A 144,179-nucleotide genomic window follows, 5' to 3' on the forward strand; every position below is an offset into this window, starting at 1 on the left:
GAAGAAGCTTTTAGCTCCACCAGCACCAATGCCACAACTGCAGTAAAACAACGCCTCACCTGCGCAACCTTGAGATGCAGAAATCGCACCACTGCTAAATGTCAAGATTGTATGAAACCGTTGTGTGGACGATGTGCTTCGTAAAAATGCAAAATGTGTGCATCACAAAAATTTTGTTTAAGTAAGGGCGTTTTGTTTCTGAAAAAGTGTCACATGTATTTTAATGTTTGTATTCGTTTCATTTAAAGGAAATACACAAAATATTAGTTCAAAGCAGTTTTTAGAAGAAATAAGGCAGTGATATGAATTTAATGCTATAAATTTGAGCTGTTCAACATTTTGCGTCAATTGACACATCCGGTCCTTCTAGGTATGTGTAAATCTCGGTCCTTCTAGTGTTGGATCATAAAACACTGCAAGCTATACGACTGCTATCGCAATTACGATTGCTAAGGTAATCGTATTTTTACGAATTGTATTTTATTTTACTATATACTGGGTTAACCCTGTTCAGCCATCATCGTAATTTTACGAAATAATTAAACGTAACAATATCAGGAAAATATGATCTGCAGTCGCTTTTTTACGAAACATTCATATTCAAAACAATAATTAGTACAAAAAATAAATATTTAAAACTAAATCGATAGGAGCACAACAGAAAAGATCAGGAAGTCCACTAAATAATCGTAAAAAAAGAAATTGTTCTTAAAGGGAAATTTTCCTTGTGGGGCCCTTCACAGAAAAGTTGCATAAGACCTCGGCCGCAATATAGCAATATAATACACATATACCCAGGGTTGCCATCGGTCTGGACTTAAAAATAAGGACGAACAAGAAACAAAGGAAGAATACTACCTTAAACAGTGCACAACAGGAGAAGGCAATCAATGTTCCAAAAATGAAAAACGAGATATTATTTGCATGTTCTCAATTTTTGTATCTCTTCGGTACAAAATGGTATACTAAAGGTGTCAAAATGGCCAAAATACCAACCTCTGCCCTAAAAATAAAGACGCAAGTGAAAATAAGGACATTTCTTAGAAAAAAAGGACAAAAATATTTTCTAAGACACAGACCTTCAAAATAAGGACAAATCTTAGAAATAAATACGGTATGGCAACCCTGCATATACCACTGGCTACAAGTCCACGCTGTCACAAGAATACTCTGTTTGTCAGTTAGTTTGCGGGTTGAACCATGCATGGGTTGAATTGTCCGTGGGTTGAAAGGTCTGTGAGTTAAATAGTCCTGGGTTGAATCGTACGACCACCGTCTTACACAACCATCAAATTGTCTTATTTTACCATGTGGACATTTGTGCTCTTATGTAGATTGGGTCGCCAAAGTGAACACCTGACCCATGTGTAGAACTGTCATTCAACAAACTATTAAAGTATTCAGAGCTTAAAACATATTGGTTTATAGGTTCGCTTTTCCAATGAAGACATTATTCACCCGATTATAAAGTGGGCATTTGCTTACCGTCAAGCCCGAAAAGGGAGTCTTACGCACGAGACAGAAATCGTATTAAAAGTCAAATCAATTTGGTTGAACAAAAACTAGCAGCTTAATTGTCTAACACCCGACAAAGAAACATCGACAAAGAATTTTATGTATGTTGAAATAGTGTATGCTTTTTTCATGTTAACGTTTATAATGTCGCACATTTTTCATGTCAACAAACAATATCAACCATTTCGCTTGTTTCATGTGAACACTGTTTGAAATACTTCTGCAAGTCAAAAGCGACTGACGCATGACACCCGACGGGCCCCGACGCACCACATTTTTGGTCACCGCAACGGATTTACATTTTTGGATGACAGCGCAACGGATCTTGATCGGACTGTCCAGCCGTTATGACGTCTTATACTACTGACATCAAAAATACAAAGCCGGGAAACAAATCAAGCAAGATTGAACATGTATTACCGAAATACGTTCCAAATTATTAGTTCAATCAATTTCATTCAAATATCAATGGATTTGATTCTATTTCTGCTACACTTTGTCTCATTCCTACATTGACTTTGTTGTTGCTTTACCTTTACCTTGCTTTTCCAATGTTTATAGAGACCTGTTTTTGTGCGCTCGTTTTGTATTATAAAGCCGAAAGTATACCAACCGAAATCGGTTGGCAAAGTGGTTATATAAAAGTTGGTTGCAAATCACTGAGTATGTTATGTTTTTTTTTAAAAAACGGTACAATTTGACAAATAGTTTTCTCCAAACGAATAAGCTTAACGTACATAATACAAAGTGGAGTGAACAGGCAGTTGTCTGTTTCCAGTAAGAAATATTTGTTTTTTTATGACGTCTTTCTTCGTGTAAGTAACTTTTCAAGTGCTGTTTTTACATTCCTTGTAATTATTCTTCATTTACAATCGAGTTATATTTAATTGTGTTTATACAAGACATATATTTAGATTACATTTACGTCAAACAAACAAATCACCAATATACAAGTCTACGTTGAAACGTCACAGCATAAAACGAAACAGCAAACAGCTTGAGCATAAATTAATTATTTAAGTTATGGCAACATGCAGCATACTTCAGAAAATTATAATTTTGTTACAGAATTTCAGCTTATAAACTAACCATTTCCAAGACACCTAACACCAGCATCTAACCCCACCTCTCTTATACTGGAACTTTTGAGTAAACTTCGTCAATAACAAATATTCTATACAACGAGCAGTGTTATAAACAAGTTTTCAAATTCGAGTCGCAAGTCAAGTCCGTATAAATCGATATAAATGACTCAATTGAGTCAATTCAAGTAAAGCCATTTGATAAGTAAGACTCCAGTCAACTGATATTTGAAAGCAAGCTAGACAGAAAGCTAAAATACCATTTCTGCCAAACAAAAACGTTTAGTTCTATTACAAAATTTGTTCCACTTGATTAATTACACCGTATACGCGTTCGTAGACAAATAAATTCATTTTATATTATAATGTATTGCGTTTGGACCAATGAATAAAGATACGTTTTACCTTAATGTCTAAACGAAATAAAAAGAAACCACTCGAGTCATTTTAAATATTGACTCGAGTCAATTCAAGTCATTTATGTAGCCTACTTTCTTGTAAAGGCCATCGAGAAAAGTCATGTCTTTGGAAAAAGTGTCTCGAGTCATTATGACTCTGACCAGGAGTAGGACCCTTGTTACAAAAGCGGTTTTGTCGAAATGGAAAAGTTTAAATTACGTCCTTTGCTCTCATTATTGGACTGCTTGATAAAGCCTTCAGCCAGGTTATGACAATGGTCCGACTTCGGCGATTTTTTTCCAAGAGAAGTACGAGGTGGACTTTCACTTGTGAATGATGCAGACATCCGGCTACTAGGGCTTTGAGTCGACAAGGAAGTTTTAAAAGCTGCTGCAGTGAACTTTATGTTTTTCTTTGTCCAAAGTTTTTTCACCTCGGTTTGTACTTCACTGTTTCGAAAGCAGTAAAGTATCGCCGTAAACGCACCCTGCGGAGAAGTGACAATATCGTTAAACATTCAATCCAAATATTAGCAACAAAGACAAAACCTCGACATATAAGCAATGTTTATAAAGTGCGGTATTTATTGAGAAAGTATACGGGTATACTCGTAAAAATACAACTATATATACTAGCCTGAATAGAAATGCAAACAAGCTCGATGCTTCCAACAACTTCAATATCAACATCAAGACTTGCTAATGTAACCGATAGAAAGAAAAACACTGTGTGCTGAGTTCCAAGCAGAGTAACCAGTGCCAGTGTAGATAAGGCAAGTCTAACAATCTTATCTTTCTTTTGCATAGTTTTAGCCCGCAACTTCAAGCAAATGATTCGCATAATGTTGATGAAGAGAACAAAGTTTATCTGCAATTAAGAATTAAGCAATGTAACCGGAATTTTACTCTAAGTTGTAGGCTAGCGTAGATTTGAAAACTGCTTTACATACCATGATAGATAGAATTATTGGGACTTGAACAACCAACGAAAACTGTTCCGGCTGTGAGTAAATTGTCCAACAGGGATCTTCAACTGCAATTACTAAAACGAGCCACAAACCAACCGACAAAATAGGTCCACCTAACAACAAAAATTATATGAAGGCCTAAACACACCTTTACAAACGATCACAAACACTGTTGCTGGTATTTACAATAAATAAGTGTCATTAATTTTTATTATAGACCAATTGTTACTAAGTTCGAACTGTCAAAACATTTACCCCAACCGAAAAGAACAAAGGCTGGGAAGTATTTGCTTGTTAGGTTCCCAAGAGTTAGAAGCGATTGCAAGTAAACGCCTTCAATCAATAACCAAAAATAGTTTGTTGTCATGGCATAATACAAAATACCCATGGTGGTAATGTAATTGACTGGAAGAGAGCAAGTAGCCTAAAATATAAACAAGGCAGCATGAAACATAATGTTGTTACGGAAGATGAAGTTCGTGCAGTTTAGTCAGGCAAATCGGTATATTGTTTATAAAAGGTTTGTTCCTACCGCACGACTTAGAACGTTGCCAGATGGGTCGCAATATTGATCGAAGTTTTCTTTGAGATGCTTCATGTTTTCCGGGAAGGTTTCTTTGTCGTTGTCGTTGCCGTAGTCGTCATAAACATCTTTTACCCGCGTCACCAAGTTCACCACATAGCGAAGTATAAACGAAAGCATTAGACAGATGTGGATATAGTTGCGCGTGCAGCGAAGTTTCCTGTCAAAAACATGTCACAGTGTTACACAAAACCTGGAGTTTGTTATTAAAATACAGCAAAATAAATCGCATATATTTTAGTCTACCCGGCGCCCTGTTTTAGAATAAAATTCATTTTTATTTTTATATAGAAATGACTTACTTAAAGAATATGAAGATGTATAACGCAATCACCAGGCATACCAGTGAAACCGTAAATCCAACATTTTGTAGCACAGAACACACATTCTGGAATCCAAGCTACAGTAAATATACGTTTCGGTAAATTTTTTAAACGTAACTTCAGTTGACTAACTTGGTACTAGCCCCTTATAATGGGTTATCATTTAAACGTACCATGAGTTGAAAACCTGAGAAATGCTTAAACTAAGCTAACGCACAAGCAAACGTAAATTCTTTGCCACGAGTTAAATGTGTCAGTAACGCTTTAGGTGACTGTTATACTTGTTTGAGCTTTTTGTATACTCATCATCCCACATTACACGTGGGTTATCTTTACATATACCAATAGCATTTCGAAAGTTGATATTTTCCTCATGAATTGATCCGATATACTCACTATATTTTATGGCAAGTTTTGCTGTATCATATACTTTATTTGCGTGTGTGTTTTGGATTATATCGTCTCGATGGCGCAGCGGTTAGAGCTTCTTGCTCTTAGAAATACGAACGGGGTTCCCAGTTAGACTATCATTCTAATACCTTTGAGCAAGGTACAAACTACACTTGTTTTTGTTAAGGGGTTAAGATAATCATTTCTAAATTTGAACAATAATCAAACAAAAAACAAATATCTACCGGAACTTGCACAAAGACTTTAAGCTCGACATCTGGGACCGAAGCGGTGAGGAACCTTCGTCGAGTTTAAGTCGTGCAAAGACGTTTTAGCCAAATTTTATTTCATACATCATTTCAACATCAACATTAACTGGAGATGTATCGAGGGGGCGGCTATACGAGATTATACTCTGAGTGTACTCATAGTCTACAGCAGGGCTTCCCAAATTGGGGTCCGTGATGACTGCACAGGGGGTCCATTGCTCTCACAAAAAGCAACTAAAATTTTATTAGCTTTTGCCTCTGCCTATACTTGTGTGAAACAGCATGTTCAGCTCATACCAACATGAAGACAAAATACAGGTCCTGATTTGCCGTAGAGTCTGACTTACGAGTTTGCTTGTCACACATTTCTCCGAGAATTGATAAGTTGTGCAGTAAACAGCAACCTCATCCATCGCATTGATGTTGCCAGTGTTGTTAACAAACGTGGTTTAGTGTTATTTATTTTTGGGTTTGTATTATCCTTCCTCGTTGGTTAAGCAGAAAAATTGATGCAACATAAGATTGGAGACCAAGAAAAAAGATTTACAAATAAGAGGTCCGTCGCCCAAAAAGTTTGAAAAATCCTGGTCTACAGTTTCACGGCAAAGGTATGTTACTCAGATCGAAACTTCGTTGTATCATTACGACGTCAGTATGATGGTTGGGGTCAACTGGCGTAGCCAAAAACGTTCACGTGAAAAGGTCGGTTTTTCATGTACTCGAGCTTTTTTATAATTTCACACGCTTGTACTTACCTCCTGATCTCCAACGATAGTACTGATTGGAACAAAAGATTCGGCTGTATAAAGATTACAATCTTCCCAATAGGACCATGTTTCGTCACCTTTTTTATACCACTCACCATTGGATTCACAGAACTGATAACCGCTTAAGTTATCTGCAATGACAAAATTTCACATGCTTTTGTTTAATTTTATGCCAACAACTATAAGCATAACAAGACAGAAAATATATTTCGCTACGAGAATCCACTTCTTTAAAGATTGGCTGATTAAATGGACCATTGACCATTGGATTCGCAGGAACTGATAACCACTTAAGTTATCTGAAAAAATTTCGCATCCTTTGTTTGTGTATTGTGCAAACATTAAGGAGGCAGAAACTATATGTGACATGCAAAACGATTAACATAAAGATTAAGGCTTGGTTTGCTGAACGTTTATCTGGATACGCAGAATGAGAATTTTATACTTTTTTTAGGTTTAAAATATGGAAAATGTTCATTAAAAGGTTTGAAAATTACAAAATTATGTTATAACACCTAAGCAAAGGCATTAAGTAATTAAACTACAAAAGCAGATTAAAGAAAACCAAAAAACACTGCTTTCAATTTAGATGGAAAGACTTTTCGCAGTGTAGCGTATAGGCTATGTTTTCGTCTCTATAATCATTTAGCAATTGCAACCTACATACTTCGAATGTAAACTTTTTTATCGTTATTTTTCTTTTCACTTGTAATCGAGGTCGACATAAATTTAAACATATAAAAATAACGTTAAAATCTTATATAAACGTATGTTTTAATATAAAATTACCCATGTTTCAGCAAACCAACTTTTCTGAACGTCATCGAAAGCAAATGCTTGACAAAATTTCGGTAAATTAGGGATTTTATCCAGACCTTTGAGATTATGATTTTTGTTGCGATTTGTATATTCAAAAGGGTGACTTATGATTAAGGACGGATTATATTATGTTATAGGAATATAAGCGTAGAAATATTTATACACTTCGCATATTGTCATACAAACATTGAATCTTAAAACTATTCGTCGATTAAGTTAAGAGCACCTTCTCCATATGGAATCCCAGGCGGACAAGGAGCTTCCACTAAACTGTGTGCACGTCCATGAGGCCAACACATGAATCCATCAAATCTTCCCGGACAAAATGTACCTTGTATAAGAAGATATATAAGTTGCATAAAATTTGTGAAAACACACACTCTCAACATAAGTTTAAAAACATATATTTCAGTTAAACTTCTTTAAATTCCAGTTTGTAGCCTACAAAGGAAATGCAAAGTCTAACCGTTTTCTTGAAATCGGGATTTGGTTTTGTTCAACATATCTTCGCATCTTTGTTCGAATAGAGCAGAAAGGCACATGAGCCCTTGGGTTGTAATCTTACTGATAGGACTGTCTTCAATATACTGTATAGTAAACAAGATAAGCCTATATAGTTTCAAGTACCTTAGCTTGATCATAAATACGTATGTAAAAACATTTTATAGAACGTGCTTATCGGTGTTTGACGCCAGTCGGACGGCTAAAAACAGAAGTAACAATATTGTGAACGGTCGATGGGAGCCCTTCCAAATGTCCAATGCACTAACGTAAAGTTTGAAAAATAATCTAAACACGATGGCTTTTACGTCCATGGCAAAGATTAGATGCTGAAGACAAGCAGACTACTTTACCGAATATTTGATCCAATCATCGGTAATATCTTTGCTTGGGCCAACGTCTCCATATACTTTATAACCCGAAGCTAATAAATCAATACCTTAGTTTGCAGTAAATGTTTTTATATAAAATCTTATAATCACTTGTAGCGCAATAAACTTTCTAAAGATATCTAAAATTTATAAATTAAACTACAAATAAGTTAAATTTTCGGTAAACATGTAGCAAAAATATTTACACAGCGTACTGATTCGGAAAACGCTCAGAAATACTAACAAATGCTCGTGATTGGGCAAATCTTCTATGTTACGAATTAGATTGTTTTTTATATCTCACAGCCATGTCTGGCTTTATCAAGCGCGGGGCCTCTTGGGTGATTTTAAACAACTTAATGTAATAATAATAATAACGTCAAAGCATTGCTTCGTATCATTTTTTTTTACCAAAACATTCTCTTTCGAGAACAAAATGAAAAATAGCACTGTGATTTGCGAAAAATAAACGTTAAATGATTATTTCTGTCTTCGTTCTAAGTAGCACAACGCCTAACGCAGTCGCATCGCTTTTCTTGGCCTAACGCCGGCCCGTCCATAGCAGTTATAAATTTAAGGCTTAAAAATAAGAACTCAGAATGTTCAAAATGTTTTTCTGAATCGATTTTTCAAAGTGCACTCCGCTATATATACTTGGCAAAGCTGCATTATTACATTACGATAACTAATAATAATCACAACTTACCTTCTTTACTGAGCAAATTGTCAATGAGTCGTAATTGTAGTCTGTATTATTTTCATCATAGAGATCCTCCGTGTAGTCTGTGTAGTTATATTCCTGTTCGTAGGAATTATTTTTGTCTTGACTTTCGAAAGCATAATTGTCTGTAAAGGGCCAAGGCAGAGCACCTTTGCAGTGATCTATTTTTTTTAGTAAATTCAAAAACTTCTCGGGATATGCACTGGCGCTTATGTTACTCATTGCAAACCTTATCCTTAAAAATGCGTTTGCTTCTATTTGTGTTGTTCTGTGTTTCTGCCCACGTTTAACGTTCAGTGGCTTACCTCGGTCCAAACAATGCCTCGATTGTTTTCAATAATTCTAGATTCTAGAAGCAATTAAATTCCGTATGAAGCCAAATCTTGCCTGTTGAATACCTTTTGAAGTACGTTAGGAGGTTTAGGTGCTTTTTTCTACATGTTTGCCTTTCTCTCTTATAGGCTATATCACACTCCACTATGTACGACAACTTAAAACAATGTTCACTTGCCAACGTGTTCAACTGCGGCAGTTAATATAGTTGAGATAACCTACAATCACCACAAAACCGGCAATTACATACCAAAAAAAGTAAGTGTGGAAAGAACGTCTCTGATAAAAACAAGTGTACATAAGAGGGTAGCAGACTGTCAGTTTTAACCAAATCGGTTAAAAATGCCCAAATTTCGTTTTCAACCTAAAAATCAATACTAAGATACTACAAAAAACTTGCCTGAAAATTTCTTCATTGCAAGAAAACTAGTGGATATGAGTTTTGTTGCACGTAACAGGTAATCTAACTACGGCATTTACGTATACCTTACCTGCGCAGGGTACAACTAAGTAAGATTTAATTCAACTATTGCATTTCTTTAATTATATAAGCCGCAATATTTTGGCACTGTTTCGTTCACTTTTGCGATACAAAAAATAGGTGTAAGCTGAAAGGCCATCTAACGACGGAAAACTCGTTTTACAGGTGCGATAGTATTTCCTTTCTGACGGAAACATTTTTCGCATAACTACAAGGTTCCGAACGTAATCTCAAGGAAATGCACTCAAATGACATCAAATCTTGTAAAAATGGCAAGAAAATTACAATCGTTAATTATTATAATTTGGTAGCGTACAACATATGCGTTATCGCATTTGACATGTATATAAACAGTTATGTCAGGAACGTGCACAAGTCACTTATAGTTCTTATGAAGTCTTCGTTTTTGCAACAAAATTGCGTCAAGTATAGATTTATTTTCAATCAAATTCGCCTTTCCTGTAAGCATACACTTTTTCTTCTTTGTAATTACTCGGATGCGCTCTGTTTGAAAAATTAATCGCGTAATAACAGAATATTATATTAAAAGGAATATGGTTGAAGAAAGGAATATGATTTAAGAAAAAGTTGTCTGTGTTTGATGCGGTACATTATACACGTGGCTGCATATAACGCACACTTTTGCGTTCGCAAGATTGAAAAGTCAAATGCACGTGGAAATAATTGAGTTGAAAATTGAAACCTATTATCGGAAAGCTTTTCCCGAAAAAATGAAAAGTTTTGCACAGACTATGTATGCTTTATACGTATGTAACAAACAAAATCAGACTAAAAGCTGACTGACCCACAACTTATCAATACTCCAGAATCAAGTCTGTATACAAAAGTTGTGAATGTTATTAAATATGCACTGTATGTGTAACCAAGATTTTCCAACTACACCGCAAACTAGTGTCTTAAAAATTGGATTATATAACATTAAAATGCAGTGCTTCTAAAACAAGTGCGTAAAGATATTCTCGTGGCATCTCTCCCCTTCCCGCTGTCATTCCCGCCATCCCGCGAAGATTCCTTTATATGCAATGGCTTGTCGGCTGGCAGTGAAGAAATCCCTGCCTGTTCCCATATTTGCGGATAAAGCTTCTGACGTTTTGTGGCTCTTCAGGCCACGTAGCAATGCCAAGTAAAGTATTTCGTTCTTTATGGTGACTTGGTTTTCACCCCTGTAGGCCATATTGCCCAGCTTCTTTAAGGCTTCGACAAATGACCGTGTTGACTCGTTCGGTCCTTGTACCCTGTCTAACAAGTTGTTCTTCAGCTTGTTGATTACGTTGGATTGTCGAACTTCCAAAGCTCTTTTATCAGTTCACCGTATGGCAAATCAAACAGCAAAGCATCTCTCCCTCGTACGTCCCAGCTTAAATCTTCATCGAAGCTGTTAATTAGTAGATGCTTCTTCAAAGCAGAATTCGCTTCAATAGCCATACAATAATAGTCGAAACGTTTGAGAAAACTTTGGAAATTCTCCTTGGACTTATACTTTGGTGGAGGAAAAACGAAATAGATAGCCACCGTGAAAATCCCACAAGTTAGACGAATAATTTCATTGACTGCGGGATCCTGGCGCGCTCGTCAATTGTAACCAAGATTTTCCTTGGCCAGGAAACCTCTCGCTTTTACAGCTAGTCGATTAGCCGGTTTCTGCTCTCCCATCTTTTATGAGCGTTCCTTTAATAAAAACAAACGTCTTTCTTATATTAAAACCAAATGTAGACTGAATCAACTCTTGGTCACCAAACCATCGTACCATCCACCCATTAATCAACGAGAAAAAGGATTCGCGGGTAGCGTGACATGCTTCGGGGAAGAGTTGTAGGGTACAATGAAAATGTGTTCGTGTATCTACAACTAGAATTTGCTAAAAACGATAAAAAGGGTCACAAGTACCACAACGGTAAAATATCACTACACAATAACAAACTACACCGCAAACTAGTGCCTTAAAAATTGGATTATATAACTTTAAAATGAAGTGTTCCTTAAAACAAGTGCCTATAAAGATATTCTCGTGACATATGCTACAAACAAAGCTACTGCAGATTCTGCAGATTTGTAACTTTTCTAATCTCCTTCTTTGTATATAGGACTAAGATCCAATATAGGTTATGTGAAATATGTGTAGTATTATACAATGTAATCACAATTAAGTCATTTTCATTAGAAGATATTTATTTCATCTAAAAGTATATATGTACATTATTTTGAACGAAATGCTTATCTGCTTAAAGAGGTTTGGTTATTTATTGATTGATTTAGGAGAACTTTGAAAACTTTAACAACCTGTTTGTTCTTTATGCTATAGAAAAAAGTTACTGAGATATTTGGAAGATTATTATTTGTCTGTCAATGATGTTTATGGTAGCATTTTCCAAGCCATTTACTTCAGTACCTTAAACTTCTCCATGAATTTTCCACGCTTTGAGCACTTGCAATCTAATGCTTCTTAAGTTGTCTATAATTGCTATAATCACAGCTGAAAATTTACAAAAATTTGCCCGCAAAATGACGAAAGCGGATTTTCGAAGAATTCTTTTTCTTTTTCACCACTGTAAAATAAATGCTTTGCTTGCATAATATAAACTTGTTAAGAATGCTGTTTGTACTTGAATATGAAAAGTGCACATTTGTACGTACGTTGAAGTATTGCTGTTGTTTTTCAAATTATTATCGTGGGTGGTAGAATCAAAGTCTGAACAAAGATTAAGTTATAAAATTAAATCATTTCATCTGAAAATATTGTACTGTATAGTAATTTTACGTTTTTTCATGCGTTATTTCAAATTGAAGAAGATAAAAAATTGCATTCAAAGATTATACCGCCGTTGACCTGTTCTTCAATCAATCTATCAGAATGTCACGTCATTCGCGAAAAATACAATATCGCACAAAGAATGCGCGTTATCAATTATGTAAACAATTAATAGATTCCGAAATTTCGGCACGAACGTTAACACTTTATGTGCTTTTAAGAACTCAAGCGTCGCTCTCGGGTTGGGCGGGACATTGTCTTTTGCCGAAATAAACAAAAGGTATATTAGAATATTACGTTATTGCAAGAAAACTCTTTTCAAAGGCAATGTGAAATCGTTTATTGTCTTGTCAAATATACTGTTAATCACCTCTGCAGGTAAGATCTTTCCGAGCTTGTAATTTGATATGAACTTTACCTTGCCTACGCTGCGAAAGGCGAAGAAACGGTAAGAATGTAGACCAACAATAATAAAGTGCTTTAGCAAATAACGTCACTATAATTGAGAAAGGGTGATTTTATTAAAATGTGTATATGCACAATGCTTAGCCAATTTGATACAAAAGTGCAATGCTTCTCAAACCTAGTTAAACACAACGATCTTTTTCAGTCCAAACTTTATTTTCCATTTTTTTCAATTGGCAGTAACTTTTTTTACGTGCAATATACAGTACATGTTGTAGAATCCGTGCACAGAATGCTAGGCCTGTATACCGCACAATATTTGGGTTCGTTTACGGTATTAAAAAAGAGCCAGTTATAAGTAAGTATATGGTACACCAATTACGTTCCTGAATTAATGATCATTCTCACGGTTTGTCCGATGGTTACATTTCATCGAATCACATACATCCACTTTTAAATGTATGTAACATATTTTAGTGAGGACCTATACATAGCCTACGGTATAACAACAAAAGCATTTTATGCTCAAGTTTAAACATTTTAGATTGTTTTGTTACGACGTCATACACTTATTCTCGGCTCTGGTACTCGACTATATAATGAAGCCAAAAGCTCGCGATTGCAGACGGCATTTTTACAGCTACAGCGTTAAATGACTTCAAACAATCGTTTTAAGAATATTTAATCTTAACCCAAAAATAAATAGTCAACTCCATAGAGACTGCTTGATGGAAGTTACAGTATATTTCTTAACTTAAACGTATATTTATTTACACAGGCCACATGAACAACTCTGGGTAAAGCACGATTTGAGTTTTTCGTTTCATCTAAAAGTTGCGTTTTAATCCTAAATTACCGGTATACGTTTACTTTCGGAAAATTTCATCGACAGACAATACAAAATGCTTCCAAACTGAACCAATTAATCAGGATTTACGTTACAGTTGGTTATAACGTTATATGCAACGTCTGTAACGCGGCGTTTTTAATGCTTGCATATTTTGCGCCTCTGAAAGCTTGCCAAAGTGCCACTTTTCTGGCTTCTCAGAAGTGAGCACTTGTATTTTTTTCAAATGTCTGTAATATAATCACAAGTTAATTACATCAAATAGTTTTATTCGCGCATCGGTCAAGTGAGTTCTTTCACCGAAAGTTAACTTCAAAAGAATCCGATTTGGCCCGACATAGAAAGGTTGATAGACGTTGTAAAAATATAGCACAATAATCTCACTCAAGATTATGCAAAGCTTGTCGGAAGAATTTCTTTTTTGTCCGGTATTGTATCGCAATTGATCTCCTTAAAAATTAAACCGTTCTAAGTAATTTTGGGAAACTTCCAAAGAATATTGGTACAGGACACATATTTTAATAGACCCAGAATTTAAACAAATAAATAAAATATACATGTATAAAGAAGGTTAGAACATTACAGAATAAAGAAGTTCTTCGTGCTGTATTGTACACAAAGTTGCCACACAATACACAAGTTCTGCTTTTAAACCTTAACACGACACTCGCATAATCGATACACCTCAGCGAAAAAAACTACGGGCAAGCTTTCGGCTATTGGTAAAATGTCATACGCTATTAACAGCGATTTGCGGTACACTCAGACTGTTTCCACCGTTTTCAATCAAAGGCTGCAATGGGTTAAAGTTTCCCGAGATACTTTGATCGTAGGCGGTAGACCGTCGACTACTGAACTCAGATTCTCTTCTAAAGGATTCGAAATTGCTTGTATTTTCAGTAGTATGAGTGCTCGTAATTGACGTTAACTGGGTACCGTTACTGTAAAAGGATGAACACTTTCGTGAATTTGCAGCGGGGATTCCATTTTTCCACCTCCACATGTTCCAGAGCTTAACGATTTCTGTTTGTACTTCGCCGTTCAGAAAGCAGTAAAGGATTGCAATCAGACACCCCTGCGCAAAAATTAGCAAAATGATGGATAAATACTTTTACACTGTAGGCAATGCAGCATTTATTTCACAGTAGCTTGTATAGAAAATTAATGAAGCAATTAGGTCACTTTGTGATCGACGTAACAGGGAAACGAAATCGTGTTCAGAAAATCAGTTTAAAACTGCAAATACAAATCTTTATGAGGATTAGCACTTTCTCATATATACCTGAAATGAGGTGAAAATCATTTCGAATGCCACTTTAACATGAAGGGTGATGCTATCACTGCCCACTGTTTCATTTGTGACCACGAGAAAAACAATGTAATGTATTCCTAAAAGTGGTATCAACGCAAGCGTAGATTTTGCTAGCCTGTATTTGTAGTCAGTGCGGGTCATATTTTTTGCCCGTAACTTGGAAACGAGAATCCGGACAATATTTACAAAAATGACAAAATTTACCTGCAAAAACAACAAGTTAGATATGTATTTAACATAATAAAGATGACCAGCATTAACGTAAAATCACTTTTAGTTGTTCTTTCATCGCGCTTTGCTTACCACGATCGATATTATAACAGGGATGTCTAGTGCCCAATAGGCACGATATTCATCGTATCTTTCCCAACAACCATCATTAGCAAGTGCAATCCTTAATGTGACCCAAACACCGACTGGAATCCAAGGTCCTCCTAATCGCAAAAGTCCAAAGTTAGGTTTACGATTATTCAATTAGAAAATCTGTCACCAAATGCACTACAACAAATGCTTAGTGCTATCTACCGCTCCTGATAAGCTTACCCCAGCCAAAAGCCATGAACATAGGGAAGTATTTGTACTCTGACATGGAGAATACCAACAAAAGCTGCAAGTAAACGCCTTCAGCTAGTAGCCAAAAGTAGTTGGCTATAATCGCATAGTGCATCAGTGTCAAAGACACTCTGCAGCTAATCTGAAAATAAAAACATTATTGATATCAATATCATATGCTCATAACTCGAAAAAAATAACGACCTTACAAGGACACGACCTTTTTATTTCTTATTCACCACTGACTGTCCGATATGAATACAGTACTGCGAAGGAAATGCCTATAGAATTTCTATTGTACCACAATATGTATATTAATCATGGAATCATTCAATGAATTAAATCATAAAATATAAAGCTATCAATTCAACTTGGACTTGGTTGTAAGCATCACGTTTATTTATCTACATGTAACTTGGTCTTGGTAATTTGAAAACTTCCATGTTCTAAAAGTTCTTTATGGGTTTAGGTTTATTTGTAGTTTCATTTTAAATTATAGTATAAACCTTTGTACGTGACATTAATTATGGTTTATTCAGATTGCTTCAGCTGAGAGCTCTCAGTTAACTTTCAATCGGTCGACAAAACCTAATCTGTAAATCTGAGAAATCATGTAATTATGCAACCATTCTTTAAGGATTTCATTAGGTGAGTCAAACTGCACTAAAATAAAACATATAAAAAATCAAATTCGAGGTGACCTTTCGAAACATTCCTACTAATCAAGTTAAGGACAGATTACAGAGCATCTGTGCTATATTTGGCCACTTCATATCAGTCATACAAAATGTTAATTATTATAGGCGACAGAAATCCTTAAAAACCATCTTAATGAGATCGCCTTTAGCTCTCCATATTTAAACAAGCACACAATAAAAAGAGTTTTCTTTCTTACCATTTTCGCGCTCACCCCGCCAAATTCATCACAATATGCTTGCAAGCTTTCGTGCAAGTTAGTTGTGTCCAACAAGTCCCGGTTAAACGAATATTGAGAATCCAGAACTTTGTCCTTGACGATCATTGTGATATAGCGAATGATAAATGAAATCATCAAGTTCATGTGAATATAGTTGCGAGTGCAATGAAGTTTCCTGCGGAATATCAACATCAAAGCACCAAGCAAAAATATCATTAATCTTATATTGCACGTTATAATATTTGTTCCTCTCTTCCCAATGAAGTTGTATTTCAATATATGATGATATTCTACATGCGGAGAAAAAATTGTTTAGTTCTTTGTACTTCTTTCGCGCTGCCGAATATAAGTTACTTCATAAAATCATATATGTACTGTTCAAAGCTACATAACTCACTTGAAAAATGTCAGCAGGAAAAGTGCGACAAATAAGCAACACAAAGATATCGCATATCCAATCGTAAAGGTTGTAGACAAGATTTTAAGCATATTCTCCTAAAAAGGGCATTTCATTAAGTTGCATTTCGCAAGTTTATGAAAAGTTTTAATTCATGTAAATTATTTTATTTGAATTAACTCTTTATCCAGATTTCTAAAAGCCATTTTAATGCCAAATAATATGAGAGCAACGAGACTTCCAAGAACATTTCTCCGCAAATGTCAAACTTAAAAAAATGCAAATTTCACCAGCGGTTTCCCAAAATTTGGACTTTAAGAAAATATGGCTATTTTTTGGTATTTAAATGAAACACTTGCGGTCTCTTAAAACTACTAAGCGGTCACCCAAACCAAACCTTAAAAAAAAACCTGCATACACACACCGTGTACAGCAACACAGAAAGTTACAGCTAAACTGAATACTGCACTCAAATGAACTCGCATTGAATATGAACACGTATACAGTACAATATTACCTCGCGCTCAGCCTCGTCGTTACTGTAATCAAGGGTCAGAGAGGTATTTTTTACATAAGGATTGCATTCGTCTATGCTTGACCAAACCGATAAAACTCCGCTTTCGTTCTTTTGATGCCACGTCCCGTTATCTTTGCAATAACGGTATGCAAGCAGAGAATCTTCAAATAAAAGTACTTTCACCAAACTATAAATGGTATTTAGCTGGAACAACACGTATAGCAATAGACATAAATTTGGAACGTTTAATTTTCAATACAAACTTGAAAAATGCACCATGCATAAGATCTTGCTGTATATAGCTTATGTAAATATTTTTACCATCGTTTAAGTTCAAATATTCGGGACATATTTCGGACACAAAGGTGCCCGGCTTTGTATGCTTCCAACACACAGTTCCATCGAATTCTCCCGGGCAATACACACCTATAAAACATTTTAAAGCTCGTAATGTCATTTTCTGCAATTGCTCACACTTCTGTTGCAACAATGCTATACCGTTTTCCGGATTCGGTGTTGTGTTATTTAGCATCTTCACGCACGACTTTTCATACTGCAATATTTTGCAAGTCATTTCCTGGAACACCTTGGGCTCGACCTGTCAATCAAATGAAAGGTAGGTGAAATATAGAAAGCATTTCTTTACTATAGGGGCTATCAGTTGCTAAAATAACACCCGCACAGTTAACATAAATGTAAGCCACACAAAGGTTTTATAGCATGGAGATGTGGAAAACTACAACTGCCAGGTGAAAAATAAAAAAATCATCATGTTTTGGAATGTTTCTTTAACACGTCTCTCGGTATTTGTTATACAATTATTATTAGATACCATGCAGTCTAACAAGATGTTTTTTCTTCTTGGAAATTTATATATAAGTTTAGAAACGAAATTGTTCCTAAAAAGTATCATTTAACTTTTGTACATTGTAAAGTACGGAATCCTATTTCGATATCTATGCACTCAGTTCTATAAAAAACTTTAACGAAACTTGAAATCTTTTACATCTGTATAGCTGCAAATGTGCAGTGCAATTTTGAAATTTACTAACAGAATGATATAGGGTCGGTGAATTTAAGTAGAACGTACAGAACTACTTTATGTGTAAGCAAAAGTTACACTTCCGATAAACCTACCTTTGGCGTGCATAATGTAATTGTTGTATTGCTGGTGAAATTGTAATAGTCAAAATATTTTGCGTCATAGTCATAGCTTCCATACGGTTCATCATAAACGTATCGGTCAAGTCATGAGAAAGTTTAGCCCATTTATATAATCAAGATTTCCACGCAACGCGCCAGCACACGGATCTTTCGTTTTTGCAAGCAAGTCCTTGACTTTCTGGGAATAATGCGATTGGTTCATGTTAAGAAACGAATTTCGAGAAAACGTTTGGTTGTCTGAGCTCTTGAGATTTGACATTTTCACTCAACGCTTTCTTGGCCCTAAATCATCGAAAATTCTTCCTATACGTTTTGCTCACACAATATTCGCTAGTAAAGGTTAAATTTTGAATTATACATTCATAGCTGAAAAGACTTTTTTCTTACGTTGTAACTCACTACTTCTTAGCCTTGTTTAAATCATAGAATTATGCGCGATAAATGCGTGGCTCTGTGATTTTTTTGCAGGTGTTAGTGAAACGTGTCTTGATTATGTTTTGACCCTAGTGAAGTGACCTGCGGTATCTCATACCCCACTATTAATGCTTTTGAATTCTGTAAGTTTAAGTGAACTCAAGGTAAATGAATTTCAAGTGAATTCAACTTCACATGAAATCAAGCCCTAATGAACTCTTAACCTTTAGATACCTGATTTGTCAAGTGCCACATAAAGATGGAGCTTTCGTCAAGGTAATATAGAACCAAAATGAGGTTTGTCATACCTCCGGTTATCTGTTAAAACCTACACCATTGAAACATAGCAAAACATTTTATTTATTTCCAACGCTACTCCCTTTTGTCTACAGAGCATTGGCCAACAGCCATTGACTAAAATATTGCCATCTTAATTGCCGGAAGCTTGCAGATGACAATCAACATTTATCTATTCTCGATCAGCAAAGCATTCATTGAAACCTTTCTTAAAAGTAGTTTGTTCAGTCAAAGGTTGCCGTTTTTTTTTACCTAGAATGAATTATAATAGCTTGTATTTAGTGTAACTTGGGCCAATTGCCGATATAACAAACGTGAGTGCAAGTTTTGCTGCTAATTTGTTGAGATATGACATAGCCTATGGTACCCTAGGGCCTAGGTTACCTATTGCAGTAAACAATATAGACTTTGTACACGACAGGATGTACTTTTCCTGTATTAGAACTTTGTAGAAATTCTATTTTTTATCCAACCTGGCTAGTTTTCAGTAGCAAATAGATAAATGTATATACTATATAGAGTCCGAAGTTATAATCAGTAGGTCCATTTATACGAGGTGAAAACGAAACCTTAACATTGTTGCGTATACATACAATTACATGTAAAAGCTTTTCTTAAACACTCCCTTGAAACAACTCCAACATTATTGAGCGACATGTCATATTTTCAAACAAACACACTCCATAATTGAAGCAGTATATACTGTATATACTTACATGGACGAGTTTAATTTTAAGCCGGTATATGGAAGTTTTATATCTGTATATTTGAGCCTGGTGTACATAACAGAGTAATTTGTACGAGCATGATTATCAAAGCATTGTAATATTTCGCACGTGAAGTTATGCGCTTAAATGGGCTATCACGATAGCGAACTTTCCTGGGAAACACATTTCCATGTAAAAATATCGCGATATACATTTCGCAGAAAAACCTTCGAACCAGCATTTTATCTTTGCAATCACATAACGACACGATGGCGAGGAAAATAAACGCCCACTATACGGAGAAATATAATTCTCCCAAGGTCATTTGGCCTTGCATAACGTTTCATTGTCGTTTATTTTGGGTAGTCGACGCAAATGCCAAAACATTGAACTGAGATCATTCTGTCCGTTTAATTGAATCTAAACAACTTTGAAATTGATGGAAGCGGGTAAACAGATAAACCAAAGCAACTGTAACAACAAGACATACCTGTTGTAATTGCATGACGAACAGTAGCAAAAGGACGACGTATCTTGATGAATATCTGAAATTCCCTATTCCACAAACTGATGGCCTGGTTGCACAAATAGTTACAACTGATAATGTTTTGCCCCGGTCGGTCACAGTTTGTTCTTTCCATGGGTCGGTGTTGGATGCCATTGTGGAATGCCTTCCTGTAAAAAGGAGTCAAAAGAGAAGATTACATTACATAGAAACGAATATCACAAATAGATTGCGATTGATTAGTCAGTAGTGGTGTTGATAGCGCTACTTTACGAAAAAAGCGTTGATCACATTCAAAATCCTTTGTAATACCTGTCAATGTCTGAAACAGTACTTGTCAAGTGGATGTACCATATACTTCAGGGCATACTTGAATCGTAGGACATACAATTGTTTTAAATAAATAATTTCTCGCAACACACCAATTTTCAACTCACTTGACACAATCTCAGAACCCGTCCTACATGTTTCTTACGCTTTTGCATGCACAGGATTTGTTTAAAAACCTAACAACACATAGTCGCCAACTTAGCTATGTGTCCAACAGGCATTTTAGGCAAGGACTTGATGTACTGTAATATGACTTCAAAGAAATACAAAGAGTGTACCAGAACAAACAAAAATTGACAAGCACTGTCATAAGAAACTCGAGAATTCTCGAGAAACAATCTTCTCGTTATATGCTCATACATACAAATCAGCATATGGCGACGGTAGAAAATGGTTTCCGGGCCTAGCAATCAGTTATGTGCTGTCAGACGAATACAAAAGTTGATATGCGTAACAAAATCATTACGGCCAACGCTGCATAAGAATAACTGTGAAATCATTTACTAATACTTCCCAGTTGATTTTAATTGTTAAGTAACAAAGCTTGAAATATGATGCTCTTAAGTAGTTGTTCTATAGATGATTCAGAATTTTATCTATATATCCTGCTTCCATAAAGCTTGGCCCAAACGTTTCCGAGGGAGTATATTACCATTTTATTCTTGCTGTTACTTTGGTATGACTAATTATACTAAGCTGACGAACAGTATGTATACTGCACTAATATTGGCAAGTTTACCCAGCAACAAGGAATTCTCCCAACATTTACCTCCGTTTAATTGAAAATCATGTTTTACCGGATTTGCAAGATATTTAAGACAAGCATTCTTTGAAATGAAGGAAAACTTTGTAATAACCTTCAGCAAGGTATAAACAACTTCTTCTATTCAATGGTCCAGATGAACAGGCTAAATTTTGGCTAAATAAAAAAATTAAAAAGTTTAATAAAAACTGTGTATCCATCGGAATATGCACAAAGACAAGCTGGGTAATCGTCGCTCAAGCGATGAGGAATCATCACAGGATTTAATTTGCACTAAGAATTTCCTCAACCGATGATTAAATTGTGATACCATGCCAAAGAATGTGCGAAATTGATCGTTAAAGACAAAAATGAGCCAAAAGTATTTTTCGTAGAAAATTTGTGTTTAAAATTAATAAGCAGTTTTAATAATTATTACTAAAAACTTATTGCCAAAAACATAAATGGAAAATTGAGTTTTTCATGCAGTTATATGTTTCAAAAACGTTATCACACAGCTGCTGTCGCAGAAACATTCAAACAAAGATAGGCCGCATGAGACCTTTAGTAAGGAGAATTGAATTAAACTAAAGGAAATTGATCAAAATCGAAATAACGAAAAGGAAATTTAAGGACCAAATCAAATTTCCCAATGTTTTAGATTGTGAGATTTACCTTTTCTATTTTCCTTTTTGGTGATTCGTTTTTTTCGTTTGTTTTCAATTTTTGTCTCCTGTTTAGTTAACTCCATTTTGTTATTTTCTGAACTGGAGTTTATGAACCTACAACGTTACGAAAATTACATTTACCAAGTTTCTATCTAGCCTTTTTAATTTAAAACAACTCAAGCCGTGGATCCTGGGAGATGTTAAGACGCGACTACATCGTTATTAATTGCTTCTTTGGGAAATAACTAAATTTTTTGTGCAGTATGTCTTTAAAAAGTTGTCATTTGCTACCCCTGGGAGAAATAATGAAAAAAGGCAAATGTGATTAGTGTATACTTTAAATGCGCAAAAGTTTAAGCTTTAGGCTTTGAGTCATCTCTCTTCTACAAAATTAAAGTTAAAAGAACAGATCCACTACTTAAAAAATTCAAGAGTTTAAGCAAGTAGTCGTTTTGGATAATTCGACCGCTTACAAAAATGTGTAATTTGGTTTGCAGTGCTATTAATGTTTTTGACTTTGGTAAAAATAATGAAACGCGTATAAGGTTATTGCAGTGTCTGAAGTTTTTGTAACGGCGACTAAAATTTTAAGGATAAAAAGCCTCGTGTACCTCACCATACGAAAAAATAAACAACTGTGTTTTACGCATTGTTTAGAATTTGTATAAGGTGATCTATTCATAACTGTGATCTCAAAAGCGTTTCCATTTGAAAAAAACTAGATAGCGTAATTTATCACTTACGGTCTGTTGAACTATTAGTCCGAAGCCTAGTTTGCTGCCGCGTACAATGTAAGTCATTTACAGCAGCAAGTTGCCTACATGCGACTGCCCAATTTTGTTAATCGAACAACTTTGTAATTTAATTTACTGGGGGAAAAGAAGCAATGGATTTCATCACAAAATTTAATTGAACGGGTAAAATCTAAACATGTATGGTAGTCCTTTCAGTTTCAATCGAAACTCTGATGAAGTTCAAGCGTAATTAACCGTAACTGCATACATAGGCCCCTTTGAAATAAACAAAGAATCATACAAATATATTCATGTAATTTGGAGTATGTAACCTTAATTTTGCCGGATATGTGTCAAGCCTACGTTGTACCAAACATACGTTGTTTAACAGATTTTAATACAAAAAATCCTAATCATCATCATCATCATAAAACAATTTAAATTATGTTTAATGTTTCAAGAAAAGTTTTGCATAAAGTCGTTTTTATGTCTGTTTTTTTCCTAAATTGCTTTATAAAGCAATTTGTAAAAATTAGTTAAAAGTTCAGCTTTCACTACATAATATGTGCTGTTTTGTAATTGCAACCACGTTTAAGAAATTCAATCTAACAAACCGTGCACAAAATGGTAGATTAAATTGAATATATGAGAAAATATTCATATATAACATATATGAGAAATTATATATCATTAACAATTTAATGACTCGTAGCATATAAAACATACAAAGTAAATAAAGCTTTTATTCTTACCCGTTATATCATTTATAATACTTTACATTGGCATATCTGTTAATTAAGGTAATTAACATGACTGTAAGTTTGGTTGAATATAACTTTAGATGTCAGGGAAAAATTAAGCAATTTTTTTATAATAAATATTAATGCTTAGATTACAATTTGTCTTGTTTTGCAACATTCCTCAAAAATTCTCTAGACTAAAAAATCTAAAAAGGTAAATTAAAAAACGCTCATTACAACAAAACAAAACGACTGTTAAAGAAGGCCTCATAAGGCTGTCACACTTACTTTAGTTCTTTGTTCGTTAAGTTTTCAATTTGATTTTCGAAGGGCTATGCTACAACTTTTTTCTAACTTGAAATTTTAATCAAGGGTAAAATTATCGCTAAAAAACTATTATTAACCAATATCAGAGTAAAGTTAGCAAAGTTATGATAAAATACTCTTCAAGTAAATAACCACACCCATAATAAGCTTCCTCTAGTAGTGTTGTAATAATTTGTTTCTAATCTTGTTTCAACAAACAATGTGATTCGTTTTTTATATAACTATATCATATATATTATATGTATAAGCATCTATCTGGAGTTTTTTGCGTGGGTAGAATATATTGTTGTCAATATTACGTTTAATTATCCAGTATGGTATTTAGGTTGCAATTAAGAAATTATGAATCTTATAAGATAGTAATATTTTGCTACAGAATTATCCTCATGCAACACCAACAATGACAAAATAATAACAACACTTACAACTACCTGTAAATTAGCATAAGCTGTGTTGAATAAGTAAGTATTAAAATCATACCGGGCCGCCATTTTAAAACAGTAATGAATTAATTAATAAAATTGCCGCTACAATATAATCAGGATTCTTTGCAAAAGTTTACTTTTTATGCAAATTGAAAATTGTCATTTATATCATAATATTTATTGTGCAAAATAACTTGTATACGTTAAGGATATCTTCCGTGGTTTTGTCTATGAAATAAATCCTAAAATGGATACAAACATTCATGGAGAGATAGGCCTACAATTATTTTCATCCTTGTTCCAATACTGTGTTTTAAACTCTAACTGTGCACAGTTGGATTGGCAAATAAATTTGAAAAGATATTTGCAAAAAACCAAAAGGTGATATTTTTTAAATATGGACAAGCATTAATAAAAGGAAGAAATAACTTTGCAAAAGCATAAAAGCTTTTAAAATGGAGTTTAAACGTATTTTACTCGTTCAATAATACTAACCATTCGAAAATCTGTCAATTATGCGAAAGTCTCAAGCCATTTTCTTTCACGTAAGCAAGATAATATTTCATTGCAAACGTATATTTTGTTGTTATTAATATACGTTGTTTCATTGTTTAGCAAATTCGATAATTTAAATACGCGTGTTTTCAAAGGCAAAATCAAATTCTTAAAAATTTATTATTAAAACTTTACATCTGTATCCAAGGGATTAATAAATGCTGAAGATGATAAATGGCTTAAAATCGAAAATACAGTGAGACGGGAGCAAATACTTGGGATCGGGATCGAAGTAATGAACTTTAAAACCAGTTATTTAAAATATTTTTGAAACAATTAACGTATATTTGTGACGGGATTATTTTTAGGCATCCGTTTTAGAACCAACACATTTTAACTTTGCGTCACCAAATTTGTAGCATATTTGTTTCTATAAGGATGAAATCCACTGCAAACAAGGAGATAAAAAATTTATTCAGATAAGGAAGAACGTTAAAAAGGTGTAAAGTGGAATTCTTTGACTGGTATGAGCAAACCAGTCACCAACGAAAACCAAACACAAAGCGTTTCCACTAAAATCCTATCAGGATACCACAAGAACATATCACGGACAGCTCAAAATAACCACCTTTGTTTAAGATGAAGTGTATAATTCTTTTCCACGACGACTAATCTGGACGAGATAAGCGCCCAAGGCTAAAACAATATTTCAAAGGCAGCACTTCAGTAAGAACATTTGCAAAATCAAGATCAGTTACACAACGTTATATCTGGGACTGAAGAGATGGCGCTCAACAGCGCCATTATTTGGCCATTCCAAAATTTACAGCTAACACTAGGCTGTGTACATCTATGCAGCCTATTACAATGATACACCTGGAAGTGTAGATGGTGGTCCAAAGTACATTCAGCGTATTCACGCATTGCTTTCCAAACAATATTCGTAACAATTGTAGTCAATAAAATGAAAAATATGTAATTCTTACCTGTTTTGAAGACAGTTGGCAAATTGCAGCTTATCCACTAACAGGACTGAAGAATAAATTGCCTATATTAAATATAATATATTTTATATACAAAACTTTATTGTATACTTTTAAAAACAAAAAAATAAAACACTACAAAAGAAAACATTCTGTATTTAGGTAACAATCTAATTAACTCAATATATATTTATAAGTATGTAAAGACAAGTAAATATTTTCGTTAGCATTTTAGCTCCTTTGGAAGACCACAAGATTTCAAAAAAAAAACTTTTTGGCGGAAAATCACGATCACTATTCTGGGTGTGTTGATTACATAGGTTTATACATGAAATATCACGACAATTTGTTGACAAGAAGATGTTTAGTCAAATAACTTATATGTCAAATATATTTCTACAGACTATATATGATTAATAACGAATTTAATAAAAAAGATAAAATGTAGCTGAAATTTCAAGTAAAGTAAACCAAGCAACTGCAACACTGAAGGTGTGTGCCTTAACTACATGTCTATAAAACGTTAACTGTCCAATAGGGACCCAGAAATTGACTGTCCGTTATACCATTCGTAAAATCCACTACATGTCGCAAGTGCTCTTCTTCGGACTTTCTTATCCATTACATCATTATCTGCGTCCGCCATACGACAATATGCAGTAGCGCTACATAGTATCAGTATACGCTGACAAAATCGTGGCAAACGTACTGACCTTATGTTATGTCATACTACCACGAAAAATTTGAAAATTCTCAAGTCAGCTCTATTCCACGTACCATTACTTGAAAGCTCGTCTCAACTGATAGCTTTATGAGAAATCTTTCTCAATCCAAGACAAGAGGCTTATTTCTTTCCTGTACATTGATACGTAATGTTGAGAAGATAATTATATTCTGTAGGCCTTATCTAAATTGGAACAGTATTGGTTTCTTTCATTAAATATTGAAACTACAATGTTGCCTACATGCCGCTTCCTTTTCGTCCGACCAACAAGATATATTATCCCACGGTAGAAAGATGTTATATCCCACGGTAAACGAAATAATCCAGCTCACTGTACATCACCTACCCTGCTTTAAAAACAAGCCTTCTTGTGATTTCAATAACCAATCATTTCTTTCTGAGGTTCGCTAAAACTTGATGACATTTCTTCTTGTACAAAATCAGTCTTGTCTGTACTTATTTATGACCGGTAGGCCTATTCAGTTTTCTCGGGTGAGAGTTTTTTAATATCAATGAAATTATTGTCTGCTGAACCGCTAAATTCTCTAACAATTTAATTCCGTTCATAGACTTCAAAAAGATTCTACCTAAAGGTATAATACCTTAGGCAAAATGTTGTTACTATAGATAGCGATGTTATTTAATCCTTTCTGGCGACTTATTAGCGCTATGTCACGCTGAGCCCATGCTCTTTCTTTGCTGACCTCTGAAAAAAAAATACAAAGCACAAATTTTCTCTCTATAAATAAAGCTTCCAGCATTAAAATTTAACGAGACATACTCTATTCAAATAGAAGCGTTCTTTAATTTAGTTTGGAGCGCGTATTGTGATCTACCTTGGCTGCAGCCTAAGACCAAAAAATTAACTAAGATTGTAAACAATTATTAACTGCTAAGCCTATATACATGGCCTGAAACAACTGTGATTCTGTCAACCATATGCTTCGTTGTAGATTTAAATTTTAAGACGTCGAAATTGAGACCATAAATTATTCTACTTGGCTTCTTCCATACCAGTTGTCTACCGTAGCTTGGCTTAAGCCATAAACTGAGACGAAAAGCCTGGATCAACAACCATAAACGAGACTCTGCACACAGAGAAACTGTCCAATCTTTTCTCAGCAAGCACTACTGTAAGCAGTGCAGGCAGCAAATATTACATTATCTGTAGCGAAGAAATGGAACGGAATAACACGAAAATGCCTTGGGATCACCTTTCTGTTTATCTTAAAGCTTTTTTATAACTTGAATATTCACCTTCTAATTGAAGCCGTTTTGAACGACCTTAGATAGAGAAAGCACGAGTTAAACCAAGCATTTTTCTTTAAGGTCCACAATGGATATGTGATTCTAAGCTATTCAACAACAGTAACTGTGTGTAAGCGAAACCTCACAACACACCTGGCTGTGTAAAGACGGTCCAATAATCCTAGAAACAGTTCAACGCGATGTGAAAACCCAACAAAAATAATTTGTGAAATATATGCCAGCCAGCTTAAAAGAGCTGTACGACCAACCAACGTTAATGTCTATAACGTCCGAGATTAGTGAGTACAAGTACACTTGGCATTTATAGCAAGAAAGTGTTTAGACACAAACTAAAGCTTGCGTTGCCGGGCATTTATGATGTTTTAGGCCAACTTTCAAATTCATCAAACAACACGGTCGCTACAGCTATCAAAAGAAATAGAATAAATTGCCTACGTCATCTGATTTAGACAAACACGACATTTGAGGATTGACTGAAAGTTACATTCTCCTTTTCTTTAAACTGTATTATCTATTACACCTAATGTTATGTTTACCTCCACAAAGTATAGTAGAATTATAACAAGTATTGCATATGAGTAGACCACAATTCGCTTTGATAGGTTATACGAAACAGAAATGTCAACAGCAATTAGTACAAGACGGCTATTACAAAGTAAACGATAACCACCAACTCTCAAATACAGCAAAAGCTGCCTTTTAGAGCAAATTTGAAAAAAATGCCGATAACGCAGAATGAATTCTAAAATATTCGGCCCCCAACAGCATGTTTACTGGTATGACCAAAACTACAAAAAGCGCGGACTCGCGACTACAAGGCATAGCCTATGTAATACGCTCAAGTACACCAAAGTGCCACTTCCATCAAGCTTACTTGATTGGTTAAATAAACATTTGAACTTTCATTGTTGTTATCTTGTGTGTCATCAAACCTGCAAGCGCCCTATTTCGGTCGACCTACATCGTGTGCGTGTTGACGTAAAGCGTACTCCCACTACTGTCGTTTGGCTCCGCTACGTTGCTGTGAAAAGGCTATATTGCACCACAAGTGAAAAACATTTTTCATTTGCGGTCTCGTTCGAGCAGTGTGAAACAACACTCTTGGTGGTGGTGGTAGGTCATTAATTATTAAAGGCAATTCTGGCCAAATGCAGGATAAATAAAGCAACATGTTGTAACGTAGACAAAAAAACAACGGCTGCTACTATATTCCACCGGAAAAAATCTTACGTTGGAAGCTATTCTTCACGTTTTCCTGTTAACATTACGTAAACCTTATAACATAGTAACTTTAACTTAACCAAAATCTACTAATCAAAGTCTGACTTCAACTAAACTCTTAATAGCAAAAATCAAGTTTTAGCATGTCCATTCTTCTCAGCTAACTGCCTATCTCTAACAACGAGCTACGTGACCCGCTTTTGGCAAAACAACGCGATTCATTCGGATCTCAGTCATGGCGAATATTTTATATGTTTAATACAACACAATGATTAAAACATATTGGCGCGATACTCTCGACAATGCAACAGTGCTAAAAATAGACATATAATATGTATAATTATAATTTGGGTTGTTAATTTTTAACACAACACAGATCGGAGGCAACAGAAACAAAAGATTAAAAGAATGTTAGTTGGATTTAGATACAAAATTTAATTGTGGAAAATAAGCTTCAACTTTCATAAGTATTTTCTGGAAAAGTACGTTCTGTGCTTTCAAATATTCAAAAAAGCAGGACATCAAAACAACAGTCGGTGTTAAACATTGTCCACTGTATAGCAGTCCCTTCATTATTAATGCTTTAGGGACGGTTGGACGCCTTTGCGACCGATTACTGTTTATCAATAATGCTCTAAGAAATCGCACCCTACAAGTACACAATTCCAACAAACGTTTTGGCATACCTAAACGTGAATCTTCAACTTACTCTATATTACTATATAGTGTATACTGTACTAGAAATAAAAAATTCCTTTCGCGGGTATAAGTGCGAATCGCAAAAAATCTGCTGTATTTCTGCCGGCAAAGTTATAATGAAACTACTACTAAAAACGTAACTTCACTTTGTAAAAAGATTACCACGATTCCATTCGAATTAAAAAAAAAGATTAATAGCTTTAAGATATCTAATAAATATGATGACGAGGTCGCGGTTAAAAATACGTCCAACGTTCGCTTATCTTATCTAGCAACTTTCAGAACAGGGTTAAATGCCACCGTGAGCTCAATGTGCAGCAAAAGGTGATTATAAATCTAACGTAGATCCAAATGCGTGAAATATGTTAAATCTCATGTTTCGCATGCGCGTATTTCGTACCGTATTTAGAAATCTCAAATTTTTATAAATAATTTGTAAACGACGCTCAAGCGATTTGCACGGACGTCTGTCAGTAAAAATGTTTCACGATATTTAATAAGCTACAGCATATCAGTTTAAACGGATTACCAAATGTATAAGTATTCATAAATAAATTCCGACAAAGATAAAAATTACGCTGGAAAAGTTTGACAAAGCAATCAAATTTATAGCCACGCCAAAGTTTAAGAATAAATGACAGAGTTTCACCTATTTGCACACAACAAACGTACAGGATGACATAACCCAAAACGCAGCGGAAAATATTTTCACTAGGTAGAGAACAAGTTAATTAAAAAGATTTGCTTATATATAAGTATTCAAAATTTTATGAAAAACCGACAGCCAAAGAGTAAAAAGCTTCAATCTGTTTATAGCTTTGTGTAATCCAAAAAGTATATACTATAGCGGGGTTGTTCAAATGGCGGATCGCGATCCGGATCCGGATCTTTTCAACTTTTTGTGTGGATCTTCAAATGTAGCCTTGAAAAAAAAACTTTTGAAACTTCCTTTTTTTTCAAAAAAAAAAAGTTTTTTTTTTAAGAGAAACTTTTTTTTTCCAAAAAAACTTTCACTTTTCATGTGGATACTAATTGCCAGTGTTGAAATTAATTTTTTGAATTTATAATAGCATAATTGTGCTCCCTCTCAGCATTGAAGCGTATCGTTTTCGTTTACTCATTTACACACCACTAACTCGACTAACTATTCTCTTGTCTTCTCTTCTCGCGGTCAGCTGGTTTTCTGCACGGGGGGGGGGGCCCGCGGCGAAACAAAAAAACTTCTAGAAATGTATCACTTGTAGAAATACTTAATTTACACTAAATGTACTTTCTTTAGTTTTACAATTATGGTATATACAGGAAGCCAGATGTTTTTGCTACTAACCTGGGGCTTTTCAGGTGGTACGCGAGCAGCTCTCCGTTGCATGCGATATATAGTAGTATAACAATTTAATTTTGAGTTGCTAAAATATGCGAACAACACTTTTATTTCTTTCCGTACTAAACTCTCTGCACTCAGTAAGCTACTTTTGTCGATCTTGCTCCCTGCTGTCATTGTTATTAATACAGTGCTGGTGTGCGAACTTAATGGTGTCTGTGACGAAACTATTATGTGTGCAATGTGAATGGTGTCTGTGACGAAACTATTACGTGTGCAATGTGGTCTGTGCAAATGCAGAATTGCGTTTATTCTGGTTCTATTCTGATTCTGGTCGGCTGCCATTCTGTTCTCTTTCTCGCATCATCAGAGCTATTATCAACATGGCCAGTAAGAAGCGCAAAATTGATTCAGAAAACAGACAATTCAATAGTGAATGGACTGAAGATTACTTGTTTGTGCTCAACCCAAGCAATAAACCCAAATGTTTATTGTGTGACTGCACTCTAAGCATGATAAAGAGTCAAAACATCAAACGACATTTCTTTACTCATCATAAACATTTTAATGAGAAGTACAAGCCTGGCTCATGGGCCAGGCCAGGCCAGGCCAGGTACCAATCTATGTAACTTGGCTTTTCTTGCTGACTGTTTTACCCATCTAAATACTCTGAACTTGAAGCTCCAGGGCAAGGGGCACACTATCATTCAGCTGTGGTCAGCAGTGAAATATTTCAAGCAACAGCTGTTGCTATTTGTTTCAGATATCACCAAAGACATGCTCCACTTTCCATGCTTGAAAGTGACTCTACAAGAAGTTAGCTGTGATAATGATTGGTCATGCTTTGTCGAATTTCTGGAAAATTTGGACACTGAGTTCTGTAACAGGTTCAAGGAATTTTATGAAATCAGTTCAGTTATAGAGCTAATTTCTCATCCACTGTCTGCTGATGTTGATGGCACTTGGAAAACACAACTTTCCACTGAATATGCATTGCTGGTGTCTAAAATGCAGGTAGAACTTTGTAATCTTAAAGGAGATGAGATTTGTATCGCAGATCCAAATGTGTTTTGGTTATCACTTGTAACCTTGGAAAGGTACCCAGTTATAACCAGGCTGGCTAGAAGGATCCTTACTTGCTTCGCTTCTACGTACCTTTGTGAGTCGTTGTTTTCATCAATGAATTTTGTAAAAAAACAAGCATAGAACGAGACTCACAAATGCTCATCTTCATGAGCTTATGAGGATATCAATAAGTGACAGAAAGCCCCGATTCGATGCTATTGTGGGATCTAAACCAACTCATCATTTTTCTCACTGAAATAATCTTGCAGCTGTAGCACACTTCACTTTTGACTTTTACAAAGTTATTGATATGTTGTAGGGTACATTTTCATGAATAAAGCACCATAAAAATTAAAGCATGTCCAATATATTTACTATTCATATTTAGTGGATCATCATGTTGTCAGGTTTGGTTATGGTGGATCATGGCAGAAATCATTTGAACACTCCTGAACTATAGTATATAATTTATTATATTTTCCGATTAAAGTTTAACGAACGTGTTGTTTATGCTATATCATTTCTTAATTTATATGTATTTATTCTTATTAGATGTCATTTTTAGATAACTTGCTGTGATCTATCTCAGTTTTAATTTTTTAAATGATAAAATTTCACTATCAGATAGCGTAGTTCAATATAAACAGTTAGATAAAGAAAACACTACTAAAACGAATTGCTTGAGGTTTCTCTTAAGTGGTAGATTAGGGTCAAGTTGAGATTATCACTGCATTTTACAAGATACTAGTCAGGTTGAGCTTAATAAGTGGGGAAAGCGCACTTTAAATGTACATTTTTTACCGGAAAATTTGGAGTAGATGCGGCCTTAAATCTTTCGCAAAACTAATGGCTTCTACAATACTGTAGTAGGAAGTTGCAATAAAAAATCTGACAAATAAAAAGTTTTAACAAGCTGCAAATCAGATCTCAAAATGAGGTCAGGGCTAGTGACGTGAGCGCTATTTCCATGTCGTTGCGAGCAAGCTGACGAATATATGAGCAAAATCAATTTAAACGTTTAAGCGATGCTTGAAAGCAAAACCGTTTTTGAACATTTTCTTGAAATGTTGCCTGCAAGGCGGTTGAAAATTCTTTTGATGGCTCCAATTTCACATTGCAGTAAAATAACCCTTCGACATTCGATCTTTGTCGAATTGAGAAAGCTATACAATACCGTACGTCCGTACATGTATCGCAAGACTTAATACTATAAATAATAATGGGCATGAACTTTTTCCGGATTTATGGCTGATCGTTGTACATAACTGACTCAAAAGTTGGTTCTTTTGACATATTTATGTTAACCTGTAACGACTGGGTTGAGTCAATCTAACAAGAAAAAACGAAATTGTAAAATATACTATACTCCACACTAAGCAAATTAAACTCATTTAACAAATAAAACGAATAAAGGCAGAATATTAGTCTTTCAATTCTTCACATAGCCTCCAAAAACTCTATTTCTACGTAATTAAACCATTTCGTAAATATAAAATTATTTTGAAATTCAGCTAAACGTTAGTATTCATGGTCTCGTCATGTGCACATGGTAAGCTTTTTTCGAACCATTATATTTAACATGAAATCTACATATAACAATTAAAAAATTGCTAATATAAACAAGGCAAGTCTTTCTTTTCAGCGGCATCCTTTTTTTACCGAGTCGCAACGCCAACAAAGCGTGACCAACTGCACATTATCAATGATCCACAATGTGGTCACCTACCAAACCGCTGAAATGCCGAAACGCGCATGCTGCATTTCATACGTTGTTAACGTCGCACAAACACCTTAAAAATTTATCAAACAAACTACTGACTTCATATACAAGACCCCTGTCTTCTCAACCCCGTAATTGGTTTTAATAATTTCACGGGGTATAACCCATTGCAACGTAACAATCAACTTTTGCTTTACATCGCAACACAAGCTTGAAAAGAAACTTTCTGTCCCAAGAAACAAAATATCTGTGATCAAATGCGTAAAGCGGAAAATCGATTTCTTTCTGGAAGACTTGCTTGCAGAAATCAGCGCTAAATCTCAGCTTCTAAAAATAGTAACCTTGTTCGATATTAACAGACTTTGTTAAGTAAATTTGTAAGCTGATTTTGTCTTAGTTCAAGCCCATTAACTTCTAACCTGCTGGAAAAACGTCAACTGCTGTTGAAAATGAGCATACATACAGAGCATACAAAATTGTCAAAGGTTGAATAAGTTGTTACGCCTAAACGTGACCAATTATTACGGTTATTAAACAAGGCTCGGTTCATTACATTTATCTTAAATTTACAAATCAAAAGCTTTGCATGAGTTTTGTTTGCTTTTTTAAAAGGTTTTCCAAACTTTCCGTTTGCTTGTAATTGCCTAGCTGAGTCAAAAACGCATGTTACACGCATGAACGCCTACGTTATATCACGCTTCACTTGTACAGAATGGCGAATTGTTCTTTCCATCAAACACCGTGAAACTATCAATTTAAGTAAGTGTCTATCTCATTAATCTTTCATCATACTATATAATTGCTACATGACTTACGCTCATGAAGATTATTTCTTAAAGAATTAAATATCACATGCGATGCCAAACGCCCGAGACTTTATTTGCTTGGACAATAAACTTATTTATTGGTAATGTTGACACAAAACTCATTAATTTCACTGATGGTCAGTCAAGTTGCGTAAAATCATCATCAACAGTAAAATCACACTCTTACCTTGCCTGCGGGAAAGCTATGCGAAATGCCATTGAAACAAATAAATTAATTGTTTATTTGAAATTTAACTTGAGAAAAGAAGTCAGTCGAAAGATCTTTTGCATAACATATATTGACAAAGACATTGAAATCATTATCGATTAAATGCAGAAAGGTCAAAGTTCAGTAGGGTCGTTCAATCATGGCAAAAGCTATATTGACACATATGCCATCCAAGAATGTCTTACATAGTCTCTCAATCATGCTAGGTTACACCTAAAGTCAATTAAACCTCGCTGGCGTTAAGCAAGCTCTAAGTTTTTTTAAATCAATTTGTGAGAACTATTATGGCAAGTTTGACAAGAAATGCGGTAAAATTAAGCCTTGCATCCTTTCCGAAAAGCTAAGTACAATACTCGCAATATGGTTGCGTGAAAATTAAGGTTCGATACATCACAAGCTCATCTAATAACAATGTTGCTCCGTTACTTAGAGATATTCTTCTTCAATGACTTTTAGCGCAAGATAACAAAGGTTAGACACATCGCACAGTGTAGAAAGTTTCAACCAAGTGTTAATAGCGGTTGTAGGCTAATGATTTGTACTGTTTTTCATTAATTATTATGATTGGAGAAAATGAGTGTGATTAAAAGCCAGCTCACGTCACAATCTAAAGAAACTTCTTACTCAGTTACAAATGAATTTATACAATGTCATACCATCATTATCTTGTTTTCAGAGGGTAGGCACAAAATCTTAAAGAGAAACCAGATATCTCTGTTTACTGGGTCAATTACGGCTGACCCACTGATAAGAAGAGGTTAGGTATAGTGAGAACACCAAGAAATCCTATACATTGGTTTTACAGAAGCGAAGAAACGCGGTTGTGATAGTTATTTGTGTACTTTCACTCGATTTAAAAATAGATGCGAGGACAATAAAACCCTTCGTTCTCGTATCAAATTTTCATTGTTTTAAAATAAATAATTGTGACCTGCCGCTTGTAGCAAAAGAACTATATAAGTCTCTTTGTAATCAACGTTTGAACTGATTACACAAAGGCAGACGAACAGAATACCACGTAAAAACTGGATATCGCGATATTTATCGGAGACAAAAGCGCCGACAGTTCCGAATAAGCATTTGATGACCACAAACAAAAGGCTTGTTTCAGTTTCGTTATTTATGGTCGATCTAAGCATTGCTATTCAGCATAAAGCCTCCATGCACTTGAAATCAAACAAAACTACAACGTCAATATAGTGGAATTATTTGCACTGCAACGATGCTACATTACCAATACAATTACTCATACAGTATGACACAACGTTATCAGTTAATAAGTCGCAGTCGCCGAAAGTATGGCTTGAAAGTTTGTACTTAACACAACGCACGGTTGTAATAAAATAAAACCATTTTCACTTCAGTCTGTTATATTAAATCGCTATTCCAACCACAAAAGGCCGATTTGTTTCAGTTTAAATAATTACCCACACTGAACCCCCAATTGTTCACATAAGACCTGTTGAAAGTTATTTCCTAAAAATGTTTGCTTACGCGATACGTCATAACGCAACAACGCTTCGCAAAAATAAACACGCTTTTGTTTTCATTTATGCTATGTTCTTTCACTTTACAGTAAAAGGTAATATTATATAAACTGGTTCAAATCAATATCCTAATCTGTCGCAAGAAAAACTTCATAAGTCGTAACACAAACAACCAACCAACCTTACCATGATAACATTACCACCGGTCTGTATTAGCCGGACAACCAAAATTAAGTATAGCGTATATATTCTATGCCATCTTCTAAAAAAATTAAAAAATTTTGCTGGCATAAGTACAAGCTGGTGTTTTAATGCATTGCTGCCGAGCTCACATGAAAGATTATAAATCAAAATGCTAATCAGATAATATTTTACGCAATGAGCATGTATTCATTTCCCAGTCAAAATTTTTATCAGAAATAAATACACAATAATTTTATAAGAAACATGGAGATGAACTGGGGAAAATGGAGAAACATGAAGATAGTAACTAGGTTCCACTTGTTTTTATAAATTTCGATGCAATTATTATGAGAAACGCTTTTCACTTTCCAAACCAATACCTTCTTTCAAACCAATACTTACCGAGAAAGGGTCAGACCGCACCGTTGTTAGTTCACAATGACAAGAATGAATTTAAACGTTTTTAAACAATGCCAGATAATTTTCAAACCTAGAACAACAGAATGTGCCAGCTACAAACGAGAAAGTTTCTCGTAAAAGTTGAGAAACGAGAACCGATGCTAAAGTTTCTTAATTTTCTGAAAATATGCCGTTACGGTTTCATATACAAGAAATGAATGTAAACTTGTTGGGCAACCAAGTGTCGGCAGACCGGAGATGAGCATACGCAAACAGCCAATTACAAACCATTTATCAAAAATAGCTACTTGCTTGTGTTAACTTTTGTCACTTAGCCTACTTTGCAAACAACACTATGCATGCCAAACTGGTCGTAAGTTTACCATTTGGTGCCGGAACGAAGCATAGGTACGATGCTATAGCTATCACCAGCGAATGTTAACAACGCTTATAAGTAAACAAATTTCAATAGACGAAAAAATTGTTTTGTGATGAGAAAACAAAAGCTGAATAAATAAATAATAGATGAAAAAATAACATTCCGGTCCGATTCACGTAAAAATGTATGCATTCATGGATTTTGCTCGTGACGTTGCTCGAATAACGTGATCTTTGAGCTTGAAACGTACGTGAGCCTTTTCTGTTAAAAACGCCTTGCCTACGTCAATGTTGCAAAAGTTAGAGTTAAATCGACGTCACACTATCGTCACATATCGATCGTCAGGTTTGTCAACAAAATTATGTTCAGACTAATAGACGCACTGGTAGAAAAATACTTGAAAGAAATCAACAATCAACTTGGTAAGAAGAAGCCTTGCTGCTGCTGTTCACAACTGTAAACTAGTTGAACTACACATAGTTACTAACACAAGGTGAAAACTGCTTTTGGCTTAACAATTGATTGAGCCCTGTTAATTAAACTATAACTGCTTAGCTTTGGCTGAAACCGCGAGGCTTGCTTGTATGCCAATGCGAAAAATGTAAGTTGATAAAAGCAGGGAGAAGAAATTCTTCAAACTTGTTATGTACTTAAAACGTCTTTGCAACGTTTAGATAAAAATTGGAAAGATATTGTTGATTTAGATAACAGTTGCTTGAAATCGATTTTACTGTGTGTCAAAGTATAATATTTTGGTACACTACCATAGTCGCACATTAGCATCTAAGCATAAAAGGGACCTTAAAATTCAGGCTAGAAATGGCAAACGGGAAGGAAGAAGGAAAGCTATGGGAAACTTTTTAAAACCAAGCTAATTGTCATGAAAGTGGCCACGGATAAACTACGTATAGTCTATACTGCATAAGTGCATTTGTCAAAGTTAAATTCACCAAAAAAGCTTCGATTTTCTATTAATTTAAAGTCGTTTCAAAAAGATTTGTCTACCTTTGGGCTTGGCTTATATTTGACTTCTGAAGAAACGTCCAAGCAATACTGTTCTAGCAAAATCACTCTACCAACAATGAAAACAATAATACTAAAAGGGAAACGGATCCACAAGTTATAGCAAACGCATTCTTGCTAACTATGACAATATACTTGATTATCAAGGGTCCTTGTGCTGATTGTTTTCTGCCTAAAATAGTATCGAGGTCTCCAGAGTGCACGCGGTATACAAACATCCTTTGAAATTGATACACCCCAATCAGAAGCCTCAGGCAGCACAAAACAAGTGTCCACATTGGGAAAGTTAAACCGCTTGCCTATTGTAATAAGAACAAAAAATACTAGCTAGCTAAAGCGAGTCGTTCAATTATTTCGCCCTTTCTAATCCGCAAACTAAGTCGAAAGAATATTTCGCTTAAAATCTAGAATCACGTCTGCTGCTATTACCCCACAAGATTAGCAGCATACATCGAGTAAGATAATTTTCTAAAACCGCGTGATTACGGACAGTGTTTTAAAGGGTTTTTTCGGAACCGAAACGGTCTCTTGAATCTCTCCAACGCCAACGGTCTCTTCAAATTTTAACTTTTGCAACTACAGCAGAAAACTAGCAGTTATGTAGTCTTTAAAGTTCGCGGTGTCTTTGCATTTCTTAACGGTCACCAAGGGCAAACCTTAAAACAACCTGATCACGGATAACTTAAAATGAGGGGCAAGCACAAAAACAAGTTAACCTTAAATGAGAGAGTTGTTGTCAGTTAGTATACTAGAGAAAGAATTTTTACTAAAATGTAATGCTTCGGCTGTTACTGACATATATACGTGGCAAAAAAACGCAAATTCATGCTTAAATATTACAAAGTTGCCGGCTCTTGTTTCGTCAAATTATATAAACAATGTGAATGACTTAGGTATTTGGATTAAGTAGGTACAGTACATGGATAGAATATTTCTTGTGTCCGACAAATAATTAATAGATATAAACACGTATATAATTAAAGCGTCCTTGAGTATATGTGGTTTTCTGCGTTAAATGAGCCTCAGCTAGCTTATTTAGTGTGTTTGTAAACTTTGTACTGGTGAATGTTGTATATGGTAAGTGGTACAGTTGACCAAGCTGACGGTTGGCTATTGGAGCTAGCCTAGTCCAGTAAATGCAATAAAAACAAAAATGCTTGCCCAGTTAATACGCTGTTTTTTGCGAGATTCTTATGTTGAAAATAACCATTACATATTACTAATTACCTACCTATGGAAACGTATTCCATCCAATACGCGTTAGCTAGCCTACCACAACCAACATACTTAATTCAAACCTCAGTCATCAAGCATGTTGTTTTACATAGTGACGTCATAATAGTGCGATCTCGATCATAGAAGAGGGAAAATATTTGATGCATTTTTGGAAAAAACTGCTTAATTACCATGTATTATTAAAAATCCTTCGTCCTGTATACTTCCTGGCAACTAATCTTTGATTCAAGGCCAACTTGTTTTTAACTTGCCTCTCAGCACGACAACAAACTATGCCAACGCCAACTTTTACAGCAAATTACCTATCCGTTCACAACGCTCTTAAATGCAATAATACCTTTCAATAGCTCTTGCTTTTCTCTGGGAAAGTTGAACTTGCAAACCTTATTTTTCCAGGAAAATCGTATAGGGTTATAAGCAATAATAGGGGATCAATTAAACAATTGTACGCCCATATAAAATTCTCAATGAGAAAGATTTACGATGTATAATTATCACTCGATCTTACTATGTGCGAACAATTCGGCCTGAGCCAAGTCATATTGTTCGTTTTAAAGAAAGTTTCCAATTTTTATCCAAAGTCTAACCATAAATCTACTTTTTACAAACCAATTATAGCTTAACTTCTTTACACTATTTCGTACGTTTTCCACAAACTATCTCTGAAACGGGCTTGTGAGATAAACTAGTCTCTTCAGACGTTTGTTTGTAAAGCGCTTCTGGTAAACACCGTTCGGAATGTGCCTCTATTTGGTGTGGTTTGATGCCCGCAGTCACCGCTTTGGAAAAAAACATTTTGTTTGATACGTTGCTGGGAGAATTTGTGTTGAACTTAGGCGTGATTCACTTTGCTTTTCAAAAAAAATGAAACAATTGTCGATAAAAAAGTACCTGTTTGGGGACTGTGCGTCTGGCAACGTAGTTTATTTTTGAAACATGCGTTTTAATTTCACCAAAATCATGTTTTCGGTCAAAAAACAAAATTTAAATGAATTCAATGATTGAAATTAATTATTAACACAGTGAAAGCTGAAGACGCCACAATAAACAACGTTAAAACTCAAACTATTAAAACGGTCATTAATAACGTATGGAAAAAGTTCCCTTTGCCTCAAACCACAACAAAATATTTACAGAATTCAATCGTTAACGTTCTCGCAAAATTTGTAACATGAACGCTTGCGAGTTTTAAACAAAAACTATATCATTTTAAGACCAAATTTTGTATTTTATCATTAGAAAAAATAAGGGAAACAAGGCAGAAATTATTTAAAACGCTCGAACGACATATAAACAATGACTTCGAAAAAGTAAAAAGCCTATTAGGAAATAACATAAAGGTTTTGAAATTAAATAAGCCGAATTGAGTTCACCGAGAGCAGTAAATAGTTAAAGTTTTACCTGAAGTAGCTGACTAACACACTTCAAGTTAACGGTTATTATGGAAAATTCTTGTCAATAATTGAAATATTTGTTGACTCGCCAAAGTCTTGAAAATCTATTATTAACGGAATTACTAACACGCGTCGACAAATCTGTTTATAGGCTACATTTTAAAGCTAATATTTCAGCACATACCTGTAGGCCTACAACAAGCGTAAAACAATTGGTAAGTAGAGAGCCAATCTTGGGAAAGATATATTTGGGCTTAAGCGTTAGCGTGTAGTGCTTTTACATGTGATCGTATTTGATAGAAAAAGCTATCATAGGCCATGTGTGCAATTCGTATATGCAATGGTAGAGCCTTTCACACATCATTAACAAGGCAAAATAGAAAGTGATTACTGTACTGAAGTCATTTTGAACCAAGGCCAGGAAGCTCAATAATTTTGGCAAAGCTTTTTTCTCACCATTTTCAATGAAGCTCTATCCTTTCCGCTTTCTTAATGGTGCGTAAAAAGCACTATCATATATGTACTGGGTAGGAATAGGACAACACGAACCCAAACCCGAATAGATTCTTCGAATATTGCCTCTGTGGGAGATTCGGGCGAACTCGAATACTGACAATGGTGAACCCGAATACTATACTACAGTACTTACAAATTTATCGACTTCAGTATGAAATAATGATCTATTTTCCTGGTTTAAGCTAAACTAGAGTTAACATTTCTTACCGGAAATTTTACTTAAGGATTTTACTTTTCAAATCGCCATTTAATTATTAATTTTTAGTAATTACGTCACGATACAAGCAAGATTCGGCAAATTTTTGACAAAATTTTATCATTTGGTGCTGACACGAATAGATTCGGGATTCGTTCGGGTTGATCTATAACATGTTCGGATTCGCACGAACCCGAATAATTGTCTTCGCGGCATATCCCTAGTACTGGGCATTATGTCGGCATACTGAACAGAAAACAAATGATCAGAAAAGTTGGTAAGTAAGTAGAGGTTACAATGTTGTGGTACCTGTAAAAAACATGAAAAGTCCATGAAGATTTTGATTAAATCGCCAAGAATCGAACCTAAAGCATCACAGCAACAAAGTTTTTCTTCCAACAAAGATTACGAATATTTTCCTTCGTTGTTGTTTATGGCGCCGATAAAAACCAAAGTGTATTAAGATCATAAACTGTTGATTCACGCAATCATCAAAGTGTATTCTAACAGTTTAATCTTACCCGAAAAGTTATATTCTATGTTGACTAATTACTTGATACATATCACATATAGGTGGTCAAAGCATATAAGCATAGTACGTACGTGCATGCCATTTTTCAGCTGTGTTTTCAGAACCTAGGTTACGCTTATAAAAGTTTTTCATGTTAAGATGTCACCATGTTGATTTCAGAGTCATATTTATCGCCACTGATTGGATATGACATTTGTAATTAGCACGTTTGCGTCACATGTAGGCCTACTTCACCTTGTTTCATTTGATTGATTTTTTCTGAATTTAAATGTTATAATTATAACACAATAACCTAAACCTACCCTAAATCTAACTTCTATTGTAAATCGTACTCCAATAAAACCTTAAATGGGTAAAATCAACTTTTTGCATTTTCTCTCTCCTAACTTAACCGCCTATCTTTAACAACAGGCTGCGTGCCCTGCATATGGTTAATTAGTCACTTCGTTAAGGATAAATGCTTGTGGCAAATTTTGCTACCTTATCCCAAATCATGCAGTCTTAACTACGCTTTCTAAAACCGTCTAAAAACTACAATTAAACATACACCATTTCGCAAGTTTATGAGGTAAGCCATGCATACAGAGCACGTTCGTCAGTCCAAAAGCAAGGATTGAAACAGCACCATTATGTCGTCACAATTCCTTGTAGCATATGAATCCTAATGCGGCGGGACCATGCTACCATGGCGATGTTTGCCAGCGGTTCCATTGGAATTGCACAATTGCAAAATTGCATTCTTGGAAAATAAAAATTTACACACATGCTCGTTTGATAAACTTTCACAACAAATTACGCTGATGTGTGCAAATACGCGTGGCTGCAATACCATGGTTTTATGGTTATCCTTGCCAACTTCTGCACATTTGGTGAATAGGGCATAGGCTTAGAAATGTTTGTCGGTACAATTAGCATAAAAATAATGTTATAAGTAAATATTCTTAAGAGAAGAATGTTTCACCTATTACGATTGACCATATTCACCTTGGTTAATAGCAAAACGTTCAGCAACATTCAGGCTGTACTTTCGCACGACAGCACGGGCTTTTCTCCAACTTTTTCGCCGTTAGCCAATACCCATTGCTTCTTCTTTATTGTAATAGCACTGGTGATATATTTCAAACGGTACATTATAATGCTCTTTCTATAACTGGTCTTGTGTGCCCATAGCTCATTTCTCGTTAGCGTTACAACTTACAAACCATAATGAAGGCTTTCATTAGTTCACTGGAAAAAATCATATGTTTGAAGTAATTTTTCACAGTTCACTGTTAATCTACCCGAAATGTTATAACAAGGTAAACCTAACCTAAATCTACCCTCTAATCTAAACGTACATCGAATTACTTGTAAACCGACTAGCTGTATTCGCATGCCCATTGTCCTAACGATCTAACATCCTACCCAGCTTAACTGCCTATTTTCGACAGCTATTACATGCTTTTACTGCAAACACGCCGTCTCTCAATTCGCATTTCGTATGGTGACATCATAATATAGTTATGCCATTTGATTCCTTAGTAACAATTAAACTCGATAATGGTTTCAAATCTTCAAAAGGATTAGGTTTAAACCAGCGGTTCTATAACTTTTTTCATCTGTTTTCCCATATACAGTATACACCAACTACCAAACCCAAATTTTCCCCCTTTGGTTTCTAACAGTTTTTTTTGGCTAGAGCTTAAGTAACCTCACTTCTAAATATAATCAAATGTAAACAACTAAACACTTCAATTTAACCAATTTGTTGTGATCAAATCATTACATTTCTGATATCTACCACAAATGCAAAGTATACACAAAGCTTAATAATATATAATACTGTATTTGAATTTTCTTAACGTCAATTCAAATGTAAGGTGGCTACATCTCTTTGGGTGTATGAGACGATTGGGCAGTGGCTGCACTGCAAAATGCGTATTAAAAGGTAATAATCTGTAGCGTATAATATATGTCCACTTAGAACAAAAATTCTTTTGTGACTACGATTTTTATGTACAAAAAATGTATAGGTTAATATTAAGTATTTCCCACCTGACCTTGCAAAATTTCCCACCGGTTAAGAACCGCTGGTTTAAACCATGGCTTATGATAATTAATTATAGTACGGATGTCTCGTTACAACTTAACTCCATTAGAACTTTGTTTAATCGCACTTCTGTTGGCTTTAACTTTTTGTTTTCACTTGTTTTCAATCCGTCATGTTCAATCTGATATAAAAAATTGATGTCGTATCGTCAATACTGGCTGGCGTATAAAACAAAAAAATCAATTTTATAAGATGTGCGATATGAGATGTCATCGCTATGTATCATAATAAAAAACAAAGTTTCATTTTATTAAATTCCAATTTCATGTTAATAATTTATCAATCTCGTACTTCTATTCTGGTATACTCGCATTTTCTATTTTTCAATTTGATATTTTTCAGTTTTGGCGTTTTTCCTGGTTTTGTCAGCATCAGCATGCCTCCTATACATTGTCGCCACACGGCAAGCGACATTACATGTGGAAAATGCATGAATATTTAAATTGTATTCGTTTTCAACGATAAGATTTAGAAGTTACTGTTAAAATTTTAACAAAAAACACAACATGCTAAATTAAACGAAAAAAACATCAATGAAAAATAATAGATGAATATGTGCTAAAAGTTTATTTATTATAATCTCACAACAAGCTGGCATAAAACGCATAAGTATAAGCTTCGCTGACGTATAAGCTTATTAGTATTCAAATGCTACTACTGGAGGCTTAGCAGTTGTTATATGGATGCAAAATAACAGTAAATATTATAGACAGCTGCTAGATTTGTTAAAACTACAGGTCAAAAATACCAAATTGGAATTAACCAAACGGGAATTAAGAAACATTTTGAAATTACCAAGTTTGTAACAAAACGGTTTGAAATAACCAATACAAAAGATGATAAATCTTAGGGTGACACTCAACGGCAGTTATAGATTTTCAAATTTTAAAAAATTGCTGTCAGTGAGTGTCTGGTTTTGGTAAATTCGCGTTGACGTTTAATTTTTGGTTTATTTATTCTATGACTTGTCCATGAGTGCAAAGTAACAAGCTATACAACTGTATTAGGAACATACGACTTTTATCATTTTTGTTAAAATAATTTAAGCAATTTTGCACTTATTGTTGTGTTTTGTAGTATTGTGTTATTGATCAAAATACGCCAATCATCGTGAAAATCACACAATGCATGATTTCAACACTTTTCGGTGTAAAACTGCTTATACGCATAATATGAATTTCAAAAATACCTCTTTCGGCTGATGCTATGTAGGCTAAATATTGGAAATACTTGGTTATTATCAGAAGTCTTTCACACTGCATATATTCAGTGAAGTAAAAAATGTGAAGTTTAACGAAAATTGGAAGAAACAATATACTGTACTTTAGCATATCGTTATCTTTTACATCTTTATGTGCCTATGCACTTACTTGGACGTCACATCACTGGATGATGAAAAATATAAAAAGTTGAAGAGCTTTCTATAAGAATTATAACACGTAATACAAATGTACGACTTTTTGTAAAGTGGCAAAAGTTACATTCCACGAATGTACAAGACTAGCACTTTCTTTTATCTTTGGGTTTGGTGACACTTAATCACGCGACACTTAATCACGCGACACTTAATCACGCGACGCTTAATCACCGACACATAATCACTAGGACATTTAATCACGCGACACTTAATCACGCGACACATAATCACTAGGACATTTAATCACGCGACATTTAATCACACATTTTCAATGTTTATTTACATTTACAATTTACAGCAATGTTATGCATGGGAAATGTAAGCAACTGCACGAAGATAGACTAAAATCTCACTTGACAGATAACGGTCAAGTGTGTTTTGCACACGCAGTTTCAGTGCCTTGTACCGCATTGGAATAGAAGGTTGAGTACCAGCAATTCCTTGCAGAAACGTTGCACGTTGTGACAATAGAATAATGTTAGATATTAATATTACATAGGTTATACGTAGCAATGCAAAAGGACATGTTATTTCCTGATTGGCTAATGTGTTTGTATAAAAACTAAGGTTTGGTTAAAATCTCCCCTTCTTGTCTCTACACATAATATCAGTTTTACCTTCTGGACTGTTCATTACTGAATTGGAGTTATAGTTTTGTTTAAATGTGAAAAGATGATGAAAATGTTTCTATTGTGATACAACTTACTTCGGACAATATAACAATTAGACTTTATGAAGCTGGTGTTGATTTAAAGAAACATTATAGAGAAAGCCGGCGCAACGGAGTCAAAGACAATTGTAGGGGAGTTCTAAAAGAAAGACTAATAGCCTTTGGCTTTAGGCCAACCTTAAAAGCAATCCACATCGCCATTCCCACAGAGAGATGCACACGAGCTTGAATTACTGAATTTACCTCACGCTTTTCCGACATCCAAGTGATTATGTGTCGCGTGATTAAATGTCGCGTGATTAAGTATCCAAGTCGCGTGATTAAATGTCGCAGTGATTATGTGTCGCGTGATTAAGTGTCCTAGTGATTATGTGTCGGTGATTAAGCGTCGCGTGATTAAGTGTCGCGTGATTAAGTGTCGGTACACCTATCTTTGACAGTTTAGTATCTCGCACAGCGTGAAGAAAATGGGGTAGTAGTATTTCAGGTATTTAAATTACTGGAATAGCGATGTCTACTTTACAGAACCCCATTTCCAGTTCAACTTGCCATGCAGCAGAGCTGAATACTAATTGCCGATATATACTTTCAAATTTTTATTTTTATTGAACTTCCGTAATAAACATTTAGCTCTAACGCAGACTTAAGCTAAGACGGTTTGTCAGAGCAGGAAGTCCGAAGTTTTCTTCAAGGAAAATCTGGAGAACAATTTGAAAAGCAAATGGATAAAAAAAACTTGGCAGAGACCCGACTTACTTTCCAAGATAACAACAATAAAAAACTCTTGTTTCTTCCGCATGTTTAATAACTTACTTGTGCAGAAATGTCCTGCGTAGAAGTTGTGTGATAAACAAAACCTAAGCCAAAACGTCCTTAGCAGTTTGCCCTCACTTGTTGTGGTGTGAATGCCGTAACAACAATGCAGTAACAACGTAAGAAATGGATCATTTCCTTTGGTAATTTGCTAGTAAGCTTGCGTCAAGCCAACCAAAACTCTTATTATCTGCCAAAAAGGCCAACTTCAAGTGAATTTAATTGGTTTAATTATTAACACAGTGGAAGATTTAATCATAAGAATCATGCATTGACTAGGCAATACTATACGGTCAAAGAACGCAAAAGTACAGTACATTTTAAACAAAACACAGGTTTTCGTCACCAACAAACGTTATCAGAAAATGGAAAAAGAAATATGTACAGAATGTTTTTTATACTCTAGCAAAATTGTGGCAAAATTCTTGAAAGTATCAACAAAGAACACTCAATTCAGAACTAATTCACAGCAAATGCAATACACCAGACACGAGACAACTACACGCTATTAGTAGAAAACATGAAAAGATGCAATGCAAGTCTGGTATCGTTAAACATTTAAGTAAACTTGAAAAATTGCAAAACAACGATAGGAAATAACCAAAAGGTTTTGAAATTAAATATGTGAATTGAGTTCACTGAGAGAAGTAAATAACTTAGCTAACGTCTTACCTGAAGTAGCTGACTAACGCACTTCAAGTTAACGATTATTATGGAAAATTCTTGTCAACAAATGAAGTATTTGTTGACTCGCCAAAGTCTTGAAAATCTATTATTACCCGGATTACTAACACGCGTCAATAAATGTGTTTAGGCCCCACTTGAAAGCTTATATTTCAGCACATCCTGTACTTCTAAAGCAAGCGAATGAACAATTACATGAACAACAAGGCAATTTTAGGGAAACAATTCAACTTTGCCCTAATGCTTTGAAATTTTGTTTTAATACTGTATATGGGAGCATCTTAATATCAAGATCAACGTGGGTTTGTGTATGATCGGATCCCTCGGTACTTCGTAAGATGCCTATTTTACAAATATACAACCTTAACATGCAGTATAAGATGTAGGCAGGGGTTATACGTGTTGCAGTGTCCGTACCGGAAAGAGTACATTTGGTGTTGCAACATGTGTATAGTAAGTATATTAAACTAAAAAACAATCATGCGATCATCAAGATATATTCTGATTGTTCTGTTTTACTCCAAATGTGCATCAGTCCACAAAAAATTCGGTTACAAAAACCATTCTTAGTTACTGGCACGTTTCGCTTTCGGCACATCTTGTTGCTTAAATAATTTAATCAAAAGTAAAATCAGGTTATAAACTACCAAATTTGCATGCTGTTAGACTAATCGTTTAAAACTTATTTAATGAAAGTTAGTTTATCAAACAAAATATGAATCGTCTGAAGTAGAGCTGAAAATGAAAAGATACGCGGTTAGAAAGACCCACTTATGAAACTTTCACAAAGAGAGTTTTGTATTTCAATTGTATAGAAGAAAACACCATGCAATACAGTGAAACTTCGTTATAGCGCGATCGTTGGGGTCACCAACTAGAATTTCGATAGAAGCGTGGTCGTGTTGTAACATGGTGACTAAAAATGTAATCACTTGAGAGCAAGCTGTTGAAATTTATGAATCATACACAGAAAGAACAGAAGAAAAACAATAGAAAACATTTGTTATATAGACGTTTCCGTGGATATGTTTCCACAAACTACAGTACAACCATTAACTCCAACTTTATATTGCTTGATTTGTGCTTCAATGCTTTATCGCGTTGCAACAAAGTTTCGCTGTACCAGTAAAACGTAGAAGAAAACACCAGCCGCATCAAATGAAGTCACACACAAAGCAAAGACTTATATGGACGAAGATAACAACCTTGAATCGTCTTCCTCTTCATCCGAGCTATAAAGCATGTCGCAAACCGCGTCACTACGAGTGAAGGCAGTACCACGTTGTGCGAAAGGGTTTCGACCGATGTCGTCCGAGCTACGACGTGTCATGATATCGTAATCGGAACCATCGGCTTCACCGGTATCTGTCAGGGATCCCATCTGAACAACGAGTTAAACTTTAATAAGTTTCATTCTTCGAATACAGTTAGCTTTTTATGTTGATCAGCTATAGTACTTTGTGCATATCGTGGGGTTCGCTTTTCATTCGTCTGATGATGTTCCGGTCTCCGTAGAATTCCGGGGTGGAATCGTATTCCAATTCGTACTCGGAATCTAAGAACATTATTTCGCAAATCACTGAAATTCACTTATATGGCTCTATTCATCATTCATCACTTACTTACAAATTGATTTAATAAGGAGTTTTCTATATTCCCATTTTAAACAAACAGCTGACCTGACAGAAGCTTGAAATCAAGATTTCCATCAAACTGTGTCACAAACTCCGACAAATCGCAAAAAGAAATGTCACCGCGTGCCTAATAAAATATATTGTTTGATGTATACTAAACCAGCTCACGAATTACCACTTTAAACGCAGCCCGGGATGTGTAAAAAAGCAGTCAACATATGCCTAGTTAAAGCAAATTGACAATCGCTAGATTCAGTGGTTCTCAACCGGGGTGCCATTTACGTTTCGCAAGGGTGCCGCAAGTTATTGCGCACTAATCACTAGTCCAGGAAAACGGTTGCGAAAATTATTTTTATTTAATGCAGAAACTTTTTGGTGTGACTGTGGGTGCCGTAAGCCAAAAAAGGTTGAGAACCACTGCGCTAGAACATAGGACATGGTGGAGTCCATCGCTTACCTTTCCGCCTGACACTTGTGATGTGCGATGACCACGCTCCGGCATTAAATCTTTCCAGAAGTTGGCTGTCCACTCATCAGTGAACGTCTTCTGGCCGTGATTGTATCCGAGTTCGTAAAGTTCAGCAAATCTAAAAGCACAGTTTCCATAACATGTCAGAAGGAGAAATTGTTTTCATACTTTCTTCATACTCCATGGAAAAGTAAGCATACTTGTGAAACTCCAGGGTTTTGTATTTGGCGATAGGTGGACGAACATAGTGGCAATAGTCAGCTTTCATTACTCTCTCAAGTAAATAATGACATGAAATGTAGGAGAGCCTTGACTGGATATCATTGATATCAGGGACCTGAAAACACATACAGCTGTGAACACGCTTATTACGGTAGCTTATACAATGATAAAGCAAATACTTTAATACATTTTAAAATGAACGGGTCATTGAGAAGAACGGTCATCCGTACAGTGCTACGAGACGCACACAGAATATAAATAAGTGGTAACAATCCATTAGCCGTGAGAAGATGAAGGAACTAGGGAATATATTCAACTGAGGAAAAGCTTTCACTGCTCAATGTTCATGTTGTCAAATCACGACTTACCTTGACCCTGCCTGTCCATCGCCCAGTCAGTCGCTTCCAAAGTAGCCACCATCCGGACAGATAATCGCCATAATTCGTGAAATCCATCTCAGATTGGGAACCGACGTCAACCGCAATCACTTTACACGCGCCTCTAGATCTTGCTACATCGCCTGAATTACTAGATAGCTTAAGTTATTGCTTTATGGGGTGTCATGTATACAAATACAATCAAAGCAAAAAAGTAACCACAATTTGACAAAATATCATTGGCTTCAAGTGTTCAGATTGAATGCCATGTAAAGAATGTATAGGGGCTAGAATACGAAGAGAACTGCCGTTCAAATTTAAACATCGGGCCCCTACCTGGGAGATTATTAATGTACCCTCCGTCCATCAGCAAATGGCCGTCCTTTGGATCGCACAATGGGGGAAGATAGCCAGACAATGACATGCTTGCTCTCGTATACCTCCACAACCAACCTAAACATGCGGCAAGCAACATTACTTGGGAAATATTGTTATCGGATAACATGAGGTTTGTCTGACGCACATATCATGTTTCGCTGTCAAATTCCCGTATCGACAAACCGATTTAGAATGACTGCGAGAAAGTAATACACTAAGCAGTACGTACTGAAGTTTCAAGGACATCTGCGAATTTGGAAAGCAAGTAACTAAAAGCAACAACAAAAAGAAGCCACAAGACAAATAAAAATTCGAGCATTTAGATATGCCATGCCAGTTCAATTATAAATTACGGACAAATGAATATTTGATAACGTCTGCAATTTTCAAGGTCATATGGTGTTAAAAATGTCTTTTACCAAAGAGCCAACGTGCTTAGTCGAAACAGATGACATGAACAGGCTATCAATAAAAACTATGAGATTACTATGCGTTGTAGGATCGGTTAGTTGTGACACAAGCTCGAAAATCGGATTTTCTCATTGAACACAATCGATTGAAATGAAATACAAACGGCAACAACGTCATACATTTCGTTATGGGACAACATTTGTTAGAGACGTCATATATTTTTGAAAAGACAACCTCACATCACCTTTCGACAAAACCAAGTCAACACGTTAATGTTTAAACGCTTAAATCATTTATAATCGACGCTAAAATAACATTCAATGCCAGACAGTTATTCCGTTAGCGCGCAGTAATGACAAGAGATTGCAGTGTCTTCCCAGAAAACGAGTGCTTCAAAATTTCACAGGTTCACTTGGGTTATCGCTATGACCGTCAAGTTTACTTCTGGACCGCACACGTGGATCATTAATTTTGTGGATTGTTTTTCTATCCACGACCAAAGCGGTTCAAGTGATACGAGCTAAGTTAAAAAGCGCAACGAACTCGTATATTTCGGAAGCGCCAATCACAATGATGCGCTTTGTAAACAAGCTGCATTCATATTGTGAAAAGACAAACATGTTCTGATGTCCATACGCTAAATAACGATAGACCAAAAATTCAAATCGTCTACACTAATTACATGACAATCAGTATAAGGCTCTCTTTAAATATACATATGAAAACTTGGACAAGTATCGGTGAGTCAAGATATGGGTACTTCCAAGAGCATAACCATACTTTGGAAACAACCGACCGCTCTGTAGTAACTACCAACCACCCACTCTGTAACAACTACGGACTAGTTTATGTAAATCTACTATCATTTCAACGTGTTTGTGGCAGCGCATCAACCATTCGAAGGAGGAAGAACTCTAATTATGAAGTATTCAAGGTTGTGGTTTTAACGAGAAATGTTGTGAAAGTATTTTTGTAAAACCTCAAAGTAAACCTAAATCAACTTTTGCGGTTTGCACTCGGCACGAAGTAACGTGGCGTCTTCTCAAGAAAGATAGCACGTATTCATCCCAAAACGCAACATGGGATTCTGAATTCCAAATCTCATACACATAAAATATACAATGAATTTAAGCTAAACCTAGGATTAACCTTTGCGGTTTACACTTGGCTGGTGCAGAATTTAACCGCGTTGAAATTTCTATGAATATTTGCTAACACCAGTCATAGCCGGAATTGGCAGAATTGGCAGAAATCACATTACCAACACTTTCAGCAATCTCCACGACATAAATGAATGGGAACATTTATCACTTCGATTGAAACAGTCAATTAAAAAGCAATGTGTGATTTACCACACAGTCTAAGTACCATGCATCGAAAATGCAAACTCCATTAATTAAAACACACAACAACACCCACACAATCCTCAGACATCCATTTGCTGTGGACTTTCACAGGTTTGCCCGTTCTTGCATTCGTCCGAAAGCAAATGTAAAATAAGATGAATAGACGCTGAAGGCGTTCCTCTAAGGCCACCGAGCGGAAGCCAGCTACTGCAAATACTAGTATGCGAAAAACAAAACGAAAAGTGACACACATCAAGCGCAAGGTTTTAGCACATAACTCTGCTTTCAATAACATAATTCGTGCTGGCTATTTACATTTTGGAAAAGATCATTTTCATCTTTTCCTTAATTTTAAGAGGACCCTTGTAGGAATGAGTGGCTGCGAATCAGCAGCTATCTTCGTACTTTGACCTTATTACGAGCTACATCACAGCCTCACATGCCTGGAAGGTTATTGACAAAGCAGCCGTCAAGAAGAAGATGGCCGTCGCCGGGATCGCACAGTGGTGGAAGGTAAGGATGATATGACATACTGGCACGGACATACTTCCAAAGCAGTCCTGACCAGATTATTTATGTAGAAGAAATTAACATCAAAAGAATTTCGAACAGAGACCAATGCACAAAATGATTTTTTCTAAAATCGAAACCACAACCTGAAAACGATATCACTAGCTGTGTATGTCAATATCTGCACAAACAGCGCAATTAGCATTTGCAATATTTTCATTTTTTTAAATTACCAGTAAAGTTAGCCTAATTCATAAAAAGCTGATATGCACACTGTAAAAGCAACAAAAGAGCATGCCAGAGACAATTTACCGTCAGTGTGCACTCTCATTTCAGATGAAGTGATATCGGTGGTCACAGTGAAATAAGGAATCCATAGATCCTAAAACAATACCAAACATGAAAAATGATGGAAATGATAATTAGCTTCGGTTATCACTAGTATGCGAGTTTCCTCAGTTAACTGTAAAGGAGTCGTATATGATGAGATTTTGCGATTTTCATTATTTTTTTTGACGTTCTACGAAATAATTAAATAAAAGGGTGTTAGACCATTCAGAGGCCAGCAAGGCTGGTGTTGTTTTTCAGTGCGAAGATTACCTTAACAAATGGAGCGTTAAAAACTTCCAGGTCGCATGTTTAAGTTAGCCTAAATTGTGGGTGAAAATTGACGAAATTTGACTGATTTTGGTCCAAAGTTACAGTTTTGACTTTAACCTTCTATTGCAATAGTTAGAGATATGTCATTTTTTTAGGATTTCAGGAAATAATAGTCTAAGTCTAAGGCATAGTAAAGTGGCTAACATAGCATAGTTCAGGGGGCCCCATGTGGGATTATTCGATTGATTGCATTTTTTTGGTGATTTCACTTTATAATAAAATAAACAAAGAAATTAGGCCTTTTTACAAGCTTATACGGAGCCTGATTGTTCACGCAATATACAGCAGAATGCTACCACTGCATATATGGTACCTCAATTTGAATATCCTCGAAAATCATTTCCATAGCTTTATTGAAGGAAGCACCAGAAAACATGGAGGTGAAAGGATAGGTGAGATCGAAGATTTTCGACATAATCGAACTCATGTCATCACATAAAATTTGTGTTTTCTCCTTCATGATATCAATATTTCGATGTGCGGCATATAGGCCTCCCATAAACGCACCAATAGAGGTTCCGCCAATCATATCGATCGGGATACCTGTAATGTGGACGAAACCGTCACTCACTGGGAATGATTTAGGCTCAAGTGTGTGTTTGATTTAAACATAGAAAGCATGCTAGCGTGCGGTTATAACAGCTATATTTAGGCTATGTGTGCGGGTTTTCGATTGTAACCATGTTTCAATGTCAGGACTATAGGCGTCAGACTGTCTCTATGTTAATGTTCAAAACGTATATTTCCAAGAAATATGCTGGTTAATTTAGGTGCTGACTTAACGACTGACATTTGTTTACCGAGGAAGAAAGATAGTATGCAGAGCATAGCCCAAACAGGGCATCGATATATTGAGAAACAGTAAATGAAGCAAAGTCGTAAATAATACCGGCAGATATTATGGAATACAGAATTCCAATCTGGGAAAGACCGCGAGCTCCGCCGCCGCCCAACACCAGGGCAACCGAAGTACCAGTAAGAAACCTTGCAAGTCGCGAAAAGTCGCTGAAACGATCAACCGGTTTTGCAATCAACTTCTCCCAATATTCATTCTGAAACAACAAAGAAAATACAAGCATGATAGAAAATATGGATAAGTCATAATAGTGTCACAATAAGATAATTTGTGTCAGAAGAATTATAAATAGTAAAGATCGTAAAACATGAAGTACGATTTAAATTTTACGTAGCAAAAACAAGTGAGACACTACCATAGATAATACAAATGTAAACAAAAACCAGTATTACTATTAGTTAACCATTTTCGATTTTCTTGTTCTGGCAAAAAGTCGCTTTGGTCCTTTGACATGCGTGTGGTCGGTCAACCAGCCTCGCATGTTGAGCCACTCGACTGTTCGTGTAGGCCGCACGATACCGGGACGGTGCAGAAGTACAAGCATTTTAAGAGCACGAACGGCAACCGCCTCAAGCTCGGATTCCAACTAAATATTTGAAATAATCTGTTGTTTTGACGAACACTTAGGCATATGAAATAACAGGTTCATAAGAAAGGAGACTTTTATTGGATTTTTCCGAAAACAAAAACTTGATTCAGATTTGGCTTGTAATTTAGTGGCGGTAATGCTTGGTTGTAATCTTAACTCTTCACTGAGACATGTACAACTGATCACATAATTGCACATATCCATCTATAATTATCGTCACAAGCAAATGCCGTTTCTTGATTGATAGTTGATAAGTCCGATTGATATAATTGGATGATTGCACATTACAAAATGCCAACACGCAGCGATTAATCGCAAACACTTCTATTTGATGCAAAAAAACAAAGCGCTTGAATTCTCTAGAACTTATCCATTTACCTCACCAACTGCGGGTTCTCCATCGCCAAGAGCAACTATGACAACAGCATCTGCCTGCCGAATGCAACGTTGTGTCCATGTTGTCATCTCACTGTCCGTCTGATATAAAACCATCTGGTTCATATCTTCCTGGTGGGCAAGCCAGTTAGATAGGCGGTACTCGTGGACACTTCAAACAACAAAGAAAATATTTTCATATATGTCGGTTAATTAAATTTCTGATTGGTTTAATTCCATTGCCACGTGTTGGTATTTGTTTCTCATACCATTTTATTTCAAAAATTAATTTAGTATGTTTTTATCTGTAAATACGTAAAGGTCTAATTTTAGTGCGCCGAAAATGAAAACCCATCAATTAAACTGTACAAACACAAAAAACTCCTATTGTCAGTCTATTTAAGAAATAACAATTTAAACCTTTCACCGTTACTCAAAAGCAAAGGCATTGTGTCACCAACCTGTCCAAAGCATTATTTCCAAGTCGTTTTTTGACGAACTGACTACTCAGCCTGAGAACCGACTGTCCGCAAATGTGGGTCAACGAGTGATGAAGTTCCATCGAAAACTTGGTTAGGGGAACATCTTCGGATGCAGGAAGAATTGCCACCGTGGACAGATTGGCAAGATGATTTGAAACATCACCATACGCGAATGTAGCTACGACAGTGAATAGGTTACAAACTCTTTCATATCTGGGTCATAAAAACAGCGGAAAATGTGCTAAGAGTCATTTTACTTTCTTCCGCCATCGTTGCTTTATGAGAGAGTAAGTCTGCAGGTCTGTTTTGCAAAGTTCTTCTTTGCGAAAGCATATTACCGAGAAGTTTTTCGGACATTAATGTCACCAGCCTCGTCACAACGCCAGGATGTTGACGCTGTAATATAGTATAGTATTTAAGTACTTTATCACATAACGTAGTATGTGTGATACATAAATGCCATATCTATAACGCATTTAAAACTTACACGAATGTGTTTGACCAGGCCTTCGGGTATCTTCGCCAGTTCAGTATCTCGTACAGCATGTAGCGACGTAGGCCGTGGCATTCCACGCAATGCTTCGTTCTGTAAAGTAATGCTTCGTATAGGACTCCGGGTGTAAGTTGAAGGAATTTTCTAGCAAATGCGAAATTAAGTTTTCTATCACTTTACATCAGACTTACCATTCCTACGATCTCTCCTTTGCCATACTCGGCGACGAGTTCTTTTTTGTTGTCTTTCTTTGTACACACTGACCTCAAGCGGCCGTGTAGAACAATGTACATGCAGTCGCTGATTGTGCCTTGCCTTCAGTTAAAACGCAATAAGTGTGGATAATAACCCATATCGTTATTCGTTTACATGTAATGACAAGTTTTCCAAAAAAGTTATATCAACCTGTATAACGGTTTTCCGGCTTCTATTAACATCCAGTCGAGCGCAAAGTCAATCTGACGGACAAACGGACTGATACGAATCATAACGGTGTGGGCGGTGTTTAGTATCATATGAGGATATTTGCGCATCATTGTATAAAAGTTGTGTCTTGTGATTCGGCCAACCACAGAGTCAGACTTTGCACAAACTTTGAAGAAGGACGGCTCACCAGTGAGTACCGCAAGCTGACCGGTGAGCATGCCAGACTTGGCCACAAATAACATAGCCTGCGTCAAGAGTAACTTTGGTTAGTTAGCATGACGTCTGACGCTATTTACATTTCATTTGCATTTAATAACGAAACGCGGCACAGGCTAAACTTTCATACAATTAGTTGAACCTTGAGTGAATGCATTAAATCATTATATACTTAAAGAATTTTTCTTCTTCAAGTTGTTAGTTTAGTTATATTATGTGAATACGAAATACACTTAAAATGGGTCAAGTGGCAAAAGCCTGACCAGTTGGAGCTCCATAGTTTATTTACAAGCAAGTAAAAATAAATATTGGTATTCTACCTCAGTTGGTTCATCGTACCCAACTTTGTGAATGGTTTGTGATAATTTCAAATCACCAATGACCACAAAGTACAATGACACGTCCTGGTCACCTTCGTTGATCAGCTGATAATTCTTACAAACCTATGAACGGATACAAAACTTCAAAACATATAGTTTAAATTATTTGTGGTAATATGTGTTTACAACAACGTGTCTAACCTTTAAAAGAGTAACGTTTTCTTTTAATAGTTCATGATCATCTATTCCAAAAACTTGGCACAAATCATCGGTAACAAGATCAAGTACTTCAGGTTCATTGAGCTCATACATCTGAAAATACACAAACACATACATAAAACGACAAGCGCTTCAAACTAAATTACATATTATACATGTGTTTTATCTGAATATAGAATAGGTTACAAAAAAGCACGGTGATATCATAATCATTATATGCATTGCAATGCTGAAAATGTAATACTATTTGTAAATATATGAAAATGCATTCGCTGCATGTACGACATCGATACCCATTAACTATATCAACTATCTCAAGTTATTAATGAGCATTTTTACTAAGATCAAGGTCAAGAACTCAAGGTGTTACTGGAAATAGTGTGATGGTATATTTGCAATCTAAAAGTAAATTCAAATGCAACTTCCATAATGCGTCAATGCATACAAACCTGCACATTTTGGCAGCTGTCATCACTATGGCATGACATCTCAGAAGGAGACCGGTCCTAAATTGACGTTGTTAAATTAAGTTGCTATTGAACTGATGAGATTACGAGGTCTAGTAAAATGACACATGTGAAATGGACATATAAATTTACTACAAAATTCTGTAATTTCTATGAGATGTTAGTTTGGATTTAGATAAGCAGAATGAATACTGAATCATCAAGAATAACTGTACACAATTTAAAGGTTAACTCACAGTCTCAGTTCTCGCCATTCTGATGGACTCTAACATAGCTGTTCTTCTTTCCAGTGGCAAACTTGACTGTCTAAAAAGTCACAGAACAAGTTGCAAAATCTGCACAACTCAACAAATACCGGGTACAAAACAAACAGCATCAAAAAGTGCCTATGTCTAAGAGATGTATACATTTTACAAAAGGTTTAATCACTCGTTTAGTAGATACCTGTGAAAAACATTATCATTGTCATCAACTACAGTATCGAATTGATTAAACCTCAGTTGCTTCACTTTCTTCGATTCCTGAGAAGGTATGAATGTCAAGCAAAGTTTAGTTGTCAAAATAGAATGTACAGCATGTGATAACACACAACACAAGCAACAAGGCTATTTCTTCAGCACAAAAAAAAGTAGAATTAAATAAGAGATGCTTATATAATAAAAGTATTCATTTTAACTTACATTAATCGAAACAGGTTGCGATGCAGTTCGCGAAACAGTTTTGTGAATGGATTCAATGTCTTTGCTGTCAGACTTCAATGGACTTGGAGAAGTTTCAGATTTTTCTAACCCCAGCTGCTCTGCCATTTTACTTGCACTTAAACTGCAATAAAGCATTTTTTCTTTTAAAAAGGTTGATGCAATCCTTGCCGAGAGTTACTTTATGGCAAAAACTTCGACACAAAAGTGAATTGCAGAATAGTTTGGAACGAAGGACTGTTCATAAGTAACAAGGCACCAAAAAATTTAGAAATACAATGTTGCACCACTATTGAGGTAAATAAACATATTATGAACAAAGACAGGTACGTAAGTAACATATTATCTCTTGAGAATATTTCAAAACATGATGAAAATATAATATCATACTTATTCTTTTCAGCCATCTCAGACAACACAGACATTGAAGACAGTTTGCGTATTGAAAGTCTGTAATCCGCATCTCTATTTGTCTAAAAAGTAAGAAATTGAAACAATTTTGGTGAAAAATACTGCCTCAAAACTAATGCTGTTGAAAAATAAGAACTTTAATTGATAAAATAAAGCACTGGTAGTTACTAAATAAAAGATGTAAACAAACCACTGGTTACTTACTGGCTTCAATAATTCTTGTGACAAACCCAGGTAATTATGGAGGGCAAGAAAGGTAACACGTTGCATTCGGGTCATTATAACTTGAACTATTTGTACCAAAGATTCATTACGACTTTTAAATGCTTCACAAAATGCTTCAGCAGGCAAGCTAAATTGACCGTTTTATAGTGTAAGTGATATACTGATGCAATACAATTAATAAGTTTTTTATTGTAGTTAATAAAAAACCAGATTTAAACCTTTTTCGACATTCTAAACATAATATTGAATGCAAAACATGATACTTTGCACAGACCCGACAGTTCATACCATGCGATTAAAAACATTGTTGCTCCACCACAAGTTTTGGAGCAACAACTTCACAAGGCTACCGAAGTAAATCAGTATAATTCAATCTTACCGAATGACAATGGACTTCTTAACAGCTCGAGCAAAGACAGTTTTATAAGGAGCTGGGTGGCCAGTCAAAACATCTAGAATACTAAGCAAACTTTGCAAGCTTTCCCCAGCTGTAATTTCACTGAGTTTTACCTATTTTGAAAACAAAAAATGAATCATAAGAAAAACTATGCATGTTTTTAAAAACCGTTACGATACAATGCCAAACAATGAAAGTACTGTTCATAAGAAGTACTTACCAATATTAAAAAATATTTTAAAATATAAAAACAATTAATACCTCACTAGAATCTCCTGTGATGTACAGATTAACCTGACCTTCCTGAACCACATAGAGCCATTTATCCTCATCACCGACTTCAAACAAAGGATCTCCTTGATTTAGATTGATTGTTTCCATGTGCCTACACAACTGTAGGAAGACTCCTTTCTCAAAATGTCCGAATACCCTTAATTTAATGATAAAATTAGCATCATGTAAGTTATGCTAAATATCAGTAAGTTTGCATTTAAATGACATAAAGAGTTGTTCTGAATCACCACTCAGTGCAGTATTTTCAGAAAGTAGTTGAACCTAACACAGAGCCAATACCAATACAATTGAAATGGAGGTATGAATTTTTCCATCTTACTTTACACTTTGTAGCAAGTATAAGACTTCTTCTGGAAGATTAGGGACACCTTCATCATATCTATCGGCTTCCAGAAGCATTGATGGCAATTCCTTTTTCTTCAGGAGAGAAGGACCTTTTTTCGCACTAAATACCTTCTTTGCGAAAATCATCATCCTTTCTCTGTTTTTTAGTCTCCTGCCAGATCTACTGTACTCAGGAACAGAAACGCCATTCTTGATGAGTGAAACTTGCCGTTGCAGTTTTGAAGCTGTATCTTTTCCCTGGCAATGGTTGCACGTGAAGATTTTAATCATGTTAAATAAATCATTGTTATAAAATGATGTGTAATTCCGAGCAGCACTAAACAACACCAATACACTTTGACCACTAATCCACAATCAATCAATTATAATGGTGACGTTGCTGCCTTGGCAGTACGTAAGAACTAGCTAAAAGGGTTTAATACGAACAATGGTATCCAAACAAAACAATCAAAAAAGCATTTCATATCATCACGTTATTGTTTCGAGTACTGTAATTAATTGTAATAGATTTTTAAATATTATCGAAAAATATTCAAAGTATTTTACTGTAGAAAGCTAAAACATATTAAACAGTCAACAATGCACAAGAATTGACATGAAATATTTAACTGTTACAAACAAAACTACCTTTCGTAAAACTTTTCTTGCATAAAATTGAACTTTGTCACGTTTTCGAAACCTGTATTTTCTATTTTGCTCGACTTCAGGAACAGCAATCACTAACAACAACAACGCATGTTACTGTTTAATCACTATAGGGATAATAGACTATTATTGGCAAACTAGCATGTGGAGATTTCAACTTTTCAATGAATGAGTCAATAACTTTAAAACTCAATATGTTACAACTTATTCCTTTACAGCTATGATAATTAAGGAAGGCATACTGGTAATAATTTTCAACCTGGTGTTCGTAATCTAGATTTCATGAAGTAACTTGTTGTTAGAAATGTAGCAAGAAGTGCTGCAATAAAGCTCAATCCCCAATAAGCCTGCAAAGTGTAATAGATCTTGAGAAACATGTACCATGATACATAGATGCCAACAGAGATTATTACATTCCACATCCATATTATTCCAGAAAAAGCCTTCATCAGGACTTTTTGGAAATATTAAAAATGCTGAGATGGATTTAGAAATAATAGGCCTACTGCAAAATATGAACACAGTTAAAATAGTGATATAACAGATACTTTGAGTCAAGAAATGTTGGCTGCAGCTATCTACTCTCTATATACACATATCTTGAGCCTAGACACTGATTGTGCATAGATAGTTTTCATTATAGGAGGTGCTTAATAGCTGTCTGCAGCCTACAACAATTGAAGCATTCTCCCATGACAATATATCTACTGCATTACGCAAATAATTATCTTTACTGATATGAAAGAGTGTTGCTTTTGTTTACATTTGGATAATGAGTAACGAAAGCAAAACAGTGAGCATCGCAATGTAGCATTGCATTATTTACAAGCAAAGATGCGTGACAGCACGCATGTTCTTTACATCCTGTATGCTAGCGCAATCCAACCAACTTTTATGTCCAATAAGCAGTTTCAGACTATGAAGTTAGAAGAATAGATATATATTTTTAGAATAGTTTTCAGTTATCGTTCTCAAATGAGAAATAGAACAGAAAAGCATATATTCATAAATCATAATAGGTACAAGGGGAATATGGTACACTACACTAATTCAATTACGACATTTTGAACACCAATGGACAAGACACCAGTTTTGCTAGGTATATAATTCATTAAAAAAAAACTTGGTCAAATCTAATTACAAATGCAGAGCAGTAATGCAATAAATTTGTCAAAATTAAATTGTGCAAGAGAATGCCTCACTTTTTGGAATCTTGGTTCATTTATTGTTTTTAGAATTTTGGGCAAAAAAAACTTTAAACCATTTGATGAATCGTTGTAATTTTTAACAGTGTTCACAATACACAGGTAACAAAAAATATCAACAAATAAGCTCAGTAAAGTATATTATACATATAAAATGATGATATGAACCTGACCAATACTAACAAAAACTGTCTGACTATCAATAAGCAGTGGTGGTGAAATTACGTAACCCAACAAGCTACTTTTGAAAGTAGTAGTATTAATTATTACCCACGAAAAATCAGCTCCACTAAAAGTATTGCTGCTTAAGATTACTCAAGTAAGAAGTAGTTTGAGAAGTAGCTTTCAATCTAAACTATGAGGTTGTGAAAGCACAAGTTACCAAGAGCTTGTAAGCAACACAACTGCAGGGAAATATATAATTTTGTGCAGATAAATAGTTTCAGACATACTTTTGTCCTTCGTCATAGCATTGATAGGTGAAAATCAAGTTGTAGACTGTATATAAATGCTTTGTGCAGATGTGATTGTAAAGTAATATAACTGCAAATTATATTATCTTCGAACTGAAACACTGACTACTTTCTACATCAGTAATTGGTAAACCTACTCAAGTTTGTTACTTTGACCAAAAACTACTTAAGTAAAAGTAGAAGTAACGATGAACAAAACTGCTTAAGTGCCAGTAAGTAGTCAGAATGGAAGGAATCTACTTAAGTAGACTACTTAATTAAAACTACTTCTTTACTGACCACCACTGTCAGTAAGCAGAATTCAATTAATACATCCACTGGGTCAATACAGTACCACCAATAATTTATTACATTCAAATTGCTTGGGATGGAATTTTCCTATTCATTCCCCATTATAAAAACCCAGGTTAATACATCCAACCACCAGTTAATACAAACACTTTCACTTCCCCATGAAGGCAAATTGTTCATTATTGTCTTTAAATAATAATGGAATATTTAAAATTAACAAAAAAATGTAATTGAACAAGTTGTATAGGAAAATGGCTATTTACTGAGAAAAACAACTAGCTAGTTATGAACAAACATCTAATCAAACAGACCATTTTAGAACGTAAGTCATTGCAGTTAAAGTGGACATGCTTAATGATATTAAAGGCTAAGTCGTATATGACCATCTCAAAAACACACTCCCAACTAAATACGTCTTGCTGCACAGATTTTTCTGTGGTGATTAAATATATGCAGTGCAATACATTGATTGCATTTTACCTCCTAGTAGGGGATCTGTTTAGTTGCAGTTTTAGGAAAATCCAGCATTACAACCACTGCTTATTACAACCAAAATCGGCTGGTCTCAATGTAGATGTTTTAAATAAAATCTACTGTATTATAAAATATATATTATATATATTTGGCACAATAGGCAATCAAATTTCTTGCAAATTACTGTACATACTGTAAACTGCTTAACCTACCATAGAATTCTCAAATTCAAAGAAAGTATTCCCAACGGTAAACCAGCTGGAAAAAATATCCGTAATATCCTGTTGCAAGAAGTCCATGACTGCCTGTTGAAAAACACAAAATGAAAGGAACATCAAATGTATATTGAAAATTATTATGTAGACATTGTGACATATTCAAAATTGTGCTACACGTAAGACGTATTATATATAACTGACAAAACTGGGCAAATGCTCTTAAAAATATCACTCAATCTCTTCCATGTACAAGATGTAATATTAATGTTTGTAACTCGATTTGACGTGCCAAACACAGCCATAAAAATGACAGTCAATACTTGCTGTCTAGTGCAATTATGTATATATAGGTCATGTCACAGCGAAAAGCAGTTCCCCAAAATCAAAAAAGAAAAAATTGGGTAAAAAAATTGCAACTTGCTTAAGACATCGGTTCTATTTAGGTTGAAGAAGTTTTAGATTTATATTACGTTCAAAGTATCAGCACCGGTATTTTTTCAAACTTCTGCACATGTTCATCAAAACACAATTAGGCTATTACTATTATTGAAACGATAGCATGCTTAAATATTTTTATGATAAAAAATCCAAAATTTTGTGATTAAATATTATCTATAATTAACTGGCCTGAAACTGCTGTCCTTTGCCCATTACTTGGACAAAAATGCTAGTATTTTGCCAAATATTACAAAATGTGCACCAAAATTGAAATTTGGACTTCAAATTAAAAGCCTTAAATGTTGTAAAAACAATTGTATGGGAAGTTTGTAAAAGTTTCTAAGCTTAATCGTTTCTTGGATTTAATTACCCCTAGGCCTACTCAGTAAGTAAATATGCTTGGTTTAAAATTTTTATTCCAGGGCTGCATACCAAGCAGGGCTTTCCTCTGTTAAAGAAAGATTATTTTCTTATATCATCCAAAATTTGCTGGTAGTTATATTTAGTGATCTTTTAAGATGTTTTAAGGGTGGAAACAGTGTCTTAAATTTCTCCATCAGTCGCTTAAAATTTATATTTCGGCAACTACAGCAAGAAATTAGTAGCTATACAGTTTTTAATAGTCACGTTCTTTTAACATTTCTTAGAGGTCACCCACATCAAACTTTAAAAAAAACATTGATTATAGTTATTAGGACTCACTGGCAATTGTTTATATAAATGACAGGTTTTTAATAAACAATGGGCAAACAAAGAGACAAACAAGTTGCAAGCTGAAATAGGCCATGTAAGTCTAAGAGAGTGGTAAGCTCCCAAGTCAGAAATGATTAGATGCTAATATTTGGTTTTATATATACATGACAAAAATAATTCTATCACAAGACTATGATTTTCACAAATGTGTGGTTCCAAGCTCAACAAACTATATATATATATGATACTACTGAATTTTTTCTAAGTCTGGTAAAAACTAGATAACAGATTATTCTGATCTAGCTGTCAGCTGGTCTATAATTACCAGTTACCTAATAGGCTAATATTGGTTACAGAGGCGGAGCTAAGAGGTTAAAACAGGGTAAACATTTCTGCTGTCAATCATTTTGATATTTCAGGCTTAACAAAACACAATTCTGTATTTCTTAATCAGTAAGAGTTGCTAGTCAATCATTTAGACTGTTTTGTCAATCTCTACCAAACCTAACTAGGGCCAATCGGCGCTATTGCGGCCGGTAAAATTGTTTCTGAAATTACCGAAAAATTTTACAACGAAAATAATTTTTTTTTTAATTAGCCTCATCTAATATTCCTAATAAACAACTCCAGCAAATTTCAGGGAGTTACTCCAAGTAAAACGTTTGTTATTACCCTTAGAACATGACTATTTCAAACTAAGACCAGAACGATATGAAAAACAGCAAAAAAAATTTTTTCGCTCTGCAAACTAAACTGCTGTTTCTCCCGCAAATGTTGCTCTTTTTTCATTCTTTTTTCGCACATGAGTAACTGTATCCTTCTTCTGTGTATGTACAAAATTTTAGGTGTCGATGTGTATTTTTTCAATGTTTTTTTTTTTTTTTTCTGTGTTTCATCACAATTACAAAACAACCCCCTAAATGCGGACAGCATAATGTGGTCATTCTCGTTTATCAAATGCTTTGTTTGCACGTGATTATTTGCTTACTTTGGTCTACTTGCGCAATATGGAGTCACCAAGTAAGAAATCAAGGAACTCTTACGATCAAGTAACGCTAAATGCAGCTCTTTCAGCTATTTGCTAAAGTGGAAAAGAGGTCCGGTTAAACCGTCATGGGTAGCTTGTGATTTCTGGGATCATACCAAATGCACCAACCTCAATATCGAGGTTAATGAAATTGAAAACGTGCAGTGGTATTGTGATATGTTTGTGTGAAAATGGTGCTGATAAAATTTTTCGGTTCTTTTTTTATTAGCATCGACTCTCAAGTGGTATTTTCTTGAATTGTTTCTTGTCGTATGAAATAAACAAATACATTATCAGAAAACATGTTGTACCATAAAGTTTTAACATGTACACGAGTATAAGCTTGCCGCCTTATTCCTTTGGAATTTTTCTTGTACTCGATGCAGGCTAAGCGTAATGACTCACTTTTTATTTTGCATTACACTGTAAACATACGATAATCGTTACGGTTAAGTTTCGCTTATAGGATATGCGAGGTATACTAAAAACGTTTAAAACTTGGCCCGTCCATTATATAAACGCAAAAGTAAAATCGAATCGTAGTGGTTGCGCATCGTTTTACACCAACTAAGTTACCTGAATATTCTTCTCCCTTATTCTTACAGTATTTATACATACATATATTTATTATACAGTTATTCGATGAATCAATGAATAAAAACAATTTATTTTGCATTGCTTGTAACTCCAATGTTCTTCTTCAGTCTTGCACACAACAAACGGCAATACTGTAAAAGGCTAAATTCTTCATAAAAATACGTCTGCAAAAGCAGGGAAATGCGGACGCATTTATTCAGATGTGTGGCCGCATTTGCAAGGAGTGTCTGTAATTACCCGGAAAAAGTAGTCTTGGAAGAAATCGTTTTGCTCCGTTTTTGCATCAACAGAAAATAATATAAAATTATAGTAAAAAAGTAGATTAAATTCTGCAGAATATGGTGAAAAAATTTTTTCGCTAGCCCCAGGCAAACGTATTTAACATGAGATTTAAATCGCAAAGAAAAAATGTAGCCGCAATACCGCCGATAGACCCTATGTATACTATATATATAGTTACACTATATAGTAACTGTATAGTTTGCAACACTAATGCAAAATATATATAAGCCATGTTAATTAATGTATACACATATATACCTTTAACAAGGGGTCAAGAAAGGCAAGTCAAAATTATAGCAATTAACCATTAATACATCAACTTCAGTGATCTAAAACTAATCATTAACCCCTCTTAGCCGTGTAGGCTGTTCAATGTTCATATAATCTGTGAAAAAAATTGTACTGTATATTGATTATGCTATATTTAAGTACATTATCATCAAAATAGGTAAATTTAAAAATTTTCAAACTGAGCAGAAAACATAAAATCTGTGCAGTTTTCTTTGAATTGCTTCTGATGGAAATGCTTCTATTATTGTTGTTTAAACGCTAATCTACGGAAGTACAGGAGAAACAACACTAATCTGCTAAAGTACAGAGGTACTGTAACAATACTGCCTTGGGCAAGTGAGAATGAAGTCACAATACTAACCTAAATGGAAAGTAGTGTGCAAATTGAAATACTGTATGTGGCAATTTTCAACTTTAAATTCAGAAAATTTTTTCCAACCCGAAATTAATCTAAATATAATCCGCACGGACCCAGCTCTTGCTTTTTATGTTAGCGATTAATGTTGTACTGTTGTTATACTTCCGCATTCACACAATTAAATATTGACCTTCTGCTCTAGCCTATAGTGGAAAGCATGACAGCTGTACTTTCAAGGTTTTTAAAGAATGTGCTTGGTGCACCCGAAAGCTTCTCTTTTTTCATCGCAATAAAGAGGGCCCACGCAGGCATTGTGTTCAGTCTAGTGTTTATTGCAAACTGTCCTAATACATTATTTTACACCTAGTCGCCACAATTATGGACGTCTTGAACCCCGAGATCTCAATAAAAAGTGCCATGCTTTCCAACCTGACTTCTGCTGTTTGTGGCCGAGATTCACATAGACTATTGTATTTTATGTGTGCATGTTGATAGATAATGTTAAAAAATAAAATACAGTTAAATCATTAATTTCATACGGGAAGGTGATATCCTCAATAAGAACCATAATACAGTTTGGATTGTAATTATAAGGTATGCGGGAGGCCAACCAGAATCCAAGGGACAACACTAATGAACGACCAAACTGCAGAGTTTGAAATAGCTCATATGCAATAGGAGCACTCAATAGCAAATATTACTGTTTTTGATATGAACTACAGTGGCGTATATTAGATGTTTAATCTGTCACTTAATGACTTGGACAGATTCAATAAGCACAAAAAGTGCTCTTTTTAAAATGCTGTAACTCCGGAAACGCTTGAAAAGCTTTTTCTTAGAATTAAATTCTCTTCTTTTTAAGCTCAAATTTAGCAAAATCTGGGACTTCGGGTGAAGTAGCTGGTTGATTTGACATGGAATGACAAAATTGATGCTTTAGTGTACGCCATCACGCTAAAAATTGCATCTTTTGCATGCAAAATCTGCTTTTGGAAATTGTCGTAGGCTGCTTTCCATTCGGAAAATGGGTCTAGTATACAAGTGTGCAACAAGATGACGTCACAGTATTAGTAGCTGGGACCTAGTATGCAAAGGCATCCTGTCGTCGTGCACTTCTATACTAGGCTGGACCCACCTGTGAGCCCCATGGCGATAGCTTAACTCCTGAACAACTGAGTCAAAAGACAGCAGACACCTTCTGGAAGACGCTGTCTGCTGGCTTGACAAAATCAAGCGAGCAGACATTATTTTTTTTTTGAAGAGCGAGCACCATTAAGCTGAATTTTGACTTCCAGTGGGGAACCATCAACCATGTCCAAAATAGAGATGAAAGATCGAAAAAAATCCTATAGCTGCAAATTACAATAGCGTCTTCCGGCACTGATTAGTAAATTTTACAGTGGTAGACCATTTTAAAGCTATTGAAAATGATTTCAAGTTTAACATGATAAAGTTAAATTTTAACTTTCGGTGGGGAACGATGCCCAGTAAATTTTAAAACATTTGTTGATTTTGTTTTGATATGTTTTGCTTTGTTGACCCGTGACTACTTCACAAATTAATGTTTAGTTTTACCATTATAGTTTTACATTATTATTTTCTTTATGTTTCAAGTGATATTTGTCCGCGAGATTTTTTACATTATGAAATCGTTGATTGCAGCGAAAGCTGGGGTTTTTGTTCATGTATTTTCATGCAATTCATGCATTTTCAAACTATATTTTCTGCCGCAGTTTGAAATTCGTAGCCCGTCATATTGAAAAATTTTTTGTGGAATTTCCTGCAGCACTTTTTCTCGTCGCAGCCAAGCTTTAAGGAAAAAGAAAATTAACTTGAAAAGTATTCCAATATGAAATTATGTGTCTATGTTCCCAATGATTCTTTGAAATTTTACCAAAAAAATTCATTATCATAACGGTATAATCTGTGCCGGACATGAATTCGTTTATAGAAAATCTTCATGTATATTCAATATTTCTTTCCCAACTGTAATCTTTCAATTTATTATAAAGCTTTTCTATTTTTGTTCCCCGCCGCTTGGTCGAGGGAGACAATTCGAGACATTTTTGTGGTACCACGTGCAACATTTCTTCTCGCCCCAACCAACCTGTTATGATGTTTTGACATTTTTTGCTGGAATTGATTTAGTTTGTACTTATGTGCATTTTAAACGAAATGAAGGTGTAGGTGTGACGTGTTCTTTCTGTAGCGTCAACCTTCATATACTTTACCTTCAACTAACGACCATACCGCTTTGCAAAATCTGCTTGCTTTACTATCGAGAGATAGTACTTTACTATCACAGTAGTAAAGAATACAGTAGTAGACAATCCACATGGGAGGCACACCTTAAAATGAAACGTACAAACCAAGAATGAACTTGAAACAGCGTCTGTTCAGTTCAACACACAAATCTAGAATTACCTTTGTCACAGCGGAATTTTGAAAGAAACTTTGCTAATTACGGCGTCATAATTTAAAACAATTGACATGCAGGTCCCCAAAAATTTACAGAACATGTGTGAATAACATATGCAAAACATTTATACGAATAACCAACTTCATTACATATATGTGAAGGTAAACGCTTATTTGCTTACATGGTGTTTTGCCGAAGCAAAAACAACGTCTTTGTCCCACTTATTTGATTAATTTTTTGTAGAAAAGGCAATCTTTCTACAGCCTCAAACATCTTTATATCCTAGCGATACGTGGTCCAGGTTTCGCAGCCATACGATAGGGTACATGTACACACGGATCTATACAGGTCAGTTTGGGTGGGGAGACGAAGTGGTTGATTTGAAGAGACAAGGTTTTGGAGGCGTCCGAATGCAGCTGCGGCAAGACGAATGCGATTTTTTACATCAGAATAAATGGTGCCAGAAGAGGAAATAAAACTCCTTGAATGGTAGCCCTTCAACTTTGATATCGTCATTTGCATCCAAGATCGAGAGTATTTGCTTTCAAACGACAACAACACGGAATGTAAAGACTGTGGGTCATGAAAGACCACAGCTGCGTCGTGTAGTTCAAACACAGAGTGGTACTGGACAAATGTTTTAGCTTTGAGGTGGTTTGGGTTGAATAGTCCTCCATCAAAGCGTTACCGGATGTAAAACCCATCCTGTATCTCTATTTTATGTTTGGTGGTTAATGAAAAATGCAGGAGAACAAACAAACAAACAAACAACAGCAACCAATTCAATCACATCGCACGCATTGTACAAGCTACAATTTACTTTTTATAATATTTTTTATTTAAATACCTTTTAAAGTGTTTTGTAGCCTATCAGTTTTTATCTCTTTGTGTTGCACTTTTGGTTGATATAAGCGCTAGGCATGTATTTTAGTCGATTTTTAGCAGTTGAAGAATAAATGCGGATTAATTGATCGGTTTACGTTATCAGTGTGTCAGCGCTATAGTTCTTCACAGTCAAGGGTGCTTCGGTTAATGGTAAAAGTGAAAATGAGCCTGGTGTTACGAACCTAAGGTCTCGTAACAGAAATGTTTTTCTAACATGTAACTCTTAATTGAACATTAGCCTAACTTTATCATATTATAAAGTGGTGATACGTTTCAACATTCATATTAAGTCTCTGTCCATTTTTATAAATGCAGTTCACATAATGTTTAAAATGGATTTATAAACCGGAATAAAAATTTATTAACCTGGGATTTTATAATGTTTTTTTCATGAGAAAATTCCGTCCCAGGGTTAATTAATTCGATCCGTGAATTTATTAAGTAATTTTTGGATTATTTCTGAAAGTGTAAGGCAAATTTTCGTTTGATTATGCAAAGGTTGGGATGATTACGACGTCGATGAAATTAAAATACTGATGGATTGCTCTTGCAGCAAGGAATGGTTCTGAACTGTCAAACACGTTTTGAATGAAATTTCAGTACTACTGTAGTTGAGTAATTTTGATGTTCCTGAGTAATTTGATGTTCCTTTTCAACACAGAAATTTTGCAGTTGATGTGAAGCTCATCCATTCAGGCGTTCAGGCAGTCGTGCCTTTACGGCGGATTTACAAAAACAACAACAAAGTAAGGGAGCATGTTGATATCACATCATAACATGGCGATGGCTTATCACGTTGTTTTATATTTATTTCGTTGAAAAATAGTCGGTTGCTATTATGGCCACAAGAATGTGCCCTTTTCTAATATCAACAAAGAAGTGGAAACTATGAGTGAGCGAACTAGGGTTAATGAGTGAAATAAAATTTGTTGAAGTATTTTTTCGTTTTGCGCGATCTGTCCATTAACTTTGTGTCGTCTTGGAAACGATTTGCTTTAAGATGATATTTTCAAACGTCGCCAATAAAATCTTAAGGACCGATGTTAATTGTGGAAGGGATCGTTTGACCTGAAGCGACTTGTAGGCTATGAATCTGCGTACTCGCACTGTTGTGAGGTGGATAAGATGGGAAAAAAGTTTTTTGTTAATATTTTTAACTGTATTGGCTATGTAAAACTTCATTCACTTGTAGGCCTATACGGAGCTATGCATTGCACAAACCCATAAAATCGGAAAGGATGCCTTTAACTAGTGTAGGTAACGTGAATGGCATAAAAACGTTGGGCGACAAACTGGTATGGTGTCAAAAACTTTATTCTCAGACTGAGGAAGTCTTTCCACAACCTAAACTCGGCAATGATTCCTCATCGCTTGAGCCTCGACTACCGATCTTGTCTTTGTGCGAGTTCCGATAGATAAGCTACACACATTTTTTATTATATTTTAAAAATTTTTTCCCCGAATTTGGAACTGTTCATCAAGACAACTGAACAAAGGTAAGCGTCATTCACACCTTCCTCAAGGATACTGCAATGGTAGCGCAACTGGAAATCGAATCCGGTTCGCATTTGGCCTTTGGTAGTTTAACTCTGAAGTAACGTGTGTAAAGCAAAGTAAAACTGTCACGTAATGTTTCAAGACTGTACGTTAAGTGTGTTGTAATTTCGTTCTGTTCGGGTCGATTTAGAATTACAAATGCTGAAACATATACGTATAAGGATTGTTATATAAATTGTTTTGTTTCAATAAGCTGTAGGCCTACTAAGATAAAATGAACGAATGACGAAATCGCCAGTCTGCCAAATGTTTTACAACTCTGACTGTGTCAAGTGCGGATGAAATTTTCGTGACACTAAAAAGCAGGGTGTCTTACTAGACTGAACCTTTAAATCGGTTTGAATTGATATTTTTTGAAACCCGAACCGGAACCCAATATGTTAAATTTGTCAGAACCGAAACCGAACCTGAACCATTGAAGACTAAGAAAAAAAACCTAAACCAGAGTCGAGCCTTTCTAAATTGTAACCACTACTTCAGTACAATAATTTCATCCAATAACTATAGAAAAAGTGTTTATTTTGCTTATTTGAAGACATAGAAAACCTTTTACCTTACCCATTCATGATGAAATTTCATGAGCTTAATGAATTGCTACTTGGGCAGTGTAGAAAAAAAAATAAAGAAAATTATTACCTGGATAATGTCATTTGAACCCAGAGCGAACCGTATATTAGCAAGCTTCCTGAAACTAAACCTGGAGCGAAAGTTATGTGTGCACCCCATGTAAACCTGAATCGGATTAGAACTGGAAAAATGAAAATTTGCAAAACCTGAACCGGAGTTAAACCGTTTTCCACTGCGGTTCGACTTTCTGCTAAAAAGTGTAAACTGTTAACAAGAAGGGTGAAAAGCACTGGTCAAAGAAAAGTCATGTGAAAATTGTGTAATTTCTATGTAGTAGGTACTTTTTAACACAATCTGTATCGCAACCACACAGAACAACATTTTCTCAAAAAAACTATTTTTTACATTGTTTGCAATTGCAAAAGAAATACGTTTACATAGTCGTATCCGCGTATGCCTAATAATTTCTAAACTTTATTACGGAATTTAATTGTTATCCCAGTTTTTAATAGGAGTAGGCTTTTACTTGGTATCTGGCCTAACCTGTTTTATTTCGAAAGCAACGACCTTGGACTTGGAAACCGATTTAGAAGATCGGCAGATCCCGATCTGCTGATACTATAGTCGGTGCTAGCATATAGTCCTTGTGCTATTCTGCCGCTACAGTATACCTCAAAGATGCTAGACACCAGAAATCTGCCTAGATACACGTTTTTTTGGGTCTAGTATATACAAGTGCACAGCCAGATGACGTCACACTTTTGAAAGCTGGCGTCTAGTGTACAAAGGCATTATGTATTTAATCACTTGAACCTAGACCCGATTTTTTAGCTGCACCATCAATTCGCAAAACCAGTCTACTTTTAAACTATGTTAAACTTACTTGTTGGAAAGTTTGTTAAGTGCAGGGAAGATAAAAGTTAATTGCAGTTAATAACTAGTGTTTCATTATTGATTGCGCGGGGGATTTCTCACCCAAAAACAGCAAACTTTTCAATCTGGACTAGGCTATGGCAATATAGTATTTTACAATTAGTCAATATTAAACCTGTCACTAATCAAAAAAATGTAATCTATACATTTAAACTTAAATTTTGTGCAAAGATTCGCATTTTTTTGTTCTGTTCTGAAGACTTAGAGGAAAGTAGAGCAGTATGCTATGACGCAAATTTTGGCGTGATGGTGTGCACTGAAGCCTCATGTTTTTGTTTATTAGTTTTGTAATTATAAATTTGCCTTCAAATCACCAGTTTTTGTTTAAGTATTTGTGATGAATAAAATATTCACCGTGCATGTTGATGAATTTCACGCATACAGGTGCCATACTTTCTGCTACCACCCATGGCAAACAACTAGGTCTATTAAACCCACTAAAAAGTATGGCCATTTTCGACGAGAAATCGAACTTGTAAAGACACAATTGTAGCATGCACAGAAGCCTTAATTTGATTTTTTTCTACAGTTTTCTAAGATAAATCGTGCGTGAAAAGATACAAATTTTGTCATGAAGTAGGCTACATTATGCCGCCTCACTTCTTTGTTTGATTAATATAAATCGGCATACAAACAACCAACTTTGGGCCAAGCTGCTAAAAAATTGCCATGTTATGTCCTTTTCAGTTGGGCTGAAAAGTTTCTAACCAATAACTATGATGTATCAGGCGTAAAATCTGGAACAGAAATTTAATTTGTCAGCATAAAGGAAAATTGTGGCATTTTTTTCATTGTAGGTACGGGACATATTTTGGTGTTATGGGCTTAGCCAATAGATTTATCTTTAGGAAGCAAACAATCGGGAAGAAAACATTACCTGATTATTAACCTATGTAAGTATTTATACACCTTGTTATAGATACATGATATTTGACACATTTTAAGTCTGTTGCCCAAGTATACAACCATACAAAAGGAAAAGACAGAAGCAGCTTGTTTGTACACTTCTGCACTACATGCTATGTTCACTATTAAACACAAAGTTTTGGGGTTCTACGTAACTACAGATAGATAGTAGACTGCAAACATTGTAGTATGCATGCAATTTATTTCATGTAAACTTTTTTTGTGGCAAGCATTTATCTATTTGCAATCAATTTTTACTCATTATTTAATATAATAATAAAGATCTTAAACTGCAGTAGACAAGTATAAAAATAAAATGTCCGACCTTGTTACAGTTATTGATAACTTAGCAAATATTTGTTAAATGGCGAAGAAAAAGGTATTGGGAAGAGTGATTCCCAGGGTCAAAACATCTGTCCTAAAACAGCTTATTAGCCTTCATCAAAGTCTTCTGCAACACTACAGTGTTAGGAAGCAAACAGTAAATAAATCAATACAGTTTCACCTTATAACTACTTAACTTTTGTCTCACTTAATTGTGCCTTATATCCTGTTGTTGAAGTCTTAGCGCTAATCCATTATTACAACTGCCTCGACACTCAACAAAAATGATATGTAAGGGTGTGCTTCTTTTAAACATATGCAATTGTCTTCTTGATTTGATCGATTCCATATACATTTTGTAAGATTGTTTATGATAAGTTACGAGAAAATTTACCTGGGAAAGTTATTTAAAGAGCATAACCATATATTTTACCATTAGTTAAATAACTGTTACTAACAACTGCATGTGCAAGCAGTGGCATTAGTATAAAAGCATGTGTTATAATTAAGTGGCAGGCTGGTAGCAAGTTTGGTGGTAGCCAAAACCGTAAGTCAATTGCTGTAAAAGCCACCAGTTGATTGATACATATGGCAATTCAGTTGCTTCCTAACCAGTGTGTCACACCAAACAGCAAACGTTTAATTAACCAACTAAAATAATAAATCATTCCATTTGCAAGACCTTTAATGTAAACTTACTTTAGGAGTGAAAAGTTTATCTTTGAACTTCTGAGGACAAAAATGTTAATCGTCTTAAAATCAGGCCGAGTAAGTACAGTGCTCAACTGGTTGTTGCAAGTAATCGATTTCAGGTAATCTTCTAAACTGAAAAATTTTTCCTAACCAGTTTGTCCATTTTGATTTTGGACTGTTGTCCCAGTAATGTATGCGCTGTTTCTGCTATGCCACCGAATTCAAATGAAATAACAATGCAGTTTTAAATATGATGTTTCTGCTATACCAAGTCTTCGTGCATTATATGGTGTTTGAAGTGCCCCTGCCCTCGTTAGCAAAAGCCTTAGAAGTGATTACAAAAAATATCAATTAAACAAAAATAACTCACTGATCTACTGTACGTTCACTTGTGATTCTAGGCCTACTAGCAAAGCTTCACCAGTAGAAGTTCTGCATCTGTTACCATCTACTCATTTGTTTTAGCCTATTGTTATGTAGCACATTAATTATACGTATTGACATGCTGGTGGGGTGTTTTTTTTAATGTGTTGATGTTTGTGCTCAAAGAACTTATCACTATGTGTTGGTAGCTGTTTAAAACATTGCTTAATTTGAGATGTTGGCCAATATCATGGTTAGGTTATGGCATATAGTGACCAGGCATGTGCCTTTATTGAGGCGATGCCGCATTAATATGTAAGTTATTGGTAGGTAGGTAATAAGCTAACTGTAAGAAAACCATGTAAGTTTTTGCACATATACCAGTCACACAATCATTTAAGAGATATTTGTCTGTTTAACTGCATGGCATTCTTTATGGGTAATTAGTTGTCTGTTGCAACTTAGTATCTTTCCATTTTATATTCACGATATTGAAATTGCCTTTTCTTGTCAGGCAGCATTTATCAAATATTTAACTAAACCATGTTTTGAATAGAACCGTATAAACACTCTTTTTGTTATTTTTTATATGAGTTTATAGAGTTTGTTCTAAAACCTTCATATGCTGCTTGTTATTCACATTTAAGCTATGTGTTTTCTATTCTTAGATGATTAACTTGTTCTTTAAATGCAAATATATTTTTGTGTGTATCTCAAGCAAACGTGCAGGTGAGTTGGGTAAATGTATGGTTAGTAATGTGAAAAGTTATTAGTAATATGTACACTATAAGTTAGTGTGGTCTAACTTCAGGGCCACAGACCATTTGGGGATTTCCAAGACATTGTATTGTGTTTGCTAACATTTGCGTAGTTTATAGCAAAATTTGATTTTGCAACACAAGCCCAGTTCTAACAACAGATTCTGGTTGAAACTGAAAATGAAACTTGAAATTGAAATAGTTTGTGATCATCTGATCATTAGTTGTTGGGTCACAGAGGGACGTTGTTTGTTCACAATCTAAGAAGTGTGACATGCAGTGAATACCCTATAAATTTTTTAGGTGAATATCTCCGGGCATCCAGGCTAGTTAAAGTGGTTGTTCCTAAAGAAAGTTGAATGCCCAAGTTTGGCGACTTGAAAAGAGCAAGTCACAAATCTGAACGTCTATAAAAAAGCCAACAAGTAAAGCTATTATATTTCTTCATTGGTGTACTTTCATATCATCAAAACAGTTAAAACTGAGTTCATAATTATGCACAAGCTAATTCGTTTTAATGTAGTTGATTTAAAAGACAAGATGCAATTTAAGTTGCAGTTGCATACTTATGTTGAAAATTTTACAACATTGCGCAATTTTTTAAAAAGGTTGAGTCAGTACATATTTGTATATTGCTTGCAATGATACCTCAAGAAACTAAGACAAATAGATGAAAATATCAACACTGGAATTGTAGTAGAAGTAATATGTCATTTACTTGTTGGATGGGATTATAAATTATAATTAGTTAACAATGATTGCTTTTATTTCTTGATTATCACATATTTAATTTTAACTAATTGAAGAGTGTAGTTTTAAAAGTGACTCTGTCAAATTTTGGTGGAGTTTAAGTTAACAGTGGGAAAATGTTATCACTTGCACAACTAAAATTTTTGCAAGACTTTAGCACAGAAAAATTTGTTGAAGTCATCGTGAATACGGGAAAGCCTTCAGCACAGAGGTGACTTCAAATAAACTTTTAAAACTCCACTTATCAATTTTGCTTGTGGGTACAAGCTGACTTAATTTGTGGCTCACAGTAAATTTAAGTTAACTACACAGCTATATCTGCAACCTTCACAATTCTTTCAATGGTTAATCTTTTTCAAGTATCGGTATACAGTCGACTCCGCTTAATTCGGACACTTTGGTTCCGCTCACTTTTGGCCGAATTAAGCGGAGAAACGGCTTTGTCCGAATTAAGCGGAAAATCAATTGTTCGTTTCATAGTCATGCGTAAAGGCAGACAACGCATTTAAAATACTGTACTGTTGCGTAATATATGAACTGCAGCTGGGCTATACTGCAGTAATTGGCACTGATGGCATAAAACGTCTACGTTTACTTTAGTGAGCAATTTCACTTTTTCTGCTAAACTTTGCTGTACGATTTTGTTCTACAAGATAGACGCAATTGTACCGAAGTAAAAGCGACTATGAAATTGGCACGGCCTTATATGAGTTCATTGTCGATTGTTACTGCATCGATCGTCATTGTTTCACCATAATTACTCATAATGCAATTGCATCTTGTGTTAAAACGAACAAAGTGCTGTTTATTATGTCGTAACCTAACGATAGGAATTGCCAACCTGTGTCCGAATTAAGCGGAGAATTGTTCGAATTAACCGGAGTTTTTTTTACTTTTGTTCCGTTCCCGAGCATTTTGGCCGAATAAAGCGGTTGTCCGGTTTATCCGGTGTCCGAATTAAGCGGATTCGACTGTATATCAGGGCTGGGCAAACTTTCTGACTTGAGGACTGCAATGTCATAAGAATCTCTTACATCTTATATAATTGTTGCTGATATCTTTCGTTCCCAGACTTGTGTTTCCTGATCTATAAAAAGTTTCATTGGTAGCTATTGCAGTAAAATAGATTTTTACCAACTATTTTCATTATATAGATTTGTGTTAATTTCACATTGGGCACTTAACTAACATTGATATCTCACAAATTACCACAGGTTCTAAGTTTATGGAATAATATGAGTTAACTTTTTATTATCTTATGGTACCGTTAATCTTTTGATAAACTCATTTTAAATATGGTATCATTGTCAAGCATAACAGGAACTGTGCATGAACTGTAGTTTGCAAACTTCGAATATATGTTGCACTGTGATCTAAATGCAGTATTGAGTGAATAATATCCGTGAAGGCATAATTACAGTAACGAAAGTATCACATTGTTTTTGTACAGTGTAGGCTTCTCAAAGTTTCCTCATGGCATTCCACCAGCACTTTAGAAGGTTGTTTAAGACATAGTATATGATTATTTATATATAACCCAATGGCTGTTAGCAAGACCTAAATATATTTTGTGACAGGAGGCGTCTTTTATAAGTAAGTGAAAAATGAAAAATCTTAGTTTTTTTGCTTAGTACTGTAATGCTGATTGGCTTCACCCTGACCTGGCTTTCATTTTAGGGTTCAACCAATTCTTTACGTATTAAAGGAATGGAGTCAATCCTACATTTCGGTTTCAAATGCATACCAGCTACATTTATTATTATATGACAGTGGCAATAAAATACTTGTATATCAAGGGTCGGCAATTACCTTTTTGTGTGATGCGCAAATTTCGTTTTGGAGTTTCACATAAACCAAATCTTTTTAAATACCCAAAGACGCAACCTTAAAGAAGTTCAACAGATTCTTTATCTTGCCCTTGCTAAAAACTTTTCCATTATGTATGACAAGACTTATGCTCAATATGCCATAGAATTCTTTCTACATTGTTTCAGCTGGTTTGTCAGTAATACAGGCTACTCCGCCTTCCAATATGATGGCTAACTGAAGTGTAAATAAAACTGATGAAAACTGTCTGTTACAGTGACACTATATAAAAATTTACAAAGTCAGTCAGGTTATGTTATGGATACAAAATTTGCCCAACAGCAAAGACCAATTGTGCTGCAATGCATCATATGCTCGTCCTTTTGTATTTATTCATCTATAGATAGCTAGACAATGACTTTTCATACAGAAGCACAGTAAAGCACATTTCCATACCTTAAACGCTAATTTTTCATTATTTGCAAACGACATAACTCTATGTTGCTTTACTTTAGTACTTAAACAACTTATTCAATGTAACCGAGTGTAAATAAATGTGATTTTTCAAGATTAATTTGATGACACCAATTCGTTTGTGATGTCATTGCACCCCTATTGTTCACAATTTAACACCAGATAACCTTGGCCGAGAAAATGTTTAATGGCCTTTTTTGTCACAGATTCTCAAATTTTTAGAGGGAATTTCCTGCTTTTGGCTCCACCAAGACTGCTCCCAACAATAAGGCGAAATATTATGAGAATATCTTTCGGTGGAGCCAAACTTAATTATTTCCAATATGTGAAACATACTGGAATCTCATGACATTAATGTTCAGTAGTAGTAAATGTTTTTAAGCCTTTACCCCTTCATGTGATTTTATTTTTCTGGTTGTGTAATGTGTGAATATTGTGAGAAATACATTTAATACTTTCCATAACTTGACAGCTTTTATTAACAGTAGCAAGAGTCCAAACAGATGAACATTTCTTGTTTATTATTATAGATAGATATTATCAGTAATCATGAGGTTATTTGATAGACAAAATATTGTGATATGGACTATGGTAACTTTAATGGTTTATTTGTATTGTATTGTCTGCTATGGTACACAAAAAAACAGTGTGCGGTTAAGTACTTCTTTTTCATACACTAGCCAATTACAAATTGAAATTTATTTATAACTTGAAAATCACTGCTAGAGTGCACACCTCTGCAAAGGCAGCTCAATATGTTTCTGATTATCTTGATCCAGTATGACCCTGATTACATTAAGATGTGGCTTAATTAGTTCGTTCATCTTTTTGCTTTTTAAAATTATGCATGAGCAGATTAAGCAGTTAGTAATCGATTTTAACGGATGGATTATTGCCTAAAGTAGCCCAATGCTGTAATCCGAAAACCTATTTGCAAACCAATGTTCTTTTTTTTCTAGAAACAAGCTATGTGTCTTAATTTTTGTGAAAAAAGGATGGTCAAAGTTTTATATTCAATGTGTGTTTGATGACTAGAACAGACACTGATGAGAATTATAGCCGTATTTTTTTAAGAACTGAATAAACAGAAAAATTTTTTTATATTTTCGCATGTTAAATTTGTTTTGGGATCTACTAAATCTGCTTTGAGTAATCATAAAAAAGTTCTACAAATTTCATGCAATACTTGTGCAAGTTGTGCTTTTCACACACGTCTGGATATGGTTTGGAACTGCATTTTCACCATTTGTAAAAATTTGACCAAAATCAGATAGCAGATTTTTGAATAATGTTACTAACAGACATACAAACAAGCATGAAAATATGACTATCTTTGTGGAGTTATTAACTGGTGTAAACTCCCATATTTATAAACAGTTTAAATTCCAAATTTCTCTTTATATCTCAAAGTTAAATATAACATGCAGCACTGAACTTTATTGTATGAGACTGTGCAATATGCTCTGGTAGAATTTGTTTAATAGGTCTGCTCTGGGACCAAATCATCCTATTGTGGTGTAAGATTTTTCCAGAATTTTAATATGTCTTTTATGTTTAGAATAACCGACAATGGCTGATAAACGCAAGCTGCAAGGTGAGATGGATCGGTGTTTCAAGAAGATTTTGGAAGGAGTTGACACATTTGAAGATATTTGGCAAAAGCTTTATAATGCCAACAACACCAACCAAAAAGATAAATATGAAAGTGATTTGAAAAAAGAGATCAAAAAGTTACAGAGGTTAAGAGATCAGATCAAAACGTGGGCCGCTTCCAATGAAGTAAAAGACAAGAGGCCGTTGTTGGAACATCGTAAGCTGATTGAAACTCAGATGGAAAGATTTAAAGTTGTTGAGCGTGAGACCAAAACAAAGGCATATTCCAAGGAAGGGTTGGGTTTAGCAACCAAGATTGATCCTGCTCAAAAAGAGCGAGATGAAACAATGCAATGGCTTCAAGTAACAATAGACGCAATTAATCGACAAGTTGATTGTTTTGAAAGTGAGATTGAATCAGTAAACTCCCACTCAAGGAAGAAGAAGTTGGATCGGGACAAGCAGGAGAGAATCGATGAGCTCAAGAGTCTCCTGGGGAAGCATCGAAGCCACATCAAGAATCTTGAAACACTGATGAGGATGCTACATAATCAATCGATTCTTCCTGACAAAATTAACGTGATTCGAGATGACATCGAATACTATCTTGAAGCTTGCCAAGATCCAGATTATGAAGATAATGAGTTCATGTATGAGGATATGGGTCTAGATGAATCCTTAACTGGTAGCATGGCCACCTCTGCTGCTTCACCATCGGACAAGCAGTTGAACAGCAGCTTCAGCAACAACAGCTCAAAAGATGACGATGAGTCTTTCATGAAGCTTGGAGAGCACTCAATTTCCCCCAATTCAATGAATCATTCTTTCTTGCCCAGTGCAAAAGAAGAAGAAGCCAGAAAACGAAATAAATCTGATGATATAATTTCACCTCGAAAACCAACCAATACCAATTCTCAAAGGCAGCCTACTTCAAGGTCTCTATCATTTCCCGCACCTACACCAAACCCAGTGATATCAAATAAGCAAAGTGCAAAGAGTGTGCATGCTGTCCATAACCAACCCTATGCTGCAGCCGCAGGTGGAATGCAGTCGGTTATTGTAAATCATGCATCATCTTCCACAACAATCGTGAAGTCAGATGAGCCAGTAAGATCTCCGTCGCCATCAAAAACCAGCCAACCTTCTAGGGTTAACGATACGTCGTTATCGTGGTTAACAAGCAATCATGTTTCATCGCCTGCAGAGTTTAACAATGCAGATGTTCGGAATGCTATCAACAGCATCGTATCAAGTGTAGCATCATTATCCGTCACTGCCAACGGTAATTCTACCACTGCCACTACCACCACCACCACAAGTGTCAGTGCAGTATTGCCAGACCCGACAACAGAAGTGTCAGCACCAACATCATCCGTTGCTGTCACTTCTACAAGTAATGCTCTTGACAGTAACAGCTTATCACATACAATACACAACGGTCAAATGCCTTTACTTGACAGTTTAACATCTTTGAAAAGCATGGCGGAGCAAGTAGTGGTCAATGCTGGATTAGAGCAGCAAATCGAAACCTCTGTAGTGTTTTCTCACAATTCTTCAGAGTCATTAAATCCTGTAACAGTCCAAACAAGACCCGATTTAGCTTCTCTTGTCACTCAGCAATCTACATCTTCACAAAAAATATCAAGCGGAGTTGGTGAAGCAAGGATTCAGCCTTTACTTGGTGTTGCTCCACTTGGCCCTACGTCATTGAATAAAGAGCAAATGTATCAACAAGCCATGCTTGAAGCCTGCTGGCGACACATGCCCCATCCTTCAGATTCTGAAAGGCTACGCCATTATCTTCCTCGCAACCCTTGCCCGACCCCATCCTATTACCACCAAACCTCTTTACCCCAACATGATTCTCTGGAGTTTTATCTGCGTTTGTCGACGGAAACCTTGTTTTTCATATTTTATTACATGGAAGCAACGAAAGCCCAATATATGGCAGCAAAGGCACTCAAGAAGCAGTCTTGGAGGTTTCATACGAAGTACATGATGTGGTTCCAGAGGCATGAAGAACCGAAAACCATAACTGACGAGTACGAACAGGGAACATACATCTATTTTGATTATGAAAAGTGGGGGCAGCGAAAAAAAGAAGGTTTCACTTTTGAATACCGATACCTGGAAGACAGAGAACTGCAGTAAGGTGCACACATTCCATATTTCTATCGTGCAATCTCTTTTGCCAAACCAATAAGCTGAAGTTACTGTGACGCATATTCAATCTTTCGGTATATCTCAGCTATGGTGCTGGGTGGCCTCCATTATTCAACATGACTGCTAGAAATATCGGATAATCTTTGTCTTGCGCACTTACTTTAATTTGAGAGTTTAGAAGAGGCTTAATGCGGACTGTCGAATCTTTCTATGGCATAAAATATCAATGCACTTGTCTTTATTTCTAATTGCAAATCTTCAGGTTCAAAATTTTGACCTATTTTTAGTCTATTTTATTTACGCTTTTTAATATTTGCCTCAACGCGATCCTAGTTGTTGTATCGCTTGCTAAATTCCGTAATTCGAGGTATCATAATAGGGCATCGTCAACTGATTGGAATGGTAGACCACCCAGTTAAATTCATACTCAAAAGTAGGTCGTAATTTGAAAATGCCATTGAATATGTTGATTTATTTTTGCTTCGTCACTTGCTTCCCTATTGAAGTACCATTCAAAATGCAACGGTAAAAATTTTGCTACGTTTGGCAGTTACCGATTTCTGTACTGCTTTTTCACGCATAAATAGAAATAAAAGGGCGTGCACTGATTCTCTATTAACCTATGTTTGAGCAAGGATTCCAGACGTTTGGGAAAAGTCGGGTATAAAAGGTGTTGTTGGAAAGAAAAGGCACCCACTTTTCAACAATTATCATAGTTTATCACGATTGGAACTGTATTCTACAACTGCCAATGCGTATCACACTAAGTATGTTCCTTCCAAAGTTTTATAACTTTACAAACTAGGCCCCTGATAAGTTTATATGCAAAATGTCAGGGAGCCCCCTGAGACATTTTTCGATTATTTGTTTTTTTTTTCAGTACTTCTCAATAATGAAACAAATCAAGAAATTAGCCCCGTTTTCGAAGTCGGACAGGGCAATAAAATTCCACACCCTAGAACTAAGAGCGGTTTTTTTCTGGTATGCTTGGAAGTAAGGCGATTTATCTTAACTGCGTATTACATGCAGCTATCATTGTTTACTTGCTTTCAAAATGCAGAAATTCTCATTGAAAGTTGCCGTCGAATTGGTTTGTCGTTGTAGGTGTGAAACATAACAAAACCAATGGGCAGAGTTTGTACGACACCTGTAATAGTAATAAGTTATGGAAAAGCATCAAAGCAATTGTTGTTTTAATTATTTTAAAGTGACTATTTCACGGTATGTATAGGTCACGCAGCCTGTTGTTAAAGATAGGTGGTTAGATTAGAAGAATGGATATGCAAAATGTTGATTTTAGCTATTTAAGATTTTATTGGAGTTAGATTAGGACGTAGATTTAGGTTACTATGTTATACCATTTAAGTTTGATCAACTAGAAACTGAAAAATAACCAGCCTTTTCGGCTTTATCACTAGTTCCCTTTCTCAAGCACATGCTAATAACAACTTGCTTGATTTTTTCGTTCCCACCGCGACTTTGACGAAAAATATAATGATTAATTGATTGAAAGTATAGCAGTGAAGTGAACAAGTCCGTCATTAGCTTAGTACACCGCAGGAGGCGTACAGAATTCCAAGTTGGGTGCAATCACAGCTTACAACAAGTCTTAGCTATGCTCCACAGGCTACCTGGCATAGTTTAGTTTTCCATGTAAGAGCAAGCCCCGGGGGCTTGAACACAGCTTGAATAATATCCAGAGTTTACATTAGATTAAAAATTGCAAAGTGGAATGAGCGACCTCTTGTAACGGTACTAAGCGTAGAACCATAAACCTCTTAGAAATATTAACTGAAGTATTTGGGATTATAACAAACGTCAATAACCTACTTCTTATTATACTGTAGGCAGCAGGTTAGGCCTACTTTAGGTTACCGGGAAGCTATACTTTCTGTCTTCATTAGAATCAGCAGCTTACTTACTGATGCTCTCATTTACTAATAGATCTTTTGTTGTTAACACGGCATTGTAACTTTAGTGACTGATGCATTTCAATGGAGACATGCAAAAAGTTGGCAGGCCATAAACTACATCTATTGAAACAAATTAAAATTTTCCAAACAGAATAATGTAAAGAATTAGCCTACTGGAAATATCGAAATTAAAACTGCAATACTATATAACTTCCAAGAATTTGTCAAGCTGGATAATTCCAAACAAACACGCAAAAAGACCGGAATATACCAGAATAGACATTATAACAGGAAACTACTAAGTACTAACTCAGATAAATTCTTACAAGAAATATATACAGCCCTGTAAAATACTATTGAGCTACAGAGTTAACTATAGCCTACTGGAAATTTTAAAACTGGAAAATGTAAAACCGGAAATTCAAATTGCTTATTCTAACATAAATATAACAGACTGGTTGCGTAAAACTTTGATCAAATTTTAAAAGAATAGATTTTTTATACCGAGTAATAGGTTGCATATTATAATTATACGTATATTAACCACTACTCAAGTTTTTGTCAATGGTTGTGCATTTTAATCTGCATTACTGGGTATACTGGCTGTCAATTAGTAGACCTAGCGTTTTTAATTTATAAGACAAAATTGTAGATTAATAAAATAATCCAACTCTGAAGTAAATTTTATAATAATTTATCAGTGAAGCTAAATTCAGGTACAGTTGTCATTTTTTAATTATATACAGTAGGCTATTCAGTTTAACCACAACGTATTCTCCGAAGTGAAGGAGCCTACCGCAGTAGTGTATAAGCTATTAATTTTACCACCGCAGTGCAAATTCAATTAGGAATAACTTGGGAAAGTATTAAGAAAGATCTTCGGTTACTTGCCCAGGTAGGCGGCTCCGTGGCTCAGTCGGTAACTACGTTAACTTGCAAAGCCATTTGCGAAAAGTGTGTTCAAGTTCTGAATTTTGCTTTTGAGCGAATGAACGTCAACCGCTACAGCTCTACTATACAAATAGCCTTCTTTGACCCAAATCAAGGAATTGTCCAGTGGAAGAAATCATCGCGTGGCCTGCGGAAGGGCCTCTATCTATGGGCATTGGCAAGGTATTCTCTAAATCTAACCCTTCCGCTCTGTGCTTGCCGCATTACATCTTGATCTTGTGCCCGTAGATATTTCTTAAACTCACCTGGTGCACTATATGATTAAACTTTCGAGCTTGATTGTCAGCAATGCAGCAGATGCAATACCTGCTTATAAACCAGTGAGGAAATACTTTTTTCATCCTTGAAGTTGTTGATACACAGGGTACATCAGAGGGAAAGTCCCTAACCTGCTCGAACAGCAGGAGAGCCTGGATAGAAAAGTTTCCATCGTTTTTATTATTGCATGACAGATATCATGATGTCTTTATGCCAAGAGCATTCGCGTGCTATTTCCTGTTTGTTTAGCGCACTGCTGTAATTGAATGGAGATCTAGAACGAAAAAACGTATAACCGAGTTACTCGAGATAAGCTCTGGAGAGTACTGCAAGAATACGGTATTGATGGTAGTTTACTAGTAGGCAGTAGCCATTAAATTAGGCTTACCATACGTCCCGTTTTAGCCGGGACAGTCCCGTTTTTTAAGGCTTTGTCCCGGCGTCCCGGTCAGTCATCCAAAAAGTCCCGCTTTGGCATTTAGTCAGCCACCATTGCCCTACACTACACGAATATTAGCATGCTGTGATTGGTCTGTTTAGCCAACTTGCTGAAGAGCAATGCTCGATGCGTGTTCTTGTTTCGTTGTGTTAAATGTGAAAGTAATTGTTAGGTCATTGTAGCAGGTAATTGCTCCAGTAATGAGTTGATTGTTAGCGCATGCGCTAGTTAACACTGACTTTTCCTGCTGTGATTTTTATGAGAAAATAAAGTCGAATAAAGACTTCTTGAAGAAAGTATTGTCTACAGAAAAGTATGATTGGACGATTATGTAAATTTACAAATGCTTGAACATTGTTTTGTTTCCTAGTAAAATGCATTATTTTAGTTTTTCTCTGTGTCTTACTACTTTAGTTGTCCCTGACGATAGGAATCCAAAATAGTTTCATACTCCTAGTAAAATATGAACCACATTTGTCTGATAAGATTCGTTGTTCTGAAGCGTCCCGGTTTTCAATCAGAAAAATATGGTATGCCTACATTAAATCAATGTACAATTGCCCTAAAGTTTATGTTTGTTTGAACAGGGTAAAGTCAAAACCGTTTACTGTAGATGTTAGACTCTTCTAGGGTTGTGTGCTGTCACCTTTCCTTTTCACAATTTACAGAAACCGGATAGACAGGCACAGCCTTGTTGAAGAGTGTGTCATGGTTGGAAGCAATAGGATCAGTTATTTGCTGTTTGCAGATGACCTAGTTCTTCTGGCTTCTTCCGAATCTGACCTCCAATATGCACTCGATTGTTTTGCAACTGTTTGCAATAACTCCGGGATGAAAATAGAATAAAAGAAACTGAGGTAGTCCGCTTCTCTAGAAACCCTGATCCCAGTTATCAGTGCTCACTGTAAGTGTGCGGGGGAAAATCGAAACAGGTAGAGAAGTTCAAGTATCTGGGAGTGCAACTCACGAGTGATGGAACACAAAACATTGAATTAGGCACACAAATTGGTATAGCAAGTGCAGGCATACGTGAGCTACAAAGTTCGATTTTCATGAAGCGAGAGTTTTCTAGGACCGCAAAGTTTTCAATTTTTAAGTCAGTTTTCCTTCATGAATCTTGTATGATGACTGAAAGATTGCGTTCACCGGTGCTTAATTGCTGCAGAAATGGGATTTTTAAGAAAGGTTTATTATGTAACGCTACTAGATCAAATGCGTAGCACAGAAATCCGTAAATCTCTACATTTTGAGCACCTACTTTTTCGAATTGAGAGGTCCCAACTACGATGATTTGGTCATGTCACCAAAATACCTCAGAAAAGACTTGCAAGCTACGTTTTGCTCGCCACACCAACCAGCAAAAGACCAACGGGTCGACCAAAAACCAGATGGTACAATTACATCCCTGGCCTGTCCACGACTAGGTATCCCTTTTGCCGAACTGACAGACGTGGCGAAAGATCGCGAACTGTTCCTGGAGCTCCAACAGCTGCTCCTCCAACGACCCTCTTGAGAGGATGAAGTGGGTTTCAAAAGAAGAGCTAGAAGAAAAATATTGTTTTCTAAAAAAAAAGTTTTTTCTGTAAATTGCGTAAGATTTTGCTTACAAACTGATTGCAATATTAGATTACGGTCTACTTTTTATGTAGAATAGAGAGTATAGGTAAATGGATTTTTTAATTTTGTTATTACTCTGGCTTTAGAAATCAGTTGATTTCTTGAAAATTCAAGCTTGTAGTAGGTTAAACAGTTTGGTTGGGGATATGTGATATGTCGGAAATTGTAAGACTTTTGTGACATGCTACATTGGCAGTACGCAACTAGATCTTTGTTCGTTTGATGTTTTTGCATTTAAGTATAACAGCAGCGTTTTCTTTTGCAATATCACTATATGTGTTTTTTTGTATAGGCTAATGGAATTAAAATGAGATAAACCTATTCTAGCAAAGCTTTTACAGTAAGCTATCATATAGCATTAAATATAGATAACGCCTAATATCTAATTAAAACCACCTTTAGTTTATATTACTCAATATTTCATAATTTGTTTCTGGTAGGCCTACCAAGTTATCATAAATGCCCGTTCAGTCCATTGTGTATGACGTCCGAAGCATCTCAAAACTTTGTCCAGAGTCACACTATACTTTCGAAAGAGTTGGGTCTTTCAACCGCTCCTACTAAGTAATATGTTGCACTGCAAACTGTTTACTATAATCTCTGTTGTCAGAAATTAAAAATTTTTTGTAGAAACAAATTTCTCTGATTTTGAACAAAAAAAATAATTTTTATAAGTTACAGTTTATACTTTATAGCATTTGAGTTCAAAAATTGAAAAAATAACCGAAGTGTTACCACTTTCCCCTACAGAGCGGTAGCGTTCCGCGAGATTTGGATGACAGGAGTGGTTGCTCTACTCCGACATCTAGTTCCATTGAGCGGAAGAAATGCTCATACGAAGTTGGCATTTTTGTTCAAGCTTGCAGGCTTGGAATGGGACAGATCGTAAAAGAGTATTTATAGCTCGTTAGTAAATAACTAACGTAAATAATTTGCTGTTGGTTTAAATAATGTGGTAAGTTGTTTTTAGTTGTTCATTAGGCTACGATATTGAAATTTAGTCCAAAAGCTGTATTTATAGAGACAACAGTGTTTTTACAGACAACGGCGCAAAACCATTGTTTAACGTTTAATTCTGTTTTAGACAGTTACACTATAATTACTTGGTGTTTTGGAGAATTTTCCTGTCACGAGTGATCTGTAATTGTCGCTTGATCTTTGTATTTTGCCCCAGGGCGGCGTAGAACACAGATCAACAACTCGTCGCAAATATACCGGCTGGTTTATAATTTGGTGTAAACTAGCAAGACATCGTTAAAAATGTTTCGGTAGACAAGCATTTTCTAAATTCGACTCAATATCTTTTTTAAAACTACGTCACATCCACTAAAGTGTCGGATAGGTATAATTTCCTTAAAGTTGCGAGTTACCGTGTAGCCCAATTTTTTGTCACACCTATTACGTCACACCATGGCTGACAGGAACATTCAGAATGATAGTTTCTGCAAACAGGATGCTGTGTAGAGAAAAGGCAGCTCAGTCGTGACTCGTTATGTTGCCAGATTAAAGTATTTTTCTCGGGATAACTCATATGACGTTTTCATTACTGAAGGTGTGGTTAAAGCTAAAGTGCATTTTAAATGAGCAAGGGAAAAAAGGTCATCTGACTACAATCGGCAAGCAGATTTTACAATTGCATATACAATCATTTTTTAAGAAACTTTTGGGTTGTTAGCAACTAGGCTTTTAGTTTCATTTGGCAACAAATTTTTGAGGCGGAGTTTCTTGATTTGTCAAGACATGAACTTGTTTTTAACCAAAATTTACTGAGCAAAAGCCGAATTAACTGTTTTAAATTAAGAAACTAACAAAATGGAGTTAACTACAAAGTTATGACTAGCACTGTACAAAAGTAAACAATACCGAGGTCGCTTCTAAAAACAACACAACAGTCAGCGGGCAAACGAGCAAACGAGAACGGTTCAAGGAAAGAGGCCTCTGCAATTTCCTTTGAAAATCGAGTGTAATCGCCGTTGTGGCCATAGCATTTCTTTAGTCTAATTAGTAATTACAGACATACAAACATGTTGCCTACTACACTGAGGTTGCCAATGTGCCAGGTAATCCGTTGCGACCACTGCGAGGCACTTTGCTTTGAGGTTGGTGTTCTTGAAATCTTGACAGATTTGCAATGTTGTGATGACACAATGCCGAAACATTAGCTGATCAGGTTTCAAGTAGCCTACCGTACAAGGATAAACTGTGTTATTGCGTTATTCGATTGGCTACACGTCGATTCAAAATATTTGCTCATGTCACGACGTTAACTGGGCCTTTAGCCCTGTACATGCTGTTATCGATATTTAGCTTAACGATTTCCATATGGCAATTTGTTTAGGCTTCTTCAAATAGAAATATTTATGGGACGATATGTAATCCTGTATCCGCCTTTACACTCTGTTATGTACGTTATCAAATAAGCAGTTAGTCCGTGCACCTGTACCATAAACCCCCTGGCGTTATAATGTACATGTGAGAAATTTTAGTAGAAAGAAAATCTCGCGCCTGTTTTTGAAGTTTCCGCCTGGTAAATCTCGATGGCTTTTTGGGTGGTCCATAAGACACTATAAAGTATGTTATTGTTCGTGTGATTTTAGTAAGTTGTAATGCACCCGTAAATACTTGATCTACTTAATAGCAACCTATTGGCATTATTTTATACCATTTATCAAAAGTCTGTTTTAAAATAAAGTACAGTATATAGGTTCATTTCAATAACTTGCTTGTTTTATTTGATTAATATGTCCCAAATGTTTAATCTGAAATAAAATGTCTTGCCACATTTCTACTACAAATCCACTAGTTGTACGGAGACTGAATTAGTAACGTGAAGGTCAGCTTCAGCCTATCCTATTGAGCATTGAGGTACGGGGGTTTTGTTCACAATAGGAGAGTAGGCTACAGGGAAATGTCAGCTTTGTGCTTTTTTGTATAGAACAGTTCGTAGCGTAGAATAGCGCGTTTGTAAATAACTCTATGCAAGTTATCATTTTATATATAACACGCACTTTACCATATATATAACTTTCTAATTTAAGCACTATAAAGGTTTGAACTAGAAGTGCGTTTAAAACAGCTAGCAGCTACGGTTTGGTCGCCCTATCTTTTCGCCAGACATATACGTGGAGCCGACGGTAGAAGGTGGTTTGGTAATATAACCTACAATTCCAAATTGGGTAAATTCGTATAAGACAGTCGAGTCTCAAACATACCAGAAATCAGAGATGGTAAGTCCGAGTTTTTAAAAAGAATTGACTTGACTACCTGTCTTGTGTTTTGTTGTTTAGATGCTAAACTTTAGAAGACTTGGCTTGACTTTTGATAACATGGAAATTTCTGTTGAATTGACTCGAATCAAAAAAAAATTAATTCATATCGTAATAGAACTGGTTTCTATATTTGCGAATGACATTATTTAAAAATCACTATACAACGTATACAATTGAATTTGCAAAACTGTTATAGATGGATAAAATCAGGTGTTATGCTTATACTTACGTCACGAGTATTTAAAATGACGTTGATTAATTATTAATTATCGACTTAAAACGAAAAGTAAATGAAGAATTAGTGACTTATTAGACATTTGGCATGTGTTAAGACTTGAACTTAACTCTATGAACATTACTGATTCGACTTGATTTGACTTGGGAATGTAATTGAAGTGACAGGACTTGATGTGAACTTGCGCTGTTATTTATGACTGACTTGTGCCACAACCATTAAGACTTTTTTCTATCACTGTCAGGAAGAGCGCGATAGCTTATTTCCGTAATGTATAAATATTAAATAAAAATGACAAATGTTTGAATGTCGTTTTACCTTGAAGTGTGATGAATTTTTGCTTGAATGTTTTCCAATAATATAATCGTTTAACGTATAAGACTTCACGTATATGTATAAGACTTTGTGTATAAGACTGACGAATAGGCTACTTCTACCCCTTCCGTATGGCTAATTTTACCAAACCTTCATCTCTTCAAGAGAATGACGTGTAATGAGATATTGTATAGCAATTCCCTTAGGAATATCGTTGGAATTGTTTTATTAATGTGCCTTTACACTTTGTGGAGGCCAAATAAGGCTACCATCGATTTCTGGATGAAAAAAACAGTGTCTGGCTGATAGTGAGTTGTAAATAAGCACACCAACGCGTGTTGTACAAGCTTTGAAAGTTTCTCGTCCATTCAATTACAGGTTGGTTGCAGTTTGTACAGAAAATAAAATTTTCAGTATTGGAATGATAGATTCAGATTCTAGACGATTTTCGTGCAGTGGGTCTGTTCACCAATTTTTGAGATGATGCACTAGTTATATGCACCTTATTACTGTGTTGCTATTGTTGAGTATAACCCTAAAAGTTTTCTAGTCTGGTTTTTCGGTGTTCCGTTATGCGTATTTCTTAATACTTATTAGAGCGTACACAGACGTTTTCATAAGAAGGTACAGTATTTATAGAAAACTATAAAAAATCCATTATAACCATTTCCAAAAAGCTAAGAAACTGTAGTATCGTACCAATTCAAGAGGTAGAAAGTTTCATAGCGCAAATTGTTGTAAATAATAGTCTACAACAAATGCAGATATATTTAACCCGTATTTACAACAACTGACACGTGGTTCCGACCCTTACATTAGACTAACGTCTTACTACTGTATAATTCTCTACGAATTATATTAAAAAAAACGGAGTAACTATATCACCGTAAGTAGGTCATGCAGCCTATTGTTAACGGTTAGGTTCGGAGGAAGGCAATGCAAAATGTTGCTTTTAGCTAATTATGGTTTTATTGGAGTTACATTTAGACTAAATGGAAGATTTAGGTTAAGTTTAGGTTGCTATGTTATAACATTTAAGTTAACAAGAAATTGTAAAAAAGAGTTTTGAATGCACGATTTTTTCCGTTGAGATAGTGGCAGTCTTAATAAAACGTTCTCGTGCGTTGTTCGCATAAATGGCTGTTTGTTGTGTTGGTTTCTAATGGGCCAAATGGGGCCATGTGTAAATTTTATTGAGTATGTTCAAAACTTTGCAGAAAGCACTGATACTGTTATTGGCTTAACGGAAATCACCTAATTTGGCTCTTGTCCAGCAAACTTTTGTTATAACTCTAAGAGATTTTTAGTAAGAAGAAGGTATGAAAATTTTATTACAGTATAAAATTTGTGCCCAGACATGAAGCAAATATAAGTTACTAGAACCTTCAACTCAAATCGTCTTGTTCAAAAATGAGTGTTTAAGCCTAGTATATAAAGAAATCATTGTTTCTTACGACGCTAAGCTAGATCGGGTTACATGAAGTTGCGCGGACGGGTAAAATAACAGTTAAACAGTATGCAGTGACAGAATTACCCACACTGGGTTTTTGCAAACAGGAAAATAAAAGGACTCGATTAATTACACAGGAAAGTAACCAACTGAGTATGCCCAAATAAAAGATGAATGAAATGTATGCTTTCAAACAAGACTTTACTGGAAACTTCAAAATGAGAAAATAAAAACGTTATTTATCCGATTTGATTAAATGCTTGTGGGAATTTTCTAGCGTTTTTTTTTCTGTTTTGAATAATCCAGTTTATTTACTTCACACAGTTTTGAATATAAATGGTCTGCGATAGTTTTGTTTTGAAAATTTTATTTTAATTTGCAATTTTATTTTTTTATTTTGTCCGATTTTGTTTCAGCTTGTTTGGAGGTTTTCTATTTGGTTAGTTTTGTACTGGTATTACATCGTCTCGAAGTTGCGTTGTATTCTGATTCCAGTTCTGTTTGCCACAATGCTCTAGCGATTTAAATTTACTTTCGCAATTTATTTTTGTTTGTTGTGTATTATTTTGCCGAAAATGCTTCATTGAAATATATCTTCATAATTTTGACGGAACTGAGAAAGACCTGAATTAAATTAAGCTATAACAGGACAAATAACATAACTTATTGCATCATGTCAAGTCAGAATTGAGAATATATAGCATGCACTTGTCTTTTTTATCTGTTAGATAACCCAATAAAGGAAATGCGTTTTTGAATCGATAACAGAATAATGTCATCCCCACAATAAGCTGAGAATGGTCTAAATAACTCCGTCAAAGCCAAAGTCTTTCCCTATTTAAGTGAATATGATTTTTGTCTTATTCCACCCGATAATGCTCACTTTCCAATATTTTTGTGTTGGTCTTATTCCTTTTTTATAATTTAATTGATATGAGAGTCGATCCCAAAGTATCCATGCTTGTTTGCTTGACTGAGGCCTCAAAGTACTTTTTTGAATCCGTTTGGTTATTGTTCGTATCAGTATGATAATAAATGTTGTCTACAGGTCCGTGGGAAGGATGGGACAATTTTTTTTCGTTTATATACTTGATATTTTCCGAATTAAGACTAGTAAGGGAGTGCCCATTTCACTGTAAGGGTAGGTAACGCGGAAAATAAACGGTTGCTGGTTAGGTTTGGAAAATGGTATTGCAAAAAGTTGATTTTAGTCATTTGGGTTTAATTGAAGTTAGATTTACACTTAAGGGAAGATTTAGGTTAGTGTATTATATCATTTAGTTTATACTTAGGTTAACAAGAAGCTGTGAAAAGATAGTTTCGAACGCATTATTTTTTACGGTGAAATTGTGGCAGCTTAGGACCGATGCAATTGCCCTACATTTAAAATGTGTAATTATCGCAATATTTAACGTGGTTTACTGAGCTGATTTTGTTTACGTTTCACTTAGTGATGGAAAAAGCTTTTCGTCAATCTTGTTTAGTTTTCAACACCTGATTCATAGCAGAAAAATAGTTTGAAGTATTTAAACATCACTCCTTATGTGTGAAAGCAAACGAAGCTGTGCTAAGAATTTTCAAACAAAAAAGTGTGGCAAACAGCGTTTGTGCTGGAAAGATTGTTTAATTTAATTAGTGTGCCTAGACTAGACTCTAGACAAACTGCGAAAGAAGTCGTCTAGATGTTACCACGCTAGCCTAGTATCAAACGCCACTCATGTACAGAAATGTGACTCACTTATGGAATTTTCAAAAAGCATGAAACTTAATAGCTCAGGTTGTTCTATTAATTTAATCCCTTTATTGTTTTTTTCTGTAGAAAGGTTGTATTTCAGTTGTTGTTGTTGAACACTGGACACTGAACACTGTGAAAGGTAGGGATTGAGCTGTAAGCATATGAAATCGCCAGTTCTGCAATCTGAAATCAGTCACAGAATTTTGTCAATACAGTATATTCACATACTATAACTATTGGCCATGAAAAACAGCGTTTTCTATCAGGTGTGGCTATTTTGTGCCTGCACCTTTGTACATTCGCTTTATAAATTGCCGCTAACATATGATGCTATGGGAAAGCAAACAGATCGTAAACAAGAATGTAAGCAAAATCGTCAGAGACTGTGTCGAAATTCCACGAGTACAAAACGTTTAGTGATTTCGTTCAGTTATACTGTACAAATTTCATCGATAAATGTAATAAAAATGAGACCGACCATGCACGTCACAGGATTTTGTTAATAGATTTAATACAGTTTTACAGCAAAACTTTGGATTTTACAAAAGGTTTCGTTACAAAATGATTATGCCAATCCTTGGCACATCGCTTTACCATTACATGTTACACTCCTAGCAATTGTTTAGAAATTGCTGAATAGACTTTCTCACAGTTTGGTTCCTTTAAGTTTATTTTTGCTTAGAGTGAAGACTTTTATGACGTGCTGACATAGAGTAATTTAGGGAGTTGTGACTCACGTCACATTTTTTGTGTGAAGACCGGGTTAGTGAAATTCATGTGACTTTGATGCGATCTACTGACAAGCGTGAAACATATGCGCATGTACAGTTAATTAGGCACAGGGATGCAACAGCTCAGTGAGGCAGTCGGACAAAATAATGGGCTTGAGCGATTGATGTTGTTTTGCATTGTTTACAATACTTGTGGTATACTTTCTACTATTTACATGCTTATTTCGTTTAATTGGAGTTGCTTTTTTGTATTCGATTTTCGAAAACGAAAAACAACCCATATAAGTGAATGTTTTTGAAGTTGTTTTACTATTTGGTAAGCTAGCCCAAATATAACATCTTTTTGGCTTACTACCAGCATATTTGCTTGAATAATGCTGTACTTTTACTGTTTCAGCTTGCTTGAAATGGTCATAGATTTATAAAATAGCAAAAACGTGACTTGTGAGATAACTGCTTTGCTTGGTATGATAGCATAATATAAGTGCGCGCACTTACGTCACATCCAATCGGAAAGAGTATGGGTTGTGCCTCATCTACTGTTGGAGACGGCGTTGCACGCTCAAAAGAAATCGATCGTTTTATTAGGGAAGACGCAAAACAGACACGCAAAGAAATAAAACTATTGCTGCTTGGTGCTGGAGAATCTGGAAAGAGTACAATTGCAAAGCAGATGAAAATTCTTTACAAAGATGGCTATAGCGAAAAAGAAAAAAATGGATACCGCCCGGTTGTGTACACAAATGTTATTCAATCTATCGTAGCAATTTTGAAGGCAATGCCCAAACTACAAATTGAATTTGAAGATGCCACTCGCTTAAGTGACGCCAAACTCGTTCTTCAGACTGGTCAAATGGTCTGTGACTTTGAATTAGCCGGCAACATCGGCGACGCTGTCGGTAGGCTCTGGGCTGACGAAGGTGTAAAGGAGTGCTTCAGTCACGCTCAAAAGTATCAATTGAACGATTCCGCAGAGTATTACCTTAACAAGCTTGATAGGCTCTGCGAAGTGAATTACGTTCCGACTGAGCAGGATATATTACGTACAAGAGTGAAAACCACCGGAGTAACCGAAACCAGATTTCACTGCAAGGATCTGGATTTCCGTTTGATTGATGTTGGTGGGCAAAGATCGGAAAGAAAGAAATGGATTCATTGTTTTGAAGAAGTGACTGCCATTATTTTTTGTGTTGCAATGTCCGGCTACGACCTCCTATTGGCTGAGGATGAGGAAACGAACAGAATGCACGAGAGCATGCGGCTCTTTGAGTCCATTTGTAACAACACCTGGTTTAAAAGTACTTCGATGATTTTGTTTTTGAACAAGACCGACTTGTTCCGGAACAAAATAAAGCTTGTACCGTTAACCATCTGCTTTCCTGACTACAAAGGAGAGAACAACTATGACCAAGCTGCAACCTTCGTTCAGCTGCAATTCGAAAACCTTAACCGTCATCCTGAAAAGATGATATATACCCATTTCACTTGTGCCACGGATACCACAAATGTACAGTTTGTCTTCGACGCTGTGTCTGACGTTATCCTTACAAAAGTTCTTGATGATTTGGGTCTTATGACTGATTGAAACTTGTAGGTATAACTACAGTGATAACTACAGTAAGTTGTACCAGGTATGCTCAGGTGCATGAGAGGGCTTGTGGCTGAAGTATGGGTATCGATTTTATGTACAATTTCACCTTTCTTGTGCCATACTGCTGCTAAAAGTTGAACGTTATCGAATGGTGAAATCCGTCTCGTGAAGTTCGGTATTATCGTATATCCAAGTGTTAGTTGTTTTTATTGCCTGACTGCCAAGACTGACAAACGATATCTGTTGCCCATCGCCCTGCCGTGTTTTCTTAATTTGTTTCCGTGGAGTTGAACCTGATAACCTACATAGTTAACCCGTATGTTTTATTACTGTAAAACCCGTATGTAAAATGTCTAGCTATTGTATGTATTTCATATGTTTAACGGTTATTTTACAGTTTTTCCAATCCGTAAAACCCTCTTTCTAGAAGTCGTATATTCTTTCGGTAATATTTGCAAAATAATCATTTCTTTAAAGTATGGCTTTATCTCTGCGATTTCCTATACTTGACACCCTTGTTGTAATGCTTTTTGTATATTTTTATTTTACGCAAAAATAAAATTTAATATAATAGAAAATTTTTTCTTATTAATATGTTTTGTTCTTAGTTTTTTAAATAATTACTTTGTTACGTCTTTCCTGTACGTTATTTTAATTACCACGAGATCATATATCATAAAAACTCTCTAATTAATTGCAGCAAAACTACATTGGTGTATTATAAAATTATTAGTTATATTGTCGGTTTACCATAAATATGCCACATTTGATCACGAGATTTCAAGAACTAATATAATTTTGGCATTTTAGTTTCAAAACAAGTTAAATTTTGCAAGTGTTTCCTCTTCGTGGCTTACCTTTGTTAATCAGTTTTTTGCTGTAGATGAGAATTGTTGATTTTGTGTGGGCATAAGTCACTTACTGTAGGTCTACTACCTACTCGTATTTGGCAACATACATCCAGTAGGCCTACTTCGTAAAATATCACATTTAGCTTTTTGACCTTTTGGCAGATAATTCGATTTATCGTTTTCCTAAGCAACGATCATTATAGTTCAATCTATTATTTAAGCTAAAGTAATTCTCAGTTTTTTTCCGATATTGTTTCATTAGCTAAATTGATGCCCATTGTTTAGTAAATTACTAAAGTTAGCCTAATTAACTGCATCCAATCTGCTTCATCAATTACCAAGTACATCTCATACATGTCACAGGCTTTTATTCAAATTTTATGCAATTCCTGTCCAATTAAGACGTAGGCTACTAAAACGGTCATTAAGCTTTAAGTGTTTCTCAGCAAGGTGTATAGTATACATCCCAAAGTGTAACAGACCTTCTTTAGGTGTAGGCCTATAATCTTCATACAACTAGGGGTTTTCTAGTTTTGTATCGGCCAAGGTAAAGGGCCGCCGGGGTTTTGTGATGTCATTTATAGCTTAAGATTGGGCCAACCTTTTTTAAATGCCGGGTAATAAACTATTTCTTTTTGGCTATATTTCGTTATGTGTTAGTAAATGTTTAATAATAACTGGAAAACCTTCTGCTTACTTAAATGTTTGCGCTTTTTCTATAGGCGCAATACGAAGGTATAGTATGCCCATGTAATAGATAAACTTTTGCTGGTGAAGCTCTGCGTAGGCCTCTTGTTGCTACAGAGTAAGCAAAAATTACTAATTTAGATCACAACAATTAATTTTGCAAGATGATTCGTATTGTTTCAGAAACAAATTCAACTCGATTTCCTTGAAAAGCAAAGCAGATTAAGCAACAAAAGTATTTGCGCTATTTCGCTTAGGCATCGGTGATTTTATAGAGCTGCAGAGTTTTCTAAGGCTTCATAAGGAAAGACGAGATAGTTTTGGTTTTAATGCAAAAGTTTGTATAGTTCTGTAGTTGAACAGCTCCATCGATCTTTAGTTGAGTCATGTGGTCGGATCGGAACTTGCACAAAGGCTAGCTCGATAATCGGGGCTTGAGCGATGAGGAATCATCGTCAGGTTTAATTCATGCAAAGACTTTACTCAGTCTGACGATAAAGATTGTCATACCATCTCGCAACCATCGCAAACGGTCACAGATGTAATAAGTAGCTGTTGATGGGCTTGGTCTCACTCCAGAATAGTTTATAGACTCTTTGCCTCCGCTGGTGTCTCAAACTAATTAGAGAGCTGATGTACTTTTCTATACTCAAAGTTTTAGTAATAATTGTTCATAAATTTCATGGACTACTTAACAAAAGCAAACGTATTTTAAGGCTTTCCCAAGAACATTGGAACAGTAACGCAACTGGATATAGAACAGGGTCACATAACTACAAGCCAGTACAGTGACAGAGCGGTAAGAATGCTGAAAAGGATCATTGCTTTTTTAATTTTTTACAGTACTCGTATTTCGTACTTCGTAAAAGTTGTCTTTTAGATACGAATGGAAACAGCACACAGACCAATTTCGGAAATGTTTCCACAACTGTGCTTCGGTACTTGTTGACTTTCAATAAAATTATAATGTTTGGTCGGTAGGCCTACTCGGTAGAATGCTTAGAGTGCTGAGTTCTAATAAAGCGGCTTCTAATAAAGTTTTTTCTAACAAGACAAAAGTTATGAACGATATAAAATACGGCTAACTGCAAGGTAAACTATTGTTGTTTGTTGTTTGTTTGTTGTTTATGTTTTGTAACTTGCTTGACTGCCGAAGGTATACTCGACCGATTACTTTACGCAGTTATTATGAGGACGGGTGGCCACGTCTTTGTACCCACGAAGTTACACCCACACGGGATTGTACCCACACGAGATTGCATCCATACGAATTTGACCAAAACGAAATTGCACCCACACGGAATCAGAGACGTACCTAGCTTTTCAGTGCCCACGGACAGAGGCAATATTTGTCCCCCACTTGTCAAGACAAATAAAAAAACGAGCACCGAAAGAACGAATTATAGGCCTAATTGAATTTGCTTAATACACGCATTGTTTGACCACTTCGTCCAAAATACTCATAGCGCAAATTTTTTTGTCTCAAAAATGTGTTCTAATATTTAGCCTATAGGTACACTAATAATTGACAACTTATGGTGTACAAATTTGAAACGTCAAATGCAACAATTTTGATGCCGTGTAGCCAGTGGTGGGATTTAGCGGGTTCGCACAAGTTGGTGCGAACCGGTTCTTGGAATTTTAACGATTTTCGCGAACCGGTTGTTAACAAGCGTATGTATAGGTAGGCCTATATATATTTATTATGTAGCCTATAGGTCTATATAATTGGCCCGGGTCAATATGGCATGCTGCTAGTGAGAGAACCGGATGTCAAAATATTTGAATCCCACCACACTTATAGCCTAGTGATGTGCATGTGTGATATAAAGATGTGAAAACGACAATGGTCTCCAGAATTGTGTTAGCGAAGGAGTAGGCCTATGGCCCAATAGTCACCCTCTTGTTACGTTAGTAACAAGTGCGAGCAACAGGCACGATGCAATTAGATCTTGTAATCGCTTGTGGGTGTAATTCCTTGTGGGCTCAATTCTGTGGATACAATCCCATTTGGTTGCAATCCCGCGTAGGTGAAATCTTGTGTAGGTTAAATCCGCTATGGGTGCAATTATGTTGGGTCATGTGGGTACCATTACGTTGGGTAGAATTTCGTGGCTACAATTACTATGGAACCACGAGAAGGTTAACCAAACTTCCAGTTCCTAAATTGGTTCAGTATTCAATATACCAGGGTTTAATATTCGATATTCTAACTCGTTTTCTGCTAAGTCAAAAACATAATCACATTTAAATTTATGGCATCACAAGGGAGGCTGGTTTTGGCAGAGGAAAACGTCACTAAAAGGAGGTGTCCGGAATTACCAAGGGCCCAAATTTGGCTCGACACCGATAATTACAATTGGATTCATTATTTTGCTTTAAATTAATGTTACATTGCTGTAGTCGGGTTTTAGTCATGTCATTGTGGCCGACCCAAATTTTTTCTTTGCATTGTATTATATTGTTCATTTTTCGCCGTTAACTGTCGTACAAAGTCTTTAAATGGATGTCTTTAAATTAAAGTAGGCACCCCGATGTGGAAAATCAAGGTAATCAGTGTTTCTTTTCCAAATTGCAAAATATATGTAGGGCTATGTAGTAGCCTATATGGAAAATTATAATCTATTTGTAATAATTAACTATTTACAATAGGTGTATGCGATATGGTACTTTATGGTTTACGTTGTTTGTAAAGTGAAATGGCCTCAAATTGGAAGGTTATATGCTTTTGTTGTTACTTCATAAACTATAGATAGTAAATTTTGAAGAGAGATAGTGCGTTTTTAGCAACCATCAAAATCAGTGGTTCCCAACCTTTTTTGCTGCTCGTACCCCTTTGTCAGGTCAGAGCATTCTTCGTACCCCCAAAAAAATTCTGATGGAATTTTTCATATATATATTGCTAAATTAAATTGCTTTTATAGCTCAATTCGTATATAGCTCAAGGATCTTCGTACCCCTTGATGTTCAATCTCGTACCCCCAGTTGGGAACCACTGATCAAAATGATTATCAGGCGACTTTATTTAAAAGCAAAGTTATGGCGATTGTGCCCATAAAACGATAAGACTTTACCGGAGTAATTGCGTACGTAAATGTGTCATAATTGAAATAATTACGGGCGTAAGTGTGGTGGTTCAAATACGTACATAAGCTTTTTACGGTTTATAATCGTACCAAAAACGCATTTTGGTATAGTATGATTTGGTATAATACGATTCTGCTAGTTGAGTCATAGCGTTTTCAGCCTGTTTCTAAAATTATAGACTGAGTTTGTCGCTTATAGGTTATCAACAGAGAGCGTTAAAAACGTGATTGCCAACAAACTAAATTTTTAAATCGCTAATTAATATATTTTACAGTTTGAAAAAGAAACACTGATTTCCGTCATTTTCTAGTGCCGTTATTTTCCATGCCGTCATTTTCCATCGTCCGGTTGGCGCTTGAAACTGACGGCTCGTTGAGTTGTCAAGCCAGTTACCCTATATAAGCAGTTATGTTTGCGTTACTGCGAGCTACGGGATACTTTTTCGCATTTTTTTTTACGTGCTTGGTCTTTCTCCTCTATATAGCCTAGTTGTGTGACTATCACTGTTTCAAAAACATTGTACGTTTGAAGCTAGCCTATTTTTGGTAGTTTTTTGTTAATCTAACTTAAGTGATATAGGCTAGTCACCTAACCTAAATATTCTTTCTAGGCTAGCGCTAAAATTCAATTATATTAAACAAGATTAAACATCACTGTTGTTGTTCTTTAAATCATGCAAAAACATTTCTTTTATCAGTCCAAAGAAAAATATTTTAGTAGACTAAGGCTAGGCTAGTACCGCAGTTTTACCTATGGCAGTGGTTTCCAAAGTTGAGTTGCGACCCAAATAAGGGGCGCGAAGGGTCAAGAACAGAATTGTACGGAGACGATGCTAACCTGGTGCGTTTCATAGTGAGTAGACCACAAAACCACGGCTTGTCTGTATCGTGTAGATACATGAGAAAAGAATAGATTGCTGACATTGAAAAAGAACTTGGCAACTTACTGCCAAAAATCATACATACAATCATTATTATTGTTGTGTTAACATACAATGAGGCTTGAGGCAATGAGGATTTTTTTCAAAATTTATTTTAATTTTTTTGTGTATTGAAAGCATATATTCTACTAGTAAAACTATATTTAAATTTAATACCAAATACCAAATTTTCTTGTAGATGCAAAATCAGTGATGGCTGGGCACATAGAAGAGCATTGCTGAACCATAATACAGTATACAATATTTTTATATATACATTATGAACTTAATCATATTTTGCAAAACTACTGGCTTGGAACCTATCCATCAATTATGAGTTGGTTTTCGGATTTTGCCAAGTCTGCGCTTAACGAAGCCCAGAAGCGTATTGATAAGGTTTTGGATATCGACGAAGACGGTTTACCTAAACCTTCTAATACAACAATTACGACATCAGCTTTGAATACTGGTGATTGATTTTCTTTCCTATTGGCTTGTTTTGTGCATTAATGTTATACTGGTATCATTAGCTTTTAAGTTCATGAAGTCAAGTTTTTTTTTGTTACTAAATATTACTATATTTTATGGAACCTATTTATTGTTTATTATGAGGTGTGTATACTTCATAGTACAGCAGGCCACTATTATATGGTGTTGTTAATGTGCTGATGATGGTATAGTGTGGTCCATGGACAGACAACTTATCCAGTCGGCGGGCCCGATATGGGATAATGAAGTACTTGACGGGTTGGATTCCTGAATTGATACATTAATCGCGTATTTATTCACCTATACAAGGAATAAATCGTATTTAATGTAAATTTTAAGTTTAAAAGCATAGAGACCAAAAACAGTATTTAATGAATTTAGTGACGTTATAACGCCGATTGCGGCAGAATATGGCCGCGGACCACATTACCATGTTAGACCGGAAACTGTCTGCGGGCCGTATGTTGCCCGCCCCTGGTGTAGTCAGTGTCAGTATCTTCTTACTGCAAGTTGATTTTTGCTTGTAATATTTTTACTCAATTAATGGTGATTTTCGAAGGATTTTGTGAAAAAATTGGAAAGGTAATTTGTTACAATTGAAAGTATTTTTGCAGGATAGAAATTTTGTACTTGGGTTCCTATTTACAGCAGGCTTCCAATTTGTGAATATGCTCAGAATACAAAACTAACTGCCACTCACAACTAGACCTAGAACTGTCAAATATTTACTCTACGATATATATTTTTTTTGCTATTTGGGATAATTATTGGGTAATAATGTATGAAGTTTATTTCCACAGTTTGTTTGCTTTTCTCTTTTTATAGCAAGGCTTAGACTTGACTTTTACAACGGTTTTGTAGCTGTGAAATGGTTAGATAAGTTGTAAATCTGTCATCAACTGTTGTGCTAAAAAGTGTAAAAGGCTATCAGAACCTGTATAAACAAGGATACAAACTAGATCGCAGGATGCATTCAAAGTTATAAACAAACTTATACCGACAAGTTTTAGAAATTTTACTGCACAATGTTGTGTTAAAGTTAATCTTGTGTTAAAGAGTTGAAGTTGTTTTAAAGTTAATGTTGTGTTAAAGAGTTAAAATTGTTCAATACTGTTGGTACAGAACAGAATTACTGGCCAATAAATAAAAATTGCAATGTAAAGCTGGATGGTTTTAGCACCAACAACAAAATATGTCTAGTGCATGTCCAATTGTACACCAAATAGTTTAGTTTGTGTAATATGCTATCAGAGTCTTAATCTTAGACTGCAGAGTTTTTGCATGTGTTTGAGACATTGATCTTCATCACCTAAGTCACCCAAATTGAGTGTTGGTTCTAGCTAACTAACTATGCTATTATTTTAGTAGCTATGCTATTATTTTACCTATTAATAGCTCTAACTGTGCTATTATTTTAGTATATAAATGTATAGCCTGTTTTAGGCTGTTTATATACCGGTACTACAGCCCAAACTTATAAAATATGGTTATGGTCAGAAACTGGTTTGTATAATGTGCATTGTTGTTATGTATAATAGGTGGATCACTCAGGTCACCATCGGTAAATGACAATGTCAGCTCACCACCCAAATATAAATCCAATCCATCTCCAAAGCCTGTTTTAAATACCAGCATTAGTAAGAAACGTGGCAAACCAATGAAGTTGGGAAGTTCTTTGTCCAAGAAACAAATCGAAAATAAATCCACTGTACTGAGGTGCCCATAAATGATATGTTTTCAACTGTATATTCCATAAATTTATGGAAAATGAAAAAAATGTTTTGTATGTATATATCTACATATATTTGTTTGTGTTTCTTGTATTTGGGTAAATTGCCAGGTAGGCCATGCTCAAAAATAACAAGTTTAGTATGTATTTGTATGGGCTGAAATCAACATACTTACTGTATATCCGCTATATTTAAAATAACCATTTAAACTGATATATATTTCTTTTTTAAACCATTGTGACAGTACATTCTTTTATCCAATATGTACTATATTCTGGAGTTGAAACATTTATATGTAAATGGCTAATCAGTGAATGAATTTTATTAGAAAAAATATATTTAAATATATGACAATATTTCTTTTACTTAAAAAATAGAATTCTATTATATAGATTCTAAATTCTATTTCAATAAAAAATTGAAAATGTCACTAGTAGTTAAACAAAATATATTATTGTAATAAAGCTCACTGACTGATTACAGTGGTACTTTAGGCCTAAGGTCAGAATTTTGTTTTAATCTGAACCGGATTATCAGCTTTATGCTTGTGATGAGGATGATCCTAATTATCCATCATTCCGAGACTAGTATTGAAGTTATACAGTATAACATGGGAATTGGAAAACATGGGTAATTGTTTTGCAGCAAACCTGCAGATGTCATAAAAAACAAAGTTGAACTGTCAAATGAGTCACATGATCAGTTTGCTGACATACCACTACAAAACGAGTGCATTCTTGATATTCCTTCTAAAGTCATCGACTCAAATGATGAGCATGTTAGTTTTGACTCACCTATTCAGGATGATAATCCCAAAGATTCTACTGTTCCTTTAGGTTCGAGGAATCTTAGCATATATATATATTTCGTTTGCTTTGTGCATATATCTATCATTGTTCTAAAACAGGTTTTAGCCTTTTAAATTTAATATCAACAGCGTCATCATTGTAGGTTATCCGGAAAGAAATAATGCAAATCACACACCCCCTTGTGCCATGCCAAATGAGCACTGTGTTGAAAATGGCATTTGCTCAACTTCACCAAAACATGCTTCTGAAGTAACTCAATCTCCATGTGGATCAACTACTGCATCAAGTGAAATAGACATCCTTGATCATGAGAGCACTATGAGTGAAACATCAACCGGTATTGCTTGTTTTTGTTATGATTGTTTTTTGTAATGATACTTTTTCTCATGGACTTGAGTTTCTATGCAGTTTCAAAGCTTGTTGAGCTTGATAATCATTTACACCTTTCGCCATGTGAAAATAATTTCGGTATTCGATCATCCCCTGACAATATTGACAGTGAAGCATCAGACATAGTTCATTTAAGTGGATACTGCACTTCACCATTGTCTGTAAGTTAAATGTGTTTTATTTATTTACATGTATATTGTTACTTGCTAATGTAACAGTTTTATTAAAAAATAATTCTGAAAAAAAAGATTTTAACCAAACCTACAGTACATGTTAAGTCTCTAATTTTGAATACAATTAGGTTCAAAGTTTAATTGAGATAAAAATAATCCTGCCTGGACAGTGGCTAATTAATAATCTTTCAATAGTGACACTTGGAGATATGTTTGCTGCATGGCTTTCTTGTTTTTTATCATAGCGCTCAAATAGTGATTCTTCTTCTAATACATTGTATAACGTTTTAATTGTTTTAAAGGTTGATGGTTTTGACAACAGAGCGTTTATACCAGTATTGGCCAAGTCTTCGGTACCTTTTGCTGAACAAGATCACTGTGGTATGTAGGGTTAGTTCGGATATCAATAGTATTTACTATCCGGATAACAGATATATCCAGATACTTCTATTTTAACTAACCAGTTAACCGGATAATAAACGGTATGCACAAAGCAACCTTTTCTAGTAAAACATACTGTGTCAATTGTAAAAATGTTCAAGTATGACATAGTTTTGTAATGAAAAAACCACATACGCGTACAAAATTTCACAAATTCTTAAATGTTTATTTAGTATTTTTTTCATTTTTATAATTTATTTTTAAATTTAGTAAATTCAGAAGTATACAATCAATCTCAAATAGCTTTCTTTAGAAACCCGCTCAGTCCTCACCTTGCAATGCATCTGTACTAAATTGTTAAATGTCTGGAGGATAACTTAGAATCCTGCTTGTACAATTCAATCGATTTGTGTATTGTTAGTAACATAATAGAATGAATTCCTTCAACATTCAACATTTAACATCTTGTAGAGAATAGAGGACGAAGAGCTGTAAGTTAAGCTTTTTTAATTAAGTTCAACATGGAGTGAAACACTACTTCTGTTCTGCTAGACTGCCCACTTCTGAAAAAGGAGTTCAAAATTTAATAAAAATGCATAAAATCATAAAAACGCACTAATTACGTTATGCATTTGTTATCTGGTTAACCAACACAATTTTACCTGGATGTCAGATAGCTTTCATTTATACCCAATACATTTGCTTCTAAAATCTTACAGCTGATTGAAACAAAACTTCCGAGAATTATCTCAGAATTATTTGTGTTTCTTCATTTATTTTTCGCTTTCCTAATAAGGATGTGTTAAAAAAAACTCATTTCAGACATGGAAACAAAAGATAAAGACCCCACCAATGTTGAAAACACAGAAGCATTGTCTTTCATGCCGAATGATTCTTTGATGTTGTTTGAGAAAGAAGATAAATCTAGTTGTTTAGATTCAAGTAGTGAAATTCATGTAGACAATAAAGAAGCTCATTTTAGAACTATTTCAGAAGCTATACCTAATGAAGAAGTTGTTGTTCAAGTTCATCTACGTCAAAATAATTCTGAAAATACACTAACGAGTAATGATCTTTTTTTGGATGAAGACAAACATAACAATATTATGGAAAGTTGTAATATGCCAATAGAACTTGTGGCTGATAATATAAGTAGGCCGGAAATTGACTTGGAAAGAATTCCACAAAATTCCAATCTAGAAGACATAGAAGGAGTTGCAGATAAAGCTATTGTATCAGATTTTAAATCAGATGAATCACATGTGTCTATTCCTAAATCCAACACTACAGTAGAAGGTACATTAAAATCAAAATTTTGTCTGGCAAAGCAATTTTCATTATAATGTAAAAACAGCATTTTGATAAAAAAATGTATTTAGGTGTTTTTTTGTCCTGTTGTTCTTGTTGTTCTTTTTTTCTCTTGTTGTTCTACAAATTGCTTTGGAAAAGTTTTACAAGTTATATCATTTAAAGCATTTTTAGCAGAAGTCCTGGAACACACACCACCTGAAAACGTACTTGAGAGTGAAACTGTGATCAACAGCCCTACACAAGAAGCTGAGGTCACTGAAACATCACATTTTCAATGGACAATATTTCTTTGGAAACAGTTTATCTTCGAGACAATCTGTTTCTCCTTAGTGGAATTATATAAAGATAAAATTGAAAACTAAAAGCTAAAACTACGCCCGGAATTTATTATCTAAATTTTGTCTACCCAGGTTTCTAAGAATGCCGAACCAGTTCAACAAGATGACGTGATGATCTTAGAAAAGGATGTGAAAGGAATGAAGGAAAGATTTGAAGTTTATGAACAGCAACTAATGACTTTGAGTACAAACAATGCAAAACTCAGTGAAGACAATGATAACTTAAGGTGCTACAGTAGATGATATGGAACTGCCAAGATTATAGGAGACCAAATTACATAAACATGAGTAGTAATTGCGTTGTTGTTGACTTATTGATCAATTCTAAGTAAGTAAATAAAAAGTAATTATACATACTAAGTAAAACAGTGTGATCTGTAAATCTACATTTGTTTTGGAAACTGCCTTGCTGCCATTTTTCTCATTAGTGTTTTTATTCTTTCTAAGGAATGAATTATGCAATGCTACGCTAACAGAGCAAAAACGCTTTCAAGAAGAACAGGACAACCTCATGCAAACTATTGCCAGTCTTTCAGAAAAAATTGAGGTGCTATACAAATTTTGATTACTTTCAAAGGCAATTCTGAACATGCATGCTTAAAATCCTAAATACAAATTTGCAATGGACTATCTGTGTTTGGCTTATATTTCAGCCTTCGAATTGTAAGACAGCTAAGCCAGGTAGATAAATAAATCACGTTCTCAATCTTTAGCTTTGCATAAACTGCTTTTTATTGATTAGACGTTGGAAGTAGAGCGGTCAGATCAAGCAGAAAAAGTAGTACTGCTTCAATCAGATTTAAGTACTCGGCTAAGTAATGAACAAGTTCAAAGTTTATTGACTGAAAAGGAAGAATCTATTCAAGGCTTGCTTCAGGAAGGTAAAATCATACCTCTCCAATTTTCCTTCATCTACATTTATGACAAATCAATGTAAATAAGTTATTCTATTAGTAATCTAATACTACCGTATATGCTGATTGAAATGGTGCTATTTCGTCGTGACACTTTTATTTATGCAGGTGAAGCATTGTCTAAACAGCATTTGCAGCAAAGCAACACAATTAAGAAGCTACGTCAAAAAGTTTCTGAACGTGAACAAAATAATAAAGATTTGAGTGTAAACCTTGCCAAGTTTGAGGATGAAAATAAAATATTAAAGGCGGTAAGGAGAGTATTCTTATACAATAAAGGTGTTAGGTTTAATTTTACAATATCTACTATAATCGCTTTTTTGAGTTGTATTTTTGCCATTTTAGAAATTGGCTGAAATTGAAGGTCAAAGCTCTCAGAATCGAGGCACTGCTGAAAGGCTCTCAGAAGCATATCAGGAGAGAGAAATGGAGCTAAGTGACATCAGAAGTAAATTGGAAGATGCAGATGAAAAAAGGAGAGCTGCTCAGTCTACTTTAGACGTGGCTTATAAGTATACAAGTCATATTTCTTTTTCAAGAAAAATTGATTGAAAAATTTTGGATAATTTTAGAAAATGTCGTTATTGGTTAGAATTAGTAATTGAAATTGATATTATTTATTAATACATATTAATACATTATTATATCATGGTTGTTGTTCATGAGTAAGTAAGCTTGGATTGAAATGAATCATTTATTATATAATATACTAACAAAGGATCAATAACAACTTTAATTTTCAAAATTAATAACACAAAAACTGACGATTTTCACAGAGACCTTGCTGACCTCAATAAAAAGCTGGCTGCACAGCAGAGTGAAAGAGATCTAGAACTGGAGCAGAATGAAGCGAATGTCTTGAAAAAGATGCAACAAGAGATTGAAAAATTGCAACGAGAGCACGAACATCAGATCCATATGAGAATGCTTGAGGTGAAATTAGCTCCTGCTGTGTGCTTTTTGTGCCTCACAAATACTTTTTTACAGACTTTGTTTTGACTTTGCATAATGTTAAAATGTGCTAGTGTATATTATGATATGTGTTAATATGTAGTTGTAATAAAGATGACTTTCTAACCAAACTAGACTTCTTTAGATTGGTGAATTGCAAGATTCAATAGAAAGAACAGAAGTTATCAGTTTGAGAAAGGAAGATCAACTGAGGAAAGAGATTAAAGATCTTCAACAAGTAGATCGATTAATAAGGATTAATTTAATAAACAAAGAACGTATACTAATTCATCTACTATGTTTTTTCTTGTTCAGCGTTTACAAGATTCCGATCTTAGAAACCATGAACTGAGTGACAGCATTTCTGAATCAACCAGACCATTGCTTCGCCAAATTGAAAATCTTCAGTTAACTTACTCGAACCAAACTAAGAGTTGGGAAGCTCTAGAGAAAAGTTTAACGTCAAGATTAGGTAAATTGTGTACGTATGTGTCCAGTAGAAATATAAGGATTATCTAGAAGAGCAAAGCTTGACTATTGCAACGTTTGCTTCACACTTTTGTTTCTGAACAGTTGTTGCGTGTAATTTTAGGAGATGCTCAGATGCAACTAGTAGCATCCCAGGATAAGGAACGCGCACTCCAAATGGCGCTAGTTGAATGCAAATCTAGACTTGGTTCGCAAGAGAAGCAACTGACTGAGCTGCATGCGGAAAAGACTACAGTTAAAACTGAACTAGATAAAGTCAAATCGGGTGCATCCCAATATGGCGAAAAGATAGCAAAGTTTGTTCTGGCACTGCTTTTTGTGGTCAATGCGCTTGGAAACGTAATTACAAAAACTTGGTTTTCACGTTTTCCAGTTTAACAAACGAACTTGAACAATGTCAGCAAGACTGCGAGGAAATAAAAGCAAAGGCACGACGAGACAGGCTCACCCTTGAAAATCAACTTGACATGGAAAAAGTGCGGGCGGAGGCGGATAGAAAAAAGCTTCAAAGTCAGCTAGAAATCGCTCAAAAAGAAAAGGTAAGTTTTGCATGCCATCCGAGAATTTTTTTCTGTTAACTCGCTGAGTGTATGTGTTCGTTAGAATGGAAAAATAATTTTTTTACGATTTCTGACAGGAACGTTTGCTATGGATGAGTAGATCAGACAGTATGACGTCGGCAGCAAGTCTGATAAACAACGATGCTGAATCCGTGTCAAGTTCAACAGATACGTTTAACAATGTGAGCATTGAATAAAGAAGGAAAATTTGCATTGTATTTAAATTGCTATGCAATGTGCATTGGGTTATTAAATCAATGAACGCTTTTAGGTAGCTTTAAATCGTTTACAATGCAATCCAACACATGTACTCATTAGGAATGCGTTATGCTGAAATTAACTTTTTTTAGCACATTCATCAATTCAATCAGGCGTTATACGATTACGGAAATTACTGTTGGTAAAGTCGCAGTAATATTAAAAAATTGCTACGTTTTCGTTTTGTGACCTCTTTTCATCTCATTTTTAGTTTGACCCGTTTGATCGTCCAATAAGCGCTTCTGGACCACCAAGTGCCGTATATGAGAGCATACGTTCCGGAATAAGTGGTTCGTCTCTTCTCGAAAACCTGCAATCACAGCTGAAGCAACGTGATGGCGAAATAACACAGCTACAGGTTAACCCATAATTCATTTTAAGTGAAAAAAATTAACTTTGATTAAATATTTACTAGTTAATAAACCTTAATGGAAATGTAGAAGGAATTTTGTTTCTGATCTTTCAAATTTATTTTCATCAGGGCGAAATTAACACTTTAGAACGTACCCGTTCGTCCATGGCGGAAGAAATAGTAAGACTTACTAATGATAACGAAGATCTTGAGAACACTGCTAAAGAAGTGAATGATTTGAAAAAAAGTTTAAAGGTAGTTGTGTTGTCCACAGCCATGGTTTACATACATTTCCAGGAATATGAAGTTGTGCGTATGCCATCAGACAATTTAACTCAATTCTACTTCAATATCTGCAAGGTTTCGTATGCAAATAACGAATTGCAGTCATCTTTTTAACTAAACCATTTAGAAACGATGAATTGTTGTGTAAGAATGTTGTTGTGTGTGCTGGAATACTTGCATGTGGTTGTGGTAATACTCGTTTGTGCGCTAGTCTGGTCTGGGTGAATGTTTCATTTCCCATAAAATATTGAAACATTTTAAAGGAGATGGAATCTAGGCATGAAGCGGTCCTCACCATGTATGGAGAGAAGGCAGAGGAAGCAGAAGAGCTAAAGATGGACTTGGAAGATGTGAAATCCATGTATAGACAACAGGTGACTAGCTGCATCAATAGGAAAAAGGGCCGAAATAGCTGGGCTGCCTGCGATTGTAGTTGAATTACTATAAGCTGTGGAAAAAATGCGATTTTAATGATTGTTAAAGTGTGGATTGAGTGCAGAAACAAGTCGGACTCCAAGTCAGAAAGTATACTGGAGAAAAAGTTGTCGATATTATTTAATGGTTTAGTATTTACTGTATTGCCAAAAATATGGCGCAAAAAATGCAAATTTGGCACTAACAATGACGCACGTGGTGGAAATCATAACGTCACAACGTAAAATTCATGCGTATAACACTGTTGTATGGATCAAGTATGCAAAGGCGGACTGGGCCACAATTTTTTACGTGGAAACTGTTCAAAGGGACCCCAAAAACTAATATTTAAGCAAGGACTTTTCATCTTGCGAAGTGCGTTCTTTGACAGCAACAACTCCGCATCCTGCCCTTGTTCGACATTAAAATTTGCAAAAAACGGTTTCATTGTGCCGTTTTGCTGCGTGGTGTTCTGAAATGCGTTAATGTAGATGATAAAATTATGTTTCGTCAGGGAAAAATCTGGTGTGTATTTTAAAAAAATGCTTGACAAACCTTAGGCTTATACAAAAGTACAACCCGATCAACTTTGTTCTAGACCTCCACGGTGAGGTTACAGTATATCCAATTTCAAGATAGGCTATGCTATATTCGGTTAGATTGCATTCATAAACTGGATTATGATCCAAAGAAAAAAGCAAAACATTTTGTAAGTTGAAGAAAGCAGAGTTGAGTTTGCAAGATTCTTCTGGTTACGATTTGTAGAATTTCTTCTTAAATTTTGTAGACTTTCTGTAATTTAGCATGTACCAAAGTCTACAGCTTTGATATGCTTCGAAATGGAATTTATTCTCATATTTATACACACAATAGCTGGCAATTTCTAATATACGACTTTGAAACGCCGTATACACCGATTTTAATACGCCGTATTCTCGAATATTATGTTTTTCTAGGTTATTGCCGATGAGTAGTCGCAAATAGGAAAAACAAAAGTAACAAAATTTGTAAAAAGGCCAATGACCCCAAAAAACTGAGTTTGAGAGGGAGGCCATGGTCCGATGCTTGGGAGTGCTGCATATTGTGTAGCCTATAGCCTACGGTACTCACAATTTACAATAACGTAATCTATCACGTAAACACTAATTAGGTGTGGCTTCGTGCTTTGTAACTTGGCAACAAATGAAAACTTAAAAAACGCAGTGATTACTGTTACCATGTAAAAATTTGCCTGTGGGAAAAAATAAGTATCAACGCCCCAAGTATAATATGCAACCATTATATGTGTAATTGCCAGTTGTAATAGTGCAAAAGAACAAAGTAATTACAGCATACAACAATCGTAAAGGCAGGGGCTACAGCTACCGGAGCCCACCGGGAAATTTCCCGGTGGGCCAGTCTGCCCTTGCAACTATGAATAAAACGTTTCGGGTAAAATACAAGAAATGTGTATAATTAGATATATATATACAGTACTTTAGTGCGCAACAGTAATATCTCGTCTTAATTAAGTCTAACCTAACTTACAGATGGCGTATTTATACTGGTGAGGGTAGATATTACGCTACAGTTTGCAAATTTCGCGGCGCCAAAGTTGTAAGTCGGGCCGGGTTCAAGCTTAAGGATGGCGTTTTGACAACAGTTTGCCAATTAAGCTTCACAGGAGTTTCCGTAAACTTGTTAACTACAACTTTCTCCAGCTAAGCTCCGTTACATGAAGCTAAAACGTATGATCCAAGCTACATAAGCTAAACGTACGATAAGCGAATTGCCATTTCAGGCGAAGTCGTTATTAGCGGGTTCTACTGTATTGATTTTATATAGTTTATTTCTTCTATTCCTTTTTTTGTGTTTCAGATCGACGCTTTGCTCCAATCAGATCCTGGGAAATAAAAGACGATTTTGGCTGTCGCCTTACTTTTTACCTATCTTGGCATTGGTTTAATGATTTAGCTGTTAGCAGACAATCTGTCCTTTGGTTCACCAGCACCCACTCTCCTCTTTACTGGCTGTCACAGAAATCGAGAAAAGTTGAATTTATGATTGGGACTTTTTTGTTCAGGCTATTTGGTCGATCGGAAATATTGCTGGGTGCGTTTGCCTAGTACGAATCAAAGATACTGTATTTCAACGATATACTGAGAAATATATTTTAATGTCGTTAAGGAATACTACAAAGTACACACCAGACGTTTATTTGTGTACAAGGTATATATATTGTTTATCTATTTTTTGTGTTTTCAATATATTGTATCTACTAATGGTTTACCGGAAGCAACACTCCATCCTGCTTACTGTAACGTGGCAAAGTCTGTGTTCCATCTCACAATTTTAACGCCAGGTGTGCGTTTCATGAAATTGCTTATGCACTTATTTCTTATTTATTGCGTTTTGGTGCTTTATATTGTAGATCAACGCAGTATATTCGGCTTTAAATATAGTAAGGTTTCATGAATGTTTCAGTGATTTCTAATGGTAACATAACAACGGTAAACATAACCATAGCGGAAGACCATCAGTGACTTACTATTGTCTCTTTAAGATTGTATTTGTATTACTGTACTTATGATTTTATAGCCAATATTAGCAAAGGTGCTGTACGCACACAATGTTTGAAATTTCATGTGCTATACTTGGCCATTGGTGTTTTCTTGTTATATTTATGAGCTGCGACTTGTATTATTCCTGAATTTATCAAATCTTGGCCATATCTGCGCACGTCCCCGGTATATTATTGTGTAAATGTGCAATACACTAAGTGGAGTTTACTTTGTTTATTCTACTTCAAATCTTTTATATCCAAGAAATACGTAATATGCTGTGCCGTGAAGAAATAGTGAATCTCCATAGACCTGGCCCCAGGGATCCCTGCTGATCTACATCATATTGAGTCGAGCTATATCTAAGAGACGTCTAACCGGCTTTGACCATAACGTGATCTTCTCAGGCAGTTAGATACTAGGGTCTATTAACTGGACTGCTGTCACCTACAAATTGTAGATAAAGTTTGTATTCTACGGATTAACAGAAAAACACAGCCCAATTGCCGTGTAAGCCTCTTATCGAGTGCGTTTTCGTGCCTATTGCACCGGCCTTAAAATAAGGGTAACCACGGTTATGCACTCACGCGTAATTGCAATCATGTGGTTTCTCTTTATGACTGGCTTAGAGTTGAAAATGTTATCTTATAGAGCTGATTGTGATTTATTATCAACTTTGAAAACTTTACAAATGAGTAGACTATGTATGTAATTTTAATGTGGGTGCATTTCCAAGGGAACCGATTTAAACGAATTAAAATTTTAATACAAGAGGCGAAAGCTGTGAAGAAATTTCTTCATGATTATGCTCAATGGGACGATTTTGTGGCAGTTGGTGCAAGCGGCACATTAGCACGTTTTTTATAAGTATTTTATGGTTGTACAATGTACATATGCGGTTGTTATTGATGGTGTAAGGCGTAAGCCGAGCGTTTTATGTACTGTACAAAAATATTTTAATGAATAGAGTTGGTTTACGGGAAATATTGCTTGGCACCAAAATCCTTCTTAAACTGTTACTTTATCATTTGTAATAATAAATTGTTCTTCCAAATTTTCGTTTCAGTTTAGCTGGAGCAAGGTTGGGGAATTAGGCAAAAAGGATAGAAGTAGAAACAAGAATTCTTACCCACCAGCCTATGTCAAAATAGGGAATCCTGCACCTGCAGTGATGCTAGCTGCACAGTCGGCTCGATAGTGGAGCGGTTAGTGTGCTTGCCCTCTACATTGTAGGCCTAAATATGCGAGCGAGCTGATTGGTTCGATTCCTGTTTGCGCTACAGCTGTACCAAGTACTAACCCTAGGCCTAGAGCAAGTTTTGAACTACGTTTGCTTCTGTTCAGTGGTCCTGATAAACATCTGGCAGCATTGCCAGTGCTTCAGATAAGACGTTGACATGACAAGGGATATTGCAGAGTGCAAATACTGGACTATTATAGACTATTGCAGTTGGTTGACTATTGGTTTTATGACAATTGACAAGATTAGCCTAGGCCTATAGGGATTACAAGTAATTGATTTTTCTTGCTATGTTTTCTGTCGCACCAAACCCAGGCCACCAGTACCATGTATGTATGGATAATCCAATCTGTTATTGCATGTGCTGGACATTTAGAAATAGATGAATTTGTTTTGCTTTAAAATAATTAAATTATTATTTTGTTTTCTCGTATTTGTACCTCATTATTTTACAGGTAAGATCTTAATGGCATATAAACCGGTAAAGTACATCTTTGCAATTCTGTATTAAGGTAACTTGACAAAATAGATGAAAAACAGTTTATTTTAACTGAAAGAAATCAGCATCAAAATATTATTCAATTCAGTTTAACATATTTTGATCTTGGAAGGCTTGAAAGATGATACAAAGTATGTCAAAAAATATGAAACTAAACTAGCGATAGAGCTGATAGAAATTTGATGAAGTCATTAATTTTCCTGTTCTCCCCCACACTCTACTTCAGACAAGACGGCTTCTGAAACTCTAAAAAAGTCTAGCTTATTGCAAAACAGAAATATGAATGAGACTTAATATCTAAAGAAGCAAAGCTTAATTGTTGTATCAAACCTTGATATGATATCATGTTATTACAAATGATCACATCTTTTTGCAATCAATAGGCCTATTGTAGTAGTCATATAATTTGTAATCTAAGGGAAATTAGGCCTACGTGATTAGTGGTCTTGTTATGGTTTTAGTTTTTGTCCTCGGACAGGAGCATACTGGTTTCTTCTAAATTCACCATGTCTTTAGCTGTGTAGTAGCGATCGCATTAGCTCTCAATCCCATGGAATTTTCACATAGCTTTGAATATTTTTAAGATAATAAGAATCCTTAACAAATGCTGTTAATTTCAATAGCAAATTAGCCTACTTAATGGCTAGCTGTCAGGTATATAATTTATATTACCCTAACTTGTCTTATCAAAATGCCTGTACATTACACTCAGGCCGAAACTTGGACCAAACTTAATTTGTTAACCTACTATTTTAATGAATTTAATTAAAATAACATATATCATACATTATATTAACGGAATATTGAGAAAGATGATGATATTCAAGGTGAAAGCTTTTATGTGCGTGACATATCGAAGAAAACACTAAAATAGTTCCACTATAAATTTTTTTGAGTTTTGCTAGCAAAGATTGATAAATATTAACATTACAGTATCTTGTAATTAATCACAAATCCAATAAAGGAAAACACAAAAATTGTAAAGACTATACCCTCAGTATATTGTGTTGTAGTTAATAATTATACCCTCATTGATTATAGCATCACTTAAAAACTTATGATTAATTGATTTTTCACTGGAAATCGCTCAAAAGCATAGTTTTCACGAAATATCTTGTGATTTTTATTAACATTTATTTGCTTGTATTGGCTGTCCCTATGCTTCCAGTAAATTTATTATATATCTCATGAAGCCTAAATTAGTTATTATTTTTGTATCAATAAAAATACAAACAAATTTGTATTTACAATTTAGCCTGTTTGTGAAATATGATACTATTCAGCAGTGTAGAATATGTCAAGATGTCAAGATTTTATTATTTACAAAACATGTATATGCTGTTTTAACAATTGTTGTTATTTATTTAGAAATGCAGTACCTCTGCTCATTGCGCTCGCATCATTTATCGAAAGCAATTTGACAAGTAAGGGCAGTTATGAAAAGGAAGTTGCCATAAGTTGTCACTTGATAACCTGCCAATAAAGCTCATGTATGTCCATTCCCTTGTAACAAAACTGTGGATATAACAGAAAATGGACTGTCTCAATGCTTGTATCAGTTGTATGAAGACGTTGCAAAAACATAAAATAATCCTTGCAGATTATGAGGGTGGAAGAATGCAACTGCTCAGATAACATCAGGTTTAATTTTTTTTGCTCAGTGTGTGGTGAGAAGTGTGTGATGCTGTCGCTATTGTGTATTTTATTTGTTGTGATTGACTTGGCTTAAAAATGTTGTAGTAAAGGCTATGTAAAGATTCCATAGTGCTCACTACTATTTCTCAAAGTCTTTTGATACATCATCTTCTAACATTCCTAACATTCTCGATACTAGGGCATAGCTGAGGAGAGTATTCTACAACTTTTGTGGTAACGTAGGCCTACATTTACTTATATAGGGTTTACGTAGAAGTAAATATTTTCGATAACCGTGATGTTTATTAACGCTTTAAAAGTGTGTCTTGGTTTTTTGGTGCTGCAAATGCAGTATCCATAAGTTTAGCACAAATACAGCATCACAATACTTTTGGCAATGCATGGTAAAAACAAAAAGTTACAAGGACAGGACAAGGTACTTGAGTGTGGTGTTTTCATAAGTATTTATATCTACTGTAGTTGTTTTATTTGGCATAAGCCTGAGTGAAGTGTGCTTGTGGGACTGTTTTCATTGCCCACTCATGTACTAGGCTAGCTAGTCAAAACCTACCAAAGTTGTTTGCTGTTAACTATGTTATGTGCGGTGTTTGTTTGCCTTTGGTCATGTTAGACGCATAGTTACATGATCACCCAGAAACCAGCCGCCGTGTCAGGTGTTTATGAAACAATGTCAACGATTCTTTATTCACGCAAGCGTTAATCGTAACCTAAGGAAATCAGTTACATATCGCCTGTGTTCGTAGCGTTTTATAATCATTTCTTAACACTGTTAGTGTATGTGTCTGATTATATTAACGCCATGATAAGTATGTTCAAAGAACAACTAAAGTATTGTACGCCGACAACAGCGTTTCATAAACCATGGTCTTTTGCGTACGAGCGATCCGGAATACTCCGCTTTTACTTCGCTGAGGTGAAGTGAGGCCGTTTTGATATCAGTGGCCACTTACCAAGGATTTTTTGCTTTTGTCATCAGGCGCAAGATGGCGCTTCGGTTTTATGCCACAGTAGTTTTTACAGTATTTCTTATCCTACCAGTGGTCTTATGATTGGTCACGTTTGGAGTTCACACGTTAGTTTCGAACTATGAGCTTACGAACACGTTAGTTTCGAACGTAGCTTATGAACTACGAACTTATTAGCTTAAAAATCTGTCAACAAAAACTTCAAATTAGGAAATCTTAGGTCGTGTGACTACAAATGTAACAGCTAAACTTCAAAAATTGCCATTAATCAATGTTGCATTGTTCGCGTGATGCGTTGTGTGTGTAGTACAACAAGCTAAGGTAATAAATGACAAAGCTCCGGTCGAAGTTTGACTTTTTACGGGCAAACATCCCTAGATTTGTTTGCATTATTAAATTTCAAATGTAAGTGACGCCAAATAATATTTTATCAACAATGATGCTATTGTGAGGTGTTATGCCTACTCAGCTATTCTTATCGCCCCAGTAAAGTTGCTGCTGGAAATACTTCGTTCGTCCCGCGCATACTTAAACGGTTTTGTCAAAACAGTTATTGCCAACTTCCAGGATAAAGTTGTGTTAATTGCTTCCCGCAAAGCGTAATATGCATCTTTATGTTTTGTTTACTGTTGCGTTTCTGCAAGCCATACTTGGTCGGCGTTTAATGTTGCAAAGGCACGGTGCATAAGTAGTAAACATTCCATAATATACCGTACCCATGGTGTATTACATTTTCTTTATAAGGTGTTGATTTTCAATGTCGGTAAACTAGGAAACTTTATAATGGAAAGCTTGGCCAAGATAAATTTAAGAAACTTTTCCTTTTGCTACTTTTTTGCTTTTATAAGCAACTTTCATAAAATTGTTTTTCTTAAAGATTGCTTTTACAGTAAGATTATTTTTTGCCATTCTTTTAAAAGCAACCAGTTCATTCCTTTCTCGGTATAGTTTGGATCAAGGACATTTTATAAAACATTATAAGGAAAGTGTACAACAACATAAATAAGAATTGTGCTCATATTTATAAAAGTAAAAAATAGGTTACAAAGATAAATAATTGTTTTTAGTTTTTAAAACAGTGAGGTGGAAGCAAGCGTTGTATTTACCGACGCCATGTTGCATGACGTATATTGCTATCTGGGCAACTTGATGGTGGAAGACAGGGCGCCAAGCTGTGTCAACTTTCTGTATCCGGCATTTTCTAAAAACTTAAACATCACATGCCTGCCTTCACGAATGTTTGTTGCTGAGCTTACACATGTTAAACCTAACCTATGGGCTTGTTTTTGTCTTTTATCTCTGTGTGCCAAATGGTAGATGTAGGCTGTATTTCCCTTCCGTATTTCAGTCCTACTGTACTAATAGTTTTCCAGTAAACGTGCGATTTCACAGTTGCCAAAGCTACGCAAGTTGAAATTGAAAAGTTCGCCGCATGATTTGTACGGTGTCGTTTGTCATGATGTTTTTTTTTTAAGGCGTCGAGGCAGCTGTCGACATAAAAAGTTTGCTAGCGTCCAGAAAAGTGCAAATATTTGGTTTTGTTTCAGCAAATGCTGATAAAAGTTGAACAACCACCTGATTTATGTCAGGTGGCCGTGAAGATAGGGTTGATGCGACGAATTGTAACGTATATATTTCTCGCTTGTTTTCGGTTTAATTATGTTTTATGTTAACCCGTATAATTAGTTATTTTTGCGCTCTCGGTTTGCGACCTTATTTTCTTTTTGACCGAACGTGTCACCTTTTATTTATAATTTCTCTGTTGAACAAACAAATCTTCCAACTGTTTTGTTTCAATTAGTTGTATATATCTATACGAGTGCTCGTATAGGCTCGTACTTGCTAGGGAATTTCTACAAAACTCTCTTAATCGCATTGCCATTAACCTTTGTAATTCAAAAATTTAATTTGTACTTATGAAATTTTAGATTACGTTTTATAAGCTAATTAACCGAATTTTGTATTATGAGTGTGAGTACTTGGAGATTGTGTGATACCTGAATTTTATAAAACCGAAAAACTAGTGTGTGGCTGTTTGTGTCACTTTCAGATAAAAAACCAATTTAGCACTCACAAAAATTTTTTTTGGCATACCTGTGGCTGACTTTGTTTATTCTGATCGAGTTGTTCTCAACGTGCTAGGTCGTTCTACATTATAATGTAGAAATAACCACTTCCAACCATTTCTTATTTATTTACCGTATTCGTGATCAACGAGAACATAGTTTTGATGATTGATGTTTGGTATTCGCAACATAGCTTGCATTTGTGTACTTGTTTATGATTCTATTATGATATACCCACCTTAAAGTTTAGTTACGACAAAGAATTCGCTCTGTGTTTTTGATAAGAAATAGATAGCTTGAAAAATCACCAAAAACTGTGTTTTTTCTGGAACATTCTGGAACGTATTTTCGGTGAATTATGTTCTTTGCGTGACCCTATGCAATGAATTTAGACTCATTCCTCAACAAGAGACTTTAGCGACGTTTTAGGAAAGTTAGGAAACGTAGACTTAAATTAAACGGCAACTTAAATTAACGCAACTTCTTTTGATTAGTAACTTTCACCCTATGTTTTGATGATGTTGCGGCGTGCATAAAGTTGTTTGTTTTGTTTAAAATTTAGCAAATAGTTTCGGTCTGAACCAAAACTTGCGAATTCAGCCCTTTGTAAATGTAAGTGATCTTTCGCTTAATAAAGCAAATTCATATTTTGGTAAGCTAAGAAACTTCGTAAAAAATCTTTGCTGTAATAATTGTGCCTGAATTAAGAAAAATACTCTGACCGAGTTACTGGAACGTAGTGGTATTAAACTTATTTAAACGCCCGCTACACAGGTAGTTTTATTTTCGAAATTAGTTCTTCCTACATTACAGCACTGTATTATGAAAACCAAATACCGATAGTAAAAAGATATATTTAATTGTAAAAGCGCTTTGGTAATGTTAACAATTATGTGACTCCCGCAGTGAGAAATCATCACTATTAAATGTTCCGGGACTTTTCTCACGTCCAAAGATAACATTTTCGATACCATTTGCCTGTCAAATATGTATCATAAAACGTAGAAAGTGGTAAAGTGGAAAGAAAAAGTTTGTTTAAACTCCTGTTACGACTTGACAATGTCAGTGAAAGTATTATTTTTCGCGTCAGCATTACAATATAATTAAAAAAATAAAACATGTTTTACCCTTTCCCTTATCAGTTCAAAGCCGCTCAATTTAAACCCTTTCGAATTGACCAATTGATGTATCATTGGGTTGAATTGACCGACCATCTAGATTCTAGATTCTAGACTGACAATTAAAGAGCAAACATTGTAATAAAACAATATTTCACATCGGTAGGTATGCTTCCTCACGTCCTCCCTCTCCTGCCGACTTAAAGCTTGCTTTTCTTGCCCGTCTCCCTGTGCTTTTCCTCCACTCACATAGTTTCCTTGTTTTGCGTAGAACATTTTGTTTGAAATAAATCGAATTTTAAGTGGAAAAGTTAAATTTTAACTTGTGTAAAGAGAACCTTTGTAGCAATTGAACGAAGTTTTATAGCGTTTATCTTTGTATTTTGTAAAGGTCTAGTGGCAGGAGTTGGTTGGAACGTTTCGCTTTCACCAGATCGTTTAATTACAGATTTGAAAATGAATGATTGCCCTTACGCAGCTGTAAGTATAATAATTTTTGCTTAATTTTTATACTATGGTCACTCTTACATGTAATTCGATTAAAATAGTATGATTCCTGCAGGAGTAAGCCAATGGTTAATATCGAACTGCCGTAAACAAATATGCCAACAATTAGGCTATTCAAAGTGGAAAATTATTTTTTGTTGCAGAGCAGTACGCGTATCCATGCCGTGTTGTTAGTAAAAGAGGCAGATAAATTGATGCCATGAACTAATCTTGTATGAACTTGTATAATCTCAGACATGGACGGGAATTTAAATTCAGATCAGCAGTTTAACTTTCTATTTTAAGTCGTGATGAATTGATTTGTCATGATCTGTTTTCGAACAGTTTTTCAACGCGATGAGGCCGCGTTACACCTTTTGTAATGTTATACCCGTGTTTTTGTCGAAGGAGAAACATACACATAAGCCCTAGTAAATCTGATGTTTCAGATAGTATTGTCATAATGGTTGTTTAAGGTTCTTGTAGTCGAAATTCTATTGGTTCGCATTGTTTGTTTTCAATTTGCTGTATAGTTGGATATACCTGTATGAATAGGTTAGAGATGAGTTATATCTTGGTGCATATCACCATTGATTCTTGCGCTGCATGTTTATGCTCATCACACCTGATTAGAAAAAAAAGCTAAATATGGCTAAGTTGACCTCGACAAAGTTGTGTTTTTAATGCAAGCTTATTTACTACGGAAGGGTGCTGACTAACGGAGCCGAGGGCTATTGAGGAAGGTGGTTAGAAAGGTTAATGCGACTGTGAGTAATATTTTACGCTTCAGTCAGTTGAATTATTGAGAGTACTCAGTTGAACTTAAGTAGATCTTCTGCAGGTTGTTAATAAATTATATTTATCCGACTGAATTCATGGCCTTCGTGATTTTAGATCCATTCAAGGACGAGTTCGCCTAACAATGGCGCAACTGCAGGTGTTACATAGTCTAGTGAGCAGTCAGGATGTTTTTGCTTGAAAGTGTAACCACGTAAAACTTCAGTGGATGTTATTCAACAAATGCGACGTGTAAACGTAAATAACATCGATCGGTCAAGTAATATACCACTAACAATGAAGCGCTGATGGACCAGCGAATTTGTTTCGCTACAGACATCTCAATAACAAGAAGTCATGAACGTAGGCATTTTAGTTGACCTGGTGTTTGCGTGCATATGACGAGACTCTAATGTTTGTATTGGTAAGTAGCCTACACTGTACAAGTGTACATAGTTAGAATTACTGATTCTTGACCCGTACGTTTATGTGTGTATCTGAAAATATGTTGCCCGTATTACCCTAATAAATGATAATGATGGCCTAACTAAGCGACATGACTGTAAAAACCAGGTTAGCTACATCCTAATTCCTACATGTGCCGATGTGCGCTGATTGTCTTCTGATGCATTCAGATAAATATAGATATACCCTATTATGTACAAGAGGGCAATGGCTATAAACATACGGTTGATATATATACCCGAAGAATAACTACATGCGGAATAGAGCGACTAAAATAGAATTTATCCTGAGGCGTAACAGTTAACGACGGATAGACAGATAGACGTTGGTAAAGAAAACAGTTAATAAGAAACCGCTGTTGCACCTCTGGCCGAAGTTACGGCGTTACCTTAAATTTCGACCGTACATCTGCAACACTTCTACTTACTTTTCTCGTATGGAATGTTGCAGTTCGGTGAACTCGTTCAGCCACTACTAAAATTCGGTTTTTGATTTTGCGACCTGACCTTTTATTTACTCAACTCTAAGCTCCGTCCATTAAATCTCTTTGTTAAGTCGAAATAATGAAAGAAATTTCTGGCGACAACGAGGAATTCTTATGATCTTAATTCATACGTTCGCAAACATTTGTGCTCTAAAGTAAAAGTTTTCGACTGCGGTGAAGTGAAAAAATTGCTTACCTCAGTTTTAAAAGGTGTTCAGCGAAATTTCATAGTTGTCGAATCCTATCTTTGAAATATTCAGTCTTTTAATTACACAAATATTATTTTTTACTCTACATACCGGGACGGCAAGTTCATTTTAATTCATGTGCCTGTGAAAACCAGAAGATTTTAATCCAAGTACAGATATGGAAGATCTATGCCGGATTTCGAAGTGCTACAAGGCGTTCAAACACGAGTTAACACGTTTCAGAACCAAAGTACAGTATTCTTACTGAGTGCTTGACAGATTAAAGCTAAATATATAGAACTACATCGAAGAATGTTCTAGATATTGATCAAGATCCTATCTTCAAGTTATTACGTATGGAAACAAATAAAAGATTAGCAGGCAGATAAGCCAAGGTCTTGAAGTTACGCTCAAAATCGACAACCTGATTTTAGTTTCCCGCAGCAGAATCGCAAAATATGTAAAAGTGTAGTCTTTCGAGTATATAGAGCAGTGGTTCCCAACCTTTTTTGGTGTCGGGGCCGAATTTCAAACTTGAGAGTACGTATGGAGCCGCATGAAAACACTCAAGTAATTAAGCATGAAATCATGTACCAACGAATAGCAACACTAACAAGAAAAATAACACAAATCAATTTAATGTCCGACTTGGCATTGGCTTTCAGCTTTAACAACTTTGTCAAAGCGAGGCGAAATTGTGGTTTAGGATTCAGGAGGCGGTTTATGATTCACAATAAGTAGACAATGGACCGTTCACAACAGTATAAAGTAGGCTACAAGGTGTAACTGTAAGATGTAAAATGAAAAATTTGTAAACAATTTTGACCTAACGCTATAAATTTGACCAATTTTTGACAAGTCAAAAAATAATCGCCCTAATTATTACAAATAGATTTTTTATTTTTTTGTGGGATTTTCAGGGGTCATTGAGAGCCGCAAGAAAGCTACCTTGGAGCCGCGGTTGGGAACCACTGATATAGAGTGACTGTGTTAAACCAGCCTTGTCTTACGTCATTAAAAGCACGGTTAAATTTCTTTGACAAGGTTTTCCAATAGCATGTGCATGTCACATTGGACTTTCACCGGCGGGACTACCTTTGTCATCGTCGTGCTGTTTGCACTGTGTGTTGAAGACCTATGATACCTTGGCCGTCACGCACGTAGACAAACAACATCGAAGTATAAATTATAATCTAGTTTTAATTGTTGCCCACAACCAAACTGTTGGAGAGATGTGTGAGAATGTTGTTGCATAACATATATTGATTTATTACGTGAATGTAATTCCCAGTTTAATATTCCTGCTTGAGCAACTTTCCCCAGGACGTGTTTTTCCCGACTTTTCCCTGTGTCACTTATTTTAACTTGTGTATATATTTCTTTAATTTGTTGTCAGCGTTTCGGTAGTCTCAGAGAGGCTTAATAAGCAATCTAATCAATTGCGTTATTCTCAGGAGACGGCATCTTGAAATATTATCCCCACAAGTTCGTCTAATCAGGTTATTGATTACTATAGTGGTAGTGCCTATAATTGTTAGTGCTTATCAAGAATAAACAAAGCTCTTTACGACTTGGCTTGAATCAGCAATTAACATAGAATTGCAGGTGAGATGTTTACGCAAATGCTGGTATTTGAAAGGCAAGCACAAAAAGTAAAATATAAACACATGATGATGTTGTACGATGCACTGCTGCAAAGTATTCAATCCGGCTTTTACCTAGGCCTAATTGCTTTCCGTATGAGGTAGAGATTTGGCCAAAGAGGGAACATTACACAGGCTAAAGTTTAGAGGAACTAAAGGAAAACATGAGTATTGTGGGCGAAGTCTCAACTGAAAGTCCAAACAGACAGCAAAAATACCATTTCTGTCAACCAGAATAGTTAAGAATTATTGCAAAATTTGCTCCAATTTGGTTGCGGCGTTCGTGTAGACAAATAAATTCGTTTGAGGTTACACGTTTTTGGTTAATGTGTTCACGCCAAAAAAATAGAAATATATTTTATCTTAACGCTGAAACGTAATCAAGAAGAACAGCTGACTCGAGTCAACTGATTGTGGGTGTTTATTTTTCAGCGGCAATATGTTATTAAATTTTATAAACCAGATGAATGTAAACCAAAGTTTGGTTATTCAAGTGGAATAGGAGTCTATAAACGATGAGTGAAATGTTGCTCAACTCGAAAAACAACGCCAATGCGGGTTACTGCAGATCGTTCTTTAACAATGAAATTCGTGTGTATCGTAGTATCAAACTAAAAAAAATGGATAGGCCAGGAAAAATATGTGACAAAATGAAATATAAACAAAACGTTTCAAGCATATTTTTTCGTCGTATATAACAGAAATGCTGTGCCACTCACAAGAGCAAAATCGTTGTTGACTGATGTCTTTATCACTTGCGCTTCTAATATTTACCGTAAACAATCTGCATCGGAAAGAGGTTGTCTCAAAAATAGAATGATAACTGCCACCAAGAAATGGTTTGTTAAGAAAAGACATTTTTGTATCAATAATGGAATAGTCTTATCGATGAAATAAGTTTGAAATAGCTTGAATAATTACACGAAAAGAGTCAACATTTTTTTTCTGTTGTTTATTTAATATGTTGTTGGTAATATTTCTGATTTCTTTGCGATGATGACGATATAATTTTGTTAATGGAAGCAATATGGGCGCCTTTATAAGGCGCACTTCTCTTTAAAAATTACTGTAGAAAGATTTAAATAAATTTGAGATGTCAAGGAATACGAGGGAATTTTGAAAACCACTAAATGTTTTCTAATGCAATTACAAGAATGTCAGCATGCACAACTACGAAAGATCGTTTTCTAATCAGCGCGGTGGTTTTGTAAAACAAGTATTGATTTGCGGAAAAGTTTAATATCCTGTATCGAAGCTTACGACGCTACGGAATTGGATCTCGGAAATCGCTAAACACTTGCAATATCAGCATATATCGTAGCTAAAAACATAATTGAATTCGGAACATATCTTTTATTCGAAAATGTCAAACTATTACCATCCACATTTTAACATGCAACTATGTCAAACTATTACCGAACTACGAAGCAAGAATTATGATGCTCGCGTTCATGATTTTTAAACGTCGCATCCGTCATCATTCCTTATACCGAAGACAACTTTTATTAAGAGGTGGGCCTAATCGTGAATGGCATTACCAGACTCTCTTACAAATAAAGATATTGCTGGCACAATTTTCGGTAGAGGTCATGCGAAAAATTGTCAACTATAGGAATTGATTTTCAGGGGAACAATATAATCCATATATTAAGAAACGCGGCTTGGTGTTTACGAATACGCCCTGCCTGTTCCGTAATATATTGCCAAGTGCACTGCCAGTTGTAACCGTTATTTTTATGGCCGTCACGGGCACCATAGTGTTCTAACTAATGATGTCAAGTTTAATTTTAAAACTTCAAGAGGTTATGCTTGACTGCTATCTATAATTCCATCACATTGCAATTATTTTTCTGATAACCACCGGAGATGATGATCTGAGAAAAACTAATTTACATTAAAAGAAGTGTGGAAAAATCTAAAAGTATTCATGCCACATAGCCATATTATACGCACTGAACTCTCAACAATTTTTATAGGTGTGTTGTATTGAACCTCGAGAATTGTTTACTTACTCGAAGGTACAAAATTAAAAATTTCTTTAAAACACGAAAAGATTAAATTGTTTACGTTTTAAGCAAATATCGAGACCTTCCGAAGCAGATATTGCTTAATACACAAAATTAAAATTGTTTCGAACCGGATTCTGGCATATTCAACAATGCACATACTAAAGTTTCGTAGTTTATGTTTACTTATCTATTTTCTCAGAAATTGTTTCTGAAGTAAAAGGTAGAGATATATAACCTTATTTCCAATTGTAATACTCGACAGTGAACTAACGAAGAAAGCGACTATTTTATGGTGAGATTAGGTGATGCAGCCTTGTAAGAGGTAAACGCTTACGTTTAGAGAACAGATGTGTAAACAGTTAATTTTAAGTACTTGGGTTAAATAAAAACTTTATCTAGGTTAGAAGATAGTCATAGGTTAGACTTGCGTTGCTTTGTTGTTTTAACGTCCAAATAAGGTAAACTTGGAACCGGGGAAAAATAGTGAACACTTAACACTAAGTATTAACAAATTAAATTGGAGATTTGCTAAACGCCTGCTTGAAGTGTATACAGTATCCGAAAATGCCTTCGCACATTACGTTCTGAACCTACCGAGGAAAAGTACTTACGTCGACGAAGGAATCGTATTTACTAATTTATCTTAAATTGAAAACGAGGTACTTTTTAGCAACAAAGGAAACGTCTCATGTTCAGTGGTTTTGCGGTCAGTGTGTATGTAATAGTCGAACTTATTTTTGTTTACGTTCAGTGCAACATTCAAAAATAAAATTTCTCAGAAGTTCAGAAAGTTTCTCAATAACAAACGGTAAAGAGATATTTCTCGTCTGCATCAACCTATATTTCAGCAGGTTTTATTGCAGCTTAAAATAAATAGGACCTGTTTCACTGTTAAAATTCGCCTAAAAGTCATGTCATTCCCGCTTGTGTTTGAGGTGTCAGCTTCCAGTGAATGACTTATGACTGTGGTCTTATAGTTGATTTCTAGCTTTTGTTTGTGTTGTAGGTGTTACCACTTGTGTTTGTATCGGCCTTTATGAAGGACAGAAGCACAGATTTATATTGATTTTCCAACACCTTTAGGAGGTTGGATTTTAATCCCAAAGGTGGATGTTCTCTGTTCACTATCTAGCATAAAATACTATGTTATAACTCAAATAACATGCCTTTCACATTAAAATGCTAAGCTTTTTGCCGTCAATCGTTTCGTACTGTTATCAGCCCTTCTTTCTTACTATACCGGCTACATGGTTAAGGGTGTGTAAGGCTTTTATGTATTAGCTTGTTAATTATGTAAAGCTGATAATGTATCACAACACAGTATTTGTACTGTACAGGTGTAGGGCACATGATTTTTAAGATAAATTAAACATAAATATTAAATGCATTTCCCATCACCGGAAATCATGATCATAGCAAGTACAATTGGACGATGAACTGGTTGCAGGAAGCTATTTTCCACAGCAGTTAATTTTAGCCTGGATCAGAAGTAACCGCAATGTCAAGCATCAAAGAAAAAACTTATACCCACTATGAAGAGTCTAAAGGTGAGACGAGCATTGTTTAAGAATAAATAAATCTTTATTGAGAAATCGGTATAGGCCCAAAAGATTTACTCTTGATTTATGTCTTGCTATTAATTTCCTTTTTTTCACATTTTCGGATTGTAAAACCCTCATTATCAAAAGTTGTCAATTTTTTTTGAAATAACCATCTTTTTGTTGTAAGTTAAGCATATTTGCATAGTTGGTGTCTGATAATTAATTGTTAACCCATGAAAGCATTTTACAATGTACTTAAGAATATACGTTGTATGAATTTATATATATTAGGATACATGTAGGATATGATCACCGTATAATTTGAATGCTTAAATTATTGTGTTGCTTATGCATCTTATTGCCCAAAGCAACCCAGTTGCATGTTTTCTGTAGTTTAAAATTATTACATACGGTATGATGCTTTTCCAGAAGAAGTTACCAGTAAATGCCTTCTGCATGCATCAATAATGTTTAAGCTTTGGCCGGTAAAAACTTATAATTTACTTTTAGTTCTATCAGTATTAACTGTTCAGTTTGCTAGTAACATTCATTTACTGTGTGATGGTGACACCAATAAATTTTATGCTGACATTCGGTATTATATGTTTGTTTAGTGTATAAATTCATTTAATTACGATGTCATAAAATGTTTTTATGGTACTTCCGTACTTTTCCTAGGATAACGGAATATGATGAGGTACTGAGCAAGGTTTCATTGTTTTACTGACGCATTGTTATGTGTTGCAAATGTTTGTCTGCCCACGTTATTCATTCACCAGGGTAGAAGCTAGAAATTTTATTCTTGTTTGAGCACATTAACTTCTCCCTAGACTACAGTTGGATATGGACAGTGGTACTCACAAAAATCTATGTCTCTTTGTGTACTGTGGTATCTATGTGTGCTGAGGTTGTAAACAGAAATTTTAGAATTTTTCAGTGAACACCTCATGAATGATACTTTAGAAAATAAGTTCGTCGATATGTATTATAACAATACACTTGATAAAAAGCATGTGATAAATATAGTAGAGTTTATTAAGGTAAATCAATTTTTTGAGTTTTTTATTGTGTGTGTGTGTGTGTGTGTGCACATTTTGAGACTTCAGGCAGGTGTGGTGAAAATGATTATGGTCGTGCACTGGTGATAACCATAAGGCAGGTTAGAATTAAAGGTGCGTCTTGTAATTAGGTGATGATCGAATTCAGCTGAAATAGAGGTTAAATGTAGGGTTGGAGCTATCGTATTGGTTACTTGGCCGGATATTTGTACCAGCTTCCTAATTCCACTTCGACTAATTGTACCTCAGTTTTGACATGTATTCTCTAAAGAACGAAGTTCGTGTGATATTGCTCACTTCATTGACTTCAAAACAGAAGGTTTAGGTTGATACAAATCCATAAACAGGTGCTTTTAAGCATAGTAACCTGCTGCTATTCAGAGAGTTAGTATAGATTACTGTACTACTTTCTTAAGTAGCAAAAAAAAATCAGGAAGTGATAAGTTTATGAAGGTTGATTGGCAGATGTTTATAGTGTTTATTTCATTTTATTTTATATTTTGATATAACTATCGAAATGATACTTTTGTATTTGCTCTAATATTTTGAATTATTTTCTATTTTAGATCATGTGTCATTTGTATTATTTGATATTTTTAGTAATAATCATGATCTATGCGGTCAGTCAACGCTTCTACGTTGTGATCATATATGGTATTTCTTTCTCTCTTGCACCACATTAGAAAACCTAGTATTTAGCAAATAATTTAACAGCTTCAAATTAAAGATTCATGCTAAGTCGCTGGTTTTTTACTCTGTCTTTTTTGGCCGTATTGCAGTCACTTGCTTTTTTTCCTTGCTTAGTTAATTTGTTCTTGTCTACATGACGATATGTAACTTAGTATGAAAAAGAACGCTTGCTCAGACTTTGGCGCCATTGCTTACCATACTTACAGTTTTGAAATACTTTGTGAATTCTGGCATCAGCTGTAATTTCTCTGCTGTAATTTCTCTAAAAATTGCCCTGATTTATCTTGATTGAATCATGGTTTGTTCCAGTTCATGCAACAGACTGTCATAATTTCAACCCTACAGTAATTGTTTGTGCTTAGTGCTGTGTCACACTTTCCTGATACTGTGTTTATAAATAGAATACAGGGTGATGATAGCGACATGTTTAAATTTGTATAGATATGCTAGTCCTTTCAGTGCAATTAGCTTGATAGAATGCCCTACGGTGGTTGTTGGTGATTGAAGATAAAGCTTCAGAGTTTTTTGAATCAAAGACCGCTAAGCTTTGCCAAATAGATATGTTAAAAGTCAGTGTGTTTTTTATCGCTTAAAGTTTCATTTTGTTTAAATGACAGCAAGGCTGTAAGGAGCTTTCTCTTTGCTCTGGATTATATCAGTATCGAAGCTCAAGTTTTGTGTGCTTCAACCTCACCTGCAGTTATGAGTTTGTGGAAAAGTTGAAGTTTTAGGTTTATTATTTTTCACGTTGACTGCAGTAGTGCATAGTCATATATTTTGCTTATTAAAGGCTCCAATTCAGCATTAAGGAAAGGGATGAAATCCATGCCAAGTTTTGTAAGTCTGTATGAGTAAAATTATATTGATATCAAAATACGTATAGCAGTCCATCAGTCTTACAATGTTATTAATACCGCCTAACCACCCTGTATGTAGTTAATATAGATATGTAAAGTTTATTTTTAACATGGCCTTTAATTAGTGTGAGAGGTCAGACCTGTCAGCTAATATTAAAGCCTACTTTCTAGACTACTGTCTCATTGAATCTTATTTTAAGTTATTCAAGCAAATGGGAAGTTTCTGTCTCATCGAATTTTACTTTCTAATTCTTACACACTCAGACATTGTTTTGCAAGTCAGACCTGAAGGTAATCGTCATCATTCATGATAGACTACTTCACAAGTGAGCACATGAGTCACATTGTGTTCTGCAAGATTAAGGGCCAGTTAGACATACTGCAGTAGCCTAAGTTTGTGAAATTTGCAGTGTTATTAGCTAGGCTTTAGTTTTAAATCAGTTGCTTGTATGACTGTACAGGTTACTGGGTTTTCGATTGTTATACATATCTAGTTTGATAGAAACTTAATTTAGAAAAATAAATTCTGGACAAGTTAATTGATGTTTTTAATTGAGGTGTTCTCAAACGAATAGTGATTATTTTTCAAAGGTTAAAAGTCATGGACCGTTGTAGCTTCATATGCCTCATTACTTCAATAATCCCAGCCACAGGCAAAATATTAGCTGATTATCGCATAGATACCCAGCATGTTGAACTTTCATTAAGAAAATAAAATTGCATTATTTTTTGAGAACTTTTGTTGCCCGTGTGCTAATATTTACTGAATATGACGTTATATGCATTTTTCTAGATTTGCTTATGCTCTAAAAGATACTTTGGAGAATAAATCATCATAGCTAAGTAATCAACACAAAACAGGTTTATAATTATTTAAATGTTGTATGTTGTGCACGTTGTGTTTTTGTCCTTCGAAGTCAATTACCTTTTTGCAGTTTTTTGTGAGGTTGAGTATTGTTTAATGCAAGAATCACTTATCTGTAACTGCTTGTTAGTATCTGAAATTTATATTTGAGACTCCTTTTGAAGGCATATGTCAAGCTGGTATTGTTGATTCCCAAACCTGGGCAATGGTAAGAAAACTTAATGACTTAATAATTACTTTTTTGTCTTGCGTTTATGTGGCATGTGTTGTGAATAGAACTGCTGTAACATATAATTCTTAAAAAGAAGTCCAAAATATTTCAAACTGTGGTGAATGAGCAGATGTCTGGTGATATATGTATGTATATAATTATTATTTTTGAAAAAAAATTTCTTGAGTGTAGGTGCATAGATAAAATTTTTCAAACTATGTATAACAGCGACATAATTTCAATTTTGAACAACAACCAATGAGACATTGTTTTGAAATAATTGTTGTCATTTGATTGAGTTTATTTATGTTTTCTTCAGTAGGTATTTTTTCATAGGACTGAATTTGATTTAGCATACCAAAATGTTGCAATCAGTATAATGAAAGCAGAGTTGTTAATAAAGTACTGTGTATACTTCATTTCTTGACTTAAAAAAAATGCTGTATAACTTCTTTTACTCTATGTATTTTATTAATAAAGCATAAATGCTATATATATTTTTCATGACTGTTTTCTGGATTTCAGTTAACTTCTTAAGCTGTAAGGACTAGTCGTCTAATGTATTTTTTGACCATTTCTACAATTTTTTTTAAAATTTATGTGTACTGTAAAAGTGTAAATGGTGGTATTTTGTACTGACTATCTTTATCTTTCCAGTTTTGCTAAATTCTTGGTATATTTGAATTAAGATGTATTAGTTTTTAACAATTCATCCTTTTGATTTAGGTCTTCTTCATGGTGGAGTCACTTTCACAGACATGACATCTAATGATGCCCCAGAATCTTCTCAGTTGGGAAATTGCAAAATGAAAGGTTGTTTGTTGTTGAGAACAACATATTTACTCTTCACATAGCAACTCAGTAATTGGCATACATTAACGTTGATATTGCTAATAAACACATTACTTTTTCTAAACAATACTGTCACTTGTGTAATATTTATTCTTTTCTGTTTGTTATACCGTAAAAATTTCCCTATTATACTCTACTCATAATGGACTGTTTAAGCTACAGTTCATTTGAGGTTACTATAAAACAACTACCAAAACGGCCAATAGCGTCATTCATGCTGACATATAACTTGAATTTGGCAGAGACCATGAATTCCCCGACTGCTTCACCATTGAGAGACAGAATTCTTCGGCGACTTCGACCCAAGTTTTTGAAGAACAACCATAACAGGGGAAGCTGTAAGTTGCTTGGTTTTATCCAACTTACGTTATTACAACTAAACATATTTTAGTAATTACATTTTAATGATTTTTGTGAGCATTTTTGTAGTTATCTGGTGCTTCTAAAGGCATTGGAATAACAACATTTTACGTGATGTGAGCGCTTTTAAAAATTCAGTAGTGTATTGCCTAGTGCCCACGTAAGATTTTCAAAGAAATGATTTTTGTTTCTTTTTGATAGTGAAGATTTTTATTGGTTTTATTCGGTCTGCTGACGCGTTTCCGCAATCTTAAACTGCTTAAGCGTCACGTGTTATTTTTTAGCTTCATCCCTACAGTTAACCAATTACACCACCACAGTAATGAGCAATAATAATCAGAAAAGTATCCACGCCCATACTGTCATGTCTCCTATGAAAGCGGCCACACCTGACAATGCTTCAGCAACCAGTTCGCCAAATATTCCAACAAGAAAAGGCAATTTTACGATAAGGCACAGGTATGATGGGGAAGGCGACATCTCGACCCGGACTTACACCCCGATCACGCGAGCTCCAGAAAACGGCAAAATAACCACGGCTAGTGAACACCACAAACAAGACAAACATGAATGTGGAAGATGTTGTCAGTGGTAAGTTCATCGACGACCATCATCAATATGTGTGAAGCATTTAATTATGTTTGCTTTTGCTCTGTATGTAGACTTTGCTAGTTAATGATATACTGTGTTTGTTTAAATATATATCACCCAGCTTATAGGGAATTTTTTCAAGTTTACCTGTATATTTGTGATGTGGTTTATAATCCGATTATAATCCGATTTAACAGTAAAAAAGTACTCCTAAACGATTACGATGAATTAAACCACAGGTTATAAATACTGTTATAACAATACGTCTGTAACCAGAACGAACAGTTACCGCCATTGTCGCCATATGACATGGCTCTTTAACACCAAAAAACGTTTCCTATCTTGGTTATTTTGCAGGTTGTAGCTGCGACTTGTTTGCGGTTAAACACGTCTTTTGGGGTTATATTGAACTTTATATAATAAAATCAAGTATCGCTGTTTGCGGGAAAAAACAAACGCATCTCCGAGCTTAACGTTTTAATCTAAGTGTCCATAAAATTTGTTATATGAATTACTGTTTGGATCGTGCCGCCGGTATATCTTGTCATCTTCGTGTTTTAAGTCGCTGTTGTGTTGACGTTCTTTCCTCCTGCTGGTAGGGCAGGTTTTCCTGCTTCCATCAAGGTGATGCCGGAATACCTCAATTTCTGAACTCTCATTTCTTTTTTTTTTACCAATGACGTTCGAATGTATCTTGCCATATCAGGTAGACGGGAGTCTATTACAAACTAATAACAGAATCATGATCCTGTGTTTTTGAAAGGTGAATGGCTGATTCTTGCCGCACTGACCAAACGCGAGCGGCGAATAGAGAGCTTATCTTTGCTTTTGAGAAGGTTTTTTTTAGTTCGCACTCCCGGCATACAGATGCTTTGCTGTTAAAATGATTAAGGACATCTAACGTCTTGTTTGTATTACCCTACTGTTTTCTTGTGTTCTTCTTGTTTTCTCTTAATATTACCGATTGAACAGTACGTAGTGTGTTTTGAAGAGGACACACTCGTTTCATCTTAGGTACCTCGTAAGTCGTTTTGCACGGGAATAGCCTTACGTCACACCAGCTGTGTATTGCGTTATTGTGCGCCAATCATACATCAAATGGTTGAATTTTTTCGTATGACTGATGAGTAATGAGGATAATGACAAATCAGGAAATAATGTTGCAAAAATGCTTGGATACGATTGGTATCACATTAAAACCGCGCAGTTTCCAACGTTGACAGGAAACTGCCACTGTTTCCAGCGGTTTCCTTAAGTTACATTGTTTACTTTTTATCGCAGGTTTTCATGCTCGAATCTATTGCACAAACTGCTGACCGGCGTCCAATTCGACTCGTCTAGTTTCGAGCGCTTGTATCAACGTTATTTCTTCAGATCATACTTGAGCATGCTAAGCATATTGCTCTGGTTACTCATCCTATTATGCTTGATTTTACTCGGTATGTTGGGTTTGGACTGTTTTATATTCACAAATGTATTCATTGCCCATTTTGACTTAATGTAGTTCGTATATAAACTATATTGCTAGCCCAGAGGTTATTTTTAACCCTTGTCTCATCTTGAAGGTTTTCAATATGGAACGGGCAGGTGGGATAAGATCGAATATGGCGTTGTTTTACTTGTTTTATTTTGTCTCTGTGTTATTTTGCAGGTAAATTTAAAATTCTATTAAGTATTGATTCAAAATGGTTGTACTGTGCCTACTTTAATTCTTATATTTTGTTCTGTAAAATCTAGTAAACGTGAAAACGCCTTAACTCAAAATGTAGGATCTACACTTCAAGTAACTTTTGTATAGGATTTGTGAATGTTTCAATGCTGTTGCTATGAAATTTCTACTAATTTTGCGTGTTTTCAGATAATATTTTTGCTGAATCCTTTATCGCAACATGCTTTATTGGCATTAGCCTACATCATTCTGGTTGTTGTGGCTGCAATAGATTTGGCCACAGTCGTGCTTGTGGAACCTAACAGGTAAGCAACCTTCGCCGACACCTGTGGTTATTACGTTGAGACGGTTTTGAGGTTCGCAATTATTCTTTAAACTTGAATTGAGTGGAGTAGAAAATAGATCGAAGCTGGTGATAATCTTGTTTAGCCACTAAACATCAATAGCTGCTGGCCTATATTTAGAAGGGAAGACACCTTAAGTATTTCGTCATCTTGGCTGCTGTGCATTCGTGTACAGGTGTCTGGTTGTTATTGTGATTTTTAACCCAAAATTAAGCTCATGCACGTATTTCGTGCTCGCTCTCGGAACGTTAGCAGGTGATGAGCTCAGAAAAGTTACAAAATAGTTCTGAGCATATTTGCTCATATATTCGTTGTGTGATAAGTGAAATAAAGGCGTAGTTCATTGACAAATTGAAATGCTTGACTGTCTTTAATAGACGGTTTAAGGAGCAAAGGAATGGACAACACAACTCCTCGCCGTACCGATTAAATTAAACGTACCAATTACACGGAACAGCATTCTTACGCGTAGAAAAGTTTCGTATAATAATAACTTATACGCCCCCGCCTATGGATATGATTTGGCTACTCTATACTCGTTTGTTGGCACATCGTGTTGGCGGTTCATGCATAAACCATTGTTTGTGTCTACACAAGCTTGCACATAAATGTGTAACTATCGACTGAATACAACTGCCCGGCAAACATCACATCACTGTGGGTATTACCGTTACTTATAACACCAATTTTTGAAACTTGTACGACATGTACTGTATTTTAAAGGAAAATAATCTACGCGCTTTTACTTTGAGGCTTTGATTCGGTGGTATACACTACAGTATATCCAATAATATTACCGGCTAAAGTCTGAAAACTAACACATCTAAGCACGAATCCGTAAGTAATTGGCCTATACAGACTTAACCTGTAACAAGATACATATGTTTTTTCAGTTCAAGTTACACGATCTGGTTGACATTATTTTTTGTTTACGTCGTATACACAATGATGCCTCTCCCGGTCATCGTGGTTGCCCTTTCGTGTGTTCTTCTCTCCATCATTCACCTTATTGTGTCCTACGTGGTGAACCCAGACAAGCTTAATTATGCCAACGAGGTGGGTCTATTAGGCGTTGTATTGCATATGCCATATGCTACCGCTCGATCCTTTGATATTGCAAACCATTACTGCTTCAGTTTATTTTGCTTAAAAGGCATTCTGCATTAGCTAAACAAATTAGTCTAAATAAACAAATACGTATTAGTTTTGGTGGGTTAACCGCTGTAAAGCCTTCTTGGGACACACTGGCGCAGGTTTACCGCGCACCCGTTCACGCATTTGTTTTTATTAAAGCCGACCACTTGGGACCTTGCATCACATGCTTAAGTAGTTAAAGAATCATAAAGCTGATTGCTATCCGGACTCGCCTCGCATAAGATTGTCTTTGCCTTTCTTCCAGACATAACAAGTAGTTGACCGTGCACCGTTTGATTTTCCTTTGTGACTCATCCATTTCAATTAAACGATCACCGACCACGATTGCCCAGCACATTCTACCATCAGTGGCTGAATGTGAAGCTGAATCATTGACGTATGGGGCACATGGGAGTTGAGTTCACATTCCTTTTGCCTATAAAGCCCACGTATTGGTCTTCAATTGAAATTTTTCTTTATAAATATATTTCGGTTTTAGGCAAATTGATTCACGTCACACTGCCCACATTGTGACAGTTTTTTTTGTGGGTTATCCAAGCATATAGACAACGAAGCTCACCGGCACGAAATTTGTCTTGCGTAGTTTTGAATTTTGTTAATGACGTCTACTCGTGATTTAACGAGTGTGATTACGTTTTAGTTATTTTATTTCGCAATGAATTCCTACGTCACGAACGAATTGAAGTCGTGTATCAATAGCTGAAAGATCTGCATTTTCAACGAGGAATAGGGAGCGGCTTCGCGATTATGTGTTATCGTGTTTGCCAGCAATAAAGATCTCATCCATTATTCAAAGCCGGCTGGTCAATTTGAATGTAGTACCATTTTTGAGCAAACTAATAAAATAAACCATAATAAAAGTTGAACCTTTCCCCGTCTTACAACATTTGTTTTCTTCCGGTTCAGGTAGCTGCGGACTGTCTGCTTTTTATATGCACCAACGTGGTTGGTATCTGTATCCGTATCACATCGGAGATGGCGCAACGGAAAGCATTCACCGAAACGCGGAAGTGCATACAAGCTCGGCTCAACTTGCTGAAGCAAAATCAGAGACAGGTACTGGTACAATTTTACTTTGATTGAGTTTTTCGCTACTCTAGTGACCTCCAACGCATCAAATAGCACCATTTTTGTTGTGGTTTAGGAGAAACTGCTTCTGTCGGTTTTACCTCGTCACGTTGCCATGGAAGTGAAGGGCGACATCGATCAAGGCAAGCGTGCTGATCAACAATTCCACAAAATTTACATACAGCGGTATAACGATGTAAGGTAAGTTATTTACAACTATCTTTTTTCATGGCGTTTTGCAGTCCTATACGTGCATGGGGATTTTCGTGATGTTATTGTAGCAAAATAGACGGGTAGATTAGCATTTAGACAGAAACCGATCCCCTTTTAAAGTCATTACCGAATGACTTTCACCAGTGGGATCGATAAGTGCGTCCTGTGTTGTTCTTCGCTGAAAGCAAGTACAACACCGTTTTTGTATAGCCAATAAAATCGAATCGTGTAGATGGCCCGCTGCCAATAACAACAGCCTAATTCACCTGTTTGTATTTTGCTAGTATCTTATTCGCCGATATAGAAGGTTTCACGAAGTTGGCGTCGCAATGCAAGGCGCAGTTTCTTGTTCGCACTTTACACCAGCTATTTACCAGATTTGACAAACTGGCTGCTGTAAGTAAAACCTCTATGGAGCCACTGGTGGTCCGAAAGCTTTTTTCGTACTCATGTAGGCAGTAAAGTTTTGTGTTTACTTTTTTTGGCGTTTTTGAGGTTTTATGGAGCAATTTTTACAGTCTAGATTCTTTACTGCGCTCCGTTTATTGCCACTTTCTATTTTTACAAGTAACCAAAGCACTTTAGATTTTATAAGTTTCGCTCATTACAGGATAACAACTGTTTGCGCATAAAGATACTCGGGGATTGCTATTACTGCGTTTCTGGACTTCCCGAACCAAGATCCGACCATGCCCAGGCTTGCGTGCAAATGGGTCTCGACATGATCGACACCATATCGTGAGTTATGCAATGTTTAGGAACAAGAAATTTGATTTTATCCCTCTTTTGTTTGCCATACCTACCACTTGAAATGAATTCATTTACATTATTATCGATCTGAAACGGACTTGGCACGGCACGATGGTATTGTTGAAGTTGAACAGCAAATTATCTGCTTTTGTGTTCTGCCCATCTAACCTGTCTTGTTATCGTTACCTCATAATGAGCATTTCATTACCTTACTGCTAATTGATTTTCTTAATCCTACGCTCTTCTATAAAATGCAGGCTGGTTCGTGAGGTCACCGGCATTCCGGAACTGAACATGCGCGTGGGAATTCACACGGGGAGGGTTCACTGCGGTGTACTGGGATTGAAAAAGTGGCAGTTCGACGTCTGGAGCAATGACGTGACCTTAGCTAATCAAATGGAGGCCGGCGGGAAAGCTGGGTAGATTGTTACCGCAGAATTAAATATAGTTCTTGGCCTGACTTGCGGTCGCATCATCTTGTTTACATTGGCATAGAGAGTGTTGATGTAAAGTCGGTTGTTGTTTGTTAAATCTACTTTTAGAAATATGAACGTGCGCCGGACGTTGCCGTAACGTCAATACGGCAATGTTTTCGACTTGAATTTGGCATGTAATGCTCCCCCACGTATTTACTCCCGAAATCTGTGAGATTTATTGTCTGAGAAACGCCTGGTTTGTTTAACTTACCCCTATTTTTACAGGCGCATTCACATAACAGAAGCAACATGGAAATGTCTACACGACGATTACGAAGTCGAACCCGGATACGGACATGAAAGAAACAATTACCTAAAGGAGCATAGTATAGAGACCTACCTCATCGTCAAGCAAAAACAAAAGCCCAAGGTGGGAAGTAAGATGTATTTTGGAGGAAAATAACTTTTTAAACTATCACAAACTAATTGAGAAATACTTAGCACAGTTCTTGAGAGATCATTGAAATATCAAATATCGTTGCTCATAATGACTAAACTTCTCAAAAATTATATCATAGAGGTAAAGCGCTGCCTATGAAAGCATTTGTCCTCTCAACGTCGGTCTGACTCGTTGTTTACGCGAATATTATGTTTTTAATGTCGTTAAGCTGTACTGCGCGTCAGTGCTTTGTCATAGTAGTTCATAGCACGTCACCTCAACCAACATCCCACTAATGTGATAAATCCTCTCTGTCTAATAAACTTAAATCGAGCCCTGCTTGCACGTAGAGCTGGAAGCACCAAACGTACATGCCGCATTGTAAACTTTGCATTGTTTTAAATACAAAACTTTTCGTAATTGTTGTCTTGACATACACCACAATATTCTCGGCACGGCGTATAGAGTAGAAAGTAGATAATACATTGGTGTGCACTGGTGAAAAAGTCTAACACATTTTCGACTGATCAAGGTTCTAGCAATTCCTGCCGTAAATAACTCAAATCTTCCTGGACAACCTGTGGTTTCCACGGTAACGACGCACAATCACCGAAGGAATTTTGGCAAAAACAAAACCGACAAGGGGATGAAAATAATGGGCTTTGCTGACAACTCCAAGTAAGGCCTGGGCACCATGCTATAGCTGTCATAACTGTTACAGCCTATTGTACATGTGTTGCGTATTCAGCGTGATCTGTGCGTAATTATGTGTCCGTGACGTACATTATGGTAAGGTGGACAGACACATGACGTGACATAGAAACCGACAAGTAATCTTTTTCTGATAGACACCTGTCACATGACCTGCTGATGGACAGCAACGGAAATCCAACAGATGGAGAAGTGTACGACTTCCTAAACCGAGCAATCGACGCCCAGTGTTCAGATCTGGACAGGTTAAACCATTTTAGTCGATTTAAGACTTCGTTCAAAGACAAAGCAACGAAACAGGCGGTATGTGTGACATCCTTTATAATCCTTGTTACAGCGATAACTGAAATTTTTGAAACTTTGAATTTGAATTTTACACCCGCATTCTTACAGTAGTTGTTGTTTTCAGTACTCTCAACAACACGACCATTACCTGCATCTCTACACGGGATTTGCCTTGTTCATCTTTGTACACGTTGTTATAATCCAAGTGCTTGTGATCAGCTTGTACGTACTAC

At 35.5% G+C, this 144,179-nt stretch overlaps 6 protein-coding genes, 3 long non-coding RNA genes and 1 pseudogene across 22 annotated transcripts in view; 6 read left to right on the forward strand and 4 right to left on the reverse strand.

Moving 5' to 3' along the window:
• Positions 1–2,380: 2,380 nt before the first annotated feature.
• On the reverse strand, positions 2,381–9,194 carry LOC143455089 (parathyroid hormone/parathyroid hormone-related peptide receptor-like). Of its 2 annotated transcripts, XM_076955073.1 has the most exons (11): positions 8,937–9,192; positions 8,693–8,785; positions 7,581–7,701; positions 7,341–7,445; positions 6,284–6,426; positions 4,849–4,946; positions 4,496–4,706; positions 4,219–4,387; positions 3,946–4,076; positions 3,633–3,863; positions 2,381–3,483 (listed from the first exon to the last, which is right to left on the reverse strand). In XM_076955073.1, the coding sequence occupies exons 3-11, from the start codon at positions 7,654–7,656 to the stop codon at positions 3,175–3,177; spliced, it is 1,473 nt and encodes a 490-aa protein (XP_076811188.1). In that variant the 5' UTR covers positions 7,657–7,701; positions 8,693–8,785; positions 8,937–9,192; the 3' UTR covers positions 2,381–3,174. The 2 variants fall into 2 exon arrangements, with proteins under 2 accessions (XP_076811188.1, XP_076811181.1); XM_076955066.1 differs by having other exon boundaries at positions 8,693–9,194.
• A 4,601-nt stretch (positions 9,195–13,795) lies between these two features.
• LOC143450867 (glucagon-like peptide 1 receptor) lies at positions 13,796–43,338 on the reverse strand. 3 transcript variants are annotated; one of them, XM_076951649.1, is made up of 12 exons: positions 43,152–43,338; positions 25,772–25,833; positions 20,310–20,494; positions 17,736–17,835; positions 17,559–17,663; positions 17,238–17,398; positions 16,721–16,818; positions 16,303–16,498; positions 15,399–15,549; positions 15,159–15,289; positions 14,826–15,059; positions 13,796–14,618 (listed from the first exon to the last, which is right to left on the reverse strand). In XM_076951649.1, the coding sequence occupies exons 3-12, from the start codon at positions 20,478–20,480 to the stop codon at positions 14,274–14,276; spliced, it is 1,692 nt and encodes a 563-aa protein (XP_076807764.1). In that variant the 5' UTR covers positions 20,481–20,494; positions 25,772–25,833; positions 43,152–43,338; the 3' UTR covers positions 13,796–14,273. The 3 variants fall into 3 exon arrangements, with proteins under 3 accessions (XP_076807764.1, XP_076807776.1, XP_076807784.1); XM_076951661.1 differs by lacking the exon at positions 43,152–43,338 and adding an exon at positions 31,009–34,693; XM_076951669.1 differs by lacking the exons at positions 25,772–25,833; positions 43,152–43,338 and adding an exon at positions 20,637–23,084.
• Positions 43,339–47,327: 3,989 nt separating this feature from the next.
• On the reverse strand, positions 47,328–67,403 carry LOC143445352 (patatin-like phospholipase domain-containing protein 7). Of its 4 annotated transcripts, none has more exons than XM_076944421.1 (33): positions 67,262–67,403; positions 63,961–64,053; positions 61,565–61,652; positions 61,288–61,379; positions 60,635–60,897; positions 60,283–60,451; positions 60,004–60,134; positions 59,604–59,751; positions 59,379–59,461; positions 58,971–59,112; positions 58,735–58,811; positions 58,527–58,596; positions 58,273–58,329; positions 57,806–57,916; positions 57,605–57,727; positions 57,048–57,313; positions 56,834–56,957; positions 56,637–56,735; positions 56,407–56,545; positions 56,129–56,327; positions 55,671–55,839; positions 55,107–55,289; positions 54,737–54,899; positions 54,161–54,390; positions 53,500–53,569; positions 50,879–50,995; positions 50,534–50,685; positions 50,144–50,280; positions 49,932–50,061; positions 49,520–49,601; positions 49,298–49,395; positions 49,046–49,221; positions 47,328–47,346 (listed from the first exon to the last, which is right to left on the reverse strand). In XM_076944421.1, exons 2-33 carry the CDS (start codon positions 64,045–64,047, stop codon positions 47,343–47,345), a joined length of 4,179 nt encoding a protein of 1,392 aa, XP_076800536.1. In that variant the 5' UTR covers positions 64,048–64,053; positions 67,262–67,403; the 3' UTR covers positions 47,328–47,342. The 4 variants fall into 4 exon arrangements, with proteins under 4 accessions (XP_076800536.1, XP_076800519.1, XP_076800527.1 ...); XM_076944404.1 differs by lacking the exon at positions 47,328–47,346 and adding an exon at positions 47,359–48,575; XM_076944412.1 differs by lacking the exons at positions 47,328–47,346; positions 50,879–50,995 and adding exons at positions 47,359–48,575; positions 53,121–53,237.
• A 6,103-nt stretch (positions 67,404–73,506) lies between these two features.
• Positions 73,507–84,451, forward strand: LOC143450342 (CCR4-NOT transcription complex subunit 3-like). Of its 2 annotated transcripts, XM_076950862.1 has the most exons (3): positions 73,507–77,028; positions 77,361–77,482; positions 81,646–84,451. In XM_076950862.1, exon 3 carries the CDS (start codon positions 81,657–81,659, stop codon positions 83,829–83,831), a length of 2,175 nt encoding a protein of 724 aa, XP_076806977.1. In that variant the 5' UTR covers positions 73,507–77,028; positions 77,361–77,482; positions 81,646–81,656; the 3' UTR covers positions 83,832–84,451. The 2 variants fall into 2 exon arrangements, with proteins under 2 accessions (XP_076806977.1, XP_076806969.1); XM_076950854.1 differs by lacking the exon at positions 77,361–77,482.
• Positions 84,452–89,392: 4,941 nt separating this feature from the next.
• Positions 89,393–89,981, forward strand: LOC143460679 (uncharacterized). The gene is made up of 2 exons (XR_013117928.1): positions 89,393–89,585; positions 89,772–89,981. It is a non-coding gene; the product is annotated as an uncharacterized LOC143460679 (long non-coding RNA).
• A 7,150-nt stretch (positions 89,982–97,131) lies between these two features.
• LOC143460668 (guanine nucleotide-binding protein G(i) subunit alpha-3 pseudogene) lies at positions 97,132–99,319 on the forward strand (annotated as a pseudogene).
• Positions 99,320–104,094: 4,775 nt separating this feature from the next.
• LOC143456040 (TATA element modulatory factor-like) lies at positions 104,095–116,503 on the forward strand. 2 transcript variants are annotated; one of them, XM_076955137.1, is made up of 23 exons: positions 104,095–104,360; positions 105,919–106,096; positions 106,756–106,946; positions 107,062–107,256; positions 107,328–107,470; positions 107,785–107,863; positions 108,686–109,159; positions 109,346–109,425; positions 109,585–109,739; positions 109,960–110,059; positions 110,255–110,393; positions 110,535–110,677; positions 110,772–110,938; positions 111,203–111,359; positions 111,523–111,615; positions 111,693–111,849; positions 111,970–112,162; positions 112,240–112,405; positions 112,504–112,608; positions 112,896–113,042; positions 113,166–113,291; positions 113,585–113,695; positions 115,593–116,503. In XM_076955137.1, exons 1-23 carry the CDS (start codon positions 104,225–104,227, stop codon positions 115,626–115,628), a joined length of 3,471 nt encoding a protein of 1,156 aa, XP_076811252.1. In that variant the 5' UTR covers positions 104,095–104,224; the 3' UTR covers positions 115,629–116,503. The 2 variants fall into 2 exon arrangements, with proteins under 2 accessions (XP_076811252.1, XP_076811253.1); XM_076955138.1 differs by having other exon boundaries at positions 109,349–109,425.
• A 635-nt stretch (positions 116,504–117,138) lies between these two features.
• Positions 117,139–131,343, forward strand: LOC143460607 (uncharacterized). 5 transcript variants are annotated; one of them, XR_013113755.1, is made up of 4 exons: positions 117,139–117,844; positions 119,383–119,438; positions 124,211–124,299; positions 124,470–126,702. It is a non-coding gene; the product is annotated as an uncharacterized LOC143460607 (long non-coding RNA). The 5 variants fall into 5 exon arrangements; XR_013119272.1 differs by lacking the exons at positions 117,139–117,844; positions 124,470–126,702 and adding an exon at positions 131,209–131,343 and having other exon boundaries at positions 118,236–119,438; XR_013113815.1 differs by lacking the exons at positions 117,139–117,844; positions 124,470–126,702 and adding an exon at positions 127,140–128,205 and having other exon boundaries at positions 118,236–119,655.
• On the reverse strand, positions 118,128–126,334 carry LOC143445630 (uncharacterized). Its single transcript, XR_013113871.1, has 3 exons — positions 126,228–126,334; positions 118,448–118,581; positions 118,128–118,260 (listed from the first exon to the last, which is right to left on the reverse strand). It is a non-coding gene; the product is annotated as an uncharacterized LOC143445630 (long non-coding RNA).
• The window catches only part of LOC143444113 (adenylate cyclase type 5-like), a 22,518-nt gene continuing 9,554 nt past the window's right edge, over positions 131,216–144,179 (forward strand). Inside the window, exons 1-17 of one of the 2 annotated variants that reach the window (XM_076946838.1) lie at positions 131,216–131,418; positions 135,820–135,906; positions 136,188–136,283; positions 136,590–136,896; positions 138,178–138,335; positions 138,462–138,547; positions 138,755–138,870; positions 139,803–139,965; positions 140,971–141,120; positions 141,209–141,333; positions 141,630–141,741; positions 141,956–142,083; positions 142,353–142,514; positions 142,797–142,941; positions 143,483–143,628; positions 143,799–143,964; positions 144,071–144,168. In XM_076946838.1, coding sequence (XP_076802953.1) covers positions 131,370–131,418; positions 135,820–135,906; positions 136,188–136,283; positions 136,590–136,896; positions 138,178–138,335; positions 138,462–138,547; positions 138,755–138,870; positions 139,803–139,965; positions 140,971–141,120; positions 141,209–141,333; positions 141,630–141,741; positions 141,956–142,083; positions 142,353–142,514; positions 142,797–142,941; positions 143,483–143,628; positions 143,799–143,964; positions 144,071–144,168 — 2,294 coding nt within the window. In that variant the 5' untranslated portion in view covers positions 131,216–131,369. Of the gene's footprint in view, positions 131,419–134,905; positions 135,091–135,819; positions 135,907–136,187; positions 136,284–136,589; positions 136,897–138,177; positions 138,336–138,461; positions 138,548–138,754; positions 138,871–139,802; positions 139,966–140,970; positions 141,121–141,208; positions 141,334–141,629; positions 141,742–141,955; positions 142,084–142,352; positions 142,515–142,796; positions 142,942–143,482; positions 143,629–143,798; positions 143,965–144,070; positions 144,169–144,179 lie in introns of those variants that run through there. The other variant, XM_076953822.1, reaches the window with a different exon arrangement.

Source organism: Clavelina lepadiformis, chromosome 1, assembly GCF_947623445.1.
Source record: "Clavelina lepadiformis chromosome 1, kaClaLepa1.1, whole genome shotgun sequence".
NCBI classification, from domain to species: Eukaryota; Metazoa; Chordata; class Ascidiacea; order Aplousobranchia; family Clavelinidae; genus Clavelina; species Clavelina lepadiformis.

Coding starts and splice junctions, on each gene's coding strand:
- LOC143455089 (XM_076955066.1), bottom strand. CDS start 8,929: ATGAGTAACATAAGCGCCAGTGCATATCCCGAGAAGTTTTTGAATTTA. Junction 4,707..4,848: donor TACATCTTCATATTCTTTAA/GTAAGTCATTTC, acceptor TGTTTTTGACAG/GAAACTTCGCTGCACGCGCA. Junction 3,484..3,632: donor TTGTTTGCATTTCTATTCAG/GCTAGTATATAT, acceptor ACTTCTCCGCAG/GGTGCGTTTACGGCGATACT.
- LOC143450867 (XM_076951649.1), bottom strand. CDS start 20,480: ATGGCATCCAACACCGACCCATGGAAAGAACAAACTGTGACCGACCGG. Junction 16,819..17,237: donor ACGACGAGGCTGAGCGCGAG/GTAATATTGTAC, acceptor TGCCCTTTTTAG/GAGAATATGCTTAAAATCTT. Junction 16,499..16,720: donor TTCCTGCTGACATTTTTCAA/GTGAGTTATGTA, acceptor GATATTCCGCAG/GAAACTTCATTGCACTCGCA.
- LOC143456040 (XM_076955137.1), top strand. CDS start 104,225: ATGAGTTGGTTTTCGGATTTTGCCAAGTCTGCGCTTAACGAAGCCCAG. Junction 107,471..107,784: donor ACTGCACTTCACCATTGTCT/GTAAGTTAAATG, acceptor ATTGTTTTAAAG/GTTGATGGTTTTGACAACAG. Junction 110,394..110,534: donor TCAAGGCTTGCTTCAGGAAG/GTAAAATCATAC, acceptor TTATTTATGCAG/GTGAAGCATTGTCTAAACAG.
- LOC143445352 (XM_076944404.1), bottom strand. CDS start 64,047: ATGGACTTCTTGCAACAGGATATTACGGATATTTTTTCCAGCTGGTTT. Junction 59,462..59,603: donor CACAAGAATTATTGAAGCCA/GTAAGTAACCAG, acceptor CTTACTTTTTAG/ACAAATAGAGATGCGGATTA. Junction 56,736..56,833: donor AAGGAGAGATCGTAGGAATG/GTAAGTCTGATG, acceptor ATTACTTTACAG/AACGAAGCATTGCGTGGAAT.
- LOC143450342 (XM_076950862.1), top strand. CDS start 81,657: ATGGCTGATAAACGCAAGCTGCAAGGTGAGATGGATCGGTGTTTCAAG.